This window comes from Canis lupus, chromosome 8 (genome assembly GCF_003254725.2).
Source record: "Canis lupus dingo isolate Sandy chromosome 8, ASM325472v2, whole genome shotgun sequence".
In the NCBI taxonomy this organism is placed as follows: domain Eukaryota; kingdom Metazoa; phylum Chordata; class Mammalia; order Carnivora; family Canidae; genus Canis; species Canis lupus.
The window spans coordinates 32,281,365-32,425,543 of NC_064250.1; the positions used below are offsets into that span (position 1 = coordinate 32,281,365).

The following is a 144,179-nucleotide window of genomic DNA, read 5'->3' on the forward strand; positions in this document are numbered from 1 at the left end:
CCCCAAGCATACAGTAACAGCTCAAGAAATGTTATTTCTTTTCTATTAATCAAGGGGGAGAGACAAATAAAGATCACCAGGACTAGTAGTTTCATTTTATTTTATTTTATTTTTTAAAAAGATTATTTTATTTAGTTTAGGGGGGGTGAGGGGCAGTGGGAGAGTTTTAAGCAGATTCCACACTGAGCCAGATGTCAGGCTTGATCTCATGACCCTGAGACCAGTACCTGAGCCCAAACCAAGAGTCAAGCACTTCACCGACTGTGCCATCCAGGTGTCTCAGTATCTTCATTTTAAAAGTAGAACTCAGAAAGGTAAAATGAATTGCCCAAAGTCACACAGCTAGAAAGAGGCAGAGCTAATAACCAAGGAAAGGAACTGTATTTTGTTTCGAATTTCTCGGATTGCCAGGGTTCTTCAAAATTTCCCCCTAAACTTGTGCCCCACCCCCGGCAATAACCTGAGGTCGTTTAAATGACAAAATACAAGTCCTCCACCTAGGTTTAAAGCCACATTCATCTGTTTTCAGTCGAAAAAGCTGCTAATGGCTTTTACCATGCCTTTCCCAGTCATAACACAGAACCAAAACATTTGCAGCCTGAGGATTCCCTCCCACTGCTTCTAGATCAAACACAAACAGAAGCAGTGGGAGGCCAGGCCATCTCTAACTGAGAGAATCAATATCAATGAAACAGACAAAATCCCAAAATCTCAAAATAATGAAAACAAAGATATCCAAGTAATAAAATCTGCTAGAATCACAAAGACAACAGAACTCCGATCTCAGCTGGCTCAAAGAAAGTGTCCATTAACAAGGGATTAACACAAGGGAAGTACACAACCAGTCAATAGGAAATGAAAACATTTCACACAGTCTAGTCGCATTTGAGCCCACCCTAGGATTATGGATGAGGGTGTGTTGAGATGGTGTGGTCCGGACTAGAGAAAGACAGTCTCCAGAAACCATCAGCCAGATATCAACTTAAGAAACACCCCAAACTGCTATTTGTTGGACTGAAAATTTGGGCTAACAAACCAGAAGATAAAGCAAAGTACTGATTAACTGCCCTTAATTAGTCTAGTGCACTGCAGTTTTAAAATTAAAATTTGAAAGAAAGCCTCCATCAAAAGAAAGGATTCCCCCCTTCCTGGGCAAAAAAAAATTTTTTTTAATTATGGAATAAAATGTTATTAGCTTACCATAAAATAATAATAATGTTATATTATTATATTCCTTCTTATTATTATAAAATAAATAAAATAAGTAAAATGTCATTCCCATGCCCAGTATGAAGACAATGTAGGCAATTTTCAATATAAAATATTACAGTTTGGATGAAATCGAAAGCAAATATCAAAATTGAATATAGTTGACCAGTGTGCATAAATCAGTATAATAATTATATTCTTCTAAAGACTGTGATATTCCTAGTTAACAGGCAAGCAGCCCATAGAGTTGAATCAAATCTATGCTATTTGTAATTGCTATTTGTATGATAACATTTCTGTGAGGGTTAACATTTAAAGCAAAATGAAAAAAAAAATTTTTTTTGCTCATTTTTTTGAGGAAAAAGTTATTACTATATCTACTTGATTAGCATATCTGTAACCAGGTGCAATGATTTCAGATAAGATGGATGTTGTGTCTTTGTTTGTTAATTACTAGCAACTCAAAGAAGATTGCCTATTTAAAAAAGTGCATGGCCTCATGAGCACGTCAAGCTCTGTAGTCTAAACTACAGAAGTGCCTTGGCCTGAAAATGTGAGTTGGACCCTTAGAAACTTACTACAAAGGAAAGCAACAGAAAAGAACAGAGAAGAGGGAATGGCCAAAGTTTGAATCCTTCATGAACACTGAACCTACAGCAGTTCAGACTGTTTAATAGAAAATGAGCTCAATAATCACCCGTTCACCCATAACAGATCAGGACACACCATCACACATTGGATCTGCAATGGGATAGATTATTTGAAAGTGGGACTGCCTCAAAAAGTCTGACTCATCCATTAGGATTTCCCTATCATAAATGGGCCACTATCCCAGAAGAAAGTCATATTTATAATGGCTTCTCCCATTCCATATAGGTCTCTGCCATCCAGGGTATATCTCAGCAGCTGCTATCTGAAAAATCTTCCCTCCACTGGTTTTACGTCAACATGTATATATACAGGCTCACATAAATCACTCTTTTGTTTCCCAATTACTAGAATATTCCTCATTTCGTCTACTTAGCATCCCATGTCTCCTAAGGAGAAAACATTTTAGCAAAAATGTGAAGCTTAGTCTCAAAAGCTTATTACTTAAATGCAAAGGATTTGAGGCAGGTCTTTGAGGCTATTAGTAAAGGCTTAGAAGAGACAAGAGTAGTTTAGATTGTTTTCTCTATCTAGGAGCTGGGAACATCTTTTCATGTAGATGCTCTCCAGACCTTTAAAACAACAACAACAGCAGCAACAACCACCAATTCATTACTTAGCAAAGTGGCAAGGGTTAGCATCCCTGCCTGTTTTTTAAATTTCCCTAAACAGAGACTATGATAATATTACTCATTTGAACTGCAGCCACTTGTGTGCATTCACCATCATCCATGGGGAATTATGAAGGTGTTTACATAGAAAGATACTGAAACTTCTCTCCTTGCTGGGGTTTCAACATGGTATCTTAAGTCAACAAACCTCAAGTGCCCACTATGTACCAGTCACTGAGGACATGATAAATAAGAGGTTCTCCAAGAGGCTGCAAAGTGTTTAAGACATGTACATGGATTTTGAAATCCGGTCACCCTAGAATCCAATATAAAGAGATAGACAATATAGTCTAATGATTCTCCCCTTATCCTTGCTAAAAGAATTCCTCTATGGGATCTTTGTTCAGTTAAAAATGCAGTATCCTAGAATTTAGTGCAGATAGAGTAGTTGTGAAACATGTTCTGGCCATGAGATGACTGGAGGTGGATATGAAATCTGCGGAAATGTTTAATGAGGAAAGGCGGCTTCAGCTGGCAGGGTCTTTTGCTTCCCTGTCCTTCTCCCTTCTTCCTGCTAGAGTTCTAGTAGCCACATGGCAATGATGAGTCCAAGAACAAAAGTCAACACATTGAATGGCAGAGTGGAAAGACAAAGAGCCTTCATCCCTGGGAATTTTGAGCCAATGTGGTGACCCTATAATGCCTTCCCATGACATCTTGTTGGGTGAGCCAAAGGAACTCCAACTTGCTTAAGCCACCAATTGTTAGATATTCTACTATTTGCAGCCAAAGCACCTCTGAATGAAAAACTAATGTCTCTGGGCTTTCCCTTATTTGCAAAACAAGAGTGTAAACTTCACCAAACTTTGCTGTAAAGCCTATTTGGTGTATGTATAGTTCCTAGCCCAATGCCTGGCTCACAGCAATAACTATATGCTATCATAATTATTATTTATTAATAATATTGAAGTGAATATTTCTTTTTCTTTGGCAAAACTTAAAGGAACAGAGTCATGCTTTCCCTGAGAGGAGGGCAATCTTCTGGGCAAGGTGCTAAGGTCATATGGGGTAGAACCAGCTAACCAAACTCAACTTTATAAGGATCTTTACCTTACTTAGTAGGATAGCCTATAAATAGTCAATATCCAAAAACTATGTCCCTCTGTCCTTAATTTAGGAGATTTTTCTGGCTCATTGTTAATGCATACTAGCTATTTTTAACACTTGGAGAGCAAACTGTTGCTTTCTTTATAGTGAAACCAAATCCCTTGGCTGCATTTCATTCCTAAGCAGCAATCACACTAGCAAACTGCAAAATTAGCATCTAGTAGCTCATTTCAATTAAAAACCAGAAAAAAAAATTCTCTGGACACCACAGGTTTTTGCTTCCAAAGATAGCACTTCTTTTTTATTTCCTTGAGTATGTGAAATTGCCCTAATTCTGATTTATTTAGTGTGTATGTATTTGGCTTCCTGACTTCAATTTTGTAGCCAAAATGATCAGTTGTTGCTCTTTTTCTAAGCCTGTACAAATTAGTCTTACTTGAAGCCTGTTGACATAATAGTCTACCATAATCAATACAAGGAGCTTAAAAATAAATCTTGTGTGATGATTTAGAGCATCCTCTGTGATGTACATCCCAGCATCAAGATACTGGCTTTCAGCCCTCTCCCAGGCCCTTCCATTGCTTTGCTACAATTTGGCTCAATAACATCAGCTCAGCACATTTAGAATACTAGTCAACAGTGGGTGAGATTTGAGATTTTGGCCAAACCAAACCAAACCAAAAAAAAAACCCACCTATTTGCTAGGAGGCCTGTTTGAGGAGCGATAACCAGAATAAATGGCCAAATGAATCTCAGGGTCTGTTAGGTAGAAATTTTCCATACCACAGAGATACAGTCAACTATTCCTATAGGTATTTCAAGCTTCTCAATTGTCTAGAGGAAGCTCTATGCCATCACTCTCCAACAGAAGCATAATGTGAACCACTAATGTGAAACATACATGCAATTTGAAGTTTTTTAGTAGTCATGTTGAAATAAAAAGTAAAAAGACACAGGTAAAATGAATTTCAGTTGTATATTTTACTTCACCCCAAAAGTATATCCCAGATACTATCATTTCCAATATACGATCAATAATAAAAATTAATGAGATAGTTTTACATTCTTTTTTTGTATTAAATCCTTAAAATCTGTTGTGTATTTTACACCTACAGCACATCTCAGTTCAGACTAGCCACATTTCAGGTGTTCAGTAGCCGCACATGGCCGGTGGATAACATATTGGACAGCTGTATTGGAAGGCCTAATATTTCATGCGTTGTCTTGACATCCCTGAGCCTCATGGGGGCCCCCAAGTCCTAACTCTGAGTTCCCCTGCTCTTACTGCCCAGTGGGAAAGCCTCCCTACCCAGCTAGTTTCCCTAGCAGCCAGACCAGCTGTGTTCCACCTGGTCCTCAACCTAATGAGCTTCACCTCTCTGCAAGCCTATGGAATTATCCAAACAAGCCAATCACATCCTCCTCTGGGAAGCAGAAGTCACCTCACCCTCTTGTTACTACAGAGCTAGCCTCCCACAGCCCCTGCTGCTTTACTCTGCTCCCTGGTGCAATCCCTACATGGCTCTGCATGGCGTGGTGTGTCCCCTTCCCCTGAGCTGTGAGTATATGGGACTAACTAACTGCTGTCAATCTCCTGTTCTGTTCGGTGTCATGTATTTGGCTCTCTTTAGCGCCTTAGGGTAAGGCTCTCTCCCACCCATAAGGTGAAGCAGAGGTGAGCAAAACAACAGCATGAGTCTAATACTTTCTAAGAAAGTTTTAGAGTCAATTTTTCAAAAATATCTGGAAGAATTTGGACTAATCTCAGCTTTCTGACATTTGCGTTGTCTGAAAAACCGTAGTTGCAACTTTGTCTATAAAAATTTTTTTCTTTCGTTAATATTTTTGGCATTCCATGGTGCTAATCTTTTAGCCCAGCCTTGTAGCTGGTTATGCCTTGGTTCTGTATTATTTTGTTGTGTGTTCTAGTCTTTAGCACTCTTGCTGAAAGTGACCAGTAAAATCGTCATTATTAGACAATGACATGAATTTACTTCAAAGATAAAGGCCTATTCCATGGCAAACCACTCATTTAGTCTGAAAAGGGTGACAAATTCTGAGCAAGTACACTACCACAGCTCTTCCTGCACCTGTGGCAAGATCACTAAGCCAGCTTCACCTCAGAATCCTCTTGATGTTGGAGATGAAATCTTATTGTCCTCTCTGGTCTAGAAACCCTGAGGTATCCTTGAGACTTCTTCATCATCCTCAACCTGTAAACAGCAGTCAGGGCACTGCCTCACCTTCCCCTTACATACTACTTTCAAAGCATCTTTTGAATATATATCCCTTCTTCATGCACATCACACACACTTTCATCCAGGTCTCCAGTGTGTCTAAGGGGAGCCGCTGGGCATGTGCTCCAGTGGGTCTCCCTGTCTCCAGGCCTTCTACCTTCCCTCCATCCTCTACTCTGCTGCCCAGGTAGTCCAAAATTCAGAGTTCAGTTATGACTTTTTGTCTTAAGTACCTCCAACTTTTCTTCACTGCTAACTAACACCCAAATCCCTTAATCTGATAATCAAAACTGTTAACAATCAGGCCCCAGTCTATCTTTTCTCTTTTTAAAAAAGATTTTATTTATTTATTTATTTATTTATTTATTTATTTATTTATTTATTTATGAGAGAGAGTGTGCCAAGCATGAGCAGGGGAAGAGGCAGAGGAAGAGGGGCAAGTGGACTCCCTGCTGAGCAGCTCCTTGCTCAGGACTCAGAGATCTGACCTGAGTCGAAGTCAGACGCTTAATCGACTGAGCCACCCAGGCACCCTTACCTTTTCATTTTAACCTTCAGCCACCTTTTTTCACTTATCCCTTCTCCAAATTATTTCCAGAAAAACCCAGCACCTTCATGTTATGGCATCTTTATGGAAGCTGCTCTCTACTTGGCTTGATTTGTCCCTAATTCCTACTTTAAAAAAAAAAAAAGAAAAGAAAAAGAAAGTGGATAGAGATTGGATTAAATGAAAATCCCACATTATAATGTAGGACACTGCATGGTAGAGCACGATGAAGCCCCCCAAGGTCTCCCTCATAAGTCAAGCACAGCCTACTCTGTCCACCATGCTAGACATGAAAGATAGCTCTGAGTCATCCAGCTGCTCCCAACAGATTTGTTTGTGTGATTCACTTTATCAGTAAGAGTAGATGTAAAGGGAAAAAATGTATCTATGAACACATAATAAAATAAAAATTGTATTTCACTTCATTATAATTTATCAAGGCTCAGCTTTGTGAGGATGACTCCTAGAGGAGGAGAGGCTGAAGAACACCATCACTGTGTTCATTCAGAAGGAGTCATAAATCCAGGCTCTGTCAATTGGTTTAGGTGGTTAGCCTCTCTGGCCTGTTTTTTTCACCTGTAATAAGTCAATAAGTTAACTACCTCCTAGAACTTCTCAAGGATAAGAGGAGACTATATGATGTACTTACCCAAGACATACAAATACTACTATTAGTATGAATATCACATGGTTATTTTTAATTCTTACATTTATTACAGTAATTAACCTTAGAGAGAAAACTGTCTCTGATTGGAAAAATACTTTAGTAAAAGCCTGCTGTAGAATAGGGGACCCCAAAGTTTTGTTTTTGTTTGGGCGGGTTGCTTTTTTTTAATATCTCAAGAATATGCTATTTACACCAACCCTGCTGGTGATGAGAACCAGAGGGGAGCGATATCTTGGTATCTCCAGTGCCTGGCACCGAATAAAAGCAGCAGGTCTCCTAGCCACAGGTAGGTGACTAAACTTCTTAGAGTTTCATCACCCTTATCAGTTATTTACCCACATTTTTTCAGCTTGGAGAAATTTCAGATTTTTTCCAAAAAACTGGTGCTTTAAACAAAAGACACAAGAGTATAGGAGGAGGAACCTCACCAGGGAGGAAGGGGGACACAGAAACGAGAATGTACCAAAACTAGATTTCTCCCATTTCACCACCACCGGGGGCCAGTGCAGAGAAAGTATCATCTTAACTGACAAGGAGGAAGGAGTTGAATATTTACTGAATGTCTACCTCATATAGGTGCTTTGCTGGGTAAATTATATAATAATAAAAACAACCTTAGCTATCTATTGAAATAATAACCATTTGCCACGCCTTGTTCTCATTGCCTTACATACATTTTTTTTCTTTTTCTTTTTATTTATTTTTATTTTTTTATTTTTTTATTTTTTTATTTTATTTTTATTTTTTTTTACTTTTTTTTTTTCAGTTTATTTCATGACAGTGTTGTTAGTGTGTAGGTAGGTAGCTCCATTTTACAGAGGAGGAAATGAAAGCTCAGAAAGGCTAAGTAATTTGTCCAAGGTCACACAGCTAGTTATTTTCATTCCACCTAGAACCAGACACTGCATCTGCCGGACCCCAGTTTATCTGTTGCTCTTTTCCATGTACCACGGTAGCTCTCCATAGGCAAAGACCTCCAGGGGAGAGATTACCATTTCCTACTAATTCCTGGCTCTAGCAGAACCCCTTACTCATAGTAGGCGCTCAGGAAATATTTACAGAATAAATAAAAGTGGAGAAAAGCCTGGACAAAAGTAAGAACAAAGTTTTAATATATTGCAAAGCAACCAGTGAGGGAAATAAGGAACAAGAGGGTGTCCTTCATCATTCAGAGTGACACCCCACAACACGGTTGTGCTATTCTTGGTCAGCTACATTTAACGATGCCGGGAGTCAGAAAGAAAGTCCACTGCAGCGACCATCATTTTGCAAGCCTGGTTGGACTCTTCATACCTGCTGCTTTCCATTAAATGCTGTTTAGAGAAATAATTGTGTGACCCTGCCCTGTTGTCATTAAATAGAAATCGTGGTTTGGCTGCTAAAAAATAACATTCAAGGAGTGCAGAGAGACAAGCAATTTTTTCTAAAGATGCTTTCAATGGAAGGCAGGAGGTACTAGAGGGCTTCCCTTTGCGGTCGGCCACACGAGCGCTGCTCACCCTGCTGGAGGCACTGGGCGGCCCACGCCCTGGAGCCATCAGTCACGGATTAGGGCTGCAAGGGGTGCCTATGCTTAATCTCATTTTTGAATGAATTAATATTATTAGTTTTGACAAATTAATGGTATTAAATGTGCAAGGTGAGTATGAACTATGTCCACATCCACCTATTACTAAATGTGCCTCATTCTTGTGTAAGAAAGCTTACTGAATCAATTCAGTGGAATCCCCTCTCATTTCTATGTTTGAAAATGCCTTCTTAGAAGCCTTGAAAAGATGGGCTTGTATACGCATGGACACATGTTTAATGATGTAAATCTGTACTTCAGTCCAGGCTGAAAGGGGCTACATAATTGAGTCAGTCAACAGAGGAAGATATGACTTTGTGGTTACTTATTATACAACCTTATAAATGTAATTTTAAGTATACTCCATCCAAGAAAATCCTATCTTTTAGAAAAGCTTTGAGCCTCCCTCCCTGCCCTTCCCCCTTCCGATGAAATAATCCATGCTAAGGTATACCCATTTCCTTGGTATTAAAAAATAATAATAAAAAGAAAAGTCATATGCTTCTGTGTATCTTTTTCAATTTGAAACCATTTTTTCCCCTAACTTAAGTCTCGATGAAATGCGTGTTATTAGAGTCCTATGTCAGCAAAACTGAAAATGATGTCTGTCGTTGAAGATTTGGGGTGGATGATGATCAAGTGTGAATGAGCCTGAATGATTTTCTTAAGTGACTGTTTTTAATTATGAATTTAAGGAGTCTATAATGTCAGATGCTGTGAACCTACTCATTTTTTTTAAAACTGGACATTGTCACAGCAATTATCACATTTAGTTCCTGTTTTAAAAACTCAGACTTTGTTCTGGTAAAGGAGATGCCTTGATTTCAGAAACACTGACCACCACCATACCCATATACGGTAATTCCATTTTCCTTGTAGTGATTAGTGACCCAGTCCAGGCCACTGAGACGGTAAGGAGAATAAAGCTTTTGAAGCCCAGTGTCAGACACAATACCTGGTACTCAATGAGTACTTATTGAATGAATGAGATATATTCAATCTAGGTGTTCTCAATGGGTATTTAACAGAAATATTCTGCACACCCATATCTTTAGCAAATCTTACAGACTTTCTCAGAAAATGTACATATATGTACTTAAGTGACCCTATCATTCCCTTCCTGGATTCCTGTATCTTTTCATTTAAAATTTCTACCATTTTTCGCTTTATTAAATAAAGCCTTTTGCCACCATTCTATCGAAGTGCTGTTCCATAGAAATATAATGCAAACCACATACATAGTTTGTTTTTTTTTAAGATTTTATTTATTCATGAGAGACACAGAGAGAGAGGCAAAGACAGAGACAGAGGGAGAAGCAGGCTCCCCGCAGGGAGCTCAATGCAGGACTCTATCCCAGGATCCCAGGGTCATACCCTGAGCCAAAGGCAGACACTCAACCACTGAACCACCCAAGTGTCCCCACATACATAGTTTTAAATCCACTGGTAGCCACATATGGAAGGTAAAAAGAAACAGATGCAATCAATGTTAATGTTTAACACCAAGTGTCCGGTATTATTTCAACACAAAATAAGTATAAAAAATTATTGAAATATCTTACCTACTTTTTCTCATATTAACTCTTTTTCTCAGTCTGTGTTTTATACTGTAGCTTATCTCAATTCAGAGTGACTTTCTCTTTCCCAATCTAACTTCACATCCTACTGACCTGGTTAATTCCATATCATGTTCAATGTTTTGAAATGTTTTCTTCTCCAATGTATCAACTTTTCATTAATTTTATATCTTTCAATTTAATGAGTATTTGTTATTTAGTGCTGCTATAAAAAAAAAATATTTCCTGCCTTTGAGCTGCTTGTGGTGAGGGGAGCTCAGCTCAGAGCTAAGGAGTCCTTTTCTGTTCCCACTGTTAGCACCTCCCTTCCAGCAATTGTTAGGCTTCCTGTACGTAGGGAAGGGCTATGGAGACAGAAAACACCGTGTCTGCTTACAGAAGTGATTTTGTCTGTGTATTGATGATAAATAGGATTGTATATCATAGGAGTTTGAATTGAAAGAGACCTCAGAAAGTACAATGCTTAACTTTATGTGACAACTTGACTGGGCCACAGAGTACCCAGATACTTGGTCAAACATTATTGGGGGTGTTCCTGTGTGGGAGTTTCTGGATGAGATTAACATTTACATTTGGAGGTTGAGTAAACCAGATTGCTCTCCATAATGTGGGTGGGTGGACCTCATCCAGTCAGTTGAAGGCCTGAATGGAACAAAAGGCTTACCCTCCCCTGAGTAAGAGAGAATTCATCCTGCCTGAGCACTTTTGTTTTGAGACATCAGCTTTTTTTCTACCTTTAGACTTGAACTAAAACTTTAACTCTTTCTGGCTCTCAAGCCTGCTGGTCTTCAGAATGGAACCATATCATCTGCTCTCCAACTCATTGACTCACCCTGCAGATCTTGGGACTTGCCAGCTTCCATAATCATGTAAGCCAATTCTTCATAATCAATTCTTTGTGTATGACACACACACACACACACACACACACACACACACACACACACACCTCCTGTTGGTTCTGTTTTTCTGGAGAACCCTGACTAATGCAGAAAGCTTTTCATCCAACTTCTTCATTTTAGAATTGAATCAACTAAGGACCAGAGGTTAGTGACTTGCTCTAACCTAAGAGGTTAGTGACTTGCTCAAGGTCACACAGGAAGTTGGGAATGGATCAGGACCAGAAACAGGACCAAGTCCTTGAATTCCAGATTTAGTGCTTTTGCACGCTGTACCACATGCACAGTACCACAATGGTATGCACATGTGTGTGCATGCACACATACACACATTTTTTAAAAATTAAAACAGCCTACATAAATGATAATTTTGTTTTTGTTCTTGACAGGAAAGGGTATTTGAAACTCAAGTAAATCATGGTAAGAAGTCCATCAGGGTTATATGGATAGGATTCATGGCTGGGTGTACAAATAAGGTTGGTGGTATGAAGTTTGAAGAGATGACAGCCATAGTTTTTCAGTAAGAATGGAAAAAGCTTCCCAGGGTTTTGGCTCTGCCTGCAGATCTGGGTCGATGATTTCATGAATAAGCAAATGTGAGGTTTGAGTTGTCTGCTTGGTACATTTTCCTGCTACAGTGCATTCCAATCCATAAGTATTAGAACCTTGAAAAGCTAAGGGTCACGCTTAGCTGGAGTGAGCTGGAGGTCCCAGAACACAGCCACTGAGACAGGCTCTCATTGCCAAGATGGAGTGAGAATAGCAATAGCCAGCATTTATTGAGTGCAATGGGCTGGGTACTCTTCTAAGTCTTCTCCAATGGTAACTCTATGGGGAATTGCTGTCATTATTTCCTTTTTTGCACATGGTGAAACTGAGGTAGAGGGAGGTTAGTAAGTGGTGGGTCTGGGATCTAGCTCAGGTGTCTGGCTCCAGAGCTTGTGCCCTTAACATCATACTATCCATCATATGTAGAAGCCTGAGTATTTCCTCAGAAAACTCATGAAGTCGTAGGTTCTATTCAAGTATCTGTGCTGAGAAATCTTCTAACCTCCTAACACTATTCCTGAATGAGGGCAAGGAGATCTGCATTAGTCCTAGCTCTGTCACTAATTAGCCCAGCCAGCTTCCATTGGCAAGTCACACAACTACTTCTAGGCATCCATTTCCTCTTATATGAATTATGTTGCTAGGTGAATTCTGACAATCCCTAGGTGAATTCTGACAATCCCATCTAGCTATGAAGTTCTTTTTAAAAATATTTTATTTATTTATTCATGAGAGACACAGAGAGATGGGGGCAGAGACATAGGCAGAGGGAGAAGCAGGCTCCACGCAGGGATCCTGATGTGGGACTCGACCCGCGGACTCCAGGATCACACCCTGAGCCAAAGGCAGATGCTCAACTGCTGAGCCACCCAGGCGTCCCTAGCCATGGAGTTCTATGGTCCTACTCACTTTGAGATTATACTTTGAGACTATCATGATATAGATTCTTATTGTAAGCTTTTTAGTTATAGTCAGGAAATACTTTTGATAATATATACATGATTTACTAATTTGTTAGTAAAAATCTTCAGGGACATATGTCTTATCCTTTAAATGGTATTTTAGCACCATGCGCCTTCTAATATTTTCAAATGGGATCAGGAAAGAAAAAGGATTTCTGAAGGAATTTTTTTTAGGAGACAAGGCTGAGAAGTGCATCAAGGTAAGTGTTCCAAATATACATGGACATGTCAAGAATGGGGAAATACACTGGTTTCATTAATAGAGAGTCCTTGTGCATTAGTTTGCATTAACCATTGTCTAGCGAAAGAACACGGTCTAGGCAGACTTGAAACAGGATTCCAGCTCCAGGTCTGGCACCATCTATACCTGTGATCTTGGTGGTCTCCTTGCTTCCCGGGTCTACGGATTTAAAGGGAGCTGTTTAGTTCAACTAATTTTCTTGTGGGTGTAATGGTGAAGAGATGGGCAAGGCCTCCCCAGAGGGCTCAGTTCTGGGACCACACCACTAGTGTGGACAATCTAAGGCAATTGCACAGGAAAGGAAGTCTCACTCTTGGCATCTTTCACAGGCTCCATCAGACATTGCTAAAGATAGAAATGCTGAACTTGTATCAAAATAATGTGGAGAGAAGAACAGATGAATGAGTGCGCCTTTCCTTCTACCTGACTCAGAACATGGGATCCAGAAGCTGCCCCACGTGTCATACCCAGCAGACAGACTCTAAAGGACCACCCTCAAAAGCTCATGTTTTCCTCTGAGTGTAATGGAAGGCTACTGTCTCTGTGACTACTTACTATAGAAGCAGGGCTCTCAGAAATAATTCTCAATTTTTGCTAAATCCTAACAGAGACCCTATTATGTGTGTATTTTGATCCACTTGGCCCTTTGGTGAGGAGGCCACTTTAGATTCCATCTAGTCCTTTCCCAGAAATTCAATTTAATTCAGTTTTGTTCAGTTCAGTAGAATCTGCCTCTGGGTGTGCCTTCTGAGGAAGGAGAGGTCTGACTTCAGCTTCCCCATTCTGTTCTAGACCTGTGATCTCAGACAAGTTCCATTCCCTGTCTAACCATGATCTGTTCTAGCACTTCCCAGTAATACTCTAACCCAAGTCCTTAACTAATACTACCATATTTTCCTGGTTGGAGAACTAATCAATTAACTGCTCTATGAAACAATAACTCCACAGGTAAAAAAAAGAGACAACTATTCCTATTCATAGCTTCTGAGTGTGTGTGCATATTTCCCAAAACTTCTTCCAAACTTGAATTTGGTAATCCTGAAACACCTTTTTGGTTCTTCTCTGGAGTCTCCTGAGTGGTTTTTTGTTTGTTTTTTGTTTTTGTTTTTTTATATATATATACCAGTGTATTTGGTACCAGACCTACCAACCCCCAAGCAGGCATGAATCCCCCACAGTGATTAGCCCTAACCAATATTTAAGGGCTTAATTTTTTTCTAGTTCTATTTGTTTTGCCCATGCTTCTAATTCATGGTTAGGTTATAACAATGGCTACTATTTAAATTGCTAGAGACCTTAATTTGGGGAAAGAAAAAGCCCTAATGCGTTGTTTATTTGTATCATTATTTTTGTTTTAAAATTATGCCAGGATTTTCTCCCCACACCTTCCTTCATCCTAGGTTTTTGAGGAATAACTAACAGTGAACTTGTCTGTGTAAAACTGCCCTGAGCTATTCTTTAAGTTAATTATCACTTCTTTTGGTTCTGTGAATGGCTGTTCAATGACACTGTCAGCAAGTGGAATGAACCAAATTACTTTAATTATGGAGTAATTGCACAGAGTGATGGTAATTAAATCTTGATCAGTTTAAGTGAGTGAATTAATTGCTTTAACTTGGAATGCACACCGCAGCAAGAGGGGTTGTTTTGTAGTTTAATTAACACCATCCACTAAAGTCTTATCGTATCTAAAATGTAGACAATTAATGAGTTTGATATTATTCTCACCTTCACAAGAACTAGGACAGAATACATGCTGAGAAAGGTACCGTACTCAGGGAATGAAAGAAAACTTAATATTCTTGTCACTTATATAGATATATTGGTTGCCATCTCTGCCTTCTGGAGAAATGTGCAAATAGAAATATTTCCATATAATTAGCTTCTGGCCCCATTTCATTTCAATATTCCCTGATCTGTGCAACAGTATACATTTCCAAATTTGTTAATGTTTTAAATTTCTACAGCCTGAATTTAAGCATTACTTGCTTCCTTTTAGTTTGGAAGAGTCTTGGCCTCGTGAAGGTATGCCTGGGGTCTTCATAAAATTTGATCATTTATCAGTCATCACTTAGTAGTTTTATATTTCTATGCTTTCTATCCCCCAGTACTGGGAAATGCTTTATGTTTTTAGAGGAAGTTTTCTGCCCAGATCTAGACCACCGATACTCAGCATCAACTGCAAATTAGACCTACAGAACCTTAAAAAATTACCAACGCCCAGGCTTCCTCCAGAATTTTGAGGGGTAGGATCTAGTCATGAGTATGTTGTAAAAGCTCTTTAGGTAATTCTAATATGCATCACCAATAACATGCATCACTCATGCATTGAGAACCGCTACTTTAGAACATCTGTGTATCCCATCTCTTAACCCTAAGAGAAAGATGGTATTGTCATAATTCCATATAGAGACCCTCTGGTTTGTTTGAGTGGTCAGAACCTGAATTCAATCCTCAGACCCTCTGCTGCCATGTCTTAAGAGACAATTCCTCATAAATCTTTTGCAACTGTACTCTAGAATAAATCTGAGAAGTCCTAGTTTGAAAACGAGAGAAGCAAAGAAGCAAAAGAAATGAGCATGATTTATTTGTCAGTCTTGGACATTGTCTTATTAAGCTCCAAATAATGAAAAGATGTATTGTTTAAGCTGCAGGACTGTTAATATGTGCACAGTTGGTTTCAGGGTCATTTCTTAAGTGTCAATGTGTCCTAATGATTAAATAGAATTAATTGGGGGAATGGTATCTGACTGAGTCATAAGTAAATTTCTCAAGGTCATACATTGCCAAAGCCCCAACTTGAATCTGGTCTTCTCTCATTCCAGTGTCCACAGATGTGAGCCTCTACTTCATGGGATCTGGCTAGAGTTAATCCAAAACAATGGGAACTCAGCCCAAGATGATATGTAGGGTTTGGGAAGTATTCACACATGAGTTGACATGTGAGTTGGATTCTGAAAATAGGATAGTTTTCTATGTGGAAAAAGAAAAAAGAAGCCAAGGTGCTAAAAGACAGATGTGTGGGAAACTGCATGTGGTCTTGCTCTGACTGCAGGACACACTGTGGAGGGCAGAGATAGGTTAAAGCAATGACCCAAAACTATCAATAATCTCAGGCCAAAAGGACAAATTTATTTAGCTCATTGTAGCAACAGAGAATGATCAGCAGAAGGTCCATGGAATAGCTCTGTAATGGAGAGTTAGGAAGGGCTCATTACAGGATTTGGGATCTTGCTGGGTGATTCTAAACAGCATCCAAGAAAATATAGGCCTGTTCTGTATTGAGGGCCATTACAAGCAGGGGTGATTTGGTAATTGGATGTTTAATCATTTTATCCAGGAGATAGAAGGATAAAATGGGACTAATATCATCCACAGTGAAGTCTTCCATCTTAGCGGGGAGAGGGAGATAGGATAGTCATTTTGTAGTTGCAGAGTATCCTCGTCTCTGTTTCAGATATGGTCGCGAAGTGAAGTTGTCTCATCCTTGCCCTGTGAGCACAGCTTGGCTTCAGTTGGGAATAGCTAGCTGCCAGTGATGCTTTTTACTTTCTCAAAGGACCAGGCCCTTGATTGCCATTTAAAGAGCTAGGACTTAAAGGTTGAAGGATTTTACAAAGTGGAATGACATAACACAATTTCTGTTTAGGAAAACCCCTCGGGTGGCTATGTAGAAGATGGTTTTGACTGGATACAGATAGGCCAGTAGCAACAGAGGCAAGAAAACACCCCAGGAATGGGAATGGAAAGGAAGGGACAGTGAAGAGATGCCATAGGGGCAAACGGGAAGACTTATGCTACATAACAATTTAAAAAGAAGTGATGATACCAAGTTACTTGGACAAATCAAGCATGCTTCTTGATCTCCAGTGTTTCATTGGGAAAACTGTAAAATTTTAGAGTTTCCTTTTCCTTGAAAACTAAAACCCAGTGTTTACCATGTTCCTGCTGGGCAGATACAATTGCTTAGGCAAGTGAAACTTGTCACAGTTCCGGTAATGTCCCTACAAGTACCTTTTTCTTTCTGAGATTGGTAAATTTGCAACATATTCATCTTGGTACAAGTCAGAGCAAAACACCAAGCAAAGAGACTGCTGGTTCCAGGTTCTGTTAGAAGATGGACTCCATCTGTTGGTCTAAGGCCATGAGTCCTGAATCAGCCACCAGGAGCCTGAGCAGAAGATAAGAAGGACAGGTGGTAAATACACGGTCAGGTTACCTGGCTCAGACAGTCTCTACCCTTTCCTCACCCCATTCTCCCCCAATGGGCAAAAAAGAGCAAATGGGCTATTCTGGGGAAGCAAGAAATCAGTAGATTGTAATAGAACTCTGGAAATAAGGAGAACAAAAATTTAAAGAGAAAACTTTCTTTAGTATAAGGCAGGAGATTGGCAGTAACTGAACATAAAGGAGAGACCATCTTTTTTTTTAAACAAAGTGCTAATCATGTTGTCCTACCTTTTTTTTTAACCCATAAAATTGTCATTTATTGATGCACAGAGAAGACTCTAAGGCTAGTGCAGAAAATGAACCAGACAATGAAATCCAGTAGCAATAAATCATAGAGCATTACAACTATTAATGGCCATAAGTTAAAGGGGGAGAAAGGATAGGAAGAGACCCAAAAGTCTTTTAGTCTTTTTGTTTGTTTTCTTTGGGAGATTGCCACAAATCACTTAATTTTAATCTGTGACAGCACATTTATATAAATAGCTTTGAGCAGAGTGCTTCTTAACATTTACTTCTACTCCATTTAACATAAATGTTTTGAGGAGCAGACATTGGTTTGAGAGTAACATTTCACAAAACTCAGATGTTTTATTTACCCAGTACTTCTACAAGCCTACCCTGTGGATTAATCTTTTCTAAAACTGTTTTTTTTTTTTAAGCCAAATGAAACCCTCAGAAAGTGAGGATTCTATTAGTTCATGACCTTATGTTTTAGTGGAGAAAAAGTAGCTTTGCAACCCATAAAATGTATTAATGTGGGATAGAAATCTTTATCCTTCCACTTACACTAGGTCCAGTCAACAGGATGGATTAGGCCCTAACTAATCTGACATTAGTATTAAAAACAAATATTTAAAAACATATGTATCCATTACTGGAACATTAGGTATGAGGCTTTATTTCTTGGTATTAAGATATATTCTGACCCCAAAAATATTTAGTAGAAATCATGACTATATGTGAAGTTGGGTTGGGGATACAGATTATGACTTATATCACCTTCTCAAGTAAAGATTGATGGCCGTTTAAGAACTGATTAGTGAGATAGCAAATTAAAAAGAAGGTACCTCGGGGTGCCTGGGTGGCTCAGTCAGTTCAGCACCTGCCTCTTTGTTATGGCTCAGGTCATGATCTCAGGCTTGATGAGATGGAGCCCTGAATGGACTCCATGCTCGGTGGGGAGTCTTCTTGAAGATTCTTTCCCTCTGCCCCTCCCCTCTATCTAAATCTTTAAAAAAAATAAAAAGAAGGTACCTTGTGACATATTTTGCTGCTCTGCCTTAAACTGTCCAACTGCAGTGTTGAAGGATATCTGCCATAAGCAAACCATGTTAGTGTTCAGATCTCATGACTAAATGGTGCTGTAATTAGCACAAAAGTCATGTCAAAGTCTCCAAAAACCATGAACAGTTCAATTATCAACAAATTGGAAGTAGCATTACATATGTAGTTAATTTAAATTATTTTCTAAAACTACAATTTTACATATTTCAAAATGTATCTCATTTCTGTCCAATTGCCTAGGTTTTTCCAACACCTAATTATTACTTATTTCTTCAACACATTTTATTTTGAGCTGCTGCCATTTGTTTTCATTCTGACAAAACCCATGGGGTATATAGATGCATAGTACATTGTTCCTGCTCTCATGGAACTTAAAATCTACACGAAGAATCATTAAAAGTTAAATGGTGGCATATTAAAATAACACAAAATCGATTATCTAAGCCACAATATATTGCTCAAGTAGAATAGATCATGTAAGTGCTCTCTGTTTATGGCAGGCAGGAAATTATTGTTGGGTTGGAGTAGTTAGTTGAAACTTTATGAGGAAATGGATATAAAACTGGCTTGTGAAAGATGGATAGGGGCCAGGGAGTGCTAAAATTCCCCACTTCTTGGGCTGGAGATCCTGATTTGTAGTTTTTGCAATTTCCAAAAATACCCCCATTGTGGCTGATTTGAAGGTACCAACCTACATCATTGATCATGAGATGAGAGAGAGACACTCACAATTGGCTCTTTGAGCCAGTACCAGCTGACTCCAACACTACTGAATGGGAGATTTTTAAGTGGTGAAGATGCATTCAGTTCAATAGTGTATAAAAAAAAAAAGAAAGGATGGCGTGGTTTTAGGTCCTTCTCGAAGCAAAACAGCATTTTGCCTTATCTCTCCACCCTCCCCTCTACCATCAATCCCAAATTCAAGCTCAGTCCTAATTATAAATCAATTACCTTTGAAAACTACATCCAGGACCCTTCCTATTAAGAGTGACAATGGTGATCTAGCATCATCAGTGCCTTTGAGATGCTGTCCCCACAGGTGATGAGAGTCTCAGCCTGATCAATTTACCCCTTCTTTCTCAGCATCTCTTATGAGCAGGACACACATTTGCCAGATGATGGGCCCAGATTAGAAGCACAGGCTGTGTTCCCAGAACAGATCAAAGTTACATACAAGCACAGAATTGTGGGATTTAAAACTTGGTAAAACTTGGCTGATTTGCTCTCTCTCAGCTATACGTTTGAAGTGTTCAGTGGGGACCCCAAGTCCTGATCTCATCGCTCAAGAAATGTTAAAATGCCTCTGGTGATTCTGACTTTAATTCACCATGACTGCTGAAACAGGAGCTTTGGAAACGAAAGCAGTAGCAAATCTCCTGTGTGAGATCAGAGCTCTAAGGGGGACATTTTGTGGCAGCTTCCTTGGATATGAGTGTGGATCTAAAGAAATTAATGGGACTTCAGTATTTCTAACAATTTTTCCAAGTGCAGATGTGTGACTGAGGGGGGAGAAAAGATTGTTTGCCCATTCGTTTATTCATTCATTCAGCCATAAAAAGATGAAAATAGACCTCATTCTTCTTGCTTCAATCCTTGCCTCCTTTTTCTTTCTCTCTTTTATTTTCTCTCCCACCTCCTTTTTTGACTACCTCCCCTCCCATAAAACTTGATTAATGGACAACCTCCAAGCTTACAAAAACAGCTTTTGGAGGAACTGTTCTGACAGTTCCTGGAATGAGACTGATCCTGGGATCTCCAGCAAGAGTCATGAAAACCCAGAGCAATCTCCAACTACCTACCGCAAGGCAAATATTGTAGCAGTTAGAGGTAAAAAAATTGTAACCTGGGCCAGACCACAAGGTCATACACCCTGTCCTTCTCAATTGAGAAGATCCCAAACTGCATCATCTTGGACTGTTAATGTGTCTTCAGATCCAGATTTGCATCAGCTGAATAAAGCCTTTAACCTCTATTAGAAATACTTGAACAATTTCGTTTCTCCTGACACAACAAATATTTATTGAGCATTTCCCCTGGCCCAACACTAATCCCGTTGCTTTGGGGATATCAGTGAACAGTACAAAGAAAAGACCCCTGCCCTCGTGGAGTCTGCATTCCAACCATCCACTAAACCATGGGCTGACAGATTTGAGCTATGGAACAACAGGCTCATTTAGGGGAGTCATAAACATAAAGGCTGAAGACGGAAGTTTAGGATTCTAGACCCACTGTCCATTCCTCAAATATTGTGTCCATAATCCCCTCTCTGATGTCCCATTTTCATTCTAAATTAGAAATTGACCTTTTATCAAATACTGCACTTTCCAGAAAGGACCCCCAAAGTACCAGGCACTTAGGAACCATATGAAGTGGGAGATTTAAAATACAAATCTTAACTTATTTGACAGAAGAAATGGAAGTTCAAATGCTTAAGACAAAAAGACTATTGATTTCTCGGAGAGTGTATAGAAAGCACCCAGCTCAATGTTTTGTAAGAATTATTAAGGCAATAAAGGACTACTACCAGGATAGTCTTTTATTGTCTAGAATTTCTCATGCACAGTGATAATAAAAATGGACTTACTTTTCATTGATTTTATTGTTTTTAGACTCGCTTCAGACAGTGTACCTCCATCTTGCCTGTACCCTGGGCTGACCATCCTGGTCAGCCTCCACCCTTGGGACACCACAGTTCTTACTTCAAACATTTTCTTAGATTCATCTCATCTATAGAGTCTTTTTGACCAACCTATGTCAAGGTTGATCTCCTATGGCCATTATAATCCGTTTCTCCTAATTAGGCCTTATTTAAATACAACCTGGAGTGTGTGAATTACTCCTTCCTGCATATCCTGTATCTTCTCAGACTTAACATAATAAGGGCAGGACTGGGTCTGGCATCCCTCACCCACCAAATGATAGGTGTGCAGTAATTGTTTATCAGTTGGTAGCAGAGGATGTGGATGGCTGTGTGCAAACCACCATCCCCCATGGGCCTGGTTCCTCTCATGGTAGGGAAGCACATCACTGTCCCGGCTGGGCCCCAGTTGTTCTTCCTGCAGAGACCCAGTTATGTCTTATGACCCAGGGCAGCAGGCCCACTGGGGGAAGAGATTGCAAGCCTGGGCGCTGACCTAGTAGCAACATTCCAGGAATAAAGGGCAGTACGTTGCTCAAGTACAAGGTAGGGACTTATCTCGAGTCAGAAAGAGAAAAAGAAGGCAGGTAAATCTTTGTGAAACCTTGAGGCCCAAGCAATACTGCCCGGAAGCCAGTAACACAATGTGTCTCCCAAAGGGTAGGACTCTGCCCAACTTTGCCACAAATCCCTATGCAGGCTCCAGACATGGTAGGAGCTCCGCGGAAGAGCAATGTGATGGGGAAAAACCAGCAGCGACGGAAAAAAGCAGTGGTGCCTGGCAGAGGCGGTAGTGCCTGGCAAGGGCGCCACCTACTCAGTGGTAAAAAATCTTAACATTTATTGAAAATGCACCTCGTTGCAAACACTAGGCAAAGGTACCTGATGGATATTATTTGTTTGCTATTCACAATCCTTTGAGGTAGTTTGATCTCATGGCTATGATGTGCCAGAAACCAGGATGGTAGTTGACTGGTTTTGTTCAAGAACACATGTGAGGCATCAGGACACATCAGACACACTTGTGAGGTGAGCTCTCCAGGGGCTGAATACTAGGGTGAGTTTTTCTGGTGGCCATTTTATTCATGTGACCCCATTTGATGTCACTGTTGGTGAAACCCCAGAAAATGCGAGTGACAACGAAGCAGGAGAGCTCGGTTTTTGTCTCACGGGGTCAAAGAATGAATCTCACAGACAAAAGAGAGTAAAGCAATAGAAGTGTATTAAGGGTGGGTGACGATAATGAAATAATCATACCAGCTTGAGGAGAAGGTAGGTAGATAACCACGAATTGCAGATATAGAAAGTAGTCCAGGCTCAACTATCCGGAGGATTGGGACGGGGTAGGATGGAGGGATGGCACTGTGCTGTGCTGATGTCCCGAAGGGCAGATCACTAGGAAGAAACCAATTAGCACTGAGGGCTGGCAGATTGCAGTCCCTGCAGGGGCTTGAAAAGGAACAAGCCTTGGAGGTGTGCATGGGAGGGAAGTGGGAAGTCAGTTACCCTCCCTTCCCTCCCCATCACCTCGGGGGGAGGCTCATTAGCCCGTGCCAGTTCCTAGGCCAAAAAGAAGTGACTGCTCCTTACGCTTAGACCAGTGGTTCTAGACCTATGTTGAATGCTGGACCCACCTAGGGGCTTGAAAAGGCCCCACTTACTGGTTCAAAGATTATCGCTGGGCTGAGGTGTGGCCTGGAGGGGCAGATCAGGATTTTTTCTTTTCTTTTCTTTTTTTTTTAATTTTTATTTATTTATGATAGTCACACACAGAGAGAGAGAGAGAGGCAGAGACACAGGCAGAGGGAGAAGCAGGCTCCATGTACCGGGAGCCCGACGTGGGATTCGATCCCGGGTCTCCAGGATCGCGCCCTGGGCCAAAGGCAGGCGCCAAACCGCTGCGCCACCCAGGGATCCCCAGATCAGGATTTTTTCAAAGCTCCCCCAGGTGATTTTAGTGTGTAGCTGTCTGGGTTGAAAACCCCTGGGTTAGGGCAAGCCCAGATGAAGGAGAATTGACTGCACCTAATATTTATTGAGCAACTACTATTCCCAGGCACTGTGCTGGGTGCTTTATGTGGATCCTTTCTGATCCTTAAAAATCAACCTGCAAGTAGGTATGCTCCTCTCATTTTGAGAAGTAAACTAAGCCTCACAGCTGAATCAAGGTCACAGAGGCTCTATCCCATCCCCCCCCCTCCAAACCCAATCTTCTCCTGTTATATGTCCTGGCAGGACAGCCACCACCATTTCAAATTCTGAAAAGAGAGGTGGAAAGAGGCCAGAGATCGTCTTCTCAAACACTCTTCACGAGAGATTATAAAGCCTCTGACCCCTCCTCTGCCGGTGTTGTGTGATTGCCTTTGAACCTGTGTCCTTCCTTACAGCTGTCCTGCCATTATCTCTGAAAAATGTTTGCCCCTGTTTCTGTTGGTACTTCGTCTGTCTCGTTCAGATAACGGTGCTGTGCTAGTTGCTAGGGGATGTGTCAGAGAGAAAGAATACACAGTGCTTGTCTTCGGAAAATCTTTTGGTGAGGTGAGCAACAACTATTAAATGAAACCACTTTGGAAGAGTAATATGGGGTTAAGGAGGTTATTTGAAAAGCAGAGAATTGATCCAGCAATTGGTTGTCCCCTGGGGAGCCTCGGTGGCTCAGCTCAGGCATCTGACTCTTGGTTTCGGCTCAGGTCACGATCTCAGGGTCATGAGGTTGAGGCCCAAATTGGGCTCCGCAATGGTTGTGGAGCCTGCTTAAGATTCCCTCTCTCTCTCTCCTTCTACCCCTCCCTGCTAAAATAAAGAAATAAATCTTAAAAAAAAAAAAAAAAAAACCATACGAAGTGGTCCTCAGACCAGCGGCACCAATAGCCTATGGGACAATTTCAGAAATGCAGATCCTCAGACCCCCCAACCCAGACCCAGTAATCCAGAATCTGCCTCCTAAACCATCCCCAAGTGATACATTTCTATATTAACATTTGGAAGCATTGGTCATGAGCAATATTGCATCACTCATGTCCCATGTTGTTGCTTTAGGAACATCTGTTTTATTCCTCCCTTTCTCCTAAGACTTTCCCCGTGCACACACTTTTTTTTTTTTTTTTTTTTTAAGAGCATCGTTGCAATTCTCCCTTCCCTTCTTAAAGCACATGAAACCAAGATGAACAGGGAACAGGGATCCTGTTCATAACGAAGTCTTTTGTCAGGTTTCCCTATATGGCCCCAGGTGCCCTGGCACAGCTGCTGATATTTAGTTACGTTCTGCACCAGCAATTCTAGCATTTGGGAAGTGAAATTCATTTTTCTCTCTCTGCCTTATGAAAGCCCGGGGCAAAGGAGGTGAAGAAAGGGGAGCTTGGAGGAAATCAGTATTGGAAGTATCAGGTGTAGCAGTGAGGTCAGACCATTTTCATCTTAGGTCCTGGCATTTTATTTAGGCCTGGGCAATCTATCCCTTTAAATGGAGTTGGGAGAGTTTCTTTAATAAGGCCACAGACAAAGGTTTGTAATTTTAAGGGGCTCAACATTTGACTCAGAAGTCCTTATATTAAGTTACACCCTAAAAAAAGGGATTGTGTTCTGCTCTATGTTTGGAATAATTACTCTCGGAAATGGTCAGTGAGGTCCTCTCAAGCATGGTCATCAGGCACTTGTAATATGAATTGTTCCATTTAATAAGCAAACCACAGCTCCATTTAATCTTACACGAATGCATGATTTTCATTTAGTCAAATAAGGCGAATCACTTTCTCCTCTCTTACAAATCTGTTCTCCTCGTTCTAGTATTAAGAAGAAAGACCTACCTTTGCTACTGAATGGATTCAAAAACGAAATCTACTCAAAGAGAGGGATGAATTTGCAGATATTGGGAAACTTTGGAGTTTCAGGATTGTGGGGACTTTGAAATAAACAGTATCATTCCCGCAAAGTTGCAGAATTTTGCTATAGAATGTTTGCATTTGGGAAAATTCATTATGATCCTAAGTCACAGGTCAGAAATATAATTAAACTGATAGTGTCATAGGGTAAAAATAAAAAGCAAGGTCTGCAACTGCTTCCTGCAACCCCTACCACCACCCCCCAACTCCCCAGAAAGGCTCTTAAAGGAACATTTAAAAGACAGGCCTTTGTTCCCTGTATCTGCTGTGCTCAGGTCAGGTGGACCCTGCGGTGTGGCTGAAATATTTCAAACAGTCACTCACAAATGTGTCATTTGACCTGCTGTTCTTCCAAAGAGGTATGAAAAATGTGTTTCTTGCTGAGATAACTTGAAATCAAATAAACATAATCTCTTTAATTCTTTCTAAATAGTTCCATATTTTAAGTCTAAGCACAATAGAGCACAAAGCTTCTAGCTTTAAAAAAAAAAGTTTATTTTTTTACATATGTGTTGTTGGATTTTTTTTCTTCCAGTTTGTGTTAGATATTAAGAGTATAATTTACATTTCAAACCAAGTGAATATATTTCCTTCTGTTTGGAGACACATACACAAAAAATGGCAACATTTTTACTTGGTTAAAGGTATATGTGTGCTTTCACAGGAGTGCCATCTTTAAGCAAAAACAGACATTCTTTTTTATATTAACCATCACTTGATAAACCAGAGGAAAGTCTAAACCAAGGCTCGTAGAGAAATGGAATGATATTTCCTTTTGCAAAATTGGTTCTGGTCCATTGTTTTTATTTATATGCAATAATGGCACTCACTCAAGTTTGTAATAACGCTGTCATGGCTGAAGGGAGTTTGTTTTAGGTATTATATCTATTATCTGCTTCCTCTCTCTTCTTTAAACAGAATCTCGGAGGAGAAAGTCTGTATGTAGCATGGATTTAAGAAGAAACAAAAAATCAAAAGCTTTCCTAAAACCTCACTGGGTAGGATGTTATTTTAGATTGTTTCAAGATTTTTAATAATTCTTGTTTGTTTGCCCTTGGCATTGAACATTGAATAACACAGAACTTGCCTTATTCTTACTGGAGAATTATAAGGCTTGCAGTGCTCGTGCAATGTTCTATTAATTTCCTTTGCTGCTTTCAGGCAAGCCTACCTAACCTTTTGCCCAAACAAGGAATATTTATCTAATGCTCCCTGTCCAAGGATAAATTTAGTAGTTTGCAAGTGTCTGCTTTGCTCCACCACCACTAGAGTGTGCTCTAGTGCCATAAGATTCAGAATGTTTCCTTCAGATGGTTGGCAAGGGAAATGGTTGAAATGCCTAGAAAAATTCTTTCTGTCTAATTGCGTAAGTGTCCCTTTAAGAGTCTTGGTAAGACTGGATTATGTTCATGGATTTGATTAAGGTGGAACTGAAGACTTTACCTTCAGTCTTAATACATGACAGGGTTTGGCGCGGGTTCATTTTTGTATTTGAATTAGCTCTGCTTAGCTCCAGTGGGGGTGGTAAGAAATATTATTTCCCCCTTGGTCCGCAAGCTATATTTCCAGGCAATAACTCTCTCACCTCATCTATAAGAGTGTGTTACCATGGATACATGGTGGGGTGACCTGGGAAGAATGAACTCCTGAGTGTTGGTGGCCCTTGTTGCAAGTTCCTAGCAGACGTGGCTTGCAGAACCTTGACCGCAGGGGAGTGATGAGAGCACAGTCTCAGCAGGTGTCCACTTGGGAGTCTAGCGGAGCTGGAGGACTGCACGTGATCCTCCCTGTGGTTCTAGCAAATTTCAGCAGCATCTCCCTGTCCTTCAGCCCCCTGCTGGACAGAGCACTGGCTTTTGCTCTACTTCTCCCCCCAGAGAAAACAGATCATTGAGACTCCCTTCTGGCGCCCTAGTTCCTCCATTTCCCCTTGTGTCTCCATGACTCACAGTCTCTTTGCTCTTGGTCCTTTAAATAACTTCAGACCCAATATAACTTCCTTCTCCAGGGCTCGGTCAAGGTCACTCCAGCAAAGTCTGCAAGTTTCTTATAGCTGGGGCCACTTGTCTCCCTGAGATGTATAAGACTCTCTGCTCAGGCTTCAGGGAACACAACCTCTGACCAGAAGATAGCCCAAGACCTCTTTCACAGAAGTATGTGCCTGGGTCTGCCCGGACAGATGGAAGTGCAGCTCCGTTCCAGCTCTGGAGGCCACTCTGAAGCAGATTGGCCTGAGAGGGACCACAGCCCCAGAGAGCCATCGGAGGTGGCCAGGGTGCCAGGGTTCCTTTGCCGCTGGATGGGCCTGGCGGGACCCCAGCACCTGTGTGGGACTATGTGACCCCCCTCCATATGAACCAAGTTAGCCTGGGAATAGACAGCTTCCCAGTGCCCTTTGCAACCTGGCAGTGGTGGTACATCTCTTCGGTTGAAGATATCTCTTATACACGAGGAGATAGCTTGGGAGATTTCAGGGAGACCTCGTACCCCTGTGCACAATAATCTCCACCTAGCCCCTTTCAAAGTCACTCCAAATAAAAGCAGAATCTAAATAAAAAGAGTGCACTTGCTATGTATGTACAACTTTAAGCCAAGCCATGTCATGAGAGGCCTCTTCAGACTCCCAGCAGAGCCCCAACCTATGGACATCCACGAGCCATCTTTTCTCTGAGGTGGCTCCTGGGCAGGCAGTCCTGCAGACTCCCCTCCCAGAAGCCCAGGGCAGCCAGTCCCTACTGGATTCTAAGCCTCCCGTAGCAAATGAACGTCATCTGTCCTGCTGCCGATCCCGATTCTACCAGGAGCCCCCCAGCTGCCACTTTTGGATACCCCATAGGCTTCTAGGAACACTCACGGAGGTGGTTTGTGTGCTAACAAAGCCTCCAAGCCAACCCTGACTCTTCACTTGCTCTCTTGAAGTTCCTTCAGCCTCTGCATCTATATGACTTGCAGACAGTCTCTGGTCAGGAAAAAACAATAGAAATCTAGCAATCTACTTCTCACTTGGGCAACAGCATGATCCTGGATGGAAAGAGCACAGGCTCCAAATTCTTCAGCTTGTCAGTTGTGTGACTGAAGGAATTTGTTCCAAATTTCTAAGCCTCAGTTTCCTTTATTTTTTTTTTTAATAAAGGAGAGGCGCTATGGGAACCAGGCTTAGTGTGATGAACTGATACCCCAAGACGGAAAATCTGTGCTACTGATTCAGGCAGAGAATGGGGCAAGCTGGATGCATCACTGATCAGCTCATCTGCACATGGCTCACCAGATCACATTCATCCAAAGTGCCTTTAAAAAGGAAGTCATGTGTTATTCCTTCTTTGGTTTGCATTACTTACTGAATAAGCCATAATTTCAAAGCAACAAGGGGCTACCAGACATGAAAAGAAAAAGAGAATTCTGAGAGTTGTGCAAAAATAAATATTTTCCTACCATGATATTGAATTTTCACCATCGAACATGCCATATATGTTGACTCTTCAGAATCATTATAATTACTTACCTGAAATTTATTAAATGTATCATGGGAGAAGCTGGGGATATAAAAATGAAAAAACAAAACCGAAAACACAGTGGTTCCAATTTCTGAGCCTCTCTCCTTCCACCTCAGGATAGAACCACACCTCTAGGGACCATAAAGAGAGATTGTTAAATAGAATTTATTGTGCAAAATTATAGTTACAGTTTATGATGAAGAACACTATTTGATGATCTCATACCAATACAAACGCACTTATATTTGGGAGTATTTCCCCCCTTGAGCATCATGGCAGGAATAGAATATTGTGGAAGAACATTGGACTAAAAAGCCAAGTTCCAGTTCTGTCATCAACCAACCAGCTGTGTGGCTCAGGTGAGACACTTAACCTTCCAGGTGTCTGCTTCTCTATCAGGAAAATGAAGAGTTCTAACTTTAGATCAGTGAACCCCAGATCATGCTATTCAACAGGATCATCTGGGGAGCTTTGAAAACGTGCAGATATCCAGGCTCTACCTGGAACTGCTAATTAGAATCTTCACAGGTGGGCTTAAGACTCCACATTTTGTAAAAGTTCTGCCACATGTTTCTGATGATCTGCAGATTTAGGGAATGCCTCATTGGAAAGCTGGCCACATTTGGTCTTTCTTTAACCCACCTCATTTCTCACCCTACTTAAAAATATGTCTCAATTTCACCTGGTTTCCTCCACTACCTTCCTGCTCCCTGATCAGGGATTTCATGACACACTCCTTTGCATCTGTGGCCTTAAAAACACACCTCTGCTCCTTCTATGTCCTCAGGTCCTTCCTCCACTGGGAGCCCCACACTGTTCTTACTGGTTGGGTTCCTGTCCCTGCAGCTGACTAATTCCCATGGATGAAGTCACTTATCCAAGTGAAACCAGCCCCTCACCCCCCTCCCCTCACACATCCACACACCCAAGATCCAGGACCAACCCTAGTAGGGTTTAAAGTTGGTGGGGGGGGGGGCTGAGATGAAATGTGGGGGGTCTGACCTCTTGTTTTACCACTTTGCTGGTTGTGTGGCTTTAGCAGGTTACCTAACCTCTCCATAACCCTTTCCTCATCTGAAAAATGAGAATAAAAATGATTTCTAGCTCACAGTTTGCTGGGAATGCAAAATGAGATCATATATCCCAGCTAACATTTTTTGAGTGCTTATTGTGCAGGAGGCAGTGTTGTGAGCATTGTATATGCATTAATACATTTCACTGGTGGAAGGCAGTCTCAGACCCAGGTAAGGCAGCTCAAAATCCAGCAGCTACTACTCTACAATGTATGTAATGTGCTTGCCAAAGTGCCTAGCATACAGTAAAAATTGAATACATATTTAAAGAAAATCCAAAATCTGGGCTTTTGCTTTGTATACTGTGACTGTTCCTTTATCTTATAGTCCAATTTCAGCCAGACTCAGCATTATTCTCTATTTGAGACTCCCATCTTACCCCCCTGTCTACTCACCCAGTTCCCCCAGGACTTGACTATATCCTAAGAGCTTTCTCCTATAAGGCCTTCCTTCCTGACCTCTGTGTCTTTAACCCTATACAGTCTCTCTGCTCTTCTATCATTACCATGAGAAGGGTATGACTTGATGAAGGTTGAGAGACACACAAAAGAGAGTTACATCATGCCAGTCCTCCCAGCCAAGGCCATCCTAGACCAGTTAGCAGCCAGCAGATTCTCAGACCTGTGAGCAAATTCAGCCATGATCAACAGTCACCATACTAACTTCCTCGTGGGCAAACATAAAGCCTTATTATTGTATATTGCTAAGCTTTTTTTTTTTTTAAGATTTATTTATTTATTTATTCAGAGTGAGAGAGAGAGAGGCAGAGACACAGGCAGAGGAAGAAGCAGGCTCCATGCAGGAAGCCCAACGTGGGACCCGATCCCAGGACTCCAGGATCACACCCCAGGCTGCAGGCGGTGCCAAACCACTGTGCCACCATGGCTGCCCTCGCTAAGCTTTTGTAGTGTTTTCTTACACAGCAGTATTGAAGCAGCAGATGACTGGTACATAAAATAAATGTTAAGTGGTATCATATGGATGCGATAACAAAAGCCAGAATGTGGGGAATCCTATGGGATAAATAATCCAGTTTCTTCTCTTGTCCTGTAGAATTCTCCACATTCTGAAGGGAGAAATGTTATAGATTAAAGGAGGCTTTAATCTATAAATGTTATAGATTAAAGAAACATATGAGCCAAAAGTAGTATCTGGATCTTACATGAACCTCATTCAAGCAAGTCTGCTATTAAAAAACATTTGTGAGACAACCAGGGAAATTTAGCACTAATAAGATGATTGATGTTAAGAAATTATCGTTAAATTTCAGGTGTTACAATGGTAATACAGTTGTTTTTTTTTAAGAAACCATATCTCTGAGAGACACATATTGAAGTATTTATAGATGAAATGATACAATGTCTAGAATTTTCTTTAAAATAATCCAATGAGGTAAGAAGTAGGAGAGAGTTATTCATGAAACAAGATTAGCTATATATTGGTAGCTGCTGAAACTGGCTTATGGGCACTAGAGATTTATTATACTATTCTCCATAGTTTTATGTATGTTTGAAAATTTCCATTATAGGGACACCTGGATGGTACAGACGGTTAGATGTTTAACTCTTGGTTTTTGCTTGGGTCGTGATCTCAGGGTCATGGGATTGAGCCCCATGTCAGGTTCTGTACTTAGCATGGAGTCTGCTTGAGATTCTCTCTCTCCCTCTCCTTCTGCCCTTCCCACTCATGTTCTCTCTATATATAAAATAAATAAATTTTTTAAAAAAATTCCATTATAAAAAGTAAGGAAAAAAGGAAAGAAGGAAGGGAGGGAGGGAGAGAGAAAGGAAGAGAAGAAAATGAAGTAATTGCTAGGGACAGATGATGAATCACAAAGTAATATCAGAATTAAGGACTTATCACTAATGTCACTTATGGTAGAACCCTGGGCTAAGCTATTCAGACCTAATTTGAAGCTGTGGATCCTCCATGTTAAATGGGAAACAACTATGATATAATCTTAGAATATGCATGGGGAGAAAGTCACAACATAATATACATGCAAATAATCTCAAGACCAATGAGTGTCTAATAGATCTAAGAAATGGCAACAGATCTAAATCCATAACCAAGGAAAGAAATATGATAGAGCAAGTCTCAGGACATTAAGAAGAAAATAGCAAGCATAAAACAAAAACTGGAAGTTGTGAGAAAAAAACTTAAAATTATGAAAAAGGAATAGGACAATAAATAAGAAGTAATTAGAAATCATGAAGTGAAAAACACAGTTGATTATATAAACTGTTAAAAAAAACTCATTAGATAAGCTTGTTAGTAGCCAATTTAAAACTGAAGAGATATTTAGTACATTGGAAGAAAGAATTTAGTAAATCCCTCAAAATGTAGCTCAGAGAGGTAAGAAATGGAAATTATGAAAGAGACTTAGAAACAAGAAGAAATCCAATTAGAGTTCCAGAAGAAAAGGAAGATAACATGATAAAGAAGCAATCTTTGAAAAATATAATAGCTAATAATTTTCTGAAACCAAAAGAACAAAGGAGTACCAAACAGAATAAGAAAGTTCTATGCCGAGATGTATCACAGAAAATTTAAAAACAATAAAGGTGAAGAAAAAAATCCAAAAACTGCCAAGAGCAAAAAAGGCACAATAGGTAAAAGAATGACACTTAGATTGAAAGTGGATTTCTCAGCAGTAGACAGCAGGGGAAAAAATAGTGATAAAAGTGCTGAGAGGAAAATGATAAATCTAAAATTCTATACCTAGCTAAATCATCGTTCAGAATCAGGGTGAAATGAAAGACAGGCATAGATATATAGAGTTTCAGAAACTACTAAAGATATATTAAAAAAAAAAAAGATGAACTCTGAAGGAGACAGCATAATGAAAGAAGAAATAATGGGGGGAAAAAAAGAAAAACACATTGATAAATCTCAATATTGCCTGAGAAAGCACTTTATTTAAATATAAATACTATAATATGTTTGATTACATTTTCCCTATCTCCACTACCATTACTCCTTAGGATCAAAGTCAGCTCTCACTTAGATCACTAGTTTGGTTACTGCTAACCATTTTCCCTGCCTTTCATCTTACTTGTCTTTCTTCTCCACTCTGCAGCAGAGTGAACTGTCTATAGCATAAATCATACAACTCTTTGACAATTTCCTAAGGTTTTTAGGAAAGTGGTCTTAGAAGTACATGTACATCATGTGTGAGCAGATGAAACATGAGGCCAGCTTGAATTTTGTTTTTGCTGCTATAGACACTTTTTCCTTCTCCATACCCAGAAGGAAGTTAGATATCTGTGTTCAATTGGCTCTGTGTTGGAGAACTGAAAGGAGAGGTCACCAGGAAGAAGACAACTCTGGGCTCAGTTTTCATATGTGACATTTGGGCTCATGAATGTTGGCTTGTCCCAGAGAGGGTGAGGAAGGGCAGAATTGCTGAGGATTTAAGACACAGAAGAGGCCAAACTAGAAAAGCGAGAGAGATTTCTAGAGATAAGAGATCAGATTCCCAAAGGTTCAAGCAGGTAGAGACCCGGGTTCACTTTTTATCAACACTTGAGTCTAAGCACTGATGGAGAATGCTGGAGGTGGATAAAGGGAACAAGAATGGGCCTAGATACACACAGAGATATGTTTTCCATGTCCAGGGGGAATATTTCTTCAGGCCCAAGCTTGTGTTGGTGTTGATGACATCTGCCTTCAAGGGAAAATGTGGCCTTGGACAATGGGCACACCAGTAGAGGCCACCATAAAGATTAAGTCCAGTATGTTGTGGCTGTGTAAGCCCCAAAATGACCTGGATAAAGTGGAAAGGGACCCAAGTAATGACTGGGTAAATTTCCTGATAACCAAGTGGGATAAAGACTCGAAATAGATTAAGTTTGACTTATTGAAATAAAGTCAATGTACTCTTATGAATTAAAATCCGTCTCTTCTCCACTTGGGTTACCATCTCTGCATGATATATCCCCCGTGGACCTACCCTTTACCCTTTATAGCCTACTCTAAGGACTCTATAGTCCTGAAAGGAGCATGGATGCTGGTAGGCCAGATTACGCATACTCCTCTGCACTCTAGGCCCACAGACCTGTTTGCTTGAGTACACCACGTCATCTTCAACTCCAGGTGTTCACACATACAGCCCAACTTCTCCTTCCCCCAGGCAGCCCTTATCTGGCAAACCTCCAACTCTTTCTCCATTTCAGGTCTCAGCTTCTTTAAAGCCACCTGTGTGATCCTATAACATCCTGCATGTCCCCAGTCATAGCCCTCACCACATGGTGTTGTAATAGCCAGATTATTTACTGTTTTTCACAATAAGGTCTGTAAACTCTGGGAGAACAGAAATAATGTCTGCCATACTTTTAATTGTTTACTGGTACACAAAACTTGGCACGCAGTAGATAGAATCCCAACTGATATTTTTGAGGTGAATAATAATAGTAGTGTTAGTAATATATAATTATTGCTAATAATATTATAATAAAAAATGTTGTTACAAACATTTGCTGGAGTCTTTACTCTATGCCAGGCTGGCTGCTAAGCCCCTAACCTAGGTAGTTTTATTTAGTTCTCATAATATTCCCATTTTATAAATGGGAAAAATAAGGTAAGAGAAATTGAGCAACTTGCCCAGCTAGTAAGTGATCATGGTGGGATTGAACTTAAGCATTCTAACACCAAAGCCCATGGAGTTAACCATTGCCTTCTAGTCCTTAAAGGAGCATGGATGCTGATAGGCCAGATTACACCTGTTCCTGGACTCCAGTGAGACTACCATTCATCAGAGAGGCCCATCTCACCATTCATGACCACTTCCTGCAATGCAGGCATGATGTCTGCTCACTCTATGCCCCCATTCCTACTGCTCTTGCAGCCTTCTTTCATTTCTACAAACAAATGTACTTATGTACTACCCTTGTGTCTAGGATATTGCCTTCTAAGGTGAAAACCTCCTAAATCCATCTTCTTTCATATGCGTGGGGGAGAAAAGTCTCATTTGTTCCTTAGGTGGTGCCTCACCTAACTCCACTCATTTATAGTCAGCTTATTGCAAATGTCCTGAACCCAGTCTCACAATTCAGTCTAATGGTGCACTTGATATGATATATTCCCACAAAAAAGTAAAGCCCTTTTACTGGGTTTGTGGAAAAATAAAACACTAAGAATGGCATTAACTCCCCAGTCTGCCACATTCCTTCTCCTGATGCCTGACAGAAGTGTCATGTGTTCAGGTGTTCTTCATCTAGGCTTATCTTTGACTTCACTTGGACTTGCTGTTACTATCTTCCCAAGGTGAGGATACAACACTCAGCATCCTCACCTTTCCCATCTCAGAGAGACAAGCAGTAGGGATAGATCTTGGCCATCATCTAACAGGATGTAAAGCCAGCCCCAGAATCTGTGGGGCTCAGATTCCAGAAGCACCCCTTCTCCCCTGTACTTATTGGAGCTCCCATCCTTCAGAGAAAACCCAGTTTCCCTCTGGGCTCTGTTAACTGAGAAATAAGGGGCTTTTCCCTCATTCATCCTATTTTATTCCTAAGGTCCAAACAGAAGAAAGATGATCTATCTTATTTTACTTAGACAAATTTAACAAGACACTCTTCTGATGGGTCGTGAAACACTAAGCTGTCCTTTGGCTCTCAAAACATTTTGAGCCAATGTTTGCCTTTTTCTAAACCCCAACTATAAGTGTATGGCTATTTTCTAACATGAAAGGAAAATGTCAGTCTCAAAAAATCATTAAAATATAGTCTGAAATCTATTTTGCTTTTTTTTTCACCCTAACTTCCAAGATTAGATCATCACAAGCAAACTGTCATTTTTAAAGGCAATCATCCCCAACTTTGGTGTTTAGTGTGGCTGAGTGACTAATCATAGAATTTCAGGTCAGGGAGAAGTAAAGAGCAGGGTCACAGCCTGACTGGCCAATAGGGTCTTGGGTTATTGATCCTTCAAGAGTACCATCCAGGGACTCCATGGCCTATAGCCAGAGAAACCATTGCATAGTCCATGGTAGGTAGACTTTATTTTTTTTAATTTTTAAAGTTTTTATTCAAGCTACAGTTAGTTAACATACAGTGTAATATTAGCTTCAGATATACAATTTAGTGATTTAACACTTACACACAGCACCAGGCATTTATCACAAGTGCACCCCCCAATCCCCATTTTCTATTAATTCATCCCCCCACCACCTTCTCTCTGGTTACCATCAGTGTGTTCTCTATAGTTAAGAGACTGTTTTGTAGCTTGTCTCTCTCTTTTTCCCCCTGTGACCATTTGTTTTGTTTCTTAAATTCCACATATGAGTGAAATCATATTTGTCTTTTTCTGACTTGTTTTGTTTAACATAATACTCTCTAGTTCCATCCATATCATTGCAAATGGCAAGGTTTCATTCTTTTTTATTGCTGAGTAATATTCCATTGTTTATATGTACTACAACTTCTTTATCCATTCATCAGTTTGATGGACATTTGGGCTCTTTCCATCATTTGGCTATTGTAGACAATGCTGCTATAAACATTGGGGTGCAGGTATCCCTAAATTAGTATTTTTGTATCCTTCAGGTAAATACCTAGTAGTGCAATTGCTGGATCGTAGGGTAGTCCTATTTTTAACTTTTTTAAAAAAGGGTTTTATTTATTTAGGAGAGAGAAACCAGGGGGGAGGAACAAAGGGAGAAGGATAAGCAGACTCTGAGCTGAGTGTAGAGCTGGATGCGGGGCTCCATCCCATGACCCTGAGATCATGACCTGAACCAAAATCAAGAGTTGGATGCCTAATAAACTAAGCCACTGACATGTAACTATTTTTAACTTTTTGAGGACTATCCATACTGTTTTCTAGAGTGGCTACATCAGTTTGCATTCCTACCCGCAGTGTAAGAGGGTTCCCTTTTCCCCACACTCTCACCAACACCTTTGCTGTTAAGTTTAGCCATTTTGACAGGCGTGAAGTGATATCTCATTGTAGTTTTAATTGTATGTGGAATCACTACTTGTGTGCATATAAATGAAAATATTTAATTCATTTTATCAACTATGTTAAATTCCTCAAAATGTTACATATCTATACTTAAGTGATTTTTCTTTAGATGTTTAAAGCATCAATGCAGGAATCCTGAGAGAAAGAAAATATACTAGGCTAAGGGTCAGGTACGAGATCGTTATTTTTGCATTCTGAGCTTGTAAACTTTGTCACATGGAAGGTCCTTTATTCTACTAACTAAATGCCTTTGATGATTTTGGGTATGCTAGTTTGGGCAAACTTACATGCTTTTCAGAAAAAGCAGGAAGAATTTGGAGTTGCAAGAGTCAATTTTGGGAAAGAGGAGGATGAGGAGGAGAGCAAGTCCGAAGCTGAGGTAATGGTTGTTGATGGAACACTTCTTTCCATTCTTCTAGAATCAACTCATTTGGCATGAGTGGATTTCCATGGAAACTGGAAAAAGGGCTGAGTTTGGGCTGATGCAGCATGACCAAAGAGCTAGAGGCAGAAGAGAACATGGTGACAAGATTTCCCACTCTGGAATATTAGGAAGAGGTTTGGACTTCCATAGACCATGGAATTAGGTGTTTATCCAAGTTAGAATAAGTCTCCAGGGAGCAAGGAGCTTCCCAGATCACATCTAGGCTGCAAATGAATGCTTTGTTTCTTTCATATATTTTAATTTCTAATAAATTAACTTTGAAATGGAGTGCGAAAGTGTAAGTTTTACTTGCCCTATTTTAAAATCATATCCCTGAGTGTTTCTTCCAAATTTAGATAATAGCAATGATAGCAAATATTTATTTTGACTCACAATGAATCAAGTTTTGTTCTTTTTATTATTATTTTTTATCGTTCAGACTAAATTTATGAGGATGGCAATATCGTCATTCTATTTATTTAATTTCTTTTTGTGTGAGCAATCTGAGGGCCATAAAAGTTAAGAAGCTTGTTCAAAATCACAGGGATAATTAGTAGAGCCAGGATTTAACACAAGCTGCTCCCTGAACTATTATGAAAATGCTTAAAGTCATATATGTGCTGTAATTACTTTCTAAATTAGCTGTATAGTTATATGTCTCTTAAATTTCTTTTATCATTTGATTTATATCTTCAGTCTGGTTTAAGAAAGATCTTCCTTAGAGTGAGTGGTTTAGAGATAATCTCTTCTGAAAACAATTGGCAAATTGGCAGTATTTACGACCTGTATGACCTTTCTACTACCAATCATCAACTTTTGGAGTACTGATTATTTAGGTAGTCTGATAGGCACTGGGATAAATCCACAGTGTTAGTATTCAATATCCATATTCAATCGGATAGGTACATTTTAATATCATCTTCACATCTTCTACATCTGAATGTAAGAAACTTTATTATTTGACTCTGAATTAGAACTAAAGGATTTTTAAAACTCTAGTTGAATTATTCAGGTATAAGTCCACCAGAATTTTGAAACAGTGGTACCATAATATTTGTTATGAGACTCTTCTGTGTTGGAACCAGACATTTCTTTCCTTAAATCCATATTGTGTTAATGGTCTGATTTTTCCAGCCATCCTGCCTCAAACATGTTTTCTTCAGTCAGGCAGAAAAACAAAATAATATTTACCCCATATATTTTCTTAATTTTTGTATTAAAGGTCTTAGTGGAGGGAATATTAATGATGGCTGTGGTTTCTTTCCTATTCCTTTTGGTAGGTAGAGCCTAACTCCCCTTCCCTTGAATTTGGGCTGGCCTTACTACTCGTCTGACCAATGGAATACAGCAAAAGCAACATTCTGTGTCTCCTGAAGGCAAGACATTAAACAAAACAGAACAAAACCAAAACCCCTGCAGCCTCCATCCTGGCCTCTCATAATTCTTTAGGAAACTTGAGCAGGAATAATGTCAAGTACCCTAAGACTTCAACACTGGAGAAGCCACCTATGACCACTCAGAGCAAAAGTTTCAGCTCAGCTCAGCATTCCTGCCATCCCCACCCAGGCATCAGACATGTAAGGAAGACATCTTGGACCTTCCAGACCATCTACCTACTGAATACCACCAAGTCATCTCAGTCCGTCATTCAAAACAGGAGAAACTTAAAGCTGAGCCTTTTCTATATTTCTCACTCACAAAATTGTGAGATATAATAAATGGTTATTGTTACCACAAAGTTTCAGGGTAGCTTTGTTTTGCTTTTTTATTTTAATTTTTAAATTTTTTTAGCTTTTTATAAAGATTTATTTATTTATTTGAGAGAGAGTGAGAGAGCATACATGCAAGTGGGGGCAGGGGCAGAGGGAGAGGATCTCAAGCAGATTCCCCACTGAGCATGGAACAGGGGGTAGAGGGTTCCATCTCACGACCCTGAGATCATGACATAAGCCCAAACCAGGAGTTGGATGCTCAATCACCTGAGCCACCCATGTGCCCCGTAGGGCAGTTATTTTTAACACAAAAGCAGATAACTGGAACAAAGAATTTCAAAATACTTTATGAACAATTAATTTCTCTAATATGGATACAATTATATTTGCCAATCAAAGTAGAATGGCTAAATGAAAGAATTTTTTTAAATGTAATTCAAACAGGGACAACATCAGGGCAAACATTTATGTGGCTCCTATGTTTCAGGCTCTTCATACACATATAATCTGCAATTCAAAACAGCTGTGGTTTTGTCTTTTTCTCACTCTCATTTATTCCTTTACAAATATTTTCTTTTTTTATATATATTTTATTTGTTTATTCATGAGAGACACACACAGAGAGAGAGGCAAAGACATAGGCAGAGAGAGAAGCAGGCTCCACGCAGTGAGTTCGATGTGGGACTCGATCCCAAGACTCCAGGACCACACCCTGGGCCAAAGGCAGGCACTAAACCACTGAGCCATCCAGGGATCCCCCTATTTTCTTATTCTTTATCAAAGGAATACAATGCACATGGCAAAATATATAATAGTACAGGACAACATAAAATGAAAGCACTATCTCCCATCCTGCTTCTCCCTTCCCACTAGTCTCCTTTTTCAGAGGCAACCACTTTTAACCTTTCCAAAGTTGTTGTACCAATTTACACTCCTGCTAGCACTTCCGTTGTTCGACACACTCCCTGACATTAAATATTATTAAATTAAATATTATTTTTGCTAACCTGGTAGGTGTGTAGTATCCCATAGTGGTTTACTTTGCATTTCTCTAATAACTAATGAAGTTGAACATATTTTCGTACATTCACTAACAATTCTGGGTCAAATTATATAAATACTTTATAGATCTTTGATACATGTAGCTAAATTACCCTCTAAAATGTCATACCAAATTACTTCATTATTAACACTCCATAGATATGAAATGTCTTCAACAATCGGAGAGACTAAAAATGGCTTACTTTGGTATTTATTTCAAATTCTTTTGGTTATTAGTACATTTGAGTGTTTAAAATTATTTTTTGAAGGCACTGTATAGGGACATTTATGTCTTCTTGTATTGTCCTATTGTGGATGGTTTATTGGATGGTATTCCAAGTATCTAATTTCTAATCTAAAGTCCTGAATCTAAGATTTTACAGATATTAGTAAGATTAAGACACGTTTTGTTTTGTTTTGTTTTAATTTTTATTTTTAAATTTCTAGGTCAGAGAATTTTCCAGGTCAGGGAAAAAGGTTTCAAGGGAAGATAAATGAAGACAACATTCTTGATTCAAGATCTTGGACAAAGCTGCCTACTTCATGGTGTCATCTGCTTCTGGAGCCTGAGTAGGCTCTGGAAATCCTCAATTAGATGTCACTCATACGGATGGCCTTCTAATTGTTAGGGGGGTGATAATCTGGTTCTAGCTTGGTGTGTGTCCTGAGAATTCTGGAAGATTTTTATTTTGATCAAAGTGTAGATGGATAACAGTATTTCCTAAAGCCTTCCTCAGCGAGATGATGTTTTCTTCTACAACCTTGATGTGTACTCCATCTCCTGCGCGGAGAGCTCAGGCCGCTGCTGCCCCGCACACATCCGACACCCAGACCCCGGGCCTGGCAGCCGCAGGGGGGCCACCCCGAGCCCGCTCCGGAGTCGCGGCCTTGGGCCAGACGAAGGGGCCCGCGACAGAGTGACATGTTTGGCTTTATTGTAAGTGAGGTTTAGTAGTAATAATGACTTTTAAATGACAATTTTTAAGGCAGACTTCAGTGCATTAACGTCTATGAAGCTGCTGTAAATGTTCAGAAAGAATAAACAAAGGAGAGTGACTCTTGCTTCCCAAAAGACGAAGTTTTCACACTTTTCCCTATTCCTCTTGCTAAGTAAAACTAAACATTACATGCAAGACAATGATAAGAAGACTGGAAAGTGGAGAGAAAGAGGCAGACCAGATAGGAGCCTCAGAAGTTGAAGAACAACATGCTGGTAAGTTCCCCGGGTTTTCTTTTTGCCTCATGGATCCTAGATTGGTTGCTAGAGACGCTGACAAACCAGAGACATCAATGGGCACAGACCAAAAAGCCCCAACGAAAGCATGTTCTCTCTGGTCAAAGGACAGGGAAAGTATCAGGACAGATACATTAAGAAAGTAACATCTCTACTATAGCTAAAAACCAAAGAAAAAACTATGGCCCCAGCTTTTACCCATCCTAGCAGAGGCTGAGTAGGGACCTAAACTTCCATCCTCTCCAGGTATCCCCAAATTCTCACCAGGGTGATGTTGGAGAAGGCTGAGGAAGGAGTCAGAACTTTCATCCTGGCTAAATAGTAATGGGACCCTTCTTCTCCATGGTGTCAGTGGAATACACATGGGAAGCCTAGACTTCCACCCCCCACCCAGCAATAATAAGCTGCCCCTTTCTCTCCCTGATATGGTAGTATTAGATGGAGCCTAAAGGAGAGTTGGGATTTTTTCCAGCACCCCAAAAAAAGGAGGCCACTTCTCTGCTCTGCCTCCTCCTCACTCTGATGTCAGCAGAGGTCACTGGGGAAGAGGTCACAGTAATAAGATGCTCCTACCCCCACACATATACCTCCCCACTCCCTGCCCAGCTAGGGAAGTACAATGGAGGCCTAGTGGGGAGCTGGAAGGCCCATGTCTGCCCAGCTGTATTGAGGAGCCATTCCCTTAGGTGTCCCTAGAGGCTAGGTGCTAGTGGTAGGGCCAGGAAGAGTTTACTTTCCCTGGGGACTTAAGAGGCCACACAAATGATCTTATTTCCCTTTTGTTTTGCTTTTATTTATTTGGTCCACACATTCATGTATTTCTTTCCTTCAATCTGATACTCTATTTCTAATTCACATGTTCCCTGACCTTGAATTTGCATCATATATACTGTGATGTTCTTTGGATGAGTCAACTTCGCTTGGCTACATTCTTCCATTTTTTCAATCAAACACTCATTTAGGTGTTTTTGTGAAGGTATTTTGTAGTTGTGATTAGAGTCTATGACCAGTTGACTTTAAAATAGGGAGATTATCCTAAATTATCTGGGTAGATATGATTCAACTAGTTGAAAAGCCTTAAGAGCAGAGTGGAAGATTCCCTGAGGAAGAAGAAATTCCACCTGTGGACAGTGGCTTCACCCCATGCCCAAGACTTCCAGCCTGTCCTTCCTGATGGCCTGTTTTAGGGATTTCATAGTTGCCTAGCCAGCCTCTATGATCACAAGAGACACTTTCTTGCAATAAAATTCATAACACCCATATATTTCCTACTGCTTTTGTTTCTCTGATTGAACCCTAAGTGGTACACAAATTTTCTAGTTTATAGTATGTATTACAGTAGCTGTCTCTAACCCATTGTGGAATGAACCAGAGCATGTATAACAGGTACATGTTCCTAATATATTTCACTAGTCTCCCCAAGAATCAAGTTCAGCTGTCATATGTTCCCTTATAAACTCTATTATTTTCTATCTTCATCCTTCCTCTTCTTTCGTCCTTGGTTCCACCCCCACCAGCCTCCTGTATACTTCATCACTATGTCTCTCCAAACACTTTCTTGGATTACAAAAAAACTCATTTGACACTTCAGTCCCTATTAATTCCCATACTACTTCTCTCTTTCCCTTCACTGCCACACTTCTTACAAATGTATCCTATTTTCTCTTCTTCAATTTCCTCATTTCCTACCCACTACTGCCTGGTTTCCATATCTGCTACTCTACTGAAACTCACTCCTTGAACTTTCAAGTTTCAAATACTTCCAGCTCACCAAATTTAACTATAGCAGCCCCTGCTAGCTGCTTACTGATATCCATTCTCCTCTTCTTCCTTGGTAATAGAACCAATAGCCATCTAGCTGCAATTGTATGTTTCTCAACTGCCTTTGCCCCTAAGAATGGCCTGTTCTTCAACTGTGACCAATGAAATGTAGCCTAATTGTAGAATGGCATTTCCAGAACACTATTTTTTAAAAGATTTTATTTATTTATTCATGAGAGACAGAGAGAGAGAGAGAGAGAGAGAGAGAGAGAGAGAGAGAGAGGCAGGGACACAGGCAGAGAGAGAAGCAGGCTCCATGCAGGGAGCAGGGAGCCGACGTGGGACTCAATCCTGGGACTCCAGGATCACGTCCTGGGGCGAAGGCAGGCGCTAAACCACGGAGCCACCCAGGCTGCCCTCCATAACACTCTTTAAAAGGATGGGACATTCCCATTGCTTCCTCTAATACAGATGAAATGTCTGGAGCATTAGCATCCATCATGGGTCAAGAGGTGACCATGAGGACATAAGTTGAGTAGGATGGAGCAGAGAGACAGAAGGAGCTCAGTTTTTTCCTTAATGACACGAGAGAGTTGCCAAATGAATGTTGGACTGACTTCTTTCATAATTTTGGATAAACCTCTACATAAGAAAATAAATGCTTTCATGTTTAAGACACTGTGGCAGAGTCTCTGTTAACAGCAGCTAAAATGCAAACCCTAACAGAGGCACCAGTGATCTATCGTTGTGCATGTATCCATCCACTACACGAATATTTGTTAAGTATTATTTTGTGCCAGTCACCATTTTAGGCATGGTATACAGTGCAAATAAGACAGACAAAGTCTGCCAGGTTGGAAATGTTGTTTAGATATATAAATAGGGAAATCACAGTGCAGTTATTATTTTTTTAAAGCAGAAGCATAAAGGAAAAGATGGCAGTGTGTAGTTTTGGGACCTATTAGACTACAGTTCCTACTTAAAATTTCAGTAAAACTATTTTGGGAAAGAAGACAGAAAGAGAAAAAAAAATAAGTCTACAAGTAAGCCCTGGCACCCTCCCATATTTGGAGATCTGACAGAGCAGAGCCAGGGCAGGGAGGCCAGTGGTAGGAGGAGAGCAAAGCAGCATGCTATCAGAGAAGCCTGGAGCAGCCAGTGCTCCAGGTGGAAGCGTCAGCCTACATCCACAGAGGCAGAGTCGGGCACAGACAGGGAACTGGCCCTACTTCACCCCCAGAGATTAACTGTGAGGCTAACGAAGCTGTTTCACTGCCTGTCCTTCCAATGCCTGTACCTAATTTTATATCTGCAGTTTTGTACTTTTTGCTTAAAGGATTCTCCAAATTGTATAAACTCAAGCCCCACAAAACCTAGATCTGTCCCTCTTCATCCATCCTTCACCCCTCTGTGACAACCCGACCACATATACTTCACTGTCACCATTTCTTCTTTAGCTTCTTGGGACACATGCCCCTCTGCCCTGTTCTCTCCTCCTCTCCTGCTGTTCCAGAAATGAAGATATGGGCTAATACTTGACCTTAACCTTGTCCTCAATACACTATGCCTCTTGTGACTTATTCATCCTTCTCATCCCTGCATGAGAACTCCCGAATTCCTACTTCCAACACTGATCTCTACTGCCCGTACATGGGCAAGGAATTATGCCCTTCTGAAAGTAATTTGCCACGATTAAAAAAAAAAAAAAAGTATCTTTCTATAAAGCTCATGAGCAAACGATGGAAATGGTATTAATCCTTAGCATGCTCCTTCGGAAAAGAAATAGAAAGCAGCCTGTATTGGCTCGATGGAAGTCAGGCTTTTATAACCTCATCTGCAAAGTGACATCCATCACTCATGCCTCATGCTACTGAGAGCTCTGGCCCCCACACCAGGGAAAGGATTACAAAAAGGAATGAACACCGCAGTCCGGGGATCATTGGGAGCTATTTTAAAAGCTGCCTCCCACACAGCCCCTGCCCTCCAGGAACCCCCAACGTGGCTGAGAAAGTTACATATGTAAGTACCTGGGAAAGACTAAGGTAGCAACCACCAAGCTATGTAGGTAGGTGTAGGTATCTCACCCTACAGTGGAGACACGGTGTTCCTGCCAGATCACTTTGTGACACGTTCTAGGTTGTCCCTAAGCTTTGGTGTATTTTGAGATGCATTCCAGAGGATGCCCTCCTTCCCTCCCACTCCGGAATAATTACTCTAATAATGTAAAATGTCAGCCTAAAAAAAAAAAAAAAATCTCCCTATGAGCTGTGCTCCGCGGCTGCACAATCGTCCCCGCTCTTTTCCGCACTGCTGCTAACCGGGGGCCAGCGCACGGCGGGTCCGTTTCGTCGTCCAGGCTGTGGTCACGGCTCCACCCCAATACCCCGTCTTCCTTAAAGCAGGAGACAACTTTAGCAGCCTATGAATTACTGGCGAAACTCAAGTTTCTCAACTCATCAGTTGAGTTTTCCTCGAGGTATACGGAAAAAAAAGAGAGAGAGAGAGACCAAGTAGCGGATTTTAATCTCTAATAACCGAGCGACTTCATAATTCGCACACGGGCTTGCAATTAAGTCGGAGGGACCACGCGTGCGATGGATGCGCCGCACTGCGCGCTCTTGCACAGCGCAGGCTCGGGCTCGCCGGCGCGGCCCTCGGGTGTAGTTCCACCCCACACCGGCGGGGGCAGAGGCGGCCCTAGCGACCCGGGGTGGCGGCGCCGCTCTCTCCGTCAGACCCGACCAAGTCAGTGTTGGCGGGGGACGGGGGGAGGGCGTAGAGACGGCGGCCGCGCGCCCCGGCTTGCTTTCGTAAAAGAAGGGCCTGGCTCGTGGCGGGCGACTGTGAGGCCTTTATAACCCCGCGGGTCCCACGGCGTGGCGCGCTGCTGCAGAACCCCCGGCCGCCTCGTGGCAGGCGGGCCGGGTCCTCTCCCCGCGCCCGGCGGAGGATGGTGCGGCCCGGAGTGGGGGCGGGGGCGGGGCGGGGGCGGGGCGGGGGCCGCGAGGCCCGACCCGGAAGCCGCCGCGCGGGCTGCGCTCGCCTCTCGCCCGGGAAGCTCCGGGCCGCCGGAGTCCTGGGGCCTGCCGCGGCCTCCTTCCCCGGGCCCCAGGGGCCCATGGGTCTCCATGGCGACGGCAGGGGCCCGGCGGGGGGGCGAGCTGCCCGGGTGGGGCCGCGGCGCTCCGGGGGCCTGCGCGGCGGCTTGGCCGTGTTCGCCGCCGTGGCCGCCGTGTTCACCCTCACGCTGCCCCCCTCGGTGCCGGGGGGAGACTCGGGTAAAGTATCTCAGGGCCGCCCTCCCGCCGGCCTGGCCGGCCGCTCAGCTCGCGCCCCCGCCCCCGCCCCCGCCCCCGCCCCCTGCCCGCCAGCCCGGGCTCAGCGCGAGGTTCCTGCGTTTGCAGGATCGACCTCTCTGTTTCCCGTTCCTGTAGCGCGGGTCTTGGAGTTCTCCGGCTTTGGAGAAGGGGCTGTGTTGGGTTCCACCTGCTGGGACTTAGCGACCCTCCCCTACTCGGGCAGGCCTTTTTTTTTTTTTTTTTTTTTTCGGGACCCGAATTTTCCTCTTTCCGTTTCTTTTTAGCCCCCCCCCCTCCCCGATATGTCACTTACTGAGTCCTTGTTGTGTTCCAGACTAAAGGGGTAACAGTGGCGGCGATCAGGTGTCGTGGAGAGTGTTGTAGTGCGTGTAGAGACGGTCCCCAGACCCCGGACTAAACAGTGCGGGAGGGAAATGTGGGGTGGCTGGGGCGGGGGGGGGGGGGCGGGGAGGAAGGCCTCCCAGCGGGGTATTCTAGTGGGAACCTGAATGTTGAGAAGGAGCCGGCCACGCAGGGTGTTTAGGAGAGAGCACTGAACAGAGTGGAAGCCAGCCGCGGCTTCAAGCAAACTGCTTCCATTAAAGAGAAAAGCACAGCCCAGTTAACATCACACAAGCAGTCGTTCTGTATTTGTTAACGGGGATGGTTGACGTACTCGGGATGAGGATCAAGAGCCCGGTTGGTTTTCGGTTTTTGTCTTGCTGCCCAGTTAAATGATCGTCCAGTGATGCCAGTAGTGCTCTAACTTCAGGTAGTGAAACTGTAGGTTGAAAAAAAAAAAAAAGAAAGAAAGAAAGAAAATGACGTGCTGCTTATCTCTTGCTTCGTAACAGGATGACCCCAAATCTAGCGGCTTAAAGCAACAGATGTTAGTGGTCTCACGTCCCGTGTGCATCAGGAGCCCAGGTGCAGGCTAGCTGGTCAGGACAGGGGTGTTGTCCTGGCGTGGGCAGGGGGCTGCGGGCTTCTCAGGGCTCACCCTGGGTGAGGATTTGCTTCTTAAGAACCTCAGTCCAGTTCTTTGCCACGTGGGTCTCTCGGGGAAGCTGACTCTTGGGAAGAGGAAGAAACGGCACCTTCCACCTTCGCCTGACATTCTGTCTTTACATACACCTAGTCTTGGAAGCGATGGATACACCACTGCCCTGTGGCAATGAGTATGTAAACACAGCCCACCAGCCCCAGGGTGAGAGGATTAGACGGAACACCAGGAGTTGGGGATCACTGGGGGCAGGCTACCTGCCACATTGAGGATCCTTGATGCTCCTTTTACAATCCTTGCTTTTATTCTTTCTTTCAGGTCCTCTTGAACAAGTAGAAGCAGTGTTGCATTAGTATAGTCGGGAATAGAGTTAACCATTTTTCCCAAGGCTTACGTTACATAATAGAAATAACCAGCGTTTGTGGGAGTTTTGATAGTGGAGAACATGACTCAAAGATTGAGGAGTTCTGTACCTTTAAAACAGAAAAAGAAAAAACGTTGACAATTACCATCCTGAAGTTTTCCAGTAGGATGAATAAAAATAACACTCACTGAGCACTTACTCTGTGCCAGGCACTGTTGCAAGTGCTTTACCTGGATTGTTGCTTTATTTAATCCACTTACTATCCCTGTGAGGCGGGTACTATCAGTATCTCCCTTTCGTGGCTGACAAAAGTAAGGCTACGCGGTGTCCAGAATCACACAGAAAGTAGGGGCAGTCAAGGAAAGAAACTCAAGTAGATGGACTTTAGAAAATACTGGCTTAACCTCTGCTCTAAGTTCTTTGTTAAATCCATCATCACATATATAGTGATATTTAGAATCTACTTAAAATCTCTAATTGCTGTTTTTATTAATACTGCCTCTTATTTTTTTCCCAGTAGAATAAAGTTATCCACATTGAGTTACTACACTTTGTAGGTGTTCTGATTGGTTTAGTTTGATGCTAAATGCTGGTGGCTTCTAATATTTTGGTGTTCATTGTTGGGAATGATAAATAAACTTTTCCAAGTATTTCCAGAAAAATTTGTATAATCCTGTCTTTGATAATCTTGTTTATATGTTGAAAGTATTGTCCTCCTTGAATGTTGTGTTTATGAAATATATTTTTTTATCAATAAACAGAACACATCTCAAAACCAATATAAAGTATGTATTTTTCTTCTTGAATTATACTCCATAAATCTATCACATTGTGTAGCCCTGCCAAAATTGTTTTTTGCACTATTTGATACACGTACTTGATTTATGGGCGGGAATACTCATGATTTGTTGAAGGAGAGTGTGGGCATCTCACCTACACATCTATTTGTTATTCTTGGGAAAAATAAAGTAGCTTATTTAGGTGTTTATGTATTTTAAGGATACCGTCTTTAACAGACTTTATATATGAGAATATAATCATGTAATATAAAAAAATACAATACAGAAGGAGCTGGGTTTTTGTAAAGGTTAAACATCTCACAACTCTGAGCTTGCCACCCTTTTGCATCTCAGGTTGTAATTCTCAAACTTGAATATACTTCAAAATTGCTTGGGGAACTTGAGCACCAATGCCAGAGGGTCTTAATATAGGTAGGTTAGGTCAAGGAATCTTCATTTTAAAACATTCAGGTAATTCTGGTGCAGGTTGTAGTAGGACTTAAATCCAGGAAACCCTAGGGTAAAGGGCTGGGAATAATCATCCAGGAGGCTCTTTTCCCCTTCCTAGTCACATTCTTTCTCTTTCTCATATTCAGTTTTAAAAGTAATGTTTCCCTTTAGCTTTATTTCAAGGATACATTTGTAGACTTTGAATAGTAGCCATTTTTTCTATTTATATTTTAGTTTAACATTTGATAAGAGTAGGTATTGGAAGTTTGTCACATTCCCGATTTTTATACCAACAGAACTCTAATAAAGAATAACATTGTGACTTTTTAATAGTAAGAAATTAGAGAAAGGCCATTTTTCTTAATCTTAAATGCAATTCTAAATACATTTTACATGGAGGAGAGTAATTAATGGCTTTTAAATTGTGAATTTAACTATATTTCATCATACCATATGGAAATATCAAAAAGCTAATTGAAACCGTTTGGGACTGCAGCTAATCCATTCTGGAGTAAAACTATAAGATGTCCTTATAGTTACAACGGGAAGTGAGCTTTAAGTATTTTTAGACCACAATTTTTTTTTTTTAAAGTCTCTAGGATACAGCAAGTGTCTTTGGGTTCCAAAGCGCCTTTGAATATCTCCAGAAAACTTTAAAGGTATCCTTAAGTGATTGAGTTAGGTGAGCAGTGTCTGTCTTGGGAGCCCTTACGGGGCTTCCATGATGCAAGGAGTCATTTACCCTAAGATAGGGGTGTCTGAGTAGCAAGGATGACAATATGATTTGTCTTAGTCAACCTGTGTGTGCAGGACTTGATTAGTTTCTTTGTGTGACCAGAGGAGGGAAATCCAGTGGTGGTGTCTTGACCAACCCCTGAAATGGGTAGGGGAATATTTGCGACTTAGTGGAAGAGACAGAAATGAAAACGACCAGAATAAGAGGCCATCTAAAGAAGTGCTAAGTAGAGAGCTTAGAGCAGGTTCTATGGAGGAGGAAGAGGTGATTAATTCTAATGGGGTAGGTTGGGGAGGGGTATGTCAAAGGAAATGTGTCACTGAGAAGGTGGCAATTGAACTAGGCCTTGGAAGGATTTAGAAGAGAATACTGGGTGAGAAAATGAGTGATAAGAGGTGCAAAAGAACCATTCCAGAGGAACAGTGGGTAATCAGATTTGACTGGTGTGAGCATAGGTTTCATTGATGTATGCCTTGTAAAGGGACCTTGAAGCCATTAGAGGGCTAGCATTTTGTGCTGAGGAATCCGAGCAGAGAGCAGCCATTGAGAAATTATGGATTAACAATACAATCCGACCTGTTCTGGGGCAGTGGAGTGGCAAGAGGTGATTTCAGTATGAAGATGAATTGAAGTAGAAAACTGGTCAAAGCTCTTGCTGTCATCCAGGCCAGAGGGTAAAGATCTACATCGTGACTGAGACAGTAGAAATTAAAGGAGCATTGATACCCATCGAAGGATAGAAAATGGACATTAATACATTTCCTAATAGATACTAGTAACTTTCATAAGCCATCATCGATTTCTTACATTGTACTATATAGTACAGTACATAGGAATGAGTCAGAAATAGTCCCCGGAGAGTGCTCTGGATACTTAAAATATTAACAAATAAGCATTGAATTCCTGCATCATAATTTTAGAAATAATCACTGATGGTGAGGAATTACAAAGGGCTATGTAAGTAAATATAATGATTTAGTGGTTTGAAGAAATGTATTATGGTAGTCAGAGCTTACCAAAATAACCTGGAGCTAATAAGTATTCGGTGATCATTTAAAGATATCCAACTAATGAATGTAGAGAAGGCATTCAAATGCCAGTGTAGGGCAGGATGGTACATTCAATGGAGTGTCCAAGCCTCAGATGTCTGCACATTTTACATTATCATGAAGTTGTGTCTTTGTAGACATTTTTATACTAACTACTGGAGGGATAATACAGCGTGTTACACTAATACTCTCTAAGGGTTTTTATATATTTGCAAGTGTGTACAACTTAGGCAGAAAAATGAGCCCTTTTTAAAAACCAGAATTCACCTATATTTCCACTGACCAGTTATTAAAAACTATCAAAGATCATTTGTTCATTAAGACCTTAGGGAGAAAATATCCTTAGACTGTTTCATGCTGTTAAATCTCTACAGATTTACAGTTTTATCCAGTCAAATTAATGCAAAACCCCAGTGCAAGCATTTGGATTTTGAAAACTTTGGAGGAGTGTCATTTTCTAATAGTAATTATTGGTTTTACATTATTTTTTCACAGGGGAACTGATCACAGCCGCACATGAGCTTGGGGTAAGTATTAGTTTTATTGTTTAATCAATGCTCTCATTAACAGTTTTAGGAATTAAGAAAGTTTAATTAAGCATGGAGTAAAGTAGATTAATTTATTTTCAAACCCCAGTTTTTAGTAACTTATAAGTACAGTACGTGACAATTTACTTTAAGTTTTAAATCCAATTAAACTAAATTATAAAGCAAAGCCTTTCCTATATATACAGTAGCTGGCTTATTATCACCCCAAATTTTGTATAAGCTATGGAGAATAAAATAAATCGGGTTAACAGTTTTAATAAGTTTATTATTTAATAAACTTTATTATGGTGCATGATCCCTTTAGGCAAGACCTTAGGACTGTCAGCATGGTGGTAATCCGATAGCAGTGTGGTCTTTCAACTTTCTCACCAATACAAAATTTCAGAACCTGCTTTTTTTCAATAGCCTTTTAAATGACCCTAATGTACTGTGAACCCAGAGAACAAACTGCTTAAGAACTGACAATGAAATATGTCACCCTTTCTCTAGGTGACACACCATGTGATAGACGCTGCCAAATCCGCTAAAGAAAATATTTATTTGTATTGGCACAAAAGGATTACAATAGAAAACCACTATTCAAACGTGTAGTCATCGCCTCTTAAACTTGCCTGAGAAAAGGGCTACTTTTCAATTAAAGCCATTGTGACTGTCTTGTAGGTGAAAACCTTCTGACTTGCTGATTTTTCCATAGGTTGCCCATCCTCCTGGCTATCCTTTGTTCACTCTGGTGGCTAAACTAGCAATTATACTCTTTCCTTTTGGTTCAGTTGCCTACCGCGTCAATCTTCTGTGTGGCTTCTTTGGAGCAGTAGCTGCATCATTACTTTTTTTCACCGTTTTCAGGTAAAGTAGTTGATGAGTTAAAATTAATTTTGGCTAATTGGAGATGGAGCTTTGTGATGGCCTAAGTACATACACAGACACACACACACATACACACACACACAAAACAACCAAACCAACAACCAAAAAACCCAAAACTTTTGTTGCATGAATGGCTTTCCTAATCACTCCTGTGATTTCACTTTCTTAATTTCTAGTAATTTCATATGCATTTGACCCCTCAGATGATTACACAGTTCGTTGTGCTTCCTACCATGGAGTAAAGGTGTCACCAGTTCATTATCACAATTCTCTGGTTAGGCAGAACTAATAAGGTTTGTCATTTTATTAAGATGCAGATGGACCAGTTTAATTCAACAATATGAAGTTCATCTTTTGGTAAATGGTAAATATCATTTAATTACTCACAGTGTTGCTGATGAGCAGCTGCCTATCAGGTCCAGAGCTAATACCTAATTATGTTGTATTCTAAATATGCACATGTTGTAGACTTTTTGAAATGAGGCCGTTAACTAAGGAAATCAGTTTGGGATATGGTTTTAGTAAGGCTTCATTTTGTTCCATTAAATCTGTAGGGAAGATAGGCAAATTAGACCCTACTTCATTGATGGAAGGTTTTCTTACTTTGGAAGGCTACCTTGCTTTTAAAAAAAATGGGTCATTAGTTTAGGATGTTGGTAAATTTATTTGTCTGTGTTGCTCCTGTCTTCTTCATTCTTAACCAGCCTAACCTATGCCTAAGAAGATTATAGTAAAAAATTCAAGTTATACTTCCTGCAAAGGAAGAACCAAATTAAAAGACTTCTTTCAAAAACTACTGCAGTTTTTATTGTAAACACATTTTTTGTGTGTAAATATAGTATAACTAGAAGAGACAACTTCAAATGCCACTTTTGGAGACTAATGTATTTATTTGTGTTAGTCATAATATTTTGCCCTGTGACTAAACTCTTTCTAAACTTCCTTTTTAATTGTTTATAGAATAAAATACCTTTCTATTTATAGAAAGATAAAAGCTAACAGAATTATAATTCTAAAGCTTTTAAGTTTGTGGTAGGCTTTCAGATTCAAATGTTGATCATTTGTTGATCATTTACTACATTTGTATCTATATTATTTAATTCATTTTTTGTTTCAGTTTTACAGGTTTTCTTTCAGTGATAGTCTTTCAGTATGAACTGTTGAAAATAGCATCTCTGCTTGGATTGATTAGTATCATGAATACTTTCTTTTTCTAAATGATTAAAATAATCTTCTCTTTCTCCCGAGTCTTTTATAATTAAGAATCTAAAAAAAAAAAAAGAATCTGTTGTTATTCTATTGAGAGAAAAACTGATCTTTAAAATCTTTAGGTTGAAATATAGAACTACTTGCCTTGTATTGAATGTATGAATTAATAATTTTCACAAGGCATTTCAGACAAAGGCATTTAAAGAAAATTAATACTTGTATTTATTTGATAATTCATCTGTATTTTATTTACTTTAATTTTTTATCTGTATTTTAGATGATCATTTCCATAACATATATTTAAATGCTATGTCGCTATAAAAAGCTATTATGCAAATAAAGTGATTTGTTTTCTAAAACTTTTCCATGCTTTTCAGTATATTAATGGATGATACCATTCCACACAAAAACTACTGTAAAAATCATACATAAAAATCTTTCTCTTTACAGAATCCAAATAGCTTTGGACAATAATTTTCCTTTGAGTTGTCTACATTCTAAAATAGCTTTTATTATCATGCTTGATTATAATAGGTTTTAGATTAGCACACTTAACCTGTGACCTTTTTTTAAAATACAATCTTAATGATAAGTTTGTATATCTGCTAACATATGCCTTTAAATCAAAAACTCTAAATATGACTAAACCTGGATATTTGAGAGATCTTAATAATGCTTTAATATAGTGTACTTGGGAAAGTTTCTTTCCGAAAAGGGATCTAACAATATTATCTCTTACATACATTTTAATATGAAAATACTTCATTATTTTGAACACAAATAATTGACAAGGTACAAGTCCTTTGGGAACAACGTAGTTCAAGTGGCAAATCTGTTTTGTCAAACAATAGACACCCTTCAGGAAAGAGCAAGCCATCTCTATGGTAATAGGACTAACAGTAGCCTATTGATTGAGTGGAAGAAGACATTATACAATGTCAGCTGGCTTGTTACAATTTCATTTGTTGTATGACCTGAACTTAACCTTTAAAACCTTTCTTCTGTGAATATAAACCCAACAGCAGGACACAGTTTTTGTACAGCCATTACAGTGACAGCTTTCTTCCCGTCCAGCGTATAGTAAATGTATTCCTTTGCAGGTTGACTCCTTTATCAGAATTTGTTTAGGCGACATTTTACTACTTTATTCATTTACAGGCCAAATCATCGTTCCATTTTGTTGTTGAATATTGAAGGGTTTTGATCCAGGAAACAGTTTTATTCTTTCTTTCCTCCCATCACTTAAGAGAACATTACTGTACATGAAGGATTAGTGCTGACTGGTGTGCAGTAAATTAATTCTTTTAACAGGTTTAGGTTTTTTTCAGGTAATTGTTCACATAGCATTCACTATATTTAGCTCTTGGGGTGGACATAAAGACCTTCTGTACCTTTTAAACAAAGATTGTATTTTAAAAGCAAATTTCTGTTTAAATGTGTTGATGTAAAAAGCTCCATTTTTTTTCAGTAAACATGACTTAGATTGAAAGAACAATTTATTCGTTGTTTCCAATTACTATGTAATTTTTGCTTTCCTTGCATCTTTCTCTTGCTTTTAAGAGCTGTAAGATGTCATTAACACTGCATTTTTTTGTCAGTCTTTCCTAATGGTTGACAAGAACTCATGTATATTCGTTTTGCCCTGATGTAGAAAGCATATGAGTAAAACAGCACGTAGAAAGCTGTATGCATCACTATACTTTATTGAATTAATATAGTAAGATGTGGCAGTTGTTTCTGTATGTATTTATGTATTGTCCCCTTCAGGAGTATTTTTCAGCATTCATTATGTGAAGGGAGTTTAATCGAAATATGTTTCATTTATATGAAATAGTATTCATTTTATTAATGTGTACATCTGTGCTTTTAATGTGTTTTTAAGACTATATAACACAGTGATTTGTAGGAACTGGGATTTTCTCTTTCAAGGCCATTGAAGTAAATGATTTTTAAGTTTGATGGTATGATATCTAAAGTGTCACATTTGAAATTCTCAAATTCTATTAATACAAAATTTAAAAAGTTATAGCTCATGTAAGTCACCAATATGAACATGACTTAACATTGCTTAGTACTTGAATTTCAAACTTATTTTCTAAGCAGCCTCAAACTAGGTCCTATATACTTTAATAAGGAAGGCGCACTGAAATCACTGTCACAAAATGTCAGCATACTTACCTTATGTTCTGGTATCACTGAAAGAGAATGGAGTGTGTTGATAGGATTGTATAAAAATTCTTTATCCTGGGGAAGATTTAAATTGCTTATGGTCTGATCTTGTATCATTTATTTTGGTAGGAACAGCACAGGAAATATATTCTCAATAGGTGGAAGAGTCAGCATGTCCTTTCCACACTATTGTGGGCTAAATGGAAGTATAGAAGAATTCATTCAGCAGTGTTTGTTGAGGACTCTTGTGAATCGAAAGTAGGACTATTTTAGTTTTTTTAATCAAAATTCAGTGTTTGTTTTAAAGAAATTAAAACAAACAAAATAAAACAAAACAAAAATAATAAAAAAAAGAAATTAAAACAAAGTGACTAACCACTAAATAAACAGTTTTTCAAATACTTTTTTTCTAGAAGGTACTCTTTTTCAAAACTTGCATAAAAAACTTTCTAACATTGTTAACATTGTACAGTAAAACATTGGATCTCTTAATGTCAACCGGGTTACCAAGAACATGAATATTAATGATAAATAAAGCCATATCGAAACTATGCCTGCTTTCTACAAAGAACCTACAACCAATTTCAATGATGTTTAAATATCTTCTGGCAGATTATTTTGTGCCAGTATTTTACTTACAGGCTATTTTATTTTTTTGTAAGTTATATACTTCTAAATATTACGCTGCTGCTAAAAATTAATTTGATTAAACTTTTGGAAGAGGAATATTTGATTCTGAGCACTGTGTCTGCGATTCTTACAGCTTCAGCTCAGATTCCATTCAATAAAGAATAGAAAATTAAAATGCCATACCTTAGAGAATGTAGAATCTCCTGCTTAAGGGACATTTGGATTTTCCAGCTCAAAGAGTATTTTAGATTATTGCCAAAGAGAATAATATGAAGCTCTTCCTAATTTCAGAGGTAACTATGCATAAGTAACAAATAGTCACCAAGTTTTTGTAGTTGAAGAAGAATGGAAAGTACTGGAGCATTAATTTCCATTCAGGAGAATATCTGTCTTGATCCCTGGTTAATTGATCATATATTTCTCTCATACTTGTATTAAAATTGCATTGACTCAGACTGGTTAAGCATATTAAGAGCTTGGTTCATTTGCATTTTCTTCTAAGTAGAGGGACATATTAGGCTCAAATAGCAGCACTTCATTTTGAAGGGGAAAAAAGCAGGGCAAAAACTCTTTTTTAAGACTGTAGAGTCTTTTCTGACAGCTAGTCAGAGTTAGAATTAGTTCAAGGAAATGTTAATAATGCACTGCCTGGCCTAATCCCTTTGATATCACCAGGTATCCTCCTGTTCATGGGTTAATTGCTTTAAAAGCGAAGGCAATATTCTGAGCGGTGGGCCGCTTCACCTTTTCACAGCTGTTACCATTGAGTGACAACTAAATCCCATGTGTAAGATGAGGAAGAGCTCAATCTCCAATTGGGAGAAAATTTATGTAAACCACAATCCCTTCAGAATGTGCGGAAGTCATAGACTTTCTTGATTTACTCTGCTTTTCCCAGAAAGCTCTATTGTTCACTTTCCTAAGTCCCATCAACCCTTTGTAGCAGAATATCACAGCGGCAGCAGATAGCTTGAAATATATAAATGCTATCATAGCTCTGATTAATAGCAGTGCTTATGAGTCAAGTCTGATAACAGTGCAGCTCTCCACTCAATTTCAGATACTGCTAATGGAATCTGTCTTCTCCAATTGTAATATGAGAAGGCCTAATTTGCCATGGAGCTTGGAGCTGTCACCAGTAGGGGATTGTGGGGTCAGATGGGAGCTGCCAGGTTTTTGCCCTGCAGCTTGTATCTCTCACTTTGAATAGAGCAGCCCCCTGCCTGCCAGTTAGCTGATAGGCCGCTGTGGGGTTTATGCCACTATATACAATAGGAAAGGGCTACATAGGCTGACTTTATAATTGTGAAGCTAGCTCATATTTCCACAGCTACTGTGCTGCATAATTTCTAATAAGTGGTTTTAACAAATGTCAGATTATGAGAAGTTTCCTCAATTACAAAAACTTATAAAACATTCAGATTGCTAAATCTGTTTCCTGCCGAGATTTTGCCACTGGAACTAGTCATCAGTCATTATGGTATAATAAATGCATATATTTCTTAAAATTACGAGTAAAATTCTAGATCGTAACTCATATAGATTTCCTACTTTTCAAAGCCATAAAAACAAAGCAGTTTAAAGGAATTGAAGTATTAAGATATGTTTCATAACTTTGCATAAGACTACTTAATATTAAATCTCTGTTGTTTATCGAATTGAGTAGTGATGCTGGTGAAAATAGTTTCATACCCTCATTCTGCTGATTTTAGTTATTTGGGTCTTTTAAAATTACCTCATATACATTTAGTTATCTTAATGTCTTAAAAAGTATGCAGCAACTTCTAAGTTTTGAGTTAAAAGGGACTTAGTGAGATGACACGCCACGACCAGGGCCTTTGAGAACAAGATGCTGGAATAGACTTTTTAACCATTCAGGTTTGCTACTGAATACAAAATACACTATGTAGCTTGAGTAACAAGCTAATTTGAGGTCTTCTGTGTTTTTAAACATTTCAAACAAAATATGATGAAAATTTGTAATTTGGGAGTAATTTTAAGCCAGGCTTTGCTTTCAGAAGATCTTGTTTCCCGTTATGCAGTTATTTGGCACACCATGAGAACTTATATGATGATGATTCCTAGAAAGCCCAGTTCAGCGTCTTTTCTTTTAGGTAATTAGATATAAGTTGATGAGATATAACAAAAGGAATTGTTCTAAACCTTGAATAACTTTCTTATTTATCAGTTAATGCATAAATCTGAATTCTAATGGGACTTGTGGGATGATATCCTATTTACAGAAGCTATTCATAATCTTCCTCCATTTCGGTTGTTTTTTTTGAAGACCTACAGTTTTTTTCCCAATGTTATTTAGTGGCTTAAGATCGGGAATAATACTTTATACTTTTTCTTTTTGTGTACTGGTAGTTGGTATTTATGCAGTTGAAAATTCAGGCTAGACTCAGTTTTCCTTTTGATTAAATCGCATGAAATACAACAATCCTAGGTAGGATTTTATCTGGAGCGAAAGGGAGTTTTTATAAAATGTGGAAAAAAGGATTACTTGCAAGTTTATTAAAGATGGACGTGTCTTACATTTTTTTAGGTGCAGTGGTGGCAGCTTCCAAGTGTTGCTTTAATATACCATGCCCTAAATGATTGGTTTATGTTAATTCGGTCCAGCTTTAAAATGAACAGAAAAATTTAGGTTCTACTGTTTTCTAAATGGCCACTGACTATAATTTGCCCACAGAGTATCTGGAACATATTAGATGCTCAATGTGTATTTGCTGCCACTGGGTTGAGTGAACTGCTAGGGAAAGAGAGATTCAGCAGTAGCTAGCTTCCCAGTTTAACCTTTTTCCAGGTACACAGAAGAGATAAACATATCGGTGTTGCTTATGTGATGGAGCCAGAAGGTAACAGTTACACATTTTCATGAACAAGACACAAAAAGATTAGAACTTGGGAGGATGCGGGTGGTAGATTTGCTATTTAATTGTGTCCTGCTTTACCTCACTTCTTTTCTGTAATCCATTACAGTTTTTTAGTCGTCATTATGAATGACACTAATAGTAATTTATTTAACAGTCAGTCTTAGATGCTGCATTGTGGCCTACCTACTCGATCCTACTTCCATTGAGCAGGAGTTTGCAGCATAGAAGGAGGGTGGCGTACCCTCCATGTTGGGTCCTTTGCATGCAAGTAGCACTGAAGACAAATACGTTCATGAATTTTATGAGGCACAGCAAATGTGTGTTCTGAAAGAATTTCAGGTTTCTGTTATTTGCCTTTTGATTGAGGGTTAGACAAACATGTGACTACACATGAAAATCAAATACCACGTCGTGGAAAGGAAAATATACCTTATCATCAATAGCAAACCTGTGTCAGTGGTGTAAATTGTAACCTCCTGATTTATCCATTGTGTCAACAGATGAAAAGTGTTCCATCAGTGAGAAAACTCCTGTACAATCAGTACCTTTCTTAGGAATCTTACCTAGCTTTCATGGATTTTTGTGGACCAAAAATAAGGCAATTATATATTACCCATAGAATTCTGAGCTTCACATTCGTTCGGGTGATTGTAATCCTTACCCCATATTCTTTACCTAGTGGAGAATTTTTGTTATTTGTGTTATCCGGGTGGAACTTCTCTGGGAAGATTTATTTACTGGAAATATACTGGTGAATATATGTCATAGGTAACATAAAAATGTTTATTCACATGAAACAGACTTCAGTGACTTTTAGATTATTGAATGTTATGAATCATCTGTATCATTGCTTTACTCTATTAATATGAGCCCTTAAATTCAGCATACCTCTTCCCAGTGTAAAATCTTGATTTGGATTGTTACTACTGACATGTGACTATCTTTTACTATATAGCGGTTATGTTATTAAAATGATCACAGTAATGGTGTTTTAAGTATGTGATCATTTCTTCATATAACCTCATAGGATGTTGCCTTTCTAAGTCAAGTTAGATTCTAAACATATGTATTCCAGTCAAAGAAATGTCTTTTTTGATTTCCTATGAGGCTTTGTGAGAACCAAATGGAGAATAGAAAACATTTTTTCTCATATTGAATCTGATTCATCATAAATTGTCCTTAAATTAAAATGGAAAATAGTTTAGACTATTTTGCAAGATATTCTTGAGTTCTGGTGAAAAGACTTATTTTATTTGCAACCTCATTTGAAGTTCTCTTTCTTTTTTGATGAAGTAGTTTCATCAGTGTCAGTAGAAAAATGTGTATCTTTTAATTTAGTGAGCTCATTTTAAGATGCCACTGTAGCACATTTAGTGTAGATAATTAAATTCGCCAACTCCTTAGTTGCTTTGTAAAAAATAATAAGCATGTTTATTCAAAAGAATAAAATGAAAATGAAAAGTAGGACTCTTGGATTACCAGGTGAAAACAGTGATGTTCATTTTCATTTGGAAAAGAAAAATCATCAGACTGAGTCTGTGGGTAGATGATAATTGTCTTTGCCTATTTTGGAGCTACTTATATTTATAGTCTATCTCTACATCTGACTTTATGGATGATTCCAAACAGCTCATTTTGTGGGCTCAGAACAACAGTTTCATTTAAAACCTATGTTTAAGGAATGTCAGATTGGACATTCCTTCCATATTTTTTAAAAGAAAGATTACTTAGCCAGAAATCTGGACTACCAATTAACAGTATTGCATTCAGTGAGGTACATGAATAGTATTTCCTTCTACTTACATAATTTAAATCTGCCTCCCTCCCACCCTTCGAAATTATAAATATATGTTACTGCCTTTTCAGGAAAAAATTTTTTTGTGGAGTATGTATTCTGGTCAGAATTATTACCCAAATGAGATTACAACTAACCTGTCTATCATTCACTCTGGGACACCCTCCATTGAAAAGGATCATATTTGGCCAGTCTCATAAAATAATGGAGACACCAACAGTCAGAAAGAATATGGATTCATTGGAGACTCTAGGTATTCTGTGGATTCATACAAAAAATACTTTTTTAAAGATACTCATAAACAGATAATAAAAGGGTTTGTTCAGTCATCTTGTTTGCTTAACAAGTTTAAAAATTAGATAAGCCTTCAGACATATTCATCAATGTGATATTTACAGCATTACTTAGGTAAATCTGCACATTTAATGTCCTCTCTCTTAGACTTGCAGTGGTTTATTGATATAAGAGGGTTCATTGATATTTTGCTCAGTAAGACATAAGATGAAAAGTTTTGAGTATTTTGTTTGAAATTTCAGAAAAACGTGAGGAAATTAAGGGACTTACCTTACACATCAGTATACTAAAGGCAATATGAGTAACTGTAAACCCATATTTTGTCGTTTCCTTTGAAATTTTTTTATAGACAAGGAATAAAGTAATATAAAAAATGTTTTAAATAAATTATGATTTCTATACTCTTGCCAAAAGATTATAAACACTTGAATTAAAGTACAGGGTGAGGGTGCCCAGGTGGCTCAATTTGTTAAGTGTCTGCCTTCAGCTCAGGTCATGATTCCAGGATCTTGGGAACAAGTCTTTCAGTGGGGAGTCTGCTTCTCCCTCTGCCCCCCCCCCCCCCCGCTCATTGTTTCTCTCTCTCTCAAATAAATAAATAAAGTATGGGGTGGAAGGGCACCTGGGTAGCTCAGGTTAAGCTTCCAACTCTTGGTTTCAGCTCAGATCATGATCTGCCTTGGGCTTTGTGCCCAGCTAGGAGTCTGCTTAAGACTCTCCCTCTACTTCTGCCCCACCCCCTACACTTGCATGCCCTCTCTTTCTTTTGTTCAAACCTTAAAAAAAAAAAAGGTATGGGGTGGAAAAATGATTATTCCTTAGTTTCTGTAAGATATGTCCATATGGATATCATTTTATTTTTAAAAAATCAATGTAACAAAAATTAATATAATAAAAATTAGTATAACAAAATCAAAATGAATCCTTTAATTTTTCCCTCAATTTCATGTGTTACTAAGACAGCACTTTTATAATAGTAAAGCACAGCAACAAAAAAGGACATGGTTCTTAAAATTTATCCCACTACCAAACTGTCTTTTCTTTCGATTTTTTTGCATTTAAAAAAATAAAGAATAAATTCTAAATAATGGCATAAGTAACTTTATAATAAAGCATTATTTGGAAATGTTTGGACTTAGGTCGAGATAATTAGAAACCATTGTTATTTGAAGAGCATTAGAAACTAGAGATAAAGTATGTCTGAAATACATAGGTGGAAAACATTTAGTTTTCAAAAACTCAAAAGGTTTTTCTACTGTAGAAACACATTGTGAAGTGAGGTTGACTAAATTTTTAGAATGCACAAATATGCTGAAATGGATACTGTATAGTGGTATCAGTAGTCCAAAAAAATTTCACTAAAGTAATAATTTATTTTATAATTTGTTTTATATTTATAATTTACATACAAATTCATTTATAAATAAATAATTCATTGGATTTGTAATTTATTTAGAGGATTTTAAGTTCCCCAAATCTGATTTCTTTACTATATTTTGAGTAGGTTGCAGTTTAAAATTTCTATTTCTTGGAATTGCAAATTTTAAGAAATATAGAAAAACCTGTCTTTTCAGTACCCATTTAATTCATTTAATAAGGTCTAGAGAAGGGGCAAACACCCTGGTTTTAATGAAAATACTTTGGGAAAAACTTCTTGGAAAGGTATGCCTATACTGACTTGGAAACAATCAGTGGGAGTCAGCCTAGCAAAGGCAAAACGGCATTCCTCATCTGCAGAAAAAATGCAGAGTTGGAGAAATAGCTTGTAAAAACAAGAACTTACAACTCATTTAGTGTTGCTAGAACATAAACTATGAGTTGGGTTATGTCAAAAAATGAAGCTGCGGGTAGGCTGAGGCCAGATCATAAAAGGTCTTGTCTGTTGTAGTGAAGAGGTTGCAATACACTTTTTTTAAAAAAAGATTTTAGTTATTTGAGATTGAGAGTGTCTATGTGTGAGACGGGGAGGGAGAGATTAGAATCTGAAGCACAGAGCCCCATGTGAGGGTCAGCCTCACAATCACTAGATCATGACCTGAGCTGAAACAAAGAGTTAGAGATTTAGTAAAGAGTTGGAGGTTTAACCTGAGACACCCAGGCAACCCTGTAATATGTTTTATAATGAAAGAGAATGCCTTATAGGGTTGGAAGCAGAAAAAATAGAAGATCAAATATGGTTTAGATCCTTCACTCTGGTGGCAATGGTGGGCCTAAAGCTGGAGGCAGACCACATAGGAGGCTATTGAATTGGTGTGAGCTAAAGTAGGGCAGTGGTGGTATGGGTGGAGAGAAGGATGAGTTTTCAAAATGGTTATGAAGTAAAATTGGCAGTATGTGGTATGTTTGGGGGGGAGAGAAGGACAGGAGCTTTGACAATGACTCTTAGGTTTCTTAACTTATGTAACTAGGTAGTTGATGGCAGTTACTAAGAATATGGGAACAGGAATCATTTAGGGAAGTGGATGAGAAATTAATTTCACACGTGTTGATATTAAGGTTCTGTGGGTCATCTAGATTTGGAATGGCTTTGTGGTGAGGTGTACAGCAGTCAATTGGACATCTGTCGTTTGAGAGTAAGGGGGAGGTAGCACTAGGGACAGATTTGGTTACTTCGGTTTGTGGTTGGCAGCTGACATCAAGATAGCAGATAAGGCCACCCAGGAGGAGTATGTAAGAGTGAGAAGAATTGCCTGAGAATGAAATCTTGGAAACACCAGCTTTAAAGGAGATGATGGAAGAAGAGGAACCGTTCAGAGAAAACACTGAAAGAAGATCCAGAACCACACAGGGAACATCTGAGGGATGTAGAGCCCTGGTCAACTCAGTAGAGTTGGGGTGGGGGTGGGGGATCAATCCAGCAGGGCGGTCCTGAGAGCCTGTTGTATTTGGCAGTTAGATGGTAATTGTGTGCTATTTCTATAGAATGTTAGGGAGAGAACAGAAAATAGAGGCTACAGATGCGGACAGCAGGAAGCTAATACTGACCTTCACTATGATCCTGAACTGTTCATGAAGTCATCTTTGACTTCAGCTTCTCTTTAGTCATTTATCTCTGTCTCATTAGGGTGAAATGAAGCAAGCTCAGATAGTGGAATATGCCTTACACAATATAATGAGACTACCTACCTACCTACAGTCAGTGAATAAAAAGAGTCTTCAGAAAGTCCTCATGGCTTGGGGCACCTGGGTGGCTCTATCAGTTAAGCAGCTGACTTTGGCTCGGGTTGTGATCTCAGGGTCTTGGGATTGAACTCCGCATCAGGCTCCTTGCTCAGCAGGGAGTCTACCTCTCCCTCTTCCTCTGTTTCTGCTCTCTCTCTCAAATAAATAAAATCTTTTTAAAAAAGAAGGAAAGAAAAAAGAAAAGTCTCATGCTTATCACTGCTGACATCGTCCTTTGCCTGTCAGCAGATCACAGACCCGGTTTGCAGGGTGCTGATGTGGGCCATCACATCTCCTTGTTAACAGGCATATGGTGTCCTGGCCATGCCGCACCCCTGTCTTCCTATATAGCACTCAACTTGCAAACTTAGTAATGTATACTGTATTGCTTGTCTTTTAGGACAAATATTTAGTTTTAATGAAAATCTTATGATTTTGAAAACAGCTTTATATTAAATTCTTTCCCATCCCAGGCTCCCCTCAGCAACAAAGTCCAGTCTTGTTTCACTGTTCCATCCTTTAACCCTTCCACATCCCCTTCCCCGACCCACTTTTCACTACCTGGCATAACTTTAGCTTTCAGTTCACTCATTTCTTTGATGCCTCTACACTTGTCTTCCATCTGACTGAGACCTAGAACCCTTTGTTCATCCTTTTTTATTGCCTTCATCAGCCCCCTGCTGCTTTGGTACCTTCCCTGTCCAATCTAGGCCTCACGGCTTATTACAAACTACCTTCCCTCTTGTCCGGTCCTACTTGCGAGGCAAAGCCGCTAACCCTGGCTCTCTCCAGCCATTTCGGGCCAGCTGCCTCAGACCTTTCGATAGCCATGCTGAAGGTCCTGCGACTTCATATCCACAGTGACTTCAGCTTCAGCTGGGCTTTTGTTGCTACCTTCAAATCCTTGTATGTACCCTTTCTCAACTTGACGTTTTTCACAACAGATGTTCTGAATTTTCACTTCCTTAGTCTTGGTACATGTTACACAGTAACTGTTGACTGATTTTTTTTTAAGATTTTATTTATTTATTCGTGAGAGACACACAGAGAGAGAGGCAGAGACACAGGCAGAGGGAGAAGCAGGCTCCATGCAGAGAGCCTGACGCGGAACTCAATCCTGGGTCTCCAGGATCACGCCCTGGGCTGAAGGCAGCACTAAACTGCTGAGCCACCCAGGCTGCCCTGTTGACTGATTCTAAATCTTAACATAAAGCAAACTTTGTAAAGGCAGTAAGTTAAAATACATGTGTTTTAATGGACAGTCACAGTTCAGAAGAGGCTGCTGAAATCAATGAAATTCATACAAGCTTAGCTTATACAGAGTACTATGAACACCCCAAATCAAATAGTAAAATGATGAGGCCTCCAAATGTTTTCTATTGTACGTACCCTATATTTGGATGCACACATAACTTTCTGTTCTTAGACACATTGCCCTCTCTTCTATTTTTCACAAAGCTATGACCTCTTCAGCATTTATTTTCAGAATTTGCTCACAGTTTGCCTTGGAAACTTAATAGGAATAACAAAGAGGGAAGGCAGTGTGTTTCTGTCAGGGCTCTTGGGTGCGAGCAATGGACTCTGGCTGTGTTCAGCAGGGAAGAAGTGTATTAAAAGTTGAGAAGAACTCTGCAATAACATGAAGGACAACCTAAATTTTAAATGAGCAGTGGATCTGAATGAACTTCTCCAATGAAGACATGAAATAGCTAATAATAAAACTTGAAGAAAGGCCCAATATCATTAGCCACAAATATGTGTGTATTGTTTTGTTTTTAACCATTTAAGAGTAAACTGCATAGATAGTATCCTTTACCCTAAAATCCTTGAAAGTATGTTTCTTAAAAACACGCACATTTTCTTACATATCCAACAGTGCAGTTCTCAAAGTCAGGAAATTATTGTTGATACAACATTGTTATCTATGGAGGTGATTAAGATTTTGTCAAATGTTCTGATAATATCCTATTTAACAGAAGAAAATAATTTTCCATCATTTCTTTTACAGCTATTAGTTGTTGACTTTCTCTTCCCCCATTTATTTATATCACTATAGATTCATAGATTATTTTTTCATTGGGTTGCAATCTACTACAAGCCCAATAATGGGACAAACTTCATATACTTCCCAATCTATTCCAATGAAAAGAATCTCGAATTTTCTTCTGTTAAATAGGAGTGGGACTCCTATTTAAGAGATTAGTGGGACTCTTCCAAGAGAGTGGGACTCTTCCAAGCCTTTATTCTATTGTTATATCCTTTTAGTCTGTTTCGTATGGATTCATGGTCTTTTGCTTTGTTTTTGTCTTTCAAGACCTTGGCTTTTTTTTTTTTTAATCTATATTAGCCAGTTATTTTGTAGAATGTTCTTCAATTTGAGTTTGTAGGTTCAGGTAATATGTGTTGCAAGAATACCATAGAAACAATGCTCTATTCTTTTCATTGGAATAGGTTGGGAAGTATATGAAGTTTGTCCCATTATTGGGCTTTAACTTTGATCCTGTAGTTAAGATTGTGTCTGCCAGGTTTTCTTCTGTAAAGCTACCACTTTTCCTCTGCAGTTAATCTATTTAGAGGGGGATGTGTTTTGACTATATATGTATTTCTGTAAAACTTTTACCCAATAATTTTGATAATCCATTATTATGATGATAACGGCTGCTAAATTCCATCATTTCTTTTACAGCTATTAGTTGTTGACTTTCTCTTCCCCCATTTATTTATATCACTATAGATTCATAGATTATTTTTTCATTGGGTTACAATCTACTATTATAATTACTGATGTTCATATTATCCTTGATTTGACCCCTTTAAGCTGGCTCCATGTCCTTTTGTCATGTCCTCTTTTGAACCCTTCCTTACTTTCTGGCACAAGATACTTAGATTCATTTTGTACTTGAGATACCCTTGACCTGGAGTCAGCCATTTTTCCAAGGAAGCTAATTTATGTTTTACATAGAGGAAGGACTCTTGTATCTTAAAGATGCTGACTTTCCAAAGTAATACTGACATATGAAACATAGAGATTCCTTTTAAAATGTTATTCGTTCTTTAAGATTAATTCATTCTCTCATTCACTAAGTTTCCTTTCTGTGCTTAGGGCTAAAGATTTCCAATATAAATGAAGTTTAACTCAAATTCACATTTCAGAAACAACGTCAGAATAATTATTATAGGCACCTACGTGCTATAAGGTTCCAAGATGAGCTAGCAACCTGGGAATTTTGAAAAAAGAGTAGAGTTTGAATAAATAGAAGAAATCTGACAAGACATTCACTTCATGGGTACAGCATGAGCAAAGGTATGGTGCTGGGAATAGGCATGTCTTATTAAGAAATTTTGAAGAGCCTAACTGATTGGTGGAGATAATGTTGGTGATTAGTGGCTAGGTAACACTTATTGGGAGCTTCATTCCAGCCTGACTCATTTAGAATATTTCCTAGAGACATGAAGAGTCCTTAAATTGGGGGGCTAGCTAATCATAAAGAGTATGTTTTAGGAAATTTAATGTGATGTTATATTGCAGAATAGATTGGAAAGCAGAAGACTACTTGGGAAGCTTAACTGAGTCTAAGGTAGTAGGAATACAAGTTGAAAATAATCCAGAAAGTAATTTAGAGGGAAGAAATGCCTTCAATGTGATGAATCAGGGTCACTGGGAGAATGGCAAACTGAAAGAAATAGGAAACTGATGATTTTTATAAGGGAAAGAAAAATATATTGCAAAAAGGAACTCAAAACCAAGTTTGGTGATAACAAAACTTTAATTTTTATTTTTCTATGATGCTTGATTAAAAGCCATAGAATGACTCCACAACTTTTATCCAAAACAATAGAGTATAAAAGTGATGATTTAGGGCCATATATTATTATTGACTATTAGACATGGTAATGTTTGCTGAATCACAAGACTTGTTAGAAATATTTGGTAATAGCTTTTTTATTATTTTAGATTTGTGGTGAAATAGGAAGTTGTTTTGCTCTATCCACCACATTACTGTCTCAAATCAAATCTTGGAATTGAGATCTAGATTCCTGATTGATTTGAAATGTCTGACTCTCGTTAGCATTGGCATTGAGATGTTTGTTTCCAAGTGTGCCGTTTGATTCTTTTTTTTTTTTTTTTAATTTTTATTTATTTATTTATGATAGTCACAGAGAGAGAGAGAGAGAGAGAGGCAGAAACATAGGCAGAGGGAGAAGCAGGCTCCATACACCGGGAGCCCGATGTGGGATTCGATCCCGGGTCTCCAGGATCGCGCCCTGGGCCAAAGGCAGGCGCCAAACCGTTACGCCACCTAGGGATCCCTGCCGTTTGATTCTTTTTGTGTTATTGGAATTCACATTCCCATCCCCCCCTTTAAAGAAATACATCACTTTTCAACTTCAACCTTGTGTAAAGAAGACATCTCTAGAAACTAAGAACTTGGCTTTCAAGATCTTTAAATCACCAAATATTGTGATGACATCTTTGCCATATGTTGGGAGATAAACTTTAATGTGGTCATGTGGAAGTGCCAGGGCCCAAACACTCCACAAGAAGTGAGAATGAATGTTCCTGAATAGCTGTTTTGCCATTTCATTAATTCTGGTCTTAACCAGACCATCATTCTAATTTGTGGATAGAGCAAGAAAAGTGACACAGGTTTGTTATCTCTCCAGCTACTATCTCTTCAGGCTTTCTGAACTGGCTTGAATCCTAGAGGTTCCATCTGAGAACTTAACCTCATTCAATCCATAGGAGATCAAGCAGGTTTGTTCATTTGTTTGTTAATAAGTTAATATATGGACTTCCTAATTAAAATCTGTTGGAAGAAATTATTATACGAAGTAATGTATTAACCATATAATGTGTTGGGATAGTGCTGGGTGACTGTCATAATTTCTGCTGCTACAGTTTATAAAAAGGAAAAGAAAGTCGGTTCTTTTTGTTGGGAAAGAAGATTTCATGTTATCTGTATTTGCAGGCTTTCTGGCTCATATGCTGGAGGAATCCTTGCTGCGGGGGTGTTTTCATTTTCTCGTCTAACATGGCAGTGGTCCATTGCAGCAGAGGTTTTTAGCTTAAACAATCTGTTTGTGGGGCTGCTTATGGCTCTTACTGTACATTTTGAGGAGGCAGCAACTGCAAAAGAAAGATCAAAGGTAACTTATTTTGATTTTGATTAAAGTGAAATCACTTTTTGTTTTAATTTTTAGACAGATGCTGTATTTCTTTTTAAGTTTCGATGCTGTTTATCTGTTCTGATTACTGTCAAGGCAAGCTAGGCATGTTGAGAGAGAAAATATTCTGAGTTCTTTTACTGTGAACCATGATAGCCTCTATAAAACATGGGGCTTTTTTTTTTTTCTCTACCAGAGTTCAAAAGTTTTCTGGAGAATGAGAGGATTGAAATGCCCTCTGAGTCCTATGGGCAAGATAGGCTTGTTTGCACAGGCACGTGTGTGTGTGTGTGATTGTAAGATGCCAAGCTCTAGATTGACCACCTTAAATTATATACCATTATGGTACATTGACTTACTCTCTAATTGCAAAAAAAGACCAAATTTGTACTTTTTTTTGGTGTCAAATGGATAAATGAAGTAGTTCAGAAGAAGTTACAATGAATTATAAGGTAAACACTAATATCAAGATCCTTTGAAATGTGAAGGAACCCTGTCTTCTAAGAGCTTACAGTCTAATCATTGGGAAGTACCAAACCATCTTAGTGTAGGCAGCCTCTTGTTGTTAAAGAGAAGAGCACCATGGTTTATCAGTGGTTTCCATAAACAGAGCTGTGCTATTAGAGTTTTTTCTCTAAACTTTTTTCTGATTATGAAAATTACACATGTTCAAAAAGAGCAAAAACAGCACCCATAACCTGGTTTCTAAATAAAGTGTTCAATTTTATTAATTTAATAGAAAAAAGTAAAATGGAAAAGATGCCTGAGTTTTAGTTACACATTTTATTTTATTTATTTTTTTAAAGATTTATTTATTTATTTAGTTACACATTTTATTAAGAATTATACAATATTCTATTACTAGTGAGACTTATCTAGTCATCACACAGACTTTCTAAAACTTAGGTTGAAGGCAGTCATTTAAGGCCAAAACTGCAATGATGTGGTGAGAGTGGACAATATTATAAAAAAATAATAATAGTGCTAAATATTAGTGTCTGTGGAAGCAAGATTGTGTGTTTAAGAGGTTGAATTTAGCCTGACCTATGGTACAAATGCTTGGTTTTCATATAAAGAATAACGTTTTACTATTGTGTTTACTTAAGAGTTTTAGGTAAATATTTAACTTAGGTTTTTTTGTTTTTTTTGTTTTTTTCAGATAGCTAAAATTGGTGCTTTCTGCTGTGGCCTTAGCTTATGTAATCAGCATACAATAGTACTCTACGTTTTGTGCATAATACCATGGATTCTCTTTCGACTTTTAAAAGAGAAGGTAGGTTTTTGGGTGCTTTTAATGAAAATTTGTAATATTTTCTTAAGGCCTGATATAACATTTTTGGCATCAGAAAACATGGGGCTTCTTTTTTTTTTTTTTTTTTTTTTTTAGTTTTATATAAAGTATAAGTGACCTTAGGTTCTAACAACATTGACTGAAAAAAAATAGGATTTACAGAAATTATGCAATATTGATTGCAGTGACATCTGGCTTGTTTCATAATTTCCTTACTGATTTTGAACAGCATCATAACAATAGGCTAAAAGGAGTTAAAATGAAATAAAAAATTTCCTTGATTGTTTTAATATATGTCCTAAGACGAAGGATAGTGTGTTAATAATAGATTATTCATTCATCTAGTTGTTTGTTGAATATTTGCTCTGTGCCGGATGCTCTAGGTGTTAGAGATTCAGCTTCTGACAAAACAGACATCATCACTGCTGTTGTGAACCAAGTAAAAATCTCCAGTAAATAACAATCTTGTTTTCTCAGAATGTATTTCTCTAGAATTTAAAAATAATTTATTTTAGTTTTCCCTTTTTCTCAAAGGAAAAATGATCATTAATTTAAATAACAGTATAAAGCATTATGAGAAATTACTATAGCATGTAAGGCATTGTGAGATGGACATAAAAAGGTGTGGAGCTGAGGTTTTGGAAAGATAGAAGCCCTTTACTCTTCTGTCAGTCTTCCTCCTGGAAGTTAAAACAATAAATACAGAGCCAGTACTGGAGTCATTTTACTTAATTTGTTGTTTATTTGTTTGTTAATTATACCTCAGCTGCATTTATTTATCATTTCATTATTTGTTGCTATAGTCAGAATTATATTAGGAAACATATCTTTCGTAAAATTTTTATACAGAAATAGGGAAATTATACCAAAACGGTAATTGTATTTACCGTACTTGGATATATGTTGTTTTTAGCTTCTGACAACAAAGCAAAAAGGATAACATGAAGGTTATAACATTCTTATTGTGTGATTTAAAAAAATGGAAATAACAAGTGACAGCAAAGGTCAATTTTCTCTTGGAACTGAATTCTGTTAAGTCAATCATGTACAACCTTATATGAGGGATATTAAACAGCATACAGGCTGTTTCTGACAGTGGTTTTAGAGAATATACTAAAAGTAGTTTATCTGGTCTTTTATAATATAAACCCTTGATTTTTAAAAATGGAGATGTAACATAAAAAATACAATTCAGTGAAGACTTTTCTATAGATTACAAACCTGAGGAGGCCCAAATATTTTTCCTATGGATTGATGGATGCATCAATGGGGATGCATTAACATCCTGCTATCAGTTACCTTAGCCATGCTTTTTTTTAAAATCCAGTCTTTTTTTCTTTTTTTTTTCCAGTCTTCATTTATTTCTCTTTTTTTTCCCCCAGTTTATTGAGATACAGTTGACATATAACATAAACATAAGATTAAGGCCTACAACATGATGATTTGATACATGGATATATTTTAAAATGATTGCCACAATGAGGTTAGTTAACACATCTATCACCTCACACAGTTACAGTTGTGTGTGTGGAGAACTTTAAAGATCTACTCTCTTACCATCTTTCACAACTACAGTACAGTACTATAGTCCCCACACTGTATTTTACATCCCCAGAACTTATTCATATTATAACTGGAAATTTGTACACTTTGACCACCTTCACCCATTTCCCTCATTCCCTACTCCCTACCTCTAGGGATCACCAATCTACACTCTGTTTCTGTGAGTTCGGTTATTTTTAGATCCCGCTATAAGTAAGGTCATACGGTATTTGTCTTTCTCTGTCTGACTTATTTTATCTAGCATAATACCCTCAAGTTCTATCCATGTTATTTGCAAATGGCAGGATTTCCTTCCTTTTGTGGCCGAATAATACCCCATAGTATGTACATATGGATATATGTCTTCCATGTTTTCTTTTAGAAGTTTTATGGTTTCAGATTTTACAATCAAGTCTTCAATCCATTTTGAGTTCATTTTTGTATGTGGTGTAAGATAGTGATCCAGTTTCATCCTTTTGCATATGACTCTCAGTTTTCCTAATACCATTTATTGAAGAGACTGACCTTTTCCCTTTGAATATTTTTGCCTCTTTGTCATAAATTAATTAACCGTATACACATGGGTTTATTTCTGAGCTCTATTCTGTTCCACTGATTTATGTGTGTATTTATGCCAATACCACACTGTTTTGAGCACTATAGTTTTGTAGTATAGTTTGAAATCAGGAGCATGATGCTTGCAGCTTTGTTGTTCTTTTTCTTTTTCTTTTTTTTTTTTTAAGGTTTTATTTATTTTGGATCCCTGGGTGGCTCAGCGGTTTGGCGCCTGCCTTCAGCCCAGGGCATGATCCTGGAATCCCAGGATCGAGTCCCACCTCGGGCTCCCTGCATGGAGCCTGCTTCTCCCTCTGCCTGTGTCTCTGCCTCTTTGTGTGTCTCTCATGAATTTTAATTATTTATTCATGAGAGACACAGAGAGAGAGGCGGAAACATAGGCAGAGGGAGAAGCAGACTCCATGCGGGGAACCTGATGCGGGGTTTGATCCCAGGACCCGACGATCATGACCCGAGCTGAAGGCAGACACTCACTCAACCACTGAACCACCCAGGTGCCCCTGTTGTTCTTTTTCAAGATTGCTTTGGCTATTTGGGATCTTTTGTGGCTTCATTTAAATGTATTATTTGTTCTACTTGTGAAAATAACAGTGGAATTTTGTTAGAAATTGCCTTGAATCTATAGCTTGTTTTGGATGTTTTAACAATATTAATTCTTCCAATCCATGAATGTGGAGTTTCTTTCCATTTATGAGTATCTTCTTCAAATTCTTTAATCAGTGTCTTATAATTTTCAGTGTACAGGTCTGTCACCTCCTTGGTTAAATTTATTTGTAGGTATTTTATTCTTTTTGATGCAATTATAAACAGAATAAATTTAGTTTCTCTCTGCTAGTTCATTGTTCATGTATGAAAAAGGCAACAGATTTTTTTGTATTGATTTTGTATCCTGCAACTTTATTGAATTCAGTTAGTAGTTCTGACAGTTTTTTGGTGGTCTTTAGGGTTTTCATTATATAAAATCATGTCATTTACATGTAGTGACAGTTACACTTCTTCCTAATTGCATGCTCTTTATATTGTTTCCTGCTTAATTGCTCTGGCTAGGACTTCCAATACTATGTTGAATAAGAGTGGTGAGAGTGGGCATCCTTGTCTTATTCCTGATCTTAGAGAAAAAGCTTTTGCTTCTCACTGTTGAGTATGATGTTAGCTGTGGGCTTATCATATGGCCTTTCAGTGGCCATATACCTACTTTGTTGGGAATTTTTATCACAAAAGAATTTTGTAAATGCTCTTTATCTATTGAGAGGATCATATGATTTTTATCTTTTATTTTGGTAGTGTGGTGTATCATACTGATTGATTTGCAGATGTTGAACCATCCTTGCCTCCCTAAAAAAAGTCCCCCTTGATCATGGAGTATGATCCTTTTTTTTTTTTAATCCTTTTAATGTATTGTCAAATTCAGTTTAATATTTTTTGAGGATTTTTGCATTTATGTTCATCAGGGATATTTGATATGACTCACAATTTTTTATCTTTTTTTTATATTTTGGGGGTCCTCTGGTTTTGATATCAGGGTAATGCTAGCTTCATAAAATGTCTGGAAGTATTCTCTACTCTTTAGTGCTTTGGAAGAGAATAAAGAGTAAAGATATTAAATCTTCTTTGAATGGTTGGTAGAATTCACCAGTGAAGCTGTCTGGTCTAGGACTTTTGTTGGGAGTTTTTAAATTACTGACTCCATCTCCTTAGTAGTAATCAATCTTTTCAGATTTTCTGTTTCTTCATGATTCAGTCTTAGAAGATTGTATGTTTTTAGGAATTTATACATTTCTTCTAGGTTGTTCAATTCCTTGGTGTATAATTGTTCATAGATGTCTTTTATGATCCTTTGGATTTCTTTGGTATCAATTGTAACTTCTCTTTAATTTCTCATTTTATTTATTTGAGGCCTCTCTTTTTTCCTTAGTCTAGCTAAAGGCTTGTCAGTTTTGTTAATCTTTTCAAAGAACCAGCTCTTCGTTTCATTGGTCTTTTCTTTTGTCTTTTTAGTCTCCACTTCTTTTCACTCTGATCTTTATAATTGCCTTTTTTTTTTTTTTCTAATCTGGGGCTTTGTTCATGTTTTTCTCATTCCATTAGGTGTAAAGTTAGATTGTTAATTTGAGATTTTTCTTCTTAACTACTTTATTTCTCTTTATTTCTATGAACTTGCCTCTTAGAACTGCTTTTGTTGTATCTCATAGATTTTAGTGTGCTATATTTCTTTTGTTTTCTTTTTTTGGTGCATTTCATTTCCATTTCATTTGTCTCAAGGTATTTTTTAATTTCTTTTTTTGATGTCTTCATTGACTCATTGGTTGTTCAGTAGTATGTTCATTTTCATATATTCATGATTTTTCCAGTTTTCTTCCTGTAATTGATTTCTAGTTTGATATTGTGTTCAGAAAAGATGCTTGATATGATTTCAGTCTTAAATTACTAAGACATGTTTTGTGGTATAACATATAATATCTCCTGGAGAATATTCCACGTGCATTTGAGAAGAAAGTATATTCTGCTGCTTTGGGATGGAATGTTCTGTATATATTCATTATTACATCTAATGTGTTGTTTAAGCTCAATGTTTCCTTATTATTTTCTTTCTGGATTGTCGATCCAGTGATATAAATGAGGTATTAAAGTCCTCCTAGTATTATTTTAGTGCTGTCATTTCTCCATTTAGGTCTGTTAGTATTAGCTTTATGTATTTAGGTATTTCTCCATGGGGTACATAAATATTGACAAATGTTATATCTTTTGCTGGATTGACCTTTTAATTATTATGTAATGCCCATCTTTATCTGTTATTACAGTCTTTGTTTTAAATTTATTTTGTCTGATGTCAGCAGTATAATTATCCCTGCTTTCTTCTGGTTTCCATTTGCTTGAAATATCTTTTTCCATCCCTTCATTTTCAATCCATGTGTGTTCATATATCTGAAGTGAACCTCTTGCAGGCAGCAGATAGATGGGTCTTATTTTTTTATCCATTCAGCCACTCTCTGTCTTTTGATCAGAGAATTCAGTCCATTTAGATTTAAAGAAATTGTTGGTATGTACTTATTGCTATTTTATTAATTGTTTTTCATCTCTTTTATAATTTCTCTCTGTTCCTTTCTTCTTTTCTTGGTTTCTTACCATGTGGTTTCATGACTTTCTGTAGTGTTACACTTAGATTCCTTTCTCAGTATCTTTTGTCTGTCTACCATGGATTTTGCTTTGTGGTTACCACGAGGCTCATATATAACAGCCTGTATGTATGTATGTACATATATATACACATATATATATGTATATATATGTGTACATATGTATATTTATATGTGTGTATATATATATATATATATATATTAAACAAGCTGTTTTAAGTTGATAACAAGTTAAGTTTGAATGCATTCTAAAACTATACTTTGCGGTGCCTGGGTGGCTCAGTGTTTGAGCATCTGCCTTTGGCTCAGGTTGTGATCCTGGGGTCCTGGGATCGAGTCCCACATCAGGCTCTCTGCAGGGAGCCTGCTTCTCCCTCTGTCTATGTCTCTGCCTCTCTTTGTGTGTCTCTCATGAATAAATAAAATCTTTAAAAAAAATAAAGATATACTTTTATTCCCCCTGCCCTGTGATTTATTGATGTCATATTTTACATCTTTTTATTTTGTATATCCCTTAACTAATTACTGTATTTGTAGTAATTTTTCTACTTTTATCTTGTAACCTCATACTAGCTTTATAAGTGATTAAACCACTACTATATATTTACTTTACCAGTGATATTTTTAAAATATTTTTTCTTATTACTAATTAATACCCTTTCCTTTTAGCTTAAATTCCTTTAACATTTCTTAATAAGGCTAATAAGGCTAGTTGAGTGTCAGTGAACTCCTTTAGCTTTTATCTGGAAAGCTCTTTATCTCTCTGAGTGATAACTTTGCCAGGTGGAGTATTCTTGTTTAGGAGTTTTTTTCCTTTTAGCACTTTGACTATATCATGCCCTTCTCATCTGACCTCCAAAGCTTCTGCTGAGAAGTCTGGTGATGTCCTTAGGATGTTTTTATAGGTAATGAGTTGTTTTTTCTCTTGGTGCTTTCAAGTTCTCTCTTTATTCTTACCTTTTGACATTTTAATTGTGTGTCTTGGTGTGGGTCTCTTTGGGTTCATCTTCTTTGGAATTCTGGGCTTCTTGGATCCAGTTGTCTGTTTCCTTTCCCATGTAAAGCAAGTTTTTGGCAATTATTTCTTCAAATAAGCTTCTGCCCCTTTCTCTCTTCTCTTTCTGGGACCTCTATAATACACATGTTATTCTGCTTGAAATTATCCTATAAATCTCTTAAGCTATCTTCAGTTTTTAAATTCTTTTTCTTTTTGCTGCTTGGTTTGGGTGAGTGCCATTGCTCTGTGATTTAGCTCATTGATTCTCTCTGTTTCACCTACTCTGCTGTTGAACTCCTGTACTGTATTTTTTCAGTACAGTTATTGTATTCTTCAGCTCTGTGACTTCTGTTTGGTACTGTCTTATGTTTTCTGTCTTTGCTGGACTTTTTGCTGTATTTATCCATTCTTCTCCTAAGTGTGGTGAGCATCTTTTGGACCATTACTTTTAACTATTTGTCAGGCAAATTACTTTACTCTGTCTCATTAAGATTTTTTCCCCAGGGCTTTTTCTTGTTTTTCACTTGAAATATATTCCCCTATCTCTTCATTTTACTTGATTCTCTGTGGTTGTTTCTGTGTATTGGCAAAATAGCTGTCTCCCGGTCTTGCAGGAGTTGCCTTGTGTAGGAGATGAACATCATTGTTTAACTTGCTCTTGGTTGTCTCTCAAACCTTTATAACTGTCTAAGCAGCCTAAGTTTTTCTTGGCAGGTTCCAGTTGTTGTGTCAAGACCTGGGAGTATTCCAGAGGGAGGGATCTTAGTCAGCACCTAGTTTCAGGCTGATTGGACACTAGCTCCTCACTCAGCATCTTTAAGGTATGCACATTTATACAGTCCTGTGAGACTACAGTCACAGACCCTCCTGGCCTCCAGAACAACTGATCTGGAGGTCTTCCCTTAGGGACTGTTGCAAATTCAGGGTTCCAGACGAGTATATGAGCCGCTTTCTGGGAGGTGCCAGCAAGCTGTAGTGAGGCAAGGTGAGAATTCAAAGATGTTATCCTTCAGCCTATGTTCCCTGAAAGTCTTTAGATGTATGGTAAATGTGAAACCCACCCCTCAGGCTGAAGTTTTTTCAGAAGAAGACCAGTGGTTGTTTTAGTCTGTTGTCAATGCATTCCCTTGGGGCTGGCAGCCTGCTAAGCACTGTCCTTCCACCTATTTCAGACCCATAGGACACCAAAATGCAATCCCCCTTGGCCACCAGATCCAGGCACCTATGGGGCATGCCCTGTGTGGGCTCTACACACCAGCTGACTTAGGTTGCACCATCGGTGGAGTGGTATGTGAGGGCTGGGCATTTGCCCAGCTGGCTTTGACAGAGCCTTGATGGAGTGGCATGCAGGAGTGGGTGCATTCACTGGCATTAGCAGGATAGAGGAAGGATGCCAGAAATGGCGCCCTCCCGTGTCTTTGTCCCCAGACAGAATTATACCAGACTTCTGTCCTTGCAGCAGACATTTGAACATTAGCAAATGAATCTCCTTTACTTTTGGTCTAGCACTTTCCAGACTGCTGCTTCTGTACCAGTTTCTGGGGCAAGTGAGTCCTTAAGAGCAGAGCCTTTGTCCCTTACAGCCCTATAATTTTCCTGAATATTTGACCCATTGGCTTTCAAACCAGATATTTGGGGGGGGGGGTCATCTCCCTGGTGCAGGACCCAAAGGTTGGGGTGCCTTATGTGGGGCACAACCCCCTTGCTCCTCAGGGAAAAGTCCTATATTTCTGAGATCTCTTCTGGCTGTGGGTTGCATCCCTGGGGTGGGGTTTTCGGTGAGACCATGTCTCTGCCTCTCCTACCCATTTTCATATAGCCTTCTTATTCTTTGACATGGAGGTGCTTGTTCAGATAGTTTTTAGGTCTTTGTAGCTTTGTTGTGTCTGTGGGAGGAGGTGAGTTCAGAATCTTCCTACCCTGCCATCTTGAACTGCCTCCCGATTACTATAGTTTCATGATGTAGTTTGAATTTAGGAAGCGGATGCCTCCAGCTTCATTCCTCTTTGGCAAGATTGTTTTGCTATTTGGGGTCTTTTTTTGTTCCATACAAATTTTAGGATTTGTTTTTCTGTTTCTGTTAAAAACTGCCATTGGAATCTTGATAGGGGTTTCATTGAATCTATAGATGGTTTTGTGTAATAGGGACTTAAAAAATATTAATTCTTCCAAACTGAACAAGGGGTATCTTTCCATGCATTTGTGTCTTCTTCAGTTTCATCAATGTATTGTAGTTTTCAGTGTACAGATTTTTCACCTCCTTGGTTAAGTTTATTGCTAGGCATTTTTAAATTATTGCTAGGTATTTTATTGTTTTTGATGCTATTATAAATGAGATAATTTTCTTTCTCTTTCAGATACTTTATTGTTAGTGTATAAAAACACACAACTAATTTTGTACATTAATTTTGTATCCTGCAACTCTACAGAATTCATTTATGAGTCTAACAGTTTTTTGGTAGAGTCTTTAGGATTTTCTCCATGTTAAGATCATGTCATCAGCAAATAGAGACAGTTTTACTTCTTTTTTTTTCTGATTTGGATGCCTTTTTTCTTTTTTTTCTTGCCTGAATACCCTGACTCTAGCACTATGTTGAGCAGGAATTGGTTAGAGTGCGCACCCTTGTCTTATTCCTGATCTTAGAGGAAAAACTTTCAGTCTTTTACCATTGAGTATGATGTTAGGTATGGACTTGTCACATGTGGACTTTATCATGTAAAAGTATGCCCCAGATCAATTAAATCAGAATTATTTTAGGGTGGAATTAACTACCAGCTCAGCTCTACAAATGGGCAAAACAGCTGGCTTGGATCTCTGCTTTGGGCACTGCTGCAAGTAGGAATACATTCTGTCAGATCTGAGTACTGGCTACTGAAAGCCCTGCTGCCCCTTTCCTGTCTGTGTGATCCTCAGGGGTTGAGCCCAACAGACCCCTTCCTCCCTCCATGGTCGTCATGAGGTGAAGACCCAAATGAGCCTCCTGGAAAGTGTCCTGCAGTGCTGGGGGAGCTGGATGTCCACCTTGGACTCTCTTTTCCCCCTGGAAAAACTGTAGCCCTAGGGGTGCTCTGTTAGTGCAATGCTGTGCTAACGTGAGGGAGGGGTGATGCAGTCAGAAGACTCCTTTTTATTTCTGATGTGGTTCTTCTTAGTCTGTATGGTCCAGGGTGTGCTTTAGCCTCACCCCTGGATTCTGGGATTCTTCTCAATGATGTTTTGTCTGTAGATAGTAGCTAGCTGGTCTTCCTGTGGGGAAGACTGGAATCACGAATGATCTATGTTGCCATCTTGATGGCCCTATTCCTAGATGGGCATCTGATGTCAGAGAAGGTGCATTCAGATAACAGAGAGGTACATTGACACAAACTTAAAAAGTAAATATTTTGGGTTAGTTAATTGAAAGAGGAACCATATGCTTTGTATAAAACATGCAAGACTCAAAGTTGACAAGGTAGGAACGTAGTCCAAGGGCCTGTTTATTCTGTCCTTAGGTCAGCTACTGATGAACGATGACATTTTGGGAAGTATGACTCTTCAAAGGACATTGCATTTTCACTAGTTCAATAGCAGAGGCTAGAAAATAAGGTGTACCAATGAAGTGATAGGGTAGTGGGATCTTACTGGTCAGATGATTTAAGGCAGAGTAAGAAGTCCTGAGTCAGTTGGTTGCAATCCTGGCTACTCACATTATCTGAGATGCTTTGCTTTTAAAAAGTCTGTCAATGTATGTACAGATGTATACATACATTTTTGTATATGTATGCATATTTATGCTGATCTCACCCCAAAATAATTCTGATTTAATTGGTCTGGGGTAAGGCCCAAACATTGATATTTTCAAATAGCTCTGCAGGTGATTCTAATGTATGTACAGCCAGGACTCAGTGCCACTCTCCTGCAGTGTCTGAAAAAGCTCTCATGTAATTGTCTCCTTGTTTATTTCCTACACAAAAGAAAAATTCTCTATTCCATCATGCCACTCTAAATGGAACTTTATAACATGCAGAAACTGTCAAAATATAAACATTTGCTTTATTTAAAATGACTTTTAAGAATAACAAAGGCATGTTGCTCAATTAGTTATTTCTTATACTCTTTTTATGCTATTATTTTTATGCATCTCATTACTATAGAAATATCAAATGAAATCAGTACTATAATAAGAATACTTCATTTTCAATTAAGAGTGTTTACTTGAAAATGCTAATATAAGTCAACTGCTTATTCTTCTGGGGATTGTGAACCTTGGTTCTTGTATTCATGGTCACATATGAATTTTCCTTTTTTGTAAAGGAAAAGTTGACATATTCCAATTATGGTATTTATAAGAGACCCTTTCCTAATTACTAAAGCAACCACTATTTAAATCTTCTAGTATACAAGAATTCTTTTAGATGTAATTTTTATAAGACTTTGTCAATATTTTCCTTTATTTTAGAAATGTATAGATGAGGGGGCACCGGGTGGCTCAGTCAGTTAAGCGTCGAACTCTTGATTTTGGCTCAAGTCATGATGTCAGGGTTTGGGATCAAGCCCTGCATTAGGCGCCGTGCTCAGCAGGGAGTCTGCTTGAGATTCCCTCTGTCCCTCTCCCTGTGCCCCTCCTCACCCAAATAAGTAAATAAATATTTTTTAAAAAAGAAATGTGCAGATAAGAAATATAGTCTCATATGAGGCAACATCGTTAGGTACAACAAATTTCCATCAGTACTCCATCTTATATGTAAGTTGAGGAAAAGGAACATTTGGATGAGCTGGAAGGTTATTCAAAAGCTAACTTCAGGGATGCCTGGGTGGCTCAGTGGTTTAGTGCCTGCCTTCAGGCCCAGGGCATGATCCTGGAGTTCCAGGATCAAGTCCCATATCAGGCTCCCTGCATGGAGCCTGCTTCTCCCTTTGCCTGTGTCTCTGCATCTTTCTCTCTCTCTTTCTCATGAATAAATAAATAAAATCTTAAAAAAAAAAAAAAGGCTAACTTCATTTGTGCCAAATATTTCCATGAAATACCCAAAACCCTTGTCAAAAGAATCATATTGTCAGTGTGTAATCGTAATAGAGAATATAGTTGAAGTCTGCTCCTGGTGATGGTGATGAAGGGAATCGTATTGGAACAATGTTTTGGGTATATTCAAAGTCAGCCAAATAGTCATTTCCAGTGGGTTATCTCAGCTGTGTAATGCTGCATGTCATGACATGGTTTTAAATATAAATACGATACTTTGGAGTCTTCCCTGTATTATTTGCTTCATTCAGATTTCACCTGCCATGCAAAGGAGTTCAGGCAGATGCAATTTTCTAGTAATCCACAGTACTCAGAAGGTTTAACATAGTATTCTGTGGTGACTTAATATAAATTGAGAGATCAGCTCTGTGTAAACATTTTGATGTGTTCCTCGATGTGTTCTTGAAGTTCCAGGATGAATTGATGAAAAATAAACATTGTTCTACAACACAATATGCTTTGATGCAGGAACTCTCCCTGGGCTCTTTGTTGAAGTTAAGTCTGTACTTCTGTGTTGGTTTGCTGCCCTACGTCTACCTTCCTGTCTCATCCTACCTCAATCAAGCCCGTTGGACCTGGGGAGACCAGACAACATTGCTAGGATTTTTGACACATTTTCTCAGGGAAGAATATGGAACATTCAGTCTGGTAAATTTATATTTAAAGCCCTTTTAGGGAAGTAAGTGGTGTAACTTTAGTGTTCTGCCTGGGTCTTGACTGAAAAAAAAAAAAAAAAACAACAATGTTTATCAATGACAGTACAACAGCATTTTCATTTCAGTTTTTTATATAACAAACTTGCTCCTTGGAATGTGGCCTTTAACATACATTAGGAAAAACTTGGAATCACTTAACCTCATGACATAATGTTGTATCTCTGAGTATGTTTTTCAAGATAACAAACATTAAAAAGACTCTGCTGCCAGCCCTTGAAACATTTCATTCTTCTTAGCATTGGCTATGACTTTGGTCCCTTGGTCTATGATGTAAAATATTTGGAAAAGATTAAAGAAAAAAAAAAACCCTCAAAATTTTTAATTTACCTTGACCAAAACATTTTCTTCTTTCGTATTTGACAGATAGTGTACACAGCAGTATTTGATGTAATACTGATGTGTAAATACTTTATAAGATATAATTTCACTAAAAGTGTTGGTTTTTTTTTTTTTAAGTTCAAAAGGCCTTGCTTTCCCTGAACATAAAAGGGAAAAACACTGAATGTGGTTACAGTAAAGATTTACCTGAAAAGTAAAAGGACAAACACGTCTTTTTATTTTAATAGAGACAGTTGTATCAGATTTTTCTTTCATGGTTTGTGCTTTTTCTGTCTTAAGCAAGAAAGCAAATTTCTTAAGACTACATATTATATGACACCATTGAGACAAAACTGTAAACCATGAAAAAACTAAACAACCTATTGCTCAAGGATTCATACAAAAGGAGTAGAACCATATATTTTTAGAAAGTAAGGGAATAATTAACACAAAGTTCAAGGTAATAGTTATCACTAGGGGGTGAGAAAAGTGAGTCCTATGAATGCTTTGTGAGATACTTCATGGTATTCGTGTAGTTCTGTTTCTTAAATGAATGGTGGCTCTATAGATTTTTAAAAACTCTTTATTCCTTAAATATACATTGTAAGTGTTGTTTGTATGTAGGGATATTTCATAATAAAATAGCTTAATGAAAGGATAATTATTAATTACTTCTTGACATAGAGAGTTTGATACTTGAATTTTATACTCTGGCTTACTTATATTGGTTATTCTATTACAATATTGCTTGAGGGCCATTCCAGATTTGAAATTTGTATAATTCACACATAATTGTGAAATTATAGGCTAACATGTGATAATGAGCTCTAATCAAAGTGCCTTAAAGAGACTCTGTAACAAAAGTGTAAAGTCTTTTAATTCATTAATGTGTTAATCATTCTTGCTGGAAATAGTTTAACTGATTTTTAGCCAATCGTCATTTCTACAGTTCTTCCTAAAGGATGTCTGTGTTTACTACCCACTGACTTCTCTTCAAAAACTCAGTAAGGCTCTGAGGTAAAGACTGAATGAAGAGAGATGTTGCATTGTCTATTTAAAACATGTGTATTTTAAATCAAGAGAGTTAAAATACAATAGCCTAACAAAGCTGCAGTTTAAGGCTTACACAAATAAACTTTTCTCTTTTATGTTTAGGCCAAATCTGAAATAGGATCCAGTATGTCTAAAATTTTGCTGTGAGTATGAAATATTTGAAGCTGTTTTTTTTTTTTTTAAGATTATTTATTTACTTACTAATGAGAGAGAGAGAGGCAGAGGGAGAAGCAGGCTCCACACAGGGAGCCCGATGCGGGACCCAATCCCAGGTCTCCAGGATCACGCCCTGGACTGAAGGTAGCACTAAACCGCTGAGCCACCCAGGCTGCCCATGTTTCTTGTTTTTTGTTTTTGTTTTTGTTTTTTTTAAGATTTTACTTATTTTGAAGTGGGGAGAGGGAGAGGGAGCAGCAGACTCCCTGCTGAACAGGAGCCCGATGGGGTGCTCAATCCCAGGACCCTGGATCATGACCTGAGGCAAAGGCAGACACTTAACCAGCTAAGCCACCCAGGCACTCCTGAAGCTGGTTTTTGTGAATACTGTATTAGTTCTATAAGTGATTTTTGGGATTTTGGGACTTGTCCCTTTGTGAAGCAGTAGCTATCTGAGAAGTAGCTTTTGCCAGTATGGTTATCAATTGTTTGGTGTACTGTCAAACATTCTAGCATTTCCTTCAGTAAGATAAAGCTTAAAGTGACTAATAAATACAATAATTATTAGTAGACTATATAGAATCTATAAAACTAAAATGTTTCCACTTTCATTTGGATATGAAATTACCCAATGCAGTGTTGCTTTATATATCATTTATTCTTTGTTCTGGTTTCATCTTTTTCAGAGACGTTTTCTAACATTGTACTTAGCATTTGATTATTTTCTTTTTAGGATTGAGCTATGTTCCTAAATATTTAAAGCTTCATTTAATGTCTCTTAAGACTTTGTCTTTCAGCTGTTTTTAAGCTCTGTTTTTGACTTAAATATTTCTAATATCCAACCTTTTTTACAGCTGGTTAAACAAATATATTTCATCTGTATTACCTACTAAGGTTTCTTTGAAAAATGGGTTAAGGGCAGCCCAGGTGGCTCAGCCGTTTAGTGCCGCCTTCTTCCAGGGTGTGATCCTGGAGACCCTGGATTGAATCCCACATCAGGCTCCCTGCATGGAGCCTGCTTCTCCCTCTGCCTGTGTCTCTGCCTCTCTCTCTCTCTCAGTGTCTCCCTTGAATAAATAAAAAAATCTAGAAAAAAAGAAAAAGAAAAATGGGTTAATATTTGCTCTAAAACCGACATAGATTAAGACAACTTGAAAAATACCCATACCAATCCTGTACTATCTTTATAATATTTTTCTATAAAATTATGGAATAGTCTTCTATAACCTAAAGTGATCTCTCCTAACTAATTATTACTTTGGGATTCCCAGGACTTTTGGGATTCTCCCTATTTTTAAGATATGGGTAGAATATTTCAACTCTATGTCTGAGGTAGTTCATAAGTTCTCCCAATTTCTCTCTTGTTTATTTGCTAGCTTGTTTGTTTCTTTCCATCCTTCCTTCTTTTCTTTTTAAATGTCCCATTCCAGGACACCTGGTTAGCTCACTTGGTTAAGCTCATTCTCTCTCTCTCAAATAAATAAATAAAATCTTTTTTAAAAATTTATAAAGAAATGTCCCAGGCAGCCCCAGTGGCTCAGCGGTTTAGCGCCACCTTCAGCCCAGGGCGTGATCCTGGAGACCCCAGGATGGAGTCCCACATCGGGCTCCCTGCATGGAGCCTGCTTCTCCCTCTGCCTGTGTCTCTGCCTCTCTCTCTCTCTCTCTCTCTCTGTCTCTCTGTGTGTGTCTCTCATGAATAAATAAATAAAATATTTAAAAAAAAAAAAGAAATGTCCCTTTCCCCTGCTCCCAAAATGCAATACATAATCATTATAGGAAGTTTAGAAAATATAGGTAAGCAAAAATAAGAATTAAAATTAAAAATAAGAAAATTAAAAGCTAACATATAGAGAGAACCAATATTGTTAACCCATTAACATTTTTGTCTGTATCCATTCAATATTCTTTATATTTTTGTCTCTAAAAAATGGGATCATAGTGTACATACTGTTTTATTAGCCAGCTGGGTTTCATTTTATACTGTATCTTGAAAACATTTTCGTGCCACCAGTTATTCTCATGTAGCCTTTTGTTGGTTCTCACAACTGATTTTAAGTATTTTTTTAATGTCTGCCTGAAATTTTTGTGGCTTCTTTTTCTTTTTGGTTGGGGAAAAGGCAGCAAGAAGTTCAGTAATAAAGGAAGCTTTACCGATGTCTGTGGGCTTTTACTTTATTCTCCTTTGCTCCATGCCAGATGACTCACTGCCTGCTCTTCCTACATACCTTACAGGGCTATTATCACATTTGAGATTGCTAGTATATTTTACCTTAAGAAATCCCACAAGAACTCCAGAGAACTCTCAAGAGTAATGCTGCACTATACATCTAACTTTTATTAGTTGCATCATCTATTGGGGAACATAAAAGCCTCCTTTATATTGAAATAATAGCCGTTAGGTGATAAGCCTAGAAAAAAGAAGACAAAGGTGATGACCACTCACACCCACATTACTTGTTCAAACCAAATCATAATGTAGAATGAAGGCATAATCCTAGCACTCTCTGATTGAGTGAGAGAATTTCTAGTCTTTAATTGTTTCAGGTGGACAGGAGTGTTGAGAAAAGCAACTCATAATTAACTTACTAGAAAATCCTTCAAAATGATGGGACCTAATCATCTATCCTTTTCCAGTCAAGCAAATTAAATTCTTTCCCCATGCATATCTCTAAATTGCAATCCTGTACAAGGAAATTATTGAATCTAACCCTAGGCAGTGACCATGTTTTAGAGCTTACATTTAAGCAACAGATCTCCAAGAATTAATTTTGAGACTGACTTCATTCCTTTTGAAGAATGGTTTGAAATGGGCCTCATGCTGGAATCAATTTTTCAAGTGTATTTGAAAATGAGTAAGAATATCTTCTCATAGTAGATGAGTCTCCATTAGTAAAATACACATTGTGTGGTTTCCATAATTATGGCATCACATTTTCTCCAGTAAAATTGCCAGTAGGGAAAAGAAAGTTCTTTGAAATGGTGTATAGAGTCATTTCTTTTATAAAATTGGAGACTGCTAGAGCTATTTCAGAACTCAAATAACACTTGGGAAAATGCTTATTAGTTAATAGAAGAATTTAGTTTAATTATAGGGAGAAAATACATTTCTAAGATTGCTTAAACATTTTTGAACCAAATAATATAGAAAACAAGGAAGTCTTTTTTTTTTTTTTTTTAGAAAGAGAGAGGTGGGGCGGGGGTGGGGGAGCTGGAGAGATGGCAGAGGAAGAGAGAATCTTAAGCCAGCTTCATGCCCAGTGTGGAGCCCGAGGTGAGGCTCGATCTCAGAACCCTGAAATCATGACCTGAACCAAAATCAAGAGTTTGGATACTAAACTGAGCCACCCAGGCACACCTAGAAAACAAGGAAGCCTTTTAAGTTAGAAAAAGAGTTGGAGATCACCTTTCTTGTCTTTTTTTTTTATGATTAGCTCTCCAGAAAATTATTTGCATTAATTTTGTTTTCTGTCTTTCTTTTTTGTTTTTGAGAGTGAGATGTGGGATGGAGGGGCAGAGGGAAAGAGAGAATCCCAAGTAGGCTTAATGCCACAACCCTGAGATCATGACCTGAGCTGAAATCAAGAGTTGGGTGCTTAAGCGGCTAAGCTACGCAGGCACCCCACATTTTGTTTTTCAATCGCTAAATCAAAGGAGGCCATGCCTACACTGCTGACAGAGTTCAAAAGCCGATTTGAGACAACTTCCTACAAAACCAACTGGGGGATCCAAATTGGTATATATTATCAATACAGCATACCAGTATTATAAATACAGAATTATGTGCTCTAATCCTATCCCAAATAATGTAAATTGGTAATCAAATATTACAATTGGAAAACATCTTAGAACCATTTAACTCTTATACTTTTTCTCTTACATTTAAAAAAAAGACAAAATAACTTTAAAATCTGCCTCTAGCCCTTAAAACTATTCACTGCACAGTCAGATGTATTATACAAAGAATGTTTTATTTGGAACTATCTTAAGTTTGTTTTCTACCCATGATAAGTTAGATTCTGTCTTTTACAGTTCTCAAGTAACAAGTATGAGGACCCAGCTCTCATTCAACATTCAAGCCCTTGCGATTTGGGCAAATATATGTTTAGCAAGAAAGTGAGTAATATAATTTATTTTTCTGTTATTTTTCCCATATTCATTAATTCGAGTCATATTTTAATATGTGATTAAAGAACATTGCCAGTATTATTTTATATTCCAAATAAATGACCCTAACCACTTCTGTTATAGCAAATGTGTTTTGCTTTCTTGCTAGTTTTTCTTTTCTGATTATAAATTAATGATTTTGGAAGAGTTATATATTACAATCTAAGTAAGCAAGTCATTTAATGTCTTAAACTTTTGATTGGATCTCTTATTCTGCCCGTAGCTACTTATTGTTGCATTGCAAAAGAAGTAAACAATTATTTGAATTCTTCCGAAGAAGAAAATAACCTCTGATGATAAAAGAAAATCTAAAAAATATGGCACTCTTAACCTCCATTAATTTTTTGTTCATTTTCTTTCTAGCCTGTTTTATGTAAATTTATATATGTACACACATTTATAGTTTTGTTTCCTTGACACTTAACATTATATTGTGAGCCTTTGCCTATATAAAAAGACTTGAAGTTATTTAAATGTCTGTATAAAATTCCATTCTCTGACTTAGGAGAATTAACCTAAATGTTTTTCTATTTGAGAATCTTCAGATTGCTTCTACTTCTTCTACTATTTTAAGTAATATTAAGACATTTTTATGGACTTATCTTTATCCACATTTCTGGTTTTGCTTAAAGATTTATGCCTCCATGTTAAATAACTGAGTCAATGAGTATGATTACTTTTAAGGCTCTTGATATATATTATCAAATCAATTTTTCTTGAAGATTATACTAATATACCATTTTAAAATATTATTTTGAGACATGAAATTAATCTTTAACAAGATCGATGATTTGTATTTCTTTGAATTTTAACTTCCCGTCTTTGCTACACAGTTCCAAGTGAAGTTGTCTGCGGTGTAGTGTGGTGTATAGGTGATTCTTATGTTTTGGTTATTTATTCCAGCTCAATTTTTTTTAACCTGGGACCTTTATTTGTCTGTAATTAAAAATGGAAAGTTTTGAGACAGCCCCAGTGGCTCAGCGGTTAGCGCCGCCTTCAGCCCCGGGCCTGATCCTGGAGACCCAGGATCAAGCCCCAGATCGGGCTCCTCACATGGAGCCTGCTTCTCCCTCTGTCTGTGTCTCTGCCTCTCTCTCTCTCTCTCTCTGTGTCTCTCATGAATAAATAAGTAAAATCTTTAAAAAAAAAAAAATGGAAAGTTTTATAGGTCTAACTTCTTTCCTGTAGTTTAAAACTAAGCAATATTATTATTAATATTCATGCACATAAATAATTTTGGACATTTTGATTTGTTTACAGGGACAGACAGACTCCATCTTTAGTATGGCTTTTTACTGGAATGTTTTGCATTTATTCACTGTTCTTTGCTTGGAGGGCGAATTTAGATATTTCAAAGCCACTTTTCATGGGTGTGGTAAGTTTTACTTAGATATATCCTTTGATCAGAAAGTTGGTGAAGAGTGTACAGAGTTGTCCTTGTGAATCTTGTAGAAGAGCAACTTATCTCAGAAATAGTTAAAATTGTGTATACATTATAATAGATAAAAAGTTAAATTCTTGAACCAGTAAAGACTGAGGCTTCTTTTTGGGGGGAAAAAATGCAACATTTAGTTAACACAATAGTCAGGTAGAAAAATAAACATAAGGTAGTTTTAAGTTAGTTATTTTATGTGTGTGATTCCAGGTATAAGTACTATTGCAGACCTCCTGGAATTTTTTTAAAAATAGCAAAGAAATAAAGGTTGTAGCTGGGGATTCATAACCCACATATTCCTATAGTTTTTACCTCAGTGGTCTCAGGCCTGTTTTCCTCTGGCTGCCATTTCTGAAATTAGAATATTTCTTCCTTTGTAGTAGAAACTATAAATGAAGACAGCTCCTTTTCACTGGCTAAAAACAACTCTTTTCTGTGTGGGTGTTTAAGAGGCCTAGTAAATAATACCCTACTTGATCTTCTGAGTTCTGAATTAGTTGAGAAACAGGATAAACCAGGACAACTACAGCAGGTGAATCACCTTTATACTGAGAACGCTGAGATTGGGGAATGTAGTTTATATCTGTGGGCAGGTGGGTCTTCCTCATACTGCCTCCCAGAATGGATGGACTTACCCCCCTCGCCACAGGCAGGGCTGCACAGGGCAGGCCCCCCCGACCCCCACCCCCGCCCCCTGTCGCCACAGGAATGTGGTCTGCCCCTGGACACATGCCTCCTACCAGCAGGTCACTTTCCAGAAAAAGAAAGAGGAAAGAGGAGGGCCACACAGGCCCACTCCCAGCTCTCAGACTCCCCTTCAGCTCAGGGCCTCGAGTCTTACAGGAAGGAGTGAGGGGTGTTCTACTGGGAGGGGCCTCCCCACATGGGAGGAGACCTCAGGAGTAAAGCAAAAGCATTTCTCCACCTCCTCCCTCATTGAAATGGCAGAAGTTCAAGGTGCACGTTCCAGAACTGAAAAGAATGTGTGGATCCACAAAGGGAGATTCATGTGTCAAACTGGAAAGGAGACATATTTGAAAACCGAAAAATAAAGTGATGTGGAGTTGGATTGGGGAAGCCAGTGAACAAGACCCAAGTGACAGCAGGCATAAGCAGTGGGTGTACACAGTGTATTTTTTAAATGAACAAGTACCTGACTGATTACATAAACCGGTCAGCAGGATGTCCTGTTTGCACGTCTCTGTCGCAGGTGGAAAGATTCTGGATGCAGAGCAATGCGGTGGTGGCTGTCCTTGCTGGCCTCGGCTTGGCTGCGCTTGTTTCTGAGAGTAAGCGAGTGCTGAACACCAGTGGGCTTCAGTGGTTGGAATGGCTTTCAGCAACTCTTTTTATAATTTACCAAATATATTCCAATTTCAGGTAACACATGCTTATTTTTATGAAAAGTTGCACTCAAACAAGAGATACTTAGATATTTAGATTCTTGGGAATTTATTTGACCTTTAACCTCCACTGGTTTTCAGAGTAAGAAAGCTTAGTCAGAATACAGTGCTTCTTAAACTTTTGAACAGGATCTCAGCATGCATGATGTGTGGTTAAAGAGCATTGCCAACAAGGGCTTGGGTGGGACATATAAACTATTTGTGTATTTTCCTATAAGGAATCCCAGAGATATTTTGTAGGATCTGGAGGTTATGTAGAAGTCCATGATCTAAATATCACTTAGATGGAAGTAAAGACATTTGGGTCTTTTTGTATGTCCTAAAATATTTCCCTTTCATACTTCGAGGATTTCAACCTTTTTTTTTAGATTGTATTTATTTCTTTATTCATGAGAGACACAGAGAGAGGCAGAGACATAGGCAGAGGGAGAAGCAGATTCCCTGCAGGGAGCCTGATGTGGGAGTCGATTCCAAGACCCCGGGATCACACCCTGATCCAAAGGCAGACACTCACCCACTGAGCCACCCAGGCAGGCATCCCAGATTTCATCTTTTGAGTAACTAACACCTGGCCCTTATCTAGTTCACTCCATAGTAGTAAATATTAACTATTTTGAAATAATCAAAGTTCTAAAAGTTTCTTAACCCTTATGCATCATTAGTAGCACTATATGTATTTTTCAAAATATTTTTAATAACCATGCCAATAAAAATCTCAGTCTGGCATAAAGCTTTAGATGATAGCTTTAGATGATAGTTCACTGATTTCCAGCAATATTGAATAAACATTACAGCAGTGGAAGAGTCCACTGGAATTTCATTATAATGAGATTTGATTGATATTTTAAAAGGTCCAATTTCCCCCTTTTAAAAAAGATTTATTTGAGAGAGAGAGAGAAAGAGAGAGCATGAGTGGGCGGAAGGGCCGAGGGAAAGGAAGAGAAAGAATCCCAGGCACACTCTGTGCTCAGTGGCAAGGCCAATGCAGGGTTTGATCTCACGACCCAGAGATCATGACTTGAGCCTAAACCAAGTCTCATACACTTAACCTGCTGAGCCACCCAGGCGTTTGAATGTCCCTTTCAACTTAAGTTTAAAAATTGATGTTCTTTATAATAGCAGGGTAGAGCCAGTGCTAAGAAGCCTGCGTCATCAGGAGGTCCGGTAGAAAGGGGATGCAAGTCCTAGATACAACTCCATAGCTAGCTCAACAAGGGCTTTCAAAGCCCCACCGTGTTTCCCAAGTTTCTTTTATCCCAATCTTCTCCTGACTTGGATCTTTAGGGTATTCCAGTTTTAACACCAGGGATGCTTGTACAGGCTGGGCTGTTTTATTTTGTTTTGTTTTATTTGTCCCAGAGCAATAGCAACTTTGCTAGGTGGCAAAATGTGAGGCATCACCCTGCAAAGTAGAGAATCACAGTAGGAAACAATTGCATCAATTACAAAGGCAAGGGTTAATATTTTATTCCTAGTTGTGTTCATTTGCTTTGTGATGCTAGCCCAATGATTAAATTTTAGGCTGTGTTTCTCAGAACCATTACATGTAACAGACCTGATAATAACAGGAAGGACATTGCTTGTTCCATTTTTTGGTGCTTTTACTCTCTCATAGTTTTTTTCTTTTTTCATGGGAAGCTCTCAGAATTCATGCCAGTTTTCTTTGAAGTTAGAAAGTCCACTCTATGATTGAAAGGAGTTGTACTGCTGTTGTTGGCAATAGGCAAAAAATGCCTGGAGAGAAGTAAACAACTTTCCCTTCCTTCTTGTTGGTCTCATTCCCTATGATTTCTCCGCCTAGAAGGAAGAGAAGACCACAGGGAGCCTACGGTTTAGGGAAGTGGCAGAAGGGATCAAGCTTGCATGCAAGAGAGTCAGACCAATGTATCATACAAAGTTAAGCTAAAAATTGGCAGATTTCCTTTTGCATTTCTGAAAATTCCTTTATTTGAAATGGAATTGACATGAAATTACCTTGAATTTTGCGTGAAATCAGAAGCCTTACTTCTTTTAGTGAAATTGGATATCCTTTCAGGAAGAAAAATAACTTACTCTTGAGCACTAACCAATTCCCTTTTTATATAAATGGTCATAAATTCCAAAAGTAAAACAGTACACGGATTTTTATTCAGCGGCACAATTAGTTCCTCCTCTTTTTCTTGCAGATAATAGCATTCTTTTTTCAAATATCCATATCCTCTTAGAAGACATAAATTAGAATACTTTGAAACACTGCATACAAAGAATGGAGCAGAAAATAAACACATTCTCTTTAAAACTGTAGGACTATGTTGCTATTTTAATATTTCCTTATCTTTTTATTTAGTATTTGTGACCAAAGGACCAACTATGTGATTGATAAATTTGCAAAGAACCTTCTAGCTTCTATGCCTCGTGATGCAATTATCTTACTCAGAGGAGATTTGCCAGGGAATTCTCTCCGTTACATGCATTATTGCGAGGGACTGAGGCCAGATATTTCACTAGTGGATCAAGAAGTAAGTATATAAAAAATATACTTAAAACAGGGATCCCTGGGTGGCGCAGCAGTTTAGCGCCCGCCTTTGGCCCAGGGCGCGATCCTGGAGACCCGGGATCGAATCCCACGTTGGGCTCCCGGTGCATAGAACCTGCTTCTCCCTCTGCCTGTGTCTCTGCCTCTCTCTCTCTCTCTCTCTCTCTCTCTCTCTCTCTTTGTGTGTGACTATCATAAATAAATAAAAATTAAAAAAAAAACTTAAAACATAGTAATCACTTTAAAACAAATATTTTTTTAACAGTAGATAGATACAGTTTTCACACTCTTAGAATATATATCATGTTTTTTTGTTTATTTTAACTAATGGTATAAGTAGGTCATATGAATTGCTTCCTTCTCATCTAAACTGAATGTTTTAAGAATTGATGTTTTTCATGTTAGAATCAAATAATAATCTAGGTCTGTAGTTCATATGACAAACCATGAAAGTACTGTATTGCAAATTTATTTTTAAATAGTTCTTTGAAATTCAACCAACCCAGCCATTCAAATTAACACTGCCCACTGGTCTGGGGATTAAAATACATTAGATTGAATATAAAATAAGTCATGCTGCAGGTAAGTAAACATTTCACTCAAAATCGAAATTATTAACCACGATTCTGCTGTAGAATTTGTGTGTAAACTTTGTTGGTCTTACAACAAAATTATGTTTGGAGGGGACTTGTGAAAATTTCCAGGTCTATTTAAAATAGTCCACTGGAACTGAAGAAATGTATTTTAACTATAAGATTTATTATTTAGGGATCCCTGGGTGACGCAGCAGTTTAGCACCTGCCTTTGGCCCAGGGCACAATCCTGGAGACCCGGGATCGAATCCCACGTCGGGCTCCCGGTGCATGGAGCCTGCTTCTCCCTCTGCCTATGTCTCTGCCTCTCTCTCTTTCTCTGTATGACTATCATAAATAAATAAAAATTTTAAAAAAAGATTTATTATTTAAATGGTAAATACCTTAAAAAGAACAAATCTATCACTAGTGTTTTTAGAGCAGTCATCAGGGAAAGAGAAATTCCTAATCTTGATACTAATCTTAATACTATGATTAGTTTGATTGAGCAAATTTTTAGGCATAATACTTAATAAATTTTGTTGAATGAATGAATAATTAGAATCTTTGGAGAAAACTAAAACAGATTTGCAAATATAGGGAAATTTGCAAATTACACATATTATTATAAGCAGTTTGCATTTATATCATCTACACAAATTGATTAATTTGATCTTCAGTCTAGTTTCTGACAAAAGCTAGGCTGTTAGTTGTTAATGTGGTATCCCATCATGATTTTAAATACTGTTTAGGATGGCAGCAACTGTAGTGAGAAGCATGGATTTCAAAGTTAATTAGACCTAAATTCAAGTCCTCATTCTGTCACTTCCAGGATGTGTGATATGGGGCTAATGATTTTTCTCTCTGAGCTTCTGTTTCCTGATCTATAAAATGGAAATGATCATCATATAAGTTAGGATACTTTTGAATGCAGGAAACAAAATACCTAAGAGTAGCTTAAACTATGGCGTTTTTAATCTCACATAAGAAGTAGTCTGAAGATAGGAGGTTTTAGGATGGATAATATAAGCAGTTCAGTGATGTCAGTGTTCTAGGGCCACTTTTCCACATCCATCTTGAACTGATGATTGCCTGGTTCCAAACAGCACAATGAAGAAAATGCCTCTCCCCTTCTCTCCTCTCCTCTGCCCTCTCCACTCCTTTCCCCCTCCCTTCCTCTTCTCTTCTCTCTCTCTCTTTCTCTCTCTCTCTCCCCACCCTTCTCTCTCTCTCTCTCTATTGAGAGTAACATGAACCCCAGAAACCCCTGTCAGACCTCCTTTTGGGTCCCCCTAACCAGTATTGGGTCATATGCCCATTCTTAAACTACTTAAACGTGGAGAAAAACTAGACCCAAGCATGTAGCTGCCCTGGACCACCTGATCAAAGTCAGGATTGTGTTAGTGAGGAAGAAGAGGATATTAGCTGCTGAGTGGGCAATCAGCAATATCTAATGTAATTATTTTCATACAATAAGGTTACTGTGAGAATTATATGAGAAATATTGAGGTCATCGCATATAGAAGGTATTGAATTAACGTTAATATCCCTAAGAATTGAAACTGTTGTGTCATAAAATTTAATTCAGTAAGTATGTTTTGAGTATTTATAATGTACCCTAGATTAAAATTAATTTGTCATTTCCTAGTTAAATTACTTTTAGGAAGCAAGTAGGACATAATAAGCATAATTGCTCAAAAGGTGATGTCTAAACGATAACAAAACTTTGAAAGTGTAAATAGGAGAATCTTTTCCTTAAAAGAAAAAGTAAATCTGTGCATATAAAAGTATAGTTAAGTATAAATAAAGTATAGAATTAAGAACAAGTGATTTTTCCCAATATTAATGATTTGTTTTAATCAAAAGGACATGTGGGGATATGTAGTTAATTTGGACATACTAGTAAACTCAGATAAATTAGCCAAAGGGTTTTTCTCTTTGAGGTTTAAATTCTCATACATTGAGCTTCTCAAGGGCAGGGATTTTATCTTCTTTCTTGGAGTTGAGCTATACTTGTTTCTTGAGTAAATGGATGAACAAAAGAATAATGACACGTCTCTGTATCTTGTGCAGGTCTCCTAGTTTGGCCACCATAGACATTTCAACTGCAGCAAACATAATTTGAGAACAGCCAGGCACTGTGCTAGATGCAGAGGCACAAAGCTGAAAACATACAGTCCCTTCCCTCTAGAAGCTCACAGGCTAGTGAGGAGTAGGGTCTGAGCTGGGACAGAGGTAGGTACCAAGTGCTATAGGAGTATATCATTCTACTGTGGAACCTTGGGAGGGCGTCAGAGAGAAAGTGATACTTAAGCTCGGTCTGAAAGTTGGGTACACATTCTCTAGCTGTGAGAACGGGGGAGGGTCATTCTGGGTAGTCCGTCTACATGGAGGTGAGATAAAACAAGGTGCTTATGTTACCAATAATAGTTACAGCTTAAGAAATGAAATCCAAGGTTTAAGTCATTTGAGGAATAGTCAGTGCCATATGCGTCACTTGTGCACATTTGTATTTTTCAGTGATGCTAATATTTCATGAGTATATCCACATTTTAGAACTTTTTTGTTGTACTTGATAAACTTGTTTCTTTTTGAAGAAGTATATCAAAAATATGACATCATGTGTTATTTTTCTGATAGATGATGACTTATGAGTGGTATTTACCCAAGATGGCAAAGCATTTACCTGGTGTCAACTTTCCTGGAAACCGATGGAATCCTGTGGAAGGAATATTACCTAGTGGAATGGTCACGTTTAATCTTTATCATTTTCTTGAAATAAATAAACAGTAAGCATTCTTTTCATATAATAGCTTTTCTAAAATCTTAAGCTTTTCTAAAATTGTTTATGTAGCAGCTGTGCCTTATCCAAAAGACCCAATTTTCTACACCTCTTTCATTGTCACTAGTGAGATTATCTTTGTAATTAAATTGAATATCTGTGCATAAATGAGGCCAGGCAGAAATAAATGTTATTGTTCTGGGTAAAGGAAAAATAAAGACAGATTAACAAGAATAGCAAATAAGATCTTAGTACAATTCAGAGAAATTAGAGATGTGCCTGTCTACTTGAAATCATTGCAGGTAGATCGCAAACAATTATAGCTTCCCCTGATCAACACCGTGGCCTCCTTTTAAGTGTAAAGCAAACGTTTTCCAGGAATAATCACTATATAAAAATAGCTTAAGGATTTTTTTTATAAAGGATAAGGCATTTTTGTAAATATGGAAAACACCTACAGTTATGCTGGCTGAGATAACATATGAGAATTGTGAATTCTATACTTAAGAACATAAAATTATTCATAGTTAAGGTCAAGAATGAATAACTCCCTCAGTGGTAGAGTGTTGAACATTTTTCCTATCCATGAAATGCTTGGGATTGTCCAGAATATGAAGAAGAAAACTTATTTCATAACTTCTATTCTCTTACAGAGGGGACTTGAGAAATTCTTTCTGAATTCCAAAGTTAAATTATCCCTTACTAAGAATATGATAACATGGGACTTTTGGTGTTCAGAGCCTGAGTTTACTGTGGCTCATGAAGTAATAAGTAATGAGCATTAGTGTGCTGTGAGAGTAACATTTAATCATTCTATTTTGGAATAAAATGTCAAGATCCATTAACATCCATAAGTAGGCATTTTTTGGGTGAATTTTACTTAATTCAACCCCACATTTATTGAATCTACTATGTTCCATCTCATGTTAGGCCTTGGCAGTAAAGTGAGACTCAGTTCCAAATTCAAATAGACCACACAATCTAGTTGCATATATACATAGATATGTGTATAAGTGACTATAATGTAATGAGGTAAGCTCTATGCTAGCCAAGCTTTGTCAAGTGTAATACCCAGTTCAATATGTGTTTCCTGAATGGATGATTTTAACTGGGAGCATGGATGAAGAAGCAACTAATTCTGCCTGGGAGCAATCATTCCACATTTAACATATATCAAACGGCCAAGATACCCCAACAACTGTCTGCTGTAGACGCTTGACATGGCCCCTCCTGTTGCAGTCTTTCAGGGAGGGTTTCAGGTGGTGCCTAACATATGAAGCAGATAAATTACATTGTCATCTGGTAAACATGGTAATGTTGGTATGGACAAAATGTTAAAGACTTAAAGACTAGGTAGGAATTTGCCAAGTGGGTGGGAGAAAGCAGATTCAAGGGAAGTGTTTGTGTGAAGTGCTTTTATGAAGTGTTGGAAAAGGCCCGCTAAGTTCTAGCAAAGTGTGGCGCACAGGGCTTAGAGGGTTTGGTGAAGAAGGGATGAGTGTGCAGGGAGGGTGGGGCCCAGATTGTCAAGGATGTTATCCCACAGACATGGATGAGGCATGTCCTCATTATGGAAATGCTGTATGCTCCTTGGAAATTCTAAAAACTACAGACAAGTAAGTGTAAAGAAGAGCAGTATCATCTGTCTTTTAAGACAGATGTCATAGTCTTAACCTGTTGGTAAACTGTTTGGAATTCCATTCAGTTTTAACATCAGTCATTTACTTATGCAAACACATATACATTCTCACACACTCATACTATATTAGGTGGGATCATGTTTAGTTTCCTGTTCAGTTTCTTTTTGCCTAATATGTCATGAGGATTTCCACCTGTACTCAGAAAAATACCTTTATTACCATCATTTCTTAACTATTTAATATTCTCATATGGATGCATGATGACTTAACAAATACTCATTTTTGGACATTTTTGTTGTTTCTAGACTTTGGCTATTATAATACAGCATGGTGATGAACTTTTTTGGCCATCAATTTTTGTTAATATTTTGGATTACCCAAGGCCTCAAGATTAATATTGCTTATTGGTATCAGTTTTTAAAATAAAATTTTTAGTTTAAAAAGTACCATTGTTCATTATAGAGTAAGAAATTATTTTTTTAAACTAGAAAAATATGGTTCTATCATTCAAATACAAATAGATAAAAAATACATTTTTTACAAATTTGAAAGCATATTACAGAAAAAGCCTGTTTTCTCACTAAATGTCATAAAACCATTTTTAATGTTTTTACAAACTGTAAATATTTTTAGTAGGTACATGTACTATATTTTAATAATAGAGGAATGGAAATATTAGTAGATATTTAATATACCTTAATTTTTAACTATCATAAAGTTATAGAGTACATCAGATGATTTTTTGTGTATAGTTTTTCTTTGGAGGAAATGGAAGTTTGAATTCTTAGGATAGATTCTCAGAAGTGAAATTACTAAGTCAAAGGACATGAACAATTGAAAGGCTTTTGACAGAGATTTTTTTCCCAAAGCATTGAACCATCAGCATCCTATGAAAACTCTCTAAATGGATACTTTTTAAAAGGAAGGAAACTAATATTAACACAACTATTTTAACATGCAGTAAAATTTGTCTTTTTTGACATATAGTTCTATGAATTTTAACACATACATACATTTGCATAACCCCCACAACAATTAGGATACAGAACAGACCCATGACCCCAAACTCCCTTGTAGTCATACTATTCCCAAGGCCCTAACTCACCTCCACCCCAAAACCCACTGTTCTGTTCTCCATTGCTATAGTTTTACCTTTTCCAGAATGCAGTGTAATGGACACATAAAATATGTAACCTTTTGACACTGGCATATTGCATTTAGCATAATGGTTTTGACAACCATCCAAGTTGTGCATACTGATAGTCTCTTCCTTGTCATTGCTAAGTAGTATTCCATTGTATAGATATACCACAGTTTATTTATCCATTCACCTATTGAAGGGCATTTGGGTTGTTTTCAGTTTGGAGATAGAGCTGCTATAAACATTCATGTACAGGTTTGTGTGTGAATATGGATGGGATTATTGGATTGTTTGTTTTCTTAACAATTGGGTTTTAAGAGTTATTTATGTATTCTAGGTACAAATCCTTTGTCAAATATGTGATTCATAAAGTTTGTAGCTTGACTTTTTATTCTCTTTGAAATGTCTTTTGCAGATAAAAGTTTTTTATTTTGATAAAATCCAATTATCATTTCTTTCTTTATGGATCATACTTCCTTTTTTTTTTTTTTTTTTTTTTCCTTTTTTTCCGGATCATTCTTTTTGGTGTCATATCCAAGAGCTCTTTGCCTAATGCTAGGTCATAAAGATTTTCTCATGTTTTCTTCTTAGAGTTTAATAGTTTTATGTTTTACATTTCAGATCAATGATCTACTTTGAGTTACTTTTCATAAAGGACAGGGTACTAAGACAAGGTTCTTAGGAGTTTTTTGTTGTTTCTTTCTGGCATATATATGTCAGATTGTCCTCATATTTGCTGAAAATGTCCTTGAATGATATTTGCATCTTTCTCTGGATTTATAAAAAAAATTATTCTCAATTTTGTATTGGTTTTAATTTGATTAGTGTTTTCATAGCATATCTTTTTTTATTCTTTTGTTTTTAACCACCTGTATCATATTCAAAGTGGTTTTCTTATAGACAGCATATATTTAAGTCTTGCTTTATTATCCATTCTGACAAAGTCTACCGTTTCATTGGTGTATTTAGACCATTCACATTTAACGTAAATATTGGCATATTTAGATGTATGTCTACTATTTTATTATTTGCTCTGTTTGTTCCCTCTGGTTTTTTTTTTGTTTTTTTTTTTTTAATTTTTTTTTTATTTATTTATGATAGGCACAGTGTGAGAGAGAGAGAGGCAAAGACACAGGCAGAGGGAGAAGCAGGCTCCATGCACCGGGAGCCCGATGTGGGATTCGATCCCGGGTCTCCAGGATCGCGCCCTGGGCCAAAGGCAGGCGCCAAACCGCTGCGCCACCCAGGGATCCCCCTCCCTCTGTTTTTTAATCCACTGCTTCCCCTTTCCTGCCTTATTTTGGAAAATTTGATTTTTTTTTTAGTACTCCATTTTAAATTATTTGAGATTTTTACTATATGCTTTGGCAATTTTTTTTTAGCGGTTGACCTTGAGAATCATGGTACACATACTTCTTCATAGTCTACTCAAGATTAATATTTTATTACTTCAAATGGAATATAGAAAATTCACTGCCATGTAAGTCCCTTTAACCTTGATTGTGTTGTCATATAATATCAGACACGTGATAATTTTTATTTTCAATTGTCATACATATATTTTTCAGTTTAAGAGAAAAAATAGCCTATGATATTTATCCAGATATTTACCAGATCTGGCGTCTTTCTTTTGATCCTGATAGTCCAGTTGCCCTTTCGTATTATTTCTCTTCCATCTGAAGATATTCCTATAGTGTTTCTTTTAGGGCAAGACTGTTAGCAGTCTTAGTACTCTTAGTTTTCCTTTATCTGAAAATAACTTTATTCCTTCTTTGTTTTTGAAGGATATATCTAGTTGGGAAGTTCTGGGTTTTTGTCCCCTGCCAGCACTTCAAAAATGTTATCTTGCATCTTTTTAACCTACATGATTTCTATTTGAGAAACCCACAGTTGTTCAAATCATTGTTCTCTATGTGGAATGTATTGTTTTTCTCTGGCTGCTTTCCAGATTATTTGTCTTCAGCTTTTAGCAGTTTGATTATTGTGTATCTGGGCATGGATTTCTTTGAGTTTAATCATTTGGGGTTCACTGAGCTTCTTAAATCTGTAAGATTGTGTCTTTCATAAAATTTGGAAGCTTTTCAGACATTATTTCTTTACTTTTTCTGCTTTACATTTTTTCTCTTCTTCATCTGGAATTCTGATGACATGAACATTAGACCTTTTGGTGCTGTCCCACAGGTACCTGAGACTATACTTTTTTTCAGTCTTTTTGCTCTTGGTTTAAAGTGTATCATTTCTCTTGATCTGTCCTCAAGTTCACTACCTGCTGGTTCATTCTCATTCTCTCTCTCTCTCTCTCTCTCTCTCCTTATATTAAGCCCATCTGTGAATTTTTAATTTCCATCATTGTATTTTTCAGGACTATAATTTCCATTTGGTTCCTTTTTATAACTTTTATTTCTTTGTTGAGATTCTCTATTTTTTCCCATTCATTTCAAGAGTACTTGCCTTTACATCTTGATATATGCTTATAATACATAATTTCAAGTGTTTGACAATTCTAACATCTGTGTCATCTTGGAATTAACATCTATTGATTGTATTTTCCACTGTGAGTTGAGATTTCCCTCGTTCTTCATATGCCAAATAATTTTGGATTGTATCCTGGACATTTTGAATATTTGGGCCTTATTTAAATCCTAAGGAGAATGTTGATTTTGTTTATTTGTTTGTTTAGCAGGCCGCCAGCCAGGTAAATCTCAAGCTCCAAGTTCTGACCTGCCTTTTGAGGACTATATATATTTCCAGTGTTGGTTTTGTTTTCAAAGCATTTGCAGTGCTGTCTGAATCAATCCCTGTTGCTGCCCATTGCCGAGTCTGGGACCAGGGTGGCCATCTGCCTAGTAGCTCATTTCTCAAACTCTATTAAGGGTCAGATCCATGCATGCTGAGCTCAGAGATAAGCCAGGAGTTCATACACAACTTTATGGGATTGCTCTCTTGACCTCCTTCCTTTCTGTCATCACTTTGGCCCTTCCCCCTCCTGGGAGCCTTCTTTCCAGTTCTCTGGCCAGAAAACTAGGGCTTTAATTTCCCTCTTCTGCCACATACTTCCTATGACTGTGGCTATGTCTAGAACCAGGCTTCCAGAGGACACAGAGAGGTAAAGAGCAGTGAGGATTTGCTTCCAGCTCTTGCAACCACAGCTCCTCTGATTTGAGAGAAATGTTCCTTTCCCTCAGAATTGTAGGAACCTGCTCTGCTGCCACTGCCATCATGCTGCTGCCCCGTTGCTGGCATAGTACTGCCTGGTGCCTGGGGATCTTCCCAGAGAATGGGGAAAAGCCAGGGGATTTCCCCTGCTCTCTGCAGAGTTTATGAGTTCCCTTTCCTCCTTGGGCTAGAAGGAAAGGGCTTTTCTTTGGGCTCTTCTTGTCCTCATTTGGTATGTACTTCCAGGTTTTAGGCTTCCCTTGAGTCCAGGATAGACAATACCAGAAGGGGAGAAATGGTAAGCTCACTACAGGTTTGGTAGAACTCAGAATTCTGGTGTCTTTCCCCATTCTTCTTTTACTCCATTTACCATTTCCAGAGTCCTCAAATTCTATGCATTCTGTCCAGGAAGTCTAGTATGCAGTGGGAGAGACAGAATAGAGTGTGCTTGCTCCATCTCCCCGGGAACCAGAACTCTTACTATGTTCTAAGACTATACTTTGTATTAGATACCTCATTTAATCTTAAACAGCTCTGAAAGGGTTATACCCATTTCCCAGATGAGGGGACAGGTAGTTATGTAATTTCTTCCTAATCATAGAGGTCATAAATGGTGGGAAAAAATCTAAAATCTGGGGCACTTAGGTGGCTCAGTGGTTGAGCATCTGCCTTCGGCTAAGGACCCCTTCTGGGGTCCAGGGATTGAGTCCCACATCAGGCTCCCCTATGTCTCTACCTCTCTGTGTGTGTCTTTCATGAATAAGTAAATAAAATCTTTTTTAAAAAATCTAAAATCTAAGTCAGAGGTATCTTGTTTCAAAGTTCATGACATTTTATACTTTCAAGTAATTTTTTCTAATATGCTTCCCCCCCACACACAATTAATAATAGCTACTCAGGCATACACCGCAAATTAGAATAGAACTATTCAATTACAGTGAGTGTGAATCAAGCTTATTTAAAACATTTATATTACTAATTCTTGCAGGTATCGAAGCTCCTAATAGTTTATTCAACCTACTAATTTTATTCAGCAAATATTGTGAATTAGCTAAGCATTGTGCTATGTGTGATTCAGAGTTAACTCCGAGATAGAGAGCCTATCCTCAGGATGTTTCTGGGCTACTCGGGGAGCTATGTGAATGCAAACAATAAGTACAACACAATAATAATAAAAGAGACAAAAAAATAAAGTGCAATGGGAATTGAGGAAGGAAACGTTACTTCTAAGTAGGAAAACAAATGAAGACTTATATTTCCACCTGTAAAATGAAAAAAAAAGTGTCAGATAGTGTATATATTTACATATGAGACAGGACCACAGAAACTTTCACTCTAACAATGCCTGTCCCCAAGTGATTTCTTTTTCTTTCTTTTTTTTTTTAAAAAAGATTTTATTTATTTACTCATAGAGGCACACAAAGAGAGAGAGGCAGAGACACAGGCAGAGGGAGAAGTGGGCTCCATGCAGGGAGCCCGATGTGGGATTAGATCCCAGGTCTCCAGGATCACACCCCGGGCTGCAGGCGGCGCTAAACCGCTGCACCACTGGGGCTACCCCCCAAGTGATTTCTTAGTGTTATGAACAGATCGGTTTTATCATTTATGTTTGTTAACTTCTCCCCAGCTCCTCCCGGCAAGCTTTTTTACACTAATGTAAATTCTAAACAGTCCATTTGGGAAAGATTTAAATAAACCAAAAGGTTTTAAATGGTTTATTGGTAACAATGGTTTAAGGAGTCAAAAATAGCCCCTCGTGTATTATATTTATTAACATTTAGAACTTTGAGTTAAACATTTTTTTTCCTGTTTTCAATAGGAAAAAAACATTTGTTTGCATAGGAATTCATGAAGGTGATCCAACGTGGAAAAAGAACTATTCACTGTGGCCCTGGGGCTCTTGTGACAAATTAGTTCCTTCAGAGATTGTATTCAACCCTGAGGAGTGGATTAAACTTACAAGAAATATTTATAACTGGACCGAAGAATATGGAAGGTATGGACAGCGGCTGTGTTTTTCATCAGAGCACAGCAGTTTTGTGTGCTTAAAAAATTTAACTAAATTTTGAGATGCCCGTGCATATTTTTGATTTTTTTTATTAGTTATTAATACTGTTATTTGCTGCCCACGTGAATCATAATAGAGAACATGTATTTCTGGTTCTCGTGTTTGAAGAACAGTAGGGTGATGGGAAGGCAGGAAGGGCTGTGGTGGAGTGGGCTCCCCAACAGTTTGGGGCATGGCACCTTCCACTTCCAGCTCTTATAACACTATATTGTCCTAAAAGTGGAAGAGATGCATTAACTGCAGTAGAGCTGCAATAGGTACTCTGTGTTTTGGGATAGCTTGCACATGCATGAACTTACCCTGTTTGTTTTTTTCGGGAATGGCAGGTCATTCCTCTCTGGGGAAGACTGGCCCTTGGGTAACGTTCTTCACAGTTGTCATTAGCCTGGTTAGGTTGTTTGGGGCATGATCAGTCTTACTATAAGCATCTCTACAGAGCTGACTCACTCCCGTTGGAAATCAAGTCACCATCTATAGAAACGTGCCTCCCTTGCCATTTTTTAAAATTATGAATTATTTAAAGATTAGATCACTATTGCATATTAATTCAAAAACAGGCAAGATGATATTAAAAAAAAAATGCTACGAGGAATTTTGGGTCTATATGAGGAAACAGACCACATTGCACCAACCAGACAGAGATGAATGAGTAGGTCTGTATCAAAGCATTCCATGAACAGCATGAGGAAAAGTTGGAAAATAATCTTTTCTGTGGCACCTAGCTGGTTCAGTCATTGGAGCATGCAACCCTTGATCCTGGGGTTGTGAGTTCAGGCCCCATGTTGGGCATAAAACTCACAAAAAAAAAAAAAAAAAAAAAAAAAAAAAGAAGAAGAAGAAGAAAATGAAAAGAAAGAATATAACTTTTTCTGCAAACAATTGACCAAAGGACAAGTACCCAACACCACTCATATCCACTCCATCAAAATAGACACATAATAAGGAAGTTTAATTAAAAGAAAAATTCAGCAGATGGTTTAGCCCGTGTTCTGTGAGCAGCATCCTGGCTTGAGCAATGCTGTTAGCAAAGCCAGGAGTCCCCTCTCTCAGGCTTATCGCCTTGCTTCTCAGCTGTTTGGCTCTTAGCTGTGGTTGTAGAGTGACCCAGGCTTCGCCCCTGCCCCATTGCCCATCTAGCACTTCTTAGGAACAGCTGGCTCTTCAGATGCCTCCAGCCTCTTCCCACTAATCCTTCATCTGCTCCCATGGGGCACTGGGGCTCATTATGCAGATTAAAAACACATTTATGAAAATCTCAAATTCCTAACGATCAGACTTTTCTAGGAGAATAAGTTTATTATTTTGGTTCCTATCAGTACTTCAATATCCAACCTATTTTATCTGCCTCGTAGGATTATAAAACAAAGATTACATGTCTGTAGCAATAAATGTAGCAGCAGAAAAATGTCACTGTTTTCTTGTAATTACAGGTTTGATGCGTCTTCTTGGGAGTCTGTGGCCAATGAAGAGATGTGGCAAGCAAGGTGACTAGCCCACACTTTTGTGTTTGCAGTTTGTTTTGGGGTCAGTGGTAATAATAAAATAACATCTTTTAAAAGATTTTATTTATTTGAGAGAGAGAGCAAGAGAAAGAAAACATAGGCAGGCTGAGGGGCAGAGGGAGAAGCAGACTCCCCACTGAGCAGGGAGCCCAGTGATGCCAGGCTCGATCCCAGGACCCCAGGATCATGACTTGAGCTAAAGGCAGATACTTAACCGACTGAGCCACCTAGACACACCCCTAAAATAACATTCATGAGCAGTCATTTTGTTTGAGGCATTGTGCTGGTCACTGTACATTCAATAATCTCATTTGACCTTCATAAAAACCTGTAAAGAAGTTGCTATGATCGATCCCCATTTTACAAAAGGACAAACTGGAAGTAGAGAGGTTACTTGTCCAAAGCCAAATAGCGACAAGTGATGGAGTCTGGAACTCACATCCAGCTGACTCAGGAATACTGCTATGCTCCTGTGCTCTCTGGCCTCATCTAAACCAAAGTGAGTATAATTGATTGAAGAGAAGTTGATAATGCCTCGAATCCATGTTTAATGTGCTAGCTAATTATGTAAGCACTTACTGAATACTTCCCAAAGGCCAGACACCATGCTAGGTTTAGAAGCTATGTATGCATGTAACCCAGTTCCTACCCTCAAGGAGCTTCCAGTGTAATGGAGCAGACCCACTTGTTAGAAGAAACTTGAGGATTAATGTGCTAATTGCTATACTCTCCTATTGTCCCTGTACGGAGCACTTTGTGGTGATGCAATGGATGCTTTTGGTTCCTGTCATTATTTTAAAATCTTCAGAATACCTAGGGTGCCTTGGTGATGCCGTCCATTAGGCACCCAACTCTTGGTTTCAGCTGGGGTAGTGATATCAGGATCATGGGATCAAGGTCTACATGGGGCTCTGCCCTCAGCAGGGAGTCTGCTTGAGACTCTTTCCCTCTTCCTCTGTCCCTCCCCACCATGCTCTCTCTCTCAAATAAAGAAATCTTTTAAAAAACAAATAAAATATTCAAAATATATAACACTAACAGACTTTGGCCTAAATATAATATAAAAGTCTTAAGTGGCCTACAGAAGAGGATACCAAGTATATATGAAGCATTTCTTTCCACAGAGAAATGGTGCCCAATTTGAGCCAGAGACTGTGCTTTGCACTGAGGATCGAGTTATGATAGAAAGGATTTACATAAGTTTAAAGAGGTTTTAAAAAAAAATGTCAAGAAATAGAGCTCCAAAATAGCAATTACAAAAATAGCCATACTATGGTTATTACATCAGTGTTTTTGAAAAGTCAGAAAACAGCATATTCAAGTTATCTCCCTAGTTATAGGGACAAATGCTTGCTTTGAAGAACTGATCAAAGATGCACCGTCTGTTCGCACAGTTCTTCCGTGTGATTGAATGTAGGGAGGCTGGGGAAGAAATCACATAAAAGAAGAAAGCAGGTCATTATTCAGGCAGGTATTGATTTAATTGGTGTGCGGAATACAATTTGGACGAGTTCATGTGGTCAAAGAGTCTAACTACCTTTGAAGAACTAGTCACACCTGGCCCGAGCAGTTGCGATGGGTACCTTCAGGGGTGTGCTGACAAACCCAGCAAGTCTGTCCCTTCCCGGCTGCTCTTGAGTGACAGTGATATACATCCGGAGGAGAACTGATGTGTGATAGTGATGATGAGTTTAAGCTTTTTCCTAAAAGCTTTGGCAAGCAGTGTGAATGCAGCATGTTGGCAGTGGGGAAAGGAGGTGCTGCTGGTTCAGAGTACGCTTCTATGAAGATGAGAGAGGAAAAGTATACAATAAAGGGATTTTTTTTTTGTATGTTCTTTATCAGTGGAAGAGTCTGACAGATGTAGCTTTAAATGTGAAATTTGACAACATGATTTTAATGAACGTTCCCACCTCCCCTTCTCCCAGGATGAAAACACCATTCTTCATCTTTAACCTGGCAGAAAGTGTGAGCGTCCCTTCAGCTGTGAAGGCTCAACTCTACACTTACGCATATAACGTATGGTACACTTTTATATATATATACATATATATATATATACACACATATATATGAATATGTTTGGTGAAAAGGTGGTGGTGATTGGAATGGAGTGTGTGTATCACAGTAGAGTTTCTACTTTTTTGTTTCTAGTTTTATTTGGCTTTAGGAAGTGATATAAATGGAAAACTACTCGTGTATCACAAATAATCTCTAAAGTAAATGGTGTGGTTGGCAAGTGATACCCCTCCTCATAGATGTCCAAGTCTTCATCTCTGGAACCTGTGAACAGAAGGCCTTACATGACAAAGGGGACTTTGCACGTGTGATTAAGTTAAAAATCTTATGATGGGGAGATTATCCTGGATTATCCAGGTGGACCCAGTGTAATCGCATGGCCCTTCTAAAAAGGAGGCAGGAGGGTCAGAGTCAGAGAAGGAGAGGTGATAACGTAAGCAGAAGTCAGAGAACAAGATTCGAAGGCTCTGTGTGGCTGGCCTGGAAGGTGGGGGATGGGGCCACAAGTTGAGGAGTGCAGGCCGCCTCTGGAAGCAGCCAAGGGCAAAGGAACAGATTCTAGAGCCTACAGAAAGAACATGACCCTGTTGGTTTTATGAAAAACCTTGATTTTATGTATTTTTACCTCCAGAAGCATAAGTTAATAAATGTATATTGCTTGAAGCCACTATATTTGGTGGTGATTTGTTACAACAGCAACAAGAAACAAATAAGAACAATTGGAACAGAAAATGTCACCACCAAACAAGTTCTGACAGGTTGCCCTCTGTGCAAAAGTCCTGACCCTGGCTGCACTTGAAACGATAGGTTTATGGCTGATTGGGATTTCATGAGGAAGGGGAAGGGTCTTAGAGAGTGGCTCTGACTTGTGACTGTGGCCCCAGGAGGCCAAAGCAGCCTTCAGAGGGCCCAGCCACAGAGAGGCTCTTGCACAGGTAGGTGGGCCTCTCTAATGGAAAACAAAAGGACAGAGCAGAGGCTTGCTGGTATCCTGCTTTCATGAGCCCCTTCTCTTCTGTAATCTATAGCCCTGGGCTCTTCAGATGCCGTCTGGGAAACGGAGGCTGTCAGAGGATGAGGACATCGGAGGATGTCCTGGCCAAGGCCAATGAGACCAGAGCCCCAGAGCCATGTGTGTGAGCACCTGAGGTGTTGGCCATCCCAGGTTGTGGTGGGTCTGCTCAGCCCAGGCGCTGGTTCAACGCTATGTCCAGATCACATGGCATCCAGTCAGTATGACTCATTTTACTCCTAAATTTTGGGATCATGGATCCATCGTTTATTCATTTATTCATTTACTCACAGAGCATTTATTGAGAATCCAGTCTGTACCAAATATTGTGGCGATGACCAAACATTGTCCCCCTGCTACCAGAGGTAGTAGCAGCCTGCAGAAAGAGACAGGAAATAAGAGTCCTCCTTTACATTCAGTTTTGTAAGATTTGCAGAGGTGCCATGGGGGCAGCAGGCTGTGCATGTGTACACCCTTCCAGAGAGGGGGTGGTGAGGAGGGGAGGGAGGCTTTGGAGAAGTCACTGGAGTGTCATCTTAAAAAAAAAAAAAAAAAGATTTTATTTATTTGAGAGGAGAAGAGAGAGAGAGAGAGAGCCTGAGTGGGGTGAGGGGCAGAGGGAGAAGCAGACTCCCTCCTGAGCAGAGAGCCAGATGTGGGACTTGATTTGGGGATTCCAGGATCATGACCTGAGCTAAAGGCAGATGCTTGACTGACTGAGCCACTCAGGTGCCCTGGAGTGTCATCTTGAAAGATCAGAGGGAGTTAGCCAGACACATGATGGGGCCAGAGTAGTGAGAGTATGGGTGTGGGAGGACAGGCCACAGGAACAAAGGCAGAACCCTCCCAGGTACCCACTTGAGGATGGCCAGGGATCAATTATGGGAGCCAGCAAGCTGGAGTTCTGTCTGGCATTCGGGAAGTCCAGTTTCTAGGCCTGCTCCACCATTAATTGTCAACTATAAGTCAGTTCACCTTTCCATGCCTCGATTTCTTCTAAATATAAAAGTGGGCTTTAAGCATTAGCAGTGATCTCTCATGTCCTTGTCATGGCATATCCTGTTCATCTCTAGTACTCTGTGATGGTGTCAAACACAAGCAGTATTTAGTTGGGAGAAATAGGAGATTTACTATTATGTCATATTCTCATCAGTGACCTGTTCCCTGGTCAGTTGCTAGGCCACTACTGAAACTAATTCACAGATTTACTATCCCTCTAGGCCTCTAAACTTTACTCTTTTGAGTGGACACAAGTCTATAGGTCTCTTCTTTGCAGATGTCTCCAGATGTGTGACCTTGCTTGCAAGGCAATTCCACCCCTGCCTCCCCCCCCCCCCCTCCGTACTGGTTTTTCAAGAACATTCTTGTTAGGTGTAAGACATTTTTGTTATTATTTAAGTATTCCAGTCAGTAACTTAAACAGAACTTGAAGTTGAGGGGACATTAAGTTCAGGTGTAGAGGGGGAGCAGGGATTATCCCTATTTAGGAATACATTTGTTAGATTGGTGTCCCTGGTAAATAGAATAGAGTCTGCTAAGATAGTAACACATAGAGGAGGAAATAGAATTACAGGTGAAGTGAAATGACTGGCTTCTTAAGATACAGCACTCGTGGCTTAATAGGCCACCCAGAATAAGTCGATGATGTGTCAACAACAAAGTGTTCTGCAAACAGGTAGTATGCTGGTTCCAATAGCTAAAGACGACACAACAGGGAGGTCACGACTGAGCCTGTCATTCTCTTGAGCTGATGGGGAATGCTCACTGAAGGGCTGGCCTGTTTCAAACTCCAGAAACTTGGTAGGATTTTGAGAACTGGGGAAAGTTAAGAACCTGAACAGTTCCTGAGCGCCCGCTCTGTGGCAGGCAGCAAGCCGTACACTTCACACGTGTCCCTCATCGGAGGATCGGAAGGAGGCTCAGGAAGAGGAGGAACAATTAGAGTAAAAAGACCCACGAGGAAAGGTAGAGAAACACTGGGTATTTGACCAAAAGAATGGAAGAGCGAGAGGCTAGCTTCATAGCTTTGATGTACATGCAAGTGCAAGGGGACTGTTTCCTTTGTGATGGAGTGAAAGTGAAGGGGAAAACGGCTTTAAAAGTCAGCTGGAAGGCAGAAGGTTATTAACTAGCGAGATGACACATCAAACGTGAATTCTGGGATTTTTCCTGTGGATGCTATTTAAAAGTAGGTTAGGTGGGTATGCATTTATCTGCCTTGGAGTAGAAGTTGGGGCAATAGTTAATATATTGGGTCCCTTTCAACCTAATGATGTGATGAATACAGTTCTAACTGCAAAAGCCCTTGGTCCTGGAGAAGGCATCATTGCTTGTTCTGTGTGTTCACCGAGTCTGTTGCTGACCTCAAGTTCCCACAGATCCGACACCAATTTACCAGACCCCAAGAAGGCTGTGAAATTACCCAGTAAGCAAGTCTAGTGTTCCATTGTGCAGATTTGGGTCGACTTTATTTGTTAAATTTTGCTGTTTCTCCCTGGAAAACTCAGTATCAAAGACTCAAACTCTGTCCAGTTAATACTACCTCTGATGTTGCAAAACAAAATTCCTGATCTCTGTGGGAAAATTTTTAACTGTCAAAATTGTGATTACAGGATGCTCCAAAGATTTTTAATATCTTGCTATAGGGATGGCTCTTAAATTCTCTTATGCTCAGCCTATTCGATGATGGATTCGTTTGAGCTGTTTTATTGTTGCTATTGTTATTACTGTTGTTTTTAAAGTAAAGAGAAATTTTTGTCAAAATGAGGTTCAAAATTTAAATTCCTTCAAGTTCTCTTTCCATGCAGTTTTCTAAAGAAATTTATTTTTCCCCCCAACAGCTAAATTTAGAGTTTCAACCTTTTTGCCTGTTGAGTAAATAGCTTTCCATGAATTAGAACTAAATCCCTTTCCCAGAACATCGTTCTGGAGGAAGAGCATTTTGTCCTGACACACTGTGTCTTAGGTTCCCTCTGCAACATCCGAAAAACCCCAGAAGCAGTTTTAGATGAAGCCCATTTGCCTCCTGCCACTGTAATAATTACAGTAACGTTCTTGCATTTTCTGCATGGCCTGGCAACGATTCGATTTTTACTATAGTCTGCTTGGATTTTTCTTCTTGTGTGATTAATTCCTCTGTGTTTTCTGTTTTTTTGGGGGAAAAAAAAAGTCAAGGAATAACGATGGAATACCAACATCTTTGCTGTTTTTCAGCTTTATAAGGAGATTGTCTATTTACAAAAGGAACACCCAGTGAATTGGCACAAGAACTATGCCATCGCCTGTGAGCGGATGTTACGCCTCCAGGAAAAAGGCACAGACCCTGAAGTCTTGATATCTGAAACCATCAGACACTTCCGTCTCTACACCCAGAAAGCACCAAATGATCCCCAGCTGCCTGATATTTTAATTGCTCTAAAGCACTTAAGAAAAGAACTGCAAAGTCTGAGAAATATGAAAAATGTCTGAGGCAGCAGAATGTGAAAAACCTGCTCATCATTTAGCTTCCAAAATTCCGAAGTCCAGAAGTTTTTCCTCCAAGAAAAAAAATTGCAAAAAAAAAAGAAAGAAAGAAAGACTAAGTCCTCTCCCATCACTAAGCAATACTATTTAGTGGGATGTTTTAGTTATTGTGATGTGGTGGGTATGCAAATTCTGTTTATCCCACATCACCAAATTAGCATTTCAGTGAGAATCTTCCAGAAAACATTCCTACTTCCTCAGTCTTTCACTTAATGACTTTGCTTGGTTAGATGCTAGAAGAGAATGGACGATTTTCAAGTACTTTCAACATCGATTGCAAATCTTTTAAGGGCCCCTGCTTACTGGGATAAGTTTTGAAGATTAAATTCTTAAAATATTAATACCAGACCAAAGACACATTTTCTGTCTCCCAAAAGCGATTTTTTTAAGAGTGAATCTTGCTCTGCTTCAAGTTAAAATACTTTTTTTTTCTTTTAAGTGGCTATGGTTGTTACATAATTTCACAATGCAAGCCAAACACCAACCCAGTGAATATTTTTTAAAAAGTTGGAGTTTTATTGTCTTTGATAATTCTCTGAAATCATTAAAAAATAAAGCTAATTTGTTGTTTGCTCTCTTTCAGTTGCATAAAGTGGCAAATAAAAAGGATTTTGTATTTCCTCACTTAATTTTATATTTATGTTTTACTTCTGTTTGGGCTCATAAATCCGGGTCCAATAATTAGTAGGCTCCTGCTGCCAAAATGCAAAAAAAAAAAGAAAAAAGGAAAAAAAAAAAAAGGCGGGGATGGGGGGGGGATGGGGAAGTGGTTCAATAAATTCATTTCTTTGACAAGCATCTTTTATACATATTACTAAAGAGAACAGAGTAAGAAATGCAAATAATAGTTCTTTATTTTATTATGACAGTTAATTAATAGCAACCTGTTTTAATGAATAAAGTCACTCCGAGTCCTTCAGCACTTCCTAAGTAGAGGCCAGAATCCGTAGGGATTCTCTTCCCCCCAATTGTAGAGCTCCGAGACTCCAAGCGCTATATAGGCCCCTGTATAGAAATGCTCACTAATGAAGAGGGAGGGCTAGAAGCTTGTCTGCATTCAAAGATCACTGGTGAGTCATTCAGCGAGAAAAGGCCTCTTACCAGGAATAGTCAAAGTTCCGCGGCATTGTACTAGCAAAAGGGTCTGATCAAAGGTCTCCCGTGGAGCTTGCATGGTTCCCTTTCATACGACGACCATAATTAAAACCACTAATTCTCTTTTAAAATGCTGCAGGATGCCATGTAGGCATCTGTCTGGAGTGTCCTTTGTGATGTCATAAGCTGTGAAGGACCAGTGCCGAGGGCTTTTGAGTGAAATGCCAGTCATGAAGGTGCTTCAAGACAAGGGTGCCTCTCAAAGCTTGACAGGGCCTTGACTGCACAATCCGAGCTGAATTTGCCCCTTGTCAGCTGCCAGTAAATAAATCTCAAAGGGGGAGAAGCTGAAGTTTCATTACCTGATCCGTGGGGCTTTGTTGGTTTTGGCATCACACAGGGGAAGCTCTTGCCTCTCCATTCTCTGGATTTGAAGATGTCCATTGGAGCCTGCAGCGCCTGGACAGGGTTCAGAGCGGAACCTTTTGAAGAGTGTCAATAGTTGTAACAGTTCAGCTGTTAGGAAGACAAATAAATGGAGGAGCTCATTAATCCGCTTTTGGCTCTCGGTGCCTTTTGCCCTTTTATCACAGCCTTATTAGGCTCCTACTCATCTTGAACCAGAAAAAAATGAATTGGAGTCGTTGAGTACTAATTGGCAAAGACTTTTAATCATGGGCCAAGAACTTTCACTGACTTGAAAGTAACTTCTCCACAGGGAAGAACCCAAAACCTGGTTTACCTTAAAACAAAAACCGGTTGGGTTCAGTGTGGTGTAAAAATTGAAGGAAGCGTTGAGAAATTGTCTAAGTGTATCCATTTGAAAGAAATCGTGTGAGATTAGGATTTCCACTTTTCTCAAAGAAGAACAGGACAAATAAAATTCAAATGAACATTCTCTGGACACGTGTTGTGTTTATCAGTTCAGGAGAGAGATGGCACATATATGTGAAGTGATGGAGCATCTGTAGACATGTGGCCGTGAATATGCATTTGGGCATCTGTATTCACGAGGTGTCAGAAGAACCTCATGAAAAGCAATATTTCCTATTTATGGCCTTAAGAATGGCAAATGGAGGCCTCTCTTTGAGACTACTTGCCTATTAAATTTGTGTCTAGGTGGTGGGGCTCCCTAGGTAAGTATGAATATACCTCGTGTATTGACTTGTCAAATGGTGCATAGATTCTTATGTACAGTATTTGTGCAGCAGTGGACCACTCTTTGAGAAAGCAATGAATATATATATATATATATATATATATATATATATATATATATATATATATATATAGTGGCCCAGAGTACATGGGGTCATAATTATTTGAATTGCTAAAAACCATCAGTATGTGAAAAAAAACAACAAACTGACCTGAAACTTGGGCACAGTGGGCTTTGTTCCCAGATCTTTTATACTGAAGGATTCTTTCCTTTCTCTTGTGTGAGGTTAAACAAGTTGCTTTCTTTTTCTTTCTCTTGTCCTTGGCTAGGGCACAGACACCATAAAACCTGACAGAAGGGGTCTCCTTTAGTCTAACCCCCTGACATGGAAGAGCATGTGAGGGAGGTGACTTCTCATGCAGGATTTGGCCAGGATTCTCCCAGCAATGTCCCCGGAGTGCCGCGGGTTGGCAGGACGACAGGAACCCCACAAGGCCAACTTCTGCCTGGACTTTGGCCTGAGAAGCAAGTGGGAGCCAGCAAAACTGCCTGCCTCTCCACACGCGGCGGTGCCCTCCTGCCCAGCACCGAGTCTGGTGCACACCAGAGGGTGAGCAGGGCAGGGGACTGCAGCTCTGTGCCCTCTAACAACCCCCCACCCCAGCCCCATGGCCACTGATGGAAGCTATGCCCTGTTCTTACCGTTGACTTTCCTCTTTTGGGTTTCTCAAAAGTTCCCATTTAAAAGAATGCTTTTGTCCTGTTATTCAAAATAAAGCCTAAATGGAAGGGGATCAATTACTAGTAGACTTTCTTGAGATCTTCTAATAGAAATTGTGATATGTTATCTCTGTCCATATTCCTAGTATTTTCTGATGGTGGAACCATGGTGTTTACTTAGCCTTTATGATATCTAAAAGCCCATTTGGAGTGTTAGGGTGATTTTTTTTGATACCCTGCTGATTTCCTTACGTCATCAGGTTAGGTATAAAGACTAGTTTTTGTTGTGTGTGTGTGTGTGTGTGTGTGTGTGTGTGTGTGTGTTTTTAAGGTTTTATTTATCCATTTATGAGAGACACAGAGAGGCAGAGACATAGGCAGGGGAAGAAGCAGGCTCCATGTGGGGAGCCTGATGCGAGACTCGATCCCAGGACCCCAGAATCACAACCTGAGCCAAAAGCAGATGCTCTACCACTGAGCCAGGTGCCCCGAAGACTAGTTTTTTAAATGTGTATTTTAAAAGCTAAACAATGTGAATCCTTAATCAGTTCCCACCAGTATCCCTCGGAATTTAGAAATGTTAATACTTTTAATAGGAAAAAAAAATTTAATATCAAAGGTTGAAAAAAAATGGATTCTGTTACAGCAGATCCTTTTACTTTGTTTTAATGCTAGTATATTTTATAAATGCACCAATGTAGAGTATTACTGTTCTTCTAAGTGGCTCCAAGTCCTATGGTTAGGTGAAGAAAAAAAATTCCAGCCTAGGAAAAGCCACACTGCTTTATTCATTCTCATATTTTGTTGTGAATACAAAATCATTCTAGAGCTTATACTCACAAACAAATAAGTAATGTTTCCAGGGATTCTGGGAACATCTAAAGGCCAAGATCTTGGCACAGCATTACAGAGCAAACAGGGAGCTACAGATTTAGCAGCGATCATATTCAATGAAGACATCATTGTCAGTACCCTCTAAAGGTTTGTTTGATTTGGATCAGCATAGAATGGTGTAAAAAAAAAGCCTCAGAAATAGCACAATGTGCTTACCTGGATATAGGAAAGCAAACTAATAGGAAAATATCTTGAGAAAAGAATTTTTCTGGAAAAAATTCTGATTGCTCTTCAACACTGTAATGCATATCTGGTGGAAATCATATGTGCAGGAAAGGTTAGCTCATGTCATATTGCAAAAAGAAAAAAGTGGGAGGGAGAAATGGGTAGAGGTTCCAAAACTATAAACATGAAGCCTGCAATTATTGACCTATAAATGCAGTTATCTAGATCTTTGCCTCAGATCCCACGAATTATTGGTTGGAGTTAACAATGTGACTGGGGTTAGTGACATAGGTATTATGGTGATTTTAGAAAAGTTGAATTGCTAAGATTGAGGAACTTTCAAGATATGGATCGAACATTAAGGCAAATAACTGGCTCAGGTTTCTATCCTGGTGACCAGCTTCTCCAGCCACCCAGTCGTCTTGTCTTATACCTAGTTGCCATTAAGGGAGGATGATGTTAAATGACATTCTAATAAAAGATAAATAGAAATCCAAAGCTAAGATTTAACGCTTTCGTAATTTCAATTGTTTATAATTTGCTGTAAATCTACATAAGTAGTATTGGGGGAAAGAAGTACAATAGATGGAGTATAATCCTTATATTGGTAAGTTAATATATTATAGATTATAAACGAATAAGTGGACATTATGTCTTGTTTTTTTAAAATATGCACACATAATCATCTTCTGTTTAGAAGTGTTGCCTAAAAAGAGGTTATTTTCTAATATAACCTTTTAAAGAAGATATTTTGAGATTTCTCTCATCTCAATGAACTATTCCCTAGATGGTTGAACCATTGGAAGTACCTGTGAAGGGTATTTCCCTTGTTGCATATAGAGGAAAGTGTGAGCCATTAGACCCAAAAGGGAACACTCTTGGGAAGTGAGACCATTTTCTCATCGTGATGGGACCTACATGTGTCACCTGGTACCCTAGATCCTTGAGTATTGTTAAAGGCTCAGGAAATCCCAATGACATCCCAGCATGCCAAGATGTGAACTCAAAAACTAATCCAGAGGGCCATCTAGGATTTGATGACAGGGTAAAAGACGCAAGGACTAGAATCTTCTTACAACATCTCCCCTCAAGATGCGTTCCAGAAGAGGAAGGAAAACATTAGATAATTATAGTGCTTTCAGTGCTTTCAAAATTTAATACACAAAAAACAAGGGCTCTTTTAAAATACTGCAGCAGGGGCACCTGGGTGCGTCAGTCGGTTAAGTGGTCTGCCTTCAGCTCAGGTCATGATCTTGGGGTCCTGGGATTGAGCCCCCGCTCAGCAGGGAGTCTGCTTGTCCCTCTGACCCTCCTCCCATTCATACTCTCTCAAATAACATCTTTAAAAAAAAAAAAAAAAAAACTCTAGCAAAAGCTACAGAAACTTTAAAAGGGATTATTTATAAATTCAAGATGATTCATTTGTTAAAACACCAGGGTTCCTGTGACTAAAGAGTTAAAAGCCAGCCTAACAGGCAAGAAGTTTCAAAAAGTTTTGTTTCTAAAAGAATGTCAACCTTAAGTTCAACTATGCAGCAATTACAACAGGAAAGGTCACCTGGGGAGCACTTGTATTTAGCGGTTGTTTTTATTTAGTGTGTCATAATTTGTTCACTAAGATTAGAATGCATTCCTTCAATATGTGGACTGGTATCTACAGTTTTTATATTTTCCTTTCAGTTATTTTTTAAAGATTTATTTATTTATGCATGAGAGACAGAGAGAGAGAGAGAGAGGCAGAGACACAGGCCGAGGGAGAAGCAGGCTCCATGTCGGGAGCCTGACGCGGGACTCGATCCCAGGACTCTAGGACCGCGCCCTGGGCCAAAGGCAGGCGCCAAACTGCTGAGCCACCCAGGGATCCCCAGAATTCTTTTTCTTTAGATTTTTTTATTTACTAGAGAGAGAGTAAGCATAGAGGGCGAGGGAGAAGCAAACTCCCCACTGAGCAGGGAGCCCCATGCGGGACTTGATCCCAGAACCCTGGAATTATGACCTGAGCTCAAGGTAGACGCTTAACCAACTGAGCCACCCAGGCCCCTCAGTAATTAGAATTCTAACCACTAACCTGTGTGATCACCTGTGTTCCCCTTGAGACCATTCTTCAGAGTACAGGCTTGTGCCTGGTTATGGTGTTTGTCACCAGGGTCATGGAGTAAATCGAGTGGAAATTGACCATTTTTCTCTTAATGGAATAGAATAAAAATATCATGATGCATCCGATGTAACAAGGGTTAGTATTCTTTCATGCAACTTTCAGTTTTGTTCCTTATATATATGTGTGTGTGGTTGCGTGTATAACACATACATCATGCTGTGTATTGTGTGTGCATGTATAAAGCACTTGCATATGAATATATACATGTATGTGAACTAGGTCATAATATAAAATATATTTCTTAATGTGGGTCATAAAAAAGTATAAATTGGAAAGCCACTGGCTGAGGAGAATTCATCTCACTTTATTGAACATGAAAGCCAAAAAATTAGTAAGGGATCATCTAGTATAACTAGCACAACTAATCTAGTTTAGTGAATGAGGAAACAGTCCTACACTAAGTAAGTGACTTGATCTGTGTCACCCAGCTAGTCAATTGCAGAGCTGGGACTAGAGCATGAGCTTTTTGGCTCAATAGTTATTGAGTTATTTGGCTCAATAAGTGTGATTTCCATTACAGTTAAATAAAACCAGCTACATTCCACTGTCCACTGTGTGTCACATTAAAGCCCCCAAGTAATGTGACCATATTCAAATTATGATAAACCTTCCTAGAAGTAAATGGTATATAAAATTGAGAACTATGTTGTAGGATATCGTTTAAAAGCCATAAAATGAGCTGCTTTCTTCCCTTTCTCATGACCCCTGAGATATAATTTCTTTTTTTCCCTTCCCTTTTAGACAAAGCCTGTATTCCTGGCCTTTGACAGAGATTTCCCTACCCATTCTGGATTTAGGAACATATCCAAATTAAAATGCTTTAAGTGTAGTAAGAAAAACTCACTTTGGGGAGCCCGGATAGCTCAGTCAGTTAAGTGGCTGCCTTTGGCTCAAGTCATGATCTCCAGGTCCTGGGATGGAGTCCCAGCTCTCTGCTCAGTGGGGAGTCTGCTCCTCCTTCAGCCACCGTCCGCCACCCCCCCCCCCAATGTGTGCTCACTGTCTCTCAAAGTAATGGGTAAAATCTTTTAAAAAAGATTTCACTTTGAAATCTTGGAATTTGTTAGCATAATAGATTATATTCCAGCTGAATTAGCTAGTGAAAGCTCCATTTGAAAAATGTTGCACTAACTTATATATTCCTTACCCCTCCTAAGCAGGGTTCAAAACAATAGTATTTCTGTGTTTTGCCGAAGGAAATATATCCCAGGTCCACTGGAATGCTCATTGAGTTGAAAATTTGACTTTTCTTCCCAGAAACTAAGGCCAGTGTTCATGATTGTTCATGAACTAGAGCTAGTGTTCATGATTGTTCTATTTGGTTCAGCCACTCTATTATATTTTTTTTAAGTGTCTAGAAAGGCACACTCTTCTTTGGAGACCTAAATGTCTGGTTTCCTAATTGTGAACATTACCGATTCAGTGTTTAGGTAAAAGTGATTTCTTCCAAATTGGCTCTTGAGTCATATATATGATTTGTAAAAAATATATAATAACAGTAATATGAATATTATTGTTGGTTATAAAACAATTAATTCTATTTAGTATCCATTGAATGACTGCAGCAATCTGAAATCACCTAAATTTCCTGCAGTTACTGTCAGAGTTGGAAGTAGTTTGGCAGGACATCTCTGAGTGGCTCAGCGGTTTAGCGCCTGCCGTCAGCCCAGGGTGTGATCCTGGAGTCCAGGGATCAAGTCCCACATCAGGCTCTTTGCATGGAGCCTGCTTCTCTCTCTGCCTCTCTGTGTGTCTCTCATGAATAAATAAATTAAATCTTAAAAAAAAAAAAAAAGGAAGTAGTTTGGCCTTTTGTCTTTGGGAGGCAAATACATTTGGTATGACCCATGAGACAAAGACCACACAAACCATGCTGCATGCACTCTTGGCATGTGATAAAGGTGACCCATGTCACAGGCTCAGCATTTATGTGACAGTACTTTTCTCCTTTTCCATTGCCAGTGTGAACAGGTAGTTGATCTACAGAACCAGAAGCTGTTGAATTCTATGAGCTAATAACAAGGTAATGTGTGAACAAAGCAATTGTAGGAAGCTACACAAGAATCAAAACTAGAACTTTATTTTAAACCAGTTTCATGAAATGTTGGTAAGATGGAGATTCTATGTTCCTTTTTTATTACAGTGCAGGATTGTTACAGGATTAAATAAATACCTTAGCAAAAACTTTTGTCTTGTGCCCAAAAGCATCCATCACAATGTGTCATTTCTCCCAGGAACTTGCGATGGCCTCCCACTAAGGGAAGGGCAGCCCTAGTTCTGATTGGATGAAGAGGAACGTGCAAGGATGTGTGCCTGGTGTGCTCATTTTGTCCCTAAAAGAGCAAAGAGCAGAAGCTTAGTCCTTCCCGACTCTTTCATTCACTCTCCTAGGTTACACATTGTTCCAGAAAGCACAGGCCTTTTGCAAATTGCACTAGAGGCACTATATGGTATCGTGTCCAGAGCTAGACTCCCAGCTCTGCCATTTACTAGCTGGATGACTTGGAGCAAGTGTCTCTGTGCCTTAATTTCCTTTTTTGTAGAATGGGGATCTAAGAGATTCACCTGATTCACCTGATGATAGGTCTGGTGAATGAAGGATGAAGTGGCTTGCTATGTATAAAGTGCTTCGAAGAGTACCTGGCACAGTCCAACTACTCAGTGCCAGCTGTTGTCATTAACACCCCAGTAAAACCAGCTCTCATCCATTTATTACACCAGAGTAAAACAAGTCTAAAGAGCCTCATGCTGCTTTGCTTCTCTCTTGTATATTTTTAAAAAGTCCTCACTAAATATGTGTCTGGAAAACTTAAATAGTTCAATTTAAATTACAATGATAGGGCAGCCCTGGTGGCTCAGTGGTTTAGCGCCACCTTCAGCCCAGGGCGTGATCCTAGAGTCCGGGATCAAGTCCCATGTCAGGCTCCCTGCATGGAGCCTGCTTCTCCCTCTGCCTGTGTCTCTGCCTCTCTCTGTCTCTGTGTCTCTCATGAATAAATAAATAAAATCTTGGGAAGCCTGGGTGGTTCAGCGGTTAAGCATGTGCCTTCAGCCCAGGGCGTGATCCTGGAGACCCAGGATCGAGTCCCGCGTCGGGCTCCCTGCATGGAGCCTGCTTCTCCCTCTGCCTCTGTCTCTGCCTCTTTTTCTCTGTGTCTCTCATGAATAAATAAATAAAATCTTTAAATAAATAAATAAATAAATAAATAAATAAATAAATAAATAAATAAAATCTTTAAAAATTAAGTAAATTACAATGATAACTATAAATGTGTTAATTTAATTTATATGGAAAACTGGCAGTTGTAAGAGAATAACCAAGAAGCACTGAGCAGATGAAGAGTTGAAATCAGTACCATTAATAAGCAACACATCTAAGCCTGTGAAGGTGTGCATGCACATGGGCACACATGCAAATACAACCTATTCCATGTGACTCCAGGATCATGATGGTCCTTCCCTCTTCCTGTTGGCTTCCCCAAAGCATGGTCCATGGAAGGAAGCTTCAACATTACTACCATTTGCCTTCTCTCCCAAAACTTAGATTTTGCCATCTACACATTTGATATGGATCTGATTCTACCTTCCCCAAAACCAATGTGGATTCTGTTGGTCCCAGAGACCTCTCAAAGAATAGTCTTCTCCCAACACACCTTCTTAGAGCACTTAGAGGACTGACATGGGGCAGAAAGCTTGGAGTCCTGAACTCAAGACCGCTGCTGGGCTTTTAAAACTAGGCTTGGGACAGAGTCATAGAGTTCCCAGAGGCGATGAGTGGAGTGCCCATCAATATGTTTTGCAGATGAGTACTGCATCCATTCACTTTTTTTTTTTTTTTTTTTTTTACCAAAACACATTTTTTGAGTTCCTACAAAGTGCCAGGCCTGGGTACTAGGTTTTCTGAGGGAGGGGGGAACCAGACAAGGACCTGGCCCCTATGGAGCTTCCATTTGCAGGGAGAAGAAAGCCAAAATGCAAATCTTAAAAATCTGCCCAAGGATCCTTTTTTCTCCACCACTACTATTCTTTAACCCCACTGAGAATATCAGACCTGTTTTTTCACTGTTACAAATGCTGATTGGAAACTGTTTACTGCCACCCCCTCCATACAAATGAACAAGTTCCCACCCATGGAGAGGTCTGCATCTCATTCTCAGGTTATCTAGAGCCCTGCTGAGTCCACAGAGGGCTGCACTGGACCCACTGCCATGTGGTCCTCCTCTTCCTAAACCCCTTTACCCCACCACTGGCCACAATACTCTGCCTTCCCTGGCTATCCCTTGTCCTGCAAATTTCAATGGCACCGGATTAAAGGAACACTAGTCAGTAGAGCATGTGGACTCCTGATCTTCAGATTGTGAGTTTGAGCTCCATGTAGGGTGTAAAGAGGACTTAAAAAAAAAAAAAAACTAAACTAAACTAAGACTAGTGCTGTCCACATATAGCAAAGAAATGTTCTCACTTCCATTGCCACCCTTAGTAACAGAGAAAGGAGGAGAGAGGTCAGAGAAGCCTGTCAAGTGTTCCTAGGCTGGGTGCCTACCTCTCCTGAGACCCACCACTAAGTTTCTAGAGGTGTACTGATTCATTCGGACCTTCCACATGTGCCCTCAGTTAGCCTCACTGCAGGAAAGGAACAGGTCCCACGTCTACAGAGCAGTGAGAAGCAATCAGCGCCTCTGTAGTGTTCTTGCTCAAAATATATAACCTTGTGACAAAACCTCACACAAACCCAAATGGTGGGACACTTCACCAACACTCTTCAAAAGTGTCAAAGTCATGAAAGGCAAGGAAAGACAGAATATTCCAGATTAAAGGACACTAAAGAGACATGACAGCTAAATGCAATATGGGATCTGGCTCGGGTCCTAGAACAGAAGAACAATATTAGTGGAAATATTGGTGAAATTCGAATTGAAGTTTGTAGCATAGTTAACAGTATTGCACTAACAGTTTCTTGGTTTGGTTCCTTGTACTGTGATTATGTAAGACCTTAAATTAGGTAAAGTTTGGTGAAGGGTATTCAAGAGCTTCCTGAACTATCTTTGCAACTTTTCTGTGATTCTAAAATTATTTCAAAATAAAAACGTGTTTTTTTTATTTTTTAACTTCTTTAAAGGCAAAGTGCTCCTAGTCCCACTTTCTCCTCATCATTCTGTGTTGCCTGTTTTAAGCTTCAAGATGAACAGCATTTAGAACAGTGGTCTTTACTACTTGGGCTCACCAATGATCAAGAGACAAGTTCTTTAAGGACAGAGGCCACAGGCATGCCACCAGCCCTGCCATTAGGGTAGGTGGCCCTCGTTGGCTCTGGCCCTGAGCTCCCCCCTAGCAGCTGTCCATTGGCACCTGGGTGAGGACTGGGCATCTCCAGGGAGCCTTTGGCTCGGTTTCCAGCATCTTAGGGAGGCTCAGCAGAGGTCTGTGGGATTAAATTCCCTGCAAGCCACTGGACTCACCCAGTTTAAAGACAGCAGGATCTAGTCTCGGATTATTCCTGTGGTCCCGGTTTCTCTCTTCAGGCAGTCACTACAGGAGAAGAGGGAGTGAAAGAGAAGCCCCCTTAATACCCTAATTCTTTCCGAAGATGATTCAGGTTTTTGTAGCTTCATTAGCATTTGCAGATAGAAATACATTTTAAGTGGCATTATGCTAAGTAATTATTCTTACAGGATGTGAAATTAAACACATTTTACTCAGCATGAAATTATTCCTGCCACGTACTGAGTTTGGTGACAGCTTGAGAGTTTGGACAGTGGGTTGCAAGAAGGGGAGAAGCAATCGATGTATTAAAAAAGAAATCCAACCCCAAATATTCCACCAAAGGTAAGTCCTTGTAGCGAAATAATTTTGGCTGGATGGAATATTAAACCTGCTACTATAAATTTCACGCCTTGCATTCCTAAAGCAGATGCAGTGTGATGAAGCCAAAAATTAATTGGAAATAATGCGACTTGCCTTGTGTACTCTATCCAGCAGAGGGCATAGCAGATAAGCGTTGTGTGCGTTGGTGACTTAGCGACTGATAAGGCTTGTTTGTAATTGCTTCTGTAAAGATATGTAGCAACATGCTTGGATGCTTATTTACATTTAGGAATGTGGTTCAGAATAGGAGGTTTAGATTTATAACTCTGTTTTTGTCTGTCAATACATGGGAGACTTTTGGTTGTTGCGAGCATTATATTTACCAATGCGCAATGTTAAATTGCTGGATTTAATTGTTACAGTACAGTGAATTATTCTATTATTTCTTACTTTTTTATCCTAAGGAAAATTCAAACTTTCCAGGCTTTAGGGCAGGATAAAATGGCTCTGAGCATGTCAACGTCTCAAGAGCACATTATTTTCTTATTGGATTGTATTAACTTTACAGATGGAAATTTGAAGGAGAATTAGAAGGCTTAGGGATGGGAAATTTGGAGAAGAAAAGAATAATGTCTTAAGATTTCTGGAGGGGTTAACTGGTAAGTCATTTTGAAAGCTGCTGATGCTAATTCTCATAGCAAGAGACATAGCAGACCCTAAAATTATCAGGAGCGAGGCACAGAATCGCTAAGAAGGAAGAGAATCTTGTGTCACACTCTGCATTTTCAAAGGATTATTCAGGTTTCTTCTCTCTTCTTCTCTCTCCTTCTCAATACCTGCTATAACTGGCACAGATTTTTCTTGTGTAAACTCCTAATAGGGCAGCTTTCCACGATGGAGGCAAAGGGTGTTTGGCAGTTCCACTTAGTTTAAAACACAAACGGTTTTATGCGTCAGATGCACCTTGCGACCTGAAAGGACAATGAATGACATGGCATATACAAACAAACACCAGAAGTGCAGTAACCTGCAGCGAAAGGGACAGCTGTGGGGATGGGGCATAGCAGAAGGGAACCCAACAGGCCATGGTGCTAACGGGAAAGGCGTAGGCCTGCCTCCTGCGGGCACATCAGCCACCTCCCTAGGGGTGGCCAAGAATGGGCAAATGCAGGGGTCCTGCCCACATGTGTGATCTGGCATCAGCTGGTGGGCCCGGCACCCCAGGCCCCGCCACAGACTCTTCTCCCTCTAGAGCTCCTCCCCACCATTTTGGAGCTTTGCACACACCCCCAGCGCAGGGGCACCCCGTGGGGAAATAGGCTGGGGAAGAAACTCACCACAGAGCTGGCCTCTGGGTGGGTGGGTGGGGGGAACCAGGAGTGAGGGCTCAGGGGTAACGGGAGATTCGCTGTGTGTCCTTTCCAGCTGCAAAGTTTATGCCTTGAACAAGTGTTGACTGATCTTAAAATTGTAGCGAAATGGAACCCACACCTACAGATAAGGAGAGACTTGCCCATTCCTAGACCTGTTCTTGTCAGCCTCTCCCCCTGCTGTGGGAACTACTCTCTCCTTTTCATATAGGAATAATGGCCCTTTCTCCTGGGCATGTGCTCTCCTGCAGACCTTGTGATCCATCATGTCTCCTTGGAAACTTCGGTGTGTCATTTAGAGTGCAAGGTTTCCTTACAAATGGACTCCTCCCATGTGTATGTGTTGTGGGAATAGTTGATGACACTGAAGGAATGTGAAAGTTAGGGTCTCCAGAGCTCTGCCTCCCACTCATGCCTCAAAATTCTAGTGGTGGTGCTGTCACAGAATATCATATACACACCCAAAATGGCAAAAGCCTTGGCTTCTATATAGCTGCAGCTGCCAATTAGATGACCTTTGAGATCTTTCTAATCAGAAACTATATTTAATATTGAGAATAAGTACCCCCATGGCATATGATCGGGCTCCTGTTGCAAAGGACAGAATGCATGCCAGCTAGGGAAGCAAGAGAGGGACTGTTACAGGTACTAAATGGTTCTCAGGATTGCAGGGAGTTCTGAAGAGTCAGGCTCATTAACTTTCCAGAATGACCTCAGCACTGCTCTGCAGAACCTGAGCACCATCAAAGCTATAGTCTTCCACAACCAGGAAGTTCTCTGTCAAAATTGGAAGCTACTACTCCTGCCTTCAACTCCAGAACCTCAACATCACTGTCAACCTCAGGAAGCAACCATGGTCGGGAGGTCCCTGTACCTGCTATAACGGGATCCACCCCAGTGCCCACTAGAATCCATGTCAGCAAATGGCTGGCCCACCGCTGCTCTCAACATTCGAAAAGCTAGTGATTAGATACAGGGAAACGTAATGTGCCTGACTGGGCTTGCCAGCAAAATGAGCAGAAATGAGGGCTATGTCTTGCTCTTGCCTTACAAATCCCATGGAGTGCATCTAAAAGGCTGAGCCATGCTCACATCTGAAACTCCACCTGCAAGGGCATCTGGGAAATGCAGTTTTTATTTCCCAGCCTCCACAGTACAGAAAGCGTTTGAGAAGGTAGAGTTGGAGTAAATATGGAACATTAACACACTATATTTGCTACACTCCAATTACAGAGAAGACATGCTTTTTTTAAGAAGCTTATTAATAAACTGTACACAAGAACAAATAGGTTTTTTTAACTAAAAAATAAATGTGCACTCAGAAATGGACAAACCAGTAATGCAGGATTGTTCCAAGAGGAATTTATAGGTACTGAGGTCGGCACAAAAAGGGCAGAGGGGGGTGGGAATTATTTTATTTTCTCTGTTCTAGCAATAGAGGAATTAGCAAAGATCAATGTGTTGTGTCTCTTTCTGTGATGGTAATCAGTACATGATGAGAACATGGAGCAGAAGGGCAAGAAGCAGCTGATTTTACCCACTAATGACATGGAGGCTGGTGGGTACTTTCCCGCTGTGAAGACTAGAAGTGAGAAAGGGAACAATTGCATCGTTTATGGAATGGATTAGAGATATAAAGTGGTCATGGCCGTCCGTAGGAATTGGGTCTGCATGCGTGAGCAATGGAATCAACATGCTTCCAAAAAGATCAGAGGGCCTGCCTATAGGAAAGAAACACAAAACAGAAACCAGAGCTCCTTCCCCATCCATCGTCACTTGAGAAGCCAAGTTAGGACATCATGGGCAGTGAGTGGAAGTCCATCCTTGGGACATTGCTGGAAGGTACTTAAGGAAGTACCCCTCAAGTATCAGAACTAGGATGATGCTACAGGAAAAGAAGAGCTTAAAAAAAGAATTTCTGGGAACTCAAAATCAAATGACCAAGAAACTCCAATACATACACCATCCCAAGGCTTTCAGAAGCTGGAAGGCCCCTTCAAAAGAAAAGCAACACCTACAACTGAATAAAAGAGACCAAGGATCGCAGAAGAGACAGGAGGCAAAGGATGCAGCAAGACACGGCAGAGATTATCCTGGGCGAACCTCACAAAGCTTAATGTGATTTCAGATGGACACTCACAAGTCCATCCAAGAACGAGAGCAAGAGCAGACAGCAGTGTCTGGACAGCCACGCAGAGTGCGGTTGCCTGATGTCACCAGAATAAAGTGCAGTCGCATTGTGCCTGGAGGGCAAGTGGGATCACCCCCTCTAAAGCTCCGAGTTACTTAAGGCCTTCAGCATAGGCATGAACTGTTTTACTCATTTAACAGATTGTGGGGTTTTTTGAGCATTCATTATATGTCAAGTAATTTGAAAACCAAAGGTAATGGTACATCAGGGGGTTTATAGTTTTAGAGGGCCACAGGTAAGCAAAGAAGCAATTACATTACAATGTGGTGACTTGCTGTAGTAAAGGCAGCATAGAGAATTATGGGGCACACTTACCCAGACTCAGAGTGGGAGGCTGTGCCAGGGAGGGGCCTGGGAAGAGGTGGGGGAGAGGCCTGGGGGAGGAGAGTTAGCCAGCGGAGGAGGGGAGGCAGCTCGAGCAGCAGGAGAGTTGCCCAGAGTATTGCTGGAAGAGCAGAGCAAGTGCAAAGCCTTGGAGGGGAGAGAGACAGAGAATGGCGCTGTCCGGAATGTAAAAGAATTCTGGCTGGTGAGATGCAGAACTGGAAGTGGAAGAGGCAGGAAGGAACATGAAGCAGTGTCATGGATCGGCTCAGAAGGGATCTTAGGAGCCTCATTAAAGAGTTTGGATTGTATCTTGAGGGCAAAGGGACCCTACTGGAAGTTGCAAACTGGGGTGGGATGCCTTGTGAATGTAGAGGGATCACGGTGACAGCGGTGGAGGTAATAGCCCCGGAGCAGAGGCAGGGCGGGCAGAAGAGAAGTCCACGGGAGGTGATTGCCATCGGGTAGAGGTTCGGGCATGGCCTGAGCTGGGGGGCAGTGGGCATGAACGGAACGTGCGTGTCCTGGGGAGCCACAAGCCCTCCAGCAACCCCCGTAAGCTTGGTCTCGCACCCCCAGTACAACGAGCTTCTCTCCTTTCAACTCCAGCCCCCTTTCCCCACCTCTTAACTGTCTAATATGTAGTTGAGAAAACAGAAGGCATTAGAAAGGATTTCTCTCTCCATCACCATCAGATCCACCTTGCTTCTGTGCCCATTTTCCCCTTTTACGGGCATGACACCACCTCTCATCACATGCCAACCCCATGATAACCTGAAATCCTGTGCTGGCCGCCTTCTCCAGGACTCTGCTCCTTAGTGTCTCTTCTGCATCACTGGTGTCTCATACCCTCTCTGTCTCTGTCTCTCTTTCTCTCTCTGCCCTCCTTCCATGATCCAGCTCTGCCTTTCTCTCCAAGCTCCCTCCTCTGGGTCCTTTCACATTTCAGCCTCACTAGCTCCAAATGTTCCAAGCCCTTTGCTGCCTGAGGGCCTGTAATTAAGATGAAGTCATCCTGGATTAAGGTGGGCTGTAAATCCAATGACAGGTGTCCTTAGAAGAAGAGGAGAGAACAGACAAATATACATACACAGAGCAGAGAAGGCCATGTGAAGATGGAGGCAGACATTAGAGTGGTGCCTCTACCAGCCCAGGAGCCAAGGAGTGCCAGCAACCACAGCAGCTGGGAAGAGGCGAGGGAAAACCCTTTCCTGGAGCCTTCAGGGGGAGCATGGCCCTGCTGACACCTTGATTACTGACTTCTGGCCTCTAGAACTATAAGAATAAAATTTTGTCGTTTTCAGCCACCCAGTTTGTAATTTGCTATGGCAGCCCTAGGAAATGAAGACCCCATTCTTCCCTGACCCATCCCTTCTCAGCCCTGTGTCTTCCTCAGGAGGTCCTCCCTGGCCACTTTATTATAGATTTCTCTTGTATTTTTTCTTTGTTGAAACTAGTTCATTTTCTTTATAGCCCTAATCGTGAGAGGAAATCACGTATTTATTGGCTCATTTTTGTTTTTATCGGCTCTTTCCCACCCTAAACTTTAAGCAGCAAGAGGGCAGGGATTGTTTCTGTTTACCTCTCTAATCCTGGTCTGAAACTTGGTAAGTGTTTAGTAATATTTGGTGAATGGGTGAAAAAATGAATGAAAGGATGGATGAGTGTCTATTCAGACACTAGAATGGACAGGATTCATTACTGGCTAGATGGGAGGGGAGGGGATAGGGATTCCAGGTTTTGGCTAGAGTCAGGGATTTGGGCACCCTTCATTGGGTTGCAGAACACTGGAAGAGCAAGTTTGGGGAAAGATAATGAGTTCAGTTTCAGACTTTTGAGTCTGAGGTGCTAGCCCACTCAAAAATAGAAGCCAACCAACTGGTATCCCTGTTTCTGTCTGCCCCACTCCACCTCCACCCTGCCCCCATCTGTTTGTAATACAGCAACCAGCATGAGCCTTTATATATATATATTTTTTTTTAAGATTTTATTTATTTGAGAGAGAGAGAGAGAGCATGAGTTGGGGGCAAGGGCAGAAGGAGAAGCAGACTCCCCACTGAGCCCCAACGTGGGGCTCGATCCCAGGACCCCAGGATCATGACCTGAGCCAAAGACAGATGCCTAACCGACTGAGCCACCCAAGTATGAGCCTTTAAAAACATGGGCAGATGACATCGCCCTCTGCTCACCACTTTCCAGTGGCTCTAGCATACTATTTATTTTGTCTATTTATTGCCTGGCTTCCTCTACTCTGGTAAAATAGATGCTCCATGAAATCAGGGCTTTCTGTCTGTTTTGTTCATTACTACATATCCAGTACAGACAATCGTGTCTGGCAGCTAGGAGTCCTCAAGAAAATGTTTGTTGAATGAAGGAATGAGATTGCGTGAGGAATCTGGATTAATGAGTCTGGCTGTTGGGAGTGAGTTCTGGGCTAAGGATGAGCCCTGGAGGCCGTGGACACCTGGATGGTGTGAAAAGCCTCTGGGGCACATGTGATCTCCCGCAGGTGGGGCGGAGAGTAGGACAGAGCCCAGAGGGTCCTGAAAGAAGGGCGGAGAAAGTGGTGCCCTGGAAGGAGACCAGGAAGCAGCAGCCCATGTGGCATCAAATGACCAAGGGGAGAGAGCACGGCAGGGAGGAAGGGCCCATGGTCAAGTGTGGTGGAGGGGAAGCAGCCCAAGAACGGGGGCCTCTCGGGAGGCAAGGGGGCCGATTCCTGGAGGAGGGCTAGGGGTCAACAGGGAGGTTTTGGTGTAACGACAGGAGATGGCAGAGGCAGCTTGAGTGCCGCAGAGGAGCAAGTGAAGAGAAACTTGTGGATTCAGCTGAGACTGAGGCGCCTGAGCCAGCAGAGAGAACAGGGAGAGGCAGAGACTAGTCCTCCCGGGGAGCACGAGTCGCGGAGCAGGAGTCGCAGAAAAACGGGCAGCAGCTTGGAACCGTAAGGGCTTGTTTCTCGTTCACGCATCTGCAATGAGACTGGGGTTCGGCTGATCAGGTGGGAGACTGCTGGCTTCCGATCCAGGCTGTGCAAAGCACCTCTCATTTTTCTGGGCCCGGGGGAGCACGGTGCTCTCATGGCAATGGCAGAAGCCAGCAGAGAGAGCCCAGCCGCACAAGCAGGTTCTAGCCTTTGCTGACATCCCGGGGTTAGAGCAAGTCACTTGGCCAAGCTCAAGGTCAAGAGGTGGGGGGAGAGACACTAAGCCCCCAAAGGCAAGGCTGTGAAGGGGGGGAGCAGGTGAAGAATGGAGACAATGATGGAGCCTGGGGGGGTGGGGGGGGCTAGCATCACCATGTTTATTGCCACCAGCCCTGGTGCAGTCGCGTACCTCCCAACCAGCCTCACGGCCTCCAAGTGGTCCCGCGAGACACCAGGTTCAGCTTCCGCACATGGCGCTGCCATGATGTCGCTCCTCTTTCCAAACCCTGCCTGCGAGATAAAGCCCAAAGTCCTGAGCCAGGTAGCCGAGGCCCCAAACCCAGCCGGTCACATTCTGGGGACCGAATATGACACCCCAGCTGCCGCAGGCCCTCTTCACGCCTGCCCCTGCCCACCAGGGAGCGGTGTAGCCTCTGAGGCCCCAGTAACTTAGAACTGATCCTCACTTTCTCCCTAATTTGAAGGCACCCTTCTCTGTGGCCTGAAGTTTGCATTCTTGTACCTTGGTCACAGTTTTGCTTCCTGGAGCACACTGGGTGAATCCACTACTGGGCTTCTGATAGCACTTTCCATATTTTATCAAGCACAAAGCCTCCCTCAGCCTTCTCCAGGTAAGACACAACTCCTCTCAGGGAACCTGGATGGCTCAGCTGGTTGGATGTCTGCCTTCAGCCCAGGTCATGATCCCAGGGTCCTAGAATCGAAACCTGTGTGGAGCTCTCTGCTGCGTGGGGAGCCTGCTTTTCCCTCTCCCTCTGCCTGCCGCTCCCCCTGCTTGTGCTCTCTCTCTCTCTCTCTCTGTCAAATAAATAAATAAAATCTTAAAAAAAAAAAAAAAAGACAACTAATCTCTTCAAATACACACCTCCCTCCACCTTACCAAAAAAAGACCAGAAAAAAGACCACAGGGTCATACCACCCATCGTGGTCACTTCTGGGGCCATGGGGTTAAAGGTCAACGTTCTGCTTGAAAGGTGGCTTCCAGAAATGGATCCAAATCCACAAGTGTAAGCTGAGTAGCACAGAGGCTAGGTAGGCAGTGAATTGGCCCCTCCTTTTGCTGACTGCTGGGTCAGATCAGCAAGCCTCAGCTGAACCTGCTCTCCACCCAGCCAAGAGCATTAACCACTGCCTCACTGCTATTTAAATAGCAGAGAGTAAGTAAATAAATAAATAGCAGAAAGACAGTTTCCATTCCAAAAATAATGTACTTATTTTATAGAACCCTTTCAAATTTTCCTAACTTAGAAAACTGGGAGGTATCTTGACGTCAAATAAAGAAAATTCATGAGTTTCAGAGTCCAATAGAATTGGGTTTGAACCCAGACTCTGGCACCTATTAAGTTTGTGACCTTAGGCAAGTGATGACCTCCAACCCGCCTCAGTTTTCTCACCTCTAAAATGGCAATATTGATATCTACCCCCACCCCAGGATTGCATGAACATTAAATTATGTAATACAATATCGGGTGCCTTCTCTTGACCTGTTATACTCACTGAGCCTTTGCTTCTTCGAGGGCAGCTCTGAAACACAGGGGATGTGCCCTGCCCTGGGCAGGAGGAGCCCTGGATCCTTCATCACAGCATGAGAGTTGTGAATTCTGTTTGACACCATCCTTATGGCTAATGTGCACATCAGATGCAATGCAGGTGGAAGTGTCTTAAAAAAGGTAAGCACTTAATAATATTAGAAAATAAAATATTGTTTATTTTCATTTAGCCAGCAGATATTTAAAGTGCATCTGTTGTGGGCCAGACACGATACTAGGCAGAGAGGATGCAGTAGCGTGAAACCTAACAATGGCCTCCTCTGCCACACGGAGGTTTTAAGGAGACTGGATCCAGTGTCTCCATTTATTCATGTGGTTGGAGAATCTTTTCAATCCTTCTCTTTTTTTGACAGACCTTACTAGATTTAGCTCGGCTTTTCCGGCAGACCAGCCCCCGGTCAGAAATGAACTCCCTACCAGGCTACTGTCTGGGCTGTCTGTGATGAAGCCACCAGCAAATACTAGGAATTCTGTTCTTCTAAAGTCCTTAGTTTGAATAGCAACTCTGCCATCTTCTAGCCACCTTACCTAAATTCTTGAATTTCCCTGAGCCTCACTTACTACCCTGTAGAATGGGCACGCTACTCACATGGAACTGTACATGTGGGTAAAATACCAAGGTGCACAATTGCTGAATCATGTGGCAAGACTTTGTTTAGCTTGGTAAGAAACTGCCAAACTGTCTTCCAAAGTGGCGGTACCATTTTGCACTCACATCACTAATGAATGAGAGTTTATGTTGCTCCGCATCCTTGCCAGCATTTCCTGCTGTCAGTGGTTAGCCACTCTAATAGATTTATAGTGGTAGCTCACTTTACTTTGCATATGCATATGCATATGATCATCTTTTCATATGCTTATTTGCCATCTGTATATCTTCTTTGGCGAAGTGTCTATTCAGAACTTTTGCCTGTTTTTAGTCGACTTGTATGTTTTTTTATTGTTGAGTTTTAAGAGCTCTTTGTATAGTTTGGGTAAAGTCCTTTACCATGGATGTGTTTTGCAAATTTCTCCCAGTCTGTACGTTGCCTTCTCATTCTCTTAACAATGTCCTTTGCAGAGCAGATGTTTTTAATTTCAATAAAATTTAACTTATCTTTTTATTTCATATTCATACTTTTGGTATTATATCTAAAAAGTCATCACCCAACCCAAGGTCACCTAGATTTTCTCCTATGTTATCTTCTAAAAGTTTCATAGTTTCCCATTTAAACTTAGGACAATGGGGGATCCCTGGGTGGCTCAGCGGTTTAGCGCCTGCCTTTGGCCCAGGGCGCCATCCTAGAGTCCCGGGATAGAGTCCCGTGTCGGGCTCCCAGCATGGAGCCTGCTTCTCCCTCCTGCTGTGTCTCTGCCTCTCTCTCTCTCTCTCTATCATAAATAAATAAATAAATAAATAAATAAATAAATAAATAAATCTTTAAAAAATAAATAAACTTAGGACAATGGGGGTGCCCGGGTGGCTCAGCGGTTGAGTGCTTGTCTTTGGCTCAGGGCGTGATCCTAGAGTCTTGGGATTGAGTCTCGCATCAGGCTCCCTGCATGGAGCCTACTTCTCCCTCTGCCTGTGTCTCTGCCTCTCTCTCTGTGTGTCTCTCAGGAATAAATAAATAAAATCTAAAAAAAATAATAATAAAATAAACTTAGGACAATGATCTATTTTGAGTTAACTTTTGTGAATGGTGTAAAGCTGTGTCTAGATTTATTTTTTTAATATTTATTTATAAATAAATAAATAAAATCTGCCCTAGATCCATTTTTTTTGCATGTGGATATCCATTTGTTCCAGCATCACTTATCGAAAAGACTGTCCTTTCTCCAGTGAACTGCTTCTGCTCCTTCGTCAAAGATCAATTGACAATATTTATATGAGTCTATTTCTGTGGGTCCATTTTGTTCCATTGATCTATTTACCTCATCTTTTGCTGACACCATACCATCTCAATTTACTATAGCTTTATGGTAAGTTTAGTCCTCCAACTTCATTCTTCATCAATATTGCATTGGTTCTTCTGGGTCTTTTGCTTTTCATATAAACTTTATAATCAATTTGTTAATATTCACAAAATAACTTGCTGGGATTTTGATTGGGATTGCATTAAGTCTATAGATCAAGTTGGGAAGAACTGACATCTTAATCATATTGAGTCTTCCTATCCATGAGCATGGAATATCTCTCCATTGATTTAGATCTTATTTGATTTCTTTTATTGGAGTTGTTTCAGTTCCTTTCTTATAGATCCCGTACACATTTGTTAACTGTATACCTAAATATTTCATTTTTGTGTGCTAACGCAAAGATAGTTTACATTATATTGTACATGATAGGAAGTGAAAGAAGTTGCTAAGGAGGGGAGTGGTATTGTACATTTATGTTTAAGAAGATTGTTCTACTGGGGCACCTGGGTGGCTCAGTGGTTGAGTGTCTGCCTTTGGCTCAGGTCATGATCCTGGGGACCGGGGATCAAGTCCAGCATCGGGCTCCCTGTGGGGAGCCTGCTTCTCACTCTGCCTGTGTCTATAAATAAATAAAATATTTTAAAAACTCTTTAAAAAAGAAGATTGTTCTACTAACAATGTGGAAGACAGATTCAGTTTGAATAAAATTGGAGCTAGGAAGGCTGCTTAAGAGAATTTTTTTTTTTAATGTGTACTAGAAGAATAAAGACCTGAGGAAGTAGAAGGAGGTATGGGAAATGGTTAGTCCTGCTTGAAAAATACAGCAAATAGTAAGGATCTTCTTTTCTGGAGAAAGCCAAGCAGACCTTCCAAAAGCCTTGATATATCAAGGGAGGTGACATTAAAAGATCAAAATGGCAGTATTAGCTGCCTACTTCAACATCCATTTATTCTCTGCCTCTTTTCCTGCCTAACACAATACCAATTTCGCTCAAATGCCTTCCTTTCCTACCTGCCCAAATACTACAGGGGAAGGCTACTCTATCCTGAACTCCAGCAGTGGCTGAATTGGTCTAAGGGTGACCTCACCCATGTCACCAGAACTGGACTGAGAATGAGCATGTGCACCAATTCTGGCCACTGAGACAAAAGAGTCTGCTGAATGGGGTGGGTACAGAGGCTGGAAAACATTTCCTCCATCCTAAGTGAAAGCCACAAGAAGAAATAGCCTCTTGATTTGCTCTGAAGGCTGTCCTACCTTTGTGATTCTCAATACTTCAATAGCCATATTGCTATCAGCTTGAAGATGGAGTCAACATTGAAGATGATATAGCATAGAGAGAGCGTCATTGAGCCGCTGAAACAAGAGAACCACATCTCTTCATTGTTTAAGGCAGTTTGAGGTGGGATTTCTGAGAGTTACATCTGTTAGGTACATCCATCTGTTAAAACTGCCCCTATCAGCAAGTAAGCTAAAGGAAGCTTGCCATGTATCCACCCATCCCTCTGAGGATACGAAGTTTTTTTTCTTAGTATCTGAGAATAAGATTTTGCCTGCTTATTTTCTGCTCTATCCCCCACATCCGAACCTGACGTAAGAAATATCTGATGAGGGATCCCTGGGTGGCGCAGCGGTTTGGCGCCTGCCTTTGGCCCAGGGCGCGATCCTGGAGACCCGGGATCGAATCCCACATCAGGCTCCGGTGCATGGAGCCTGCTTCTCCCTCTGCCTGTGTCTCTGCTTCTCTCTCTCTCTCTCTCTCTCTGTGACTATCATAAATAAATTTAAAAAAAAAAAATTAAAAAAAAAAAAAAAGAAATATCTGATGAATTGATGAGTGAATGAAATACTCAGGAGCCAAAAAAATTTTTTTAAAGATTTCATTTATTTATTCATGAGAGACACAGAGAGAGGCAGAGACATAGGCAGAGGGAGAAGCAGGCTCCACGCAGGGAGCCCGACGCAGAACTCGATCCTGGGTCTCCAGGATTGCGCCCTGGGCCGAAGGCAGGCACCAAACCGCTGAGTCACCCAGGTGCCCCAGGAGCCAAAATTTGAATAATACTTGTCTAGCTACTCCCGATTCCATTTTGTTCCCCACCATTAAAATTTACCATTATTGAGTTATTATTGATGTATGCTCTTGACAATTGCCAAAGATTATAGCAAGAAATAGCTATATCAGACTTGCCTCTACATGGTGATCCCTGGGTGGCTCAGCAGTTTAGCACCTGCCTTTGGCCCAGGGTGCAATCCTGGAGTCCCAGGACGAGTCCCACATCGGGCTCCCGGCATGGAGCCAGCCTGCTTCTCCCTCTGCCTGTGTCTCTGCCTCTCTCTCCCTCTCTATGTCTATCATGAATAAATAAATAAATAAATCTTAAAAAAAAAAAAGAATTGCCTCTATATTTGCTATATAAAAAATTGTCAAAACACACCATATGATGCTTTTAGAGTTGCTGTACAAAATCTCCTTAGATCAACTTAATGCCTGGAAAAAAAAAAAAAAAAGGACACTTCTTTTGGAGAATTGTTCTGCTTCCTACTAGTAGGTTGTATGGGCTAACTGGGTATCCTTTTTTGCCCTGGCTGCCAGGAAGCTCAGACCTAATCTGCAGCTAAATCATAGTAACTCTATTACACCTGACAGTCACTGCTTGCTTCTTTCTCCTTTCTATGGCTTTGCTTTTCTAATTTTAGTTGAATGACCTTATTGTGTTTGCCTTTATTGTAAGTTGCTTCAAATCCTTTTCAGAGAGAGGTGTGTATAAAAAAAAAATTAACAGCTCAATTCTAAAAAGCCATGCAGAGCCCGAGTTGGCACCACTTGCTCTTTGTAATAGCCTGGGAGGGCCCCCAAAGTAGCCTGGTGCTTTATCTTTACAAACACATGTCAGCCGGAGCAGCAGTGCTCACCAGAGATCTCCGGAGACAAGGGCAAAAATCACCCGTCATTTTCTACTGAATGGGTGTCTGGAGGACCATTCAGGCTCCTAGTGGCTGGATTTGGTGGGGCGGATTAACGTGAAGAGCCCTTGGAAAATCAGCATCCACCCTGCCTGCACTAGCTATTGTTCCAGAGGTGAGTTGTTCGGTCTAGTTTGGAAGATAGAATCTCTCTCCTGCCTGGCCCCCAGCCCCGCTGGCTTTGTAGGCTCAGGGTCCTGTGCCCTTTCCCCACCTCTGGGCCACAGGCCTCTCCAGCCAGCCCTCCGTGCCAACTGGCAGAGGGTGCTCTTGTATTGCAGATCTGACTCCCTCCCCACAAATGAACTCCTGGTGCTTTCTTCCCCTGCTTTCCCGCTCTGGCGGGGCTGCCTCCACCAGCTGGGGGCCTTGAAACCCTCACTTGGGCAAACTGCTGGGTTTTTTTTCTAAAAGCTGGCCTGGGCCGTGCCCCTAGATCATGGTTGAACCGGCCTCACTCCCCTTCGAGCTTGTGTGCCTCTCTCTGCTCCCTAGTTCCCCCGCTCAACAGAATGAGCCTATTTATGGGGGACATAGTTTAGTTTGCTGATATCATATGTGAGTGTTGGGGAGAGAGAGAGAGAGAGCGCGCGCGCGCGAAGACACACTGCCCTCTCAGAGCTCTGCAATAATAGATTTCATGATTTAATTGGAAATTTAGTAAATCTGCTAAAACATTTAGTGGTTTAAATTTTTCCTGTTCCGCAAAGAAACAAAGGCTTCTGGTTTACCGTTGTGTCTTTCAACAACTTTAATTTCATTTGTAAATTACGGATGGAAGTAGCATTTCCACTCGATTGCATACTGGGCATTAAGAAGACAAAAACCTTCATTGTTTGCAGCCCTTGGGATTTTTTTTTTCAGACATTAAGCTGTAGGTGGCATTCTTTATACTTGACATCAGAGCACTTTTGTCAGGCGTTTAGTTGACAGGATTTACTGCCAGCCCATCCTAGGTGTGTGAAGCAGAGAAAACAAGAAAATATTTCGTTCAGGTGGGCAGGGAGAGGAGTGCTGAGGCCCATCAGCCCGATCGGGTAACCGCTGCTTTTCAAACTGTGTAATTAAAGATCTTTAGAGTTCTTCGAAGGGAATTAATTAGTAGAGAAAGGCTGTTTTGTTTACAGTCTTCATCATCAACATAATCAAAAGCCAGCCTAGATACTGGTGGCAAATTGGACTGAATTCTCCAAAGCCAAGGGCACTTCATGCAGAGCTTGTTTTCAGAGGTTTGTTCCATCTGTGCGTTAACTTGCCATTGGGCGGAGGGAAAGAGAAGGGGGGTGATGTGCTGTGAAGGGGTAGAGGAGAGGTATTCAGGAGAGTCAAAACATCCGTGGCCCATGTGCTTTCCATCACCAATACCCCCCTGAGTGTGGTGTGCTGCTGGCGGGTGGGATTAGTCTTCAGTTCACCTGCCCAGATGGTTTGTCCGTGGGTGACTGTGTTTTCAGGCCCGGACCACCGCCCCCGGGAAGCCCTGAAGAAAGCATCTGGTGATGGCACATGGGTACCACCATACTGGCCTGGTGGCGTCAGACATACTTGGAGCACTTCATAATAACTGCAGATGTCTGGGTCCCACTCGGACCTACTGAACCAGAACCTCCTGGGATAGGATTCAGAGGAATCTGTGTTATTAACTCACTACCCAGGTGCTTCTGTTATGCAGCCAGGTTTGATAGGCAGAATGACTGGTCTAAACCATTAGCTGACCTTTTATTTATTTATTTCTTAAAGATTTTATTTATTTATTCGCGAGAGACACACAAAGGGAGGCAGAGAAATAAGCAGAGGGAAAAGCAGGCTCCCTGTGGGGAGCCCAATGTGGGACTCGATCCCAGGAGCATGGCAATGAAGAGCATGGGCATGAAGTGGGGAGAAAGGCAGGGGTACCCAAGAGGATTACCTTGGACCAGAAAAGGCTCATCACACGGTGTTAGGCCCTCGGCTTCTCAGCATAGACCAAAGCTGCAGGAAAGCAGGGTCATTCTTCGCAAAGCACAAACAAACCTTCACCTCAAATGATCATCCTGTAAACCCAGCCTCAGCAATAGGGGCCATTCTCCAAACCAAGAGAGACTGCAGGACAGCTGCAGCCCTATTAGTCCCCTTCTCTCTAAAATCCCATTTCATGGCACCAGGGAATGTTTAAAAGGACCAACAGACTGAAGGGAGGGGCTGAGTTGGTCAAACGATTGTCCAGCTTGCAAGAAGTAGGTCTCAGTAGGACCTGGGTTTTATAGACCCATTTTTCATCTGATTACCTTGGTGTTAATATTCCAGGTCCTACCTTGTCCGGGCTTGACAAGAGCTCAGAGATGGCTTCCTCAGCTATCCCAAACTGTATCTTTACCTGGTCACCTCTGCAGTCCACACATACCATTTAATCTGGATCTCTTAAAACCTTTAGTCCCAGCCTTTTATTTATTTAATTTTTTTTAAAGATTTAATTTATTCATTCATGAGAGAGAGAGAGAGAGAGAGAAGCAGAGATATAGGTAGAAGGAGAAGCAGGCTCCCTACTGGGAGCCCGATACAGGACTTGATCCCCGGACTCCAGGATCATGCCCTGAGCTAAAGGTAGATGCTCAACCGCTGAGCCACCCAGGCATCCCTAGTCCTAGCCTTTTACTTTAGTTTCATTTTCAATGGAAAGTTTATATTGTAGGGGCCCCTGGCTGGCTCAGTTGGAAGAGCATGTGACTCTTGATCTCAGGGTCATGAGTTCAAGCCTCAAGTTGGGTGTAGAGAATACTAAAAAAAAATAAAATAAAATACTTCAAAAAAAAGTTTATATTGTAAAAGTAATCCAAGTATGCTATTAAAAATATATATATATTTTTTAACAAGTAAAGGTGTTCAAAGTGAGGAGTGAAAGCTCTTCGTGTAATCTTACCCTTCAGAGATAAACCCTCATTTTCAAGATGTGGATGCTAGGGTTTCAAAGAGCTGAAGTCCATGATTCTGTGGCAGAGCAAGGACAGGGGTCCCTGACTCCTCTGCCCAATGCTCTTTCCACCTACTCTTCTTCGAAGGAGGCCTCTACCAGCACCTCAGGTCTTCAGAAACTTTTTGATGCCACCAACAAGGAGGCAACTCATTTTCTCATCCATCAGTAAAGGTAATCAGTGCCCTTTTCTGGAAACCTGAAGACACACCTCCAAACTGGATTCTTATGGATTATAGGAAACACACTGTGTGGCTGATTCCTCCTCCACCCCTCTGGCCCTTACACCCATCCATCTCTCATCACTTTTCTGAACCAGCTTCCCAGAGCTTAGAGCTGCTCAACAAAGAGAGCAGAACTGAGCATCATCTGCAACTGTTGGCGGGCTGGGGTCCTGTAAGCAGAGCAACTGTGGCATCTTGGAAGATGCCCTGGGCCGAGCGAAGAGCAGAAGGGAGGCAGAGCACAGCGTGCTGGGTTCTCAGAGTTCCTCTAGAGGCCTGTTCACTTTGTCCCAGTATTCCTGGGTCCTCAAGCCTGCCCATGGCTCTCCTGTCCTTCTCCCACATCCTGTGATGGGGTAGGGCATGGGCAGGGTATGGAATTAAATATCCTGGGCTCCCAAGGGAAGGGGGCACACCTGGGGCAGAGTGGTTATGGTGAGAGCCTTTCACAACAGTAGCAAAGTGGAGGTTTATGCCTGGGGGGGGGGGGGGGACGTCTTCTTCAGTAGGCCTCGTGGACAGTCACGCCCAGGCCAGCTCTCAGTACTCTCAGTACTCGCAGAGTCACACCAGGACACTAAGACCCTTCATGACATAAAGTGTCAGGGGGCGTCAAGCATGTGCCAGCCACCAGTCGAGGTGCTTCCCACAAAATATCTCATTGAACTTACTCTAGTAGAGGGCACTGTTCCCGTCTTCAGCTCCAGATGAAGCAGTTGAGGCCCAGAGAAGCTAGGAGCCCCAAGAGCCAGGTTTCGGATCCGGGTTGATTTGATTGCAACGCCTGACCATTTATGAATGTAAGTGCAGGCCTGCTGTCGGATGTTGGCCCACACCTTTCACAGCCTGAGACAAAGCTGACGGAAGGAGGCAAGGCCAGCTCAAGGGAGGACTGCTCTGTCCCCCGTCATCCCAGTAGGTGGGGGCTGAGCGGGGCCATCCTCCCGTCGTGCTGGCTGGAACTTTGGGGGTTCGCCGTGTTACCTGAACACGGGACTTCACACTCACCTGGAGCTGGCAGTCTGTTACCCTGCCTTGCTGATTTATTTATTTTATGTCGGATCCCTTTCTCACCGGCAAAAAACGATCTCCACCTCTTTTGAAGCCCTTTGCCAATAGTTCTGTTGGCTGCGGTGACGTAGATTGGCCACCGGCAACTGATAAAGAAATAAAGGCTTCTGTCAGACGTCAGGGTGCAGAGGGAAGCCGAGGTGGCGTTAATCAGGAGGGACACCCAGCCGCTCTGAGGTAATGTTCAGGGTAGCCGGGAGCCCCCAGTGGGGGTGTTGGGTTTTTTTTTTTTCCCTTCACTGTTTTAAAATTCATGTCAGTGAAGCCAGGTTCGCGGTGCGCCCCTCGGAGGAGCCCCTGGCTCCCTAAGCCGAGTCTGAATCTCCTGGGCCCTCGCCGGACAGGCCATTGTCCGAAGAGACCTTCCTCCCGTTCTTTTCTCTTCCGTGGGCCCCTCCTTCTCTCCCTCCTCCCCAAATGTTTTAGCATCTGTTAATCCCAGTTGGAAACCTTAGCAGATAAAAGCCGTGTTCTGTGTAGATGGCTTCCAGAACAAATACGGGGCGGTAGATAATCTAGCATTGGGTTTCAGGAGAGCCAGGGTGGGGGCTGCAGGGCCAGCACCTCTTGCTCCTAAGCCATCCGGGAAGAGCCAAAGCAGTGATTCCCGAGCTCAGACGGGATGCGTGCAGAGCCGGTTCATTTCCAGAAGGGCCGCGGCCTGCAGTTAGGGGATACTAGAAGCCACCGTGACGGCAAAGTCGGTTTATGCACAGCGGCTTAGCGAGCACCCTGAGAACTAGTTTAGGGACGCGATCAGGTTGAAAAATACCAAGTCACAAAGTTTTAATGAAACCAAGTGTGGATCAGCGTATCATAAAGAGCATCCAGGACGACTTAAAAGATCCACGGGTGGAAATTAGAATGGATCTTCGGGATTTATTTGGCAAAGCCCGTCTATTTTGACCTTCTTCCCGTTTCCTATTAAGGCTACTGAAAGTGTGTTTTGTTTGGCTGGGGCTGGAGGAGGGCGGCGGTGGCCGGGGCCGGGGCTGGGGCTGGGGCTGGGGCTGTGCCGCCGAGGCTGCCGCCAAGTTGAGCGGCATTAATTGACAGATAAGGGCTGGGCATCAAACAGCAGAGAGAAAGGCCATCGCAGATTTTCTTGCTTTATTTCTCTCTGCACTTCATTTACATCTTAAGCCATATTGGTGATCCAGATTTGAATAAAGCCACAGCTTAAGCCGTGATTAGATCTCAATAGCTTGGATTTGCTATGAAATTGCTGCATTTTTACTAGATGTATTTAGAAATACTGGTGAAAACTGACACCTTGGGTAACTTTATCATTTAAAATGGTGCTTCGGGTGGATAGAAAAAAAAAAAAAAAAGAACACCCAAACCGCTAAACTGGGGGTATTAGTCGCCAGGCCTTTGACTCAAGCAGTGTCAGGGGTTAGAATTATACAAAAGCCAAGCTGAGCACAACGTGGGCAAGAAAGAACACAGATAACTCAACCCACCACCTTCCCCTAAGCCCACTCTCCCCAAAAATGTTAATCGAAGCAGTGATCCCATAACCTGAAGAAAAATAAGGAAGGCAAAAGGAATATATAATGCAACAAGGAGCTCTTTTAATGCTGAGATTTTTTTTTTTAATCATGAAGCAATATTTTTAACTCTAAGGTTAACCTGCTAATCCTTAAGCTGGTGATATGACAGTGTCAAATGTGATGGGATTTTGTGATTCTCATTATTGTTATGTATTGTTCTTTCCCTGGTATTCCATATTAATATTTATAAATGCCCTTTTTATAGAACCAAGAGGACCAAAACCCATTATTAAATTTTT

At 39.9% G+C, this 144,179-nt stretch overlaps 1 protein-coding gene and 2 long non-coding RNA genes across 4 annotated transcripts; 1 reads left to right on the forward strand and 2 right to left on the reverse strand.

Moving 5' to 3' along the window:
• Positions 1 to 15,933: 15,933 nt before the first annotated feature.
• LOC112656950 (uncharacterized) lies at positions 15,934 to 47,995 on the reverse strand. The gene is made up of 2 exons (XR_003134752.3): positions 46,169 to 47,995; positions 15,934 to 16,992 (listed from the first exon to the last, which is right to left on the reverse strand). It is a non-coding gene; the product is annotated as an uncharacterized LOC112656950 (long non-coding RNA).
• On the forward strand, positions 45,645 to 118,942 carry TMEM260 (transmembrane protein 260). Of its 2 annotated transcripts, none has more exons than XM_049113213.1 (16): positions 45,645 to 45,834; positions 50,732 to 50,763; positions 51,479 to 51,630; positions 68,760 to 68,937; positions 70,115 to 70,228; positions 81,970 to 82,149; positions 83,691 to 83,731; positions 87,777 to 87,860; positions 89,172 to 89,286; positions 90,557 to 90,726; positions 93,076 to 93,247; positions 96,477 to 96,625; positions 104,375 to 104,551; positions 106,054 to 106,107; positions 108,054 to 108,144; positions 115,262 to 118,942. In XM_049113213.1, exons 1-16 carry the CDS (start codon positions 45,675 to 45,677, stop codon positions 115,301 to 115,303), a joined length of 1,911 nt encoding a protein of 636 aa, XP_048969170.1. In that variant the 5' UTR covers positions 45,645 to 45,674; the 3' UTR covers positions 115,304 to 118,942. The 2 variants fall into 2 exon arrangements, with proteins under 2 accessions (XP_048969170.1, XP_025298306.1); XM_025442521.3 differs by lacking the exon at positions 115,262 to 118,942 and adding an exon at positions 112,370 to 113,307 and having other exon boundaries at positions 45,660 to 45,834.
• Positions 113,552 to 114,745, reverse strand: LOC125755571 (uncharacterized). Its single transcript, XR_007412358.1, has 2 exons — positions 113,780 to 114,745; positions 113,552 to 113,683 (listed from the first exon to the last, which is right to left on the reverse strand). It is a non-coding gene; the product is annotated as an uncharacterized LOC125755571 (long non-coding RNA).
• Positions 118,943 to 144,179: the final 25,237 nt, after the last annotated feature.

Bases quoted from the DNA above. Each gene is read 5' to 3' on its own strand.
- TMEM260 (XM_025442521.3), top strand. From the start codon at position 45,675: ATGGGTCTCCATGGCGACGGCAGGGGCCCGGCGGGGGGGCGAGCTGCC. The intron at 83,732-87,776 runs GTGAGTATGAAA...TGTCTTTTACAG, and splicing joins AGTATGTCTAAAATTTTGCT to TTCTCAAGTAACAAGTATGA. The intron at 90,727-93,075 runs GTAACACATGCT...CTTTTTATTTAG, and splicing joins CAAATATATTCCAATTTCAG to TATTTGTGACCAAAGGACCA.